General features: G+C 38.2%; 1 protein-coding gene across 1 annotated transcript; it reads left to right on the top strand.

Annotated features, from left to right (window-relative positions):
- The first annotated feature begins 29,355 nt into the window (after positions 1–29,355).
- MTF-1 (Metal response element-binding Transcription Factor-1) lies at positions 29,356–141,307 on the top strand. Its single transcript, XM_067146076.2, has 7 exons — positions 29,356–29,597; positions 35,854–36,077; positions 37,362–37,512; positions 67,777–67,908; positions 98,215–98,401; positions 113,181–113,334; positions 139,671–141,307. Exons 1-7 carry the CDS (start codon positions 29,356–29,358, stop codon positions 141,305–141,307), a joined length of 2,727 nt encoding a protein of 908 aa, XP_067002177.2.
- Positions 141,308–144,179: the final 2,872 nt, after the last annotated feature.

Here is a 144,179-nt window from a genome sequence, read left to right as displayed (position 1 = left end):
GTAGCTTATAAACATAAGAGAGAAAAGGTATATATATGTCGATACACTGATCATGAATAGACCAAATTAGGGATAGTTATACGTAAGGACTATTATAAGGATATGGTATGGTTGACACATCGTTATACTGGACATGCAGGACTTGACAAGGTATTCGCAACATTGCGGGAAACCTTTACTTGGAATAAGATGAGGAACATGTTTAGAAAGATTAAGAAGTTGCGATACGTGTCAACGAGCTAAATACTATTCATTCTTGATGGAACAAGCTCCAATTGTTTTATTGCCGAGTAGACCGTTAGAATGAATGGCGATGGATCTATACGGGCCTTTACCAAAATCTACTGGGGGAAACCTCTATATATTGTACCGGTAACGGCGGTACAAACTAAGTCCCCGTCATAGAAATTTTAAAACTTACGTGTTATGCTCCGGACCGCTTACGAAGGACTGACTAGACAGCGAGCAACAGCTGTGCGCGTGTGACGTAGTGAGCGGGTGACGTCACAGCATGCCTCGCCGCACTACAGAGCCTAGACTGATGTAGAATGTTCTTCGAGTTTCGACGGGTAATAACTTTTCCCACGATAATAATTGAACAAATTGCACAACATCACCATATAACTTGATCCCTTAGCTATGTTCCTGCCGAATTTCACGTGAATCCGACTTGGGACGATAAAGTTATGGAACAAGGGGTGGAGGCCCGGATCAGATATAAATACGTACTGCTTCGCTCAGCAGACCAGTGTGTGTTCCAGCATGTTAGAGTGTGCTGCAGTGCGCTGCAGCGTGTTACAGCATGTTGCCAGAGTGTGATGCCGCTATTAAGTTTCAAGTTCGTGGACTTTAACCTAATCGTGTTGAATATGGACTTATGCAGAATTCTTTATACTGTGACAACCTTTTACTCCGATAGGACGTGAGATGAATTGTGTATCGTCTGGACATTATCTATTGACTGTTACTCTATACGAGTGTCTAAGACTCGCAAACGTTTTCGAGTGCTCGAAATTGAAATTTTATGTCATGGACAGGACTTAGAATTGATTGCTCCTTGCCGAGTATTAAATACTTCGAGTTATAAGACTGTGTTTGAATCCTATTTTAATTTACCATTCCATGAACTGTGCCGATATTTTAGGTCATGAACTGTGAACTGTGAACTGTGCATGTGTGAACAGTGCATTTCTATTCTAACAAACAGCACATTTCAATTCTGCGAACATTTAGTTTACGAACAGTCGGACCAAGGACTGTCAGTACTCGAGTAATTTCGTCTTTTGATTTCATGTTATTTTCAATACGTGAACGAGTTCTAATTCACGAGTGGAACATCTTTATTTTCAATGAATTATGTTGAACAGTGCTTCAAAGAACTAAGTCATGTGGCATTACCTTACGTTGTACTAAGTGCCACAAACTTTAAATGACTCTGTTAAAATCGACGATAAGTTTCGAGTGGGCTTTTATCTTATGAGTATTAACCTACATTCTTTCACTTAACACGGGACAAAATTAAGTGACATTTCACCGTGTGATAAAAATACATTTTGTGTTTGAACTTTGTTAAAACCATTCATAAACGCTCCTCTCATCTGTGCAGAAGCAGCCTTTACGTTAACTCGCCCCAGGGCTCAACGATGTTCATTCATGCTCACCATTCACAAGGACTACCTCAACGCCATTCATTAACGTCGCATGGATCTTCCAGACATCGAATGGATTTTCTAGAACTTCCATCGGGGGACGAATGGTGGTTCGCTGGTATGGAAAATGGAACTGCCGGGATCCAAGGACATCGCCAGCCATAGGACGAGGAACATTTTCTACTGTATCCGCTGTACAGAGGTGACATTACTTTCAAATTTTTAATAAACTCTGGAAAAAAATTTAAGATTTATTTAAACAAACCCTCTCCCTCTGTATGCACTTCGACGAATGGTACACGCCCTGCGTCTCATCTCTACCGAAGTACCACATTTACTGTTACAATATATATATATATATAGATTGGTAGCATTGGATGTATTTTCTAAACTTATTGGCATGTGTCCTATCAAGAATGCTAATTACAAACAGGTCATTCGATGTTTAGAATGATATATCATTCCGAATATGGGAAAACCACAGTTCCTGTAAACCGATTATTGTCGTCAGTTGAAAGCATTGAAATTCCAGAAGGCATTAGATAAACTAGGTATGCATCATGTTTAAAACTCAATAAGGCATCCTCAGACGAACCCATCTTAACGACTGATGCGTGAAATCGCCAAGTTTTGTCGTATTTACTGACCACGTCATCATTGGAAATGGGCCAAGGTAATCCCGAAAATATTAAACAGTATTAAAAATTCCATACACCCATCCACGGGTAATATACCGAATGTAATACATTTTAATAAACGCCCAACTCGACCATGGGACATTGTGTTAAATTATCCCCATGATAATCCTTTGTAACAGACGGAATGCATTCGCCAATAAAAACAAATTTAAAAGTACAAGCTGACAGAAGACTGCGAAGGGTACGACGTCCTCATTTCCATCCGCTTTAACAAGAAGGAGAAATGGTGTTAGTAAGAAAGCTGAAAAGTTCTGATATAGCTGCTAGATTTTATTCCAAATTCGCTCCACTGTTTGTTGGTCCATACATCATCGTCAAATCCTATGATAACAACTCCTACAGAATAGGAAGTATGGATAGAGCTGTTGGGGCAATATACGATGCTATAATTTGAAACCGTATCACAGTTGGAAAGAAGAAGTTGATCAGATTATTGAATTGATTGAAGTAATGTCAGAAAACGAATTCCAAGAACGTTCATCGTCTGACGACGAAGATCATAAATCACGCGTCAATGGTCAGAATACGTAATAGAAGAATCTGAAGCTACATAAGAAAGGCTTACATGCACTAAAATGTTCAGCACCGTACGGAAATCGCCAAGAAGATAAAATAACTTTGAAAACGACACATTTAGAGAATTTCAGTTAGAATAAAAATTATTTACATAATTTTATTTGGTGGCCGTGGGGGTCAATGTGCCGTTTTCACGTGATTCCTATCAGTAATAACCACGATTTGAGCAGCGAGAATGCTGGTGAATGATATCGAGCCCAGCAGGATACGTCCAACATGGCGCCGGAATAACTTGACACGGCAATGCATATACACATCAAAAATGGAAAATCTTGAGAACGAGAAATGGACTTTTATAGTATTTTGAGAAGTTTATTATGTGTAACGATATTTATTTAGCGTTAATTCATAAGTTATGTGTGTTGAAATTAGTTAATTTTAATAGGAAGCCAAAGAAGACATGTAAATGGACAATATATAACGTAAAATGTCGACGTTACGAAAATACGTTAGTGGTGGCGCGTATGCCGTGATTGTCGAATCTGTACTATTTGAACATGTAGCAGTAAGCACACTGAACTAAAGATTCCTTTCTACTTTACTGTTATGTTGAAAACGGGAAAATCAGATGATTACTGTTATTATTAAAATGATAAATGTTTTCGAGACGGTAATGTTCAGATTGACTACAAGCAGAAGGACTGATATTAACTAGTTAAAGCAAATCATTGTATACAAGCATAATCATATCAGGCTAATTCCACAAGGGAGACAAATAATGTTGAATTGGAATTGTTACGGAGAGTCCGTGGTGGGCAGAGGTGAAAACAGGCGCAAGCATGAGTGGGGTCTATCTGCTACAATCAAAAGATTAATTAAAGGTAAAAGTAAAGATATATTTCTTTTCTCCTGTCTTTTTAATGCAAAACATTAACAAGGCAAGTCGCTCAGTGACGGAACAAGATTTCAGAAACAAAAACATCAACAAATTGCCAATTAGGAGAACGATCTTAACGCTCCCAATCTTACAAAGGTTACTTGAGCAATATTGCTCCGTCCACTCAAAAGTCAAGGAGACAGGTCTCCCAAGTTCAATTTACAAAGTATATAAAAACCTCTACAAAAAAATTGAAAGAGCGTCTAAGCTCTATGAATATCTAGGAGACTACGCTCCAGAGCTTATACCTTTACTGCCTTATCACGGCAACCTTTAACAACCAGAGCATATTTGCTCACTAAAATTTACACCAATTAACCACTTAACAGAAATAACTAAGTTTTACAGGAGTATCGAATACTCATTCTCCCGGGCCTTTGTGGGAAAAAATCGCAGGTTAAAGTTACTGGCCCAAAAATCTAAATGATGCGGAGGCAGACACTTGCACTCCTAGAAACTGACACTTGGAAATAAAACCACTATTTGGGCTCACTGACCGATGTTACTGAGGCTAATCCTATGCTACTGAGGTGACTAGATGGAGATGATTTAAGTTACAAAGCTACAGACAGAAAACGGTTACAAAACATAGTCTTATCAAATTCTAGTTTATGGGGAATTCGAGAGGGTGTCACACTCTCTATTCCCGAATTTAAGCTAAGTGCTTTTCGGCTTGTTTGAACTTTACAGTAGACATTTAGATCTTAGAAGATTGGAAATTTAAAGTTACATTATTAAAGATAGGAAACATTCCCCTCGAGATAGCTTTCAGGGTCTATCACCTAGTTATTAAATGGCTGCCATTACTTTACTGCGCTGGACTGCTCGTTGAAGGGCGAGACGCCACCGCCTCCACTATTAGCACACACTCAGTGAACTGGACGATCAAGAAAACAAGGTAGCTCGAAAAATTGCCAGCTTTCATACCCGTGAGGAAGGTGCGAGAGAGATCTGGACTAAGGCCCGACACACCCACAATTTTTATTGGATAATTAAATATGTAGAAAGAAACGCTGATTGGTGGGAAAATGCACATACAATTTTTCATTGGATAATTCTCAAGTTGACGGAAAGAGATCGAAGTGCTGACAACTGCGATACACCAAAAAACAAAGGCCAATCATCTCAGCTTAGGAAATTAAGATAACAAATTACTTTAGAATTTTAATAGTTCCTCCTCACACAAGAGGGCATAACATACGTACTTTTAGTAGGGACATCTGTGAAGAAAAGTCCAAACTTCTTGCAAAAGATGTTGCAAGATTTTATTGAGATGGCGATTTTCAAGGCGCTTCATTTGAATGAACGGGGCGAGTGTACCCTCGCGATACAGGAATATAATCCAGAGTAACGAAATGGAAGGCTGAAATATAAAGGTGAGCCCCAATCGTCGTAAGACTTGTGGACACGAAGAGGAGGTACAAAGCTATGAGCAACGTGGGCACTGGCTTTCAACTAACTGTGAAATAATATTCTTCTTGTATACATTTCTCTATCTTTGTAGACGTAGTATGTAATTTATAATTAGTGTAGATGTCCTGAAGTAGTTTAATCAATTATGGAGCAAACAAATAATAAGCTATTGCGAGTGATATAGATAATTAAGACATCGTGATATATACTTACCCGAGAGCGATGTTCTAAATTTAACAATATTAATTTGCGTGTGCGCGATTATTTTATTGTGATGTGCCGATCTCGGTAGTGTTAATAGATAGTGATATCAATGATTATTTGTGAACGGTGTAGAGAAATTCGTGTATGATATACATTGGTTTGATTGTATTTTATTTCGATCATTCTTAAGATATTCTGCCCGTTTATGCCGCGACTAGCTATACAAGAATCACGAGACACCCTCAGGGGTGCTCACTAAGGGATTTTGACGTGTTCCAAAAAATGGTGTGGGGCAAAGAAAATGGGCAGATATCAGAAAATAACGAATCTTCAAATGCAAATCAATGGTAGATGATTTATTAAAAAATTATATCATCCTGAGAACTATGATTATGAAATATGATTAATAAATTTTAAATTTACGCTCAGTCTTGATGTACATCCAGAAATAAAACAAACGGGATGGTTCATGTTGAAAATTCCTACTAATTCTGACAGATTTTACCTTAAACATCAATTTCGAATTGTATGACGGTTAATTTTTATTTGTTAAGAGAATGATGCTCGTGCTCATAAAAAATTTTACCGCGAAATCTGGAACAAGATTTTAAAATGTTTACGTTACATGGCTGGTCAAAATATAAAGAAACGAAAATACACATTTTTAAAATTTAAGTTCCACTTAATAAAGCTTGAATATATGTCCCTCAAAATTATTTCGACATTTCAATTATTATCTTGTCAGTGTAACTTCAGAATACACATAACTTCACGTAACAAAATAAGAAAGTAAAGTTAAAATAAATCTTTAACCAAAACTTAGGACAACGATGGTAACACACACATCAATACATTACAATAAAATAAAAATCACTCGATCTGTGGAAAGAAAAAATGAAACCAAATACCACTAGAAAATACTTTCTTACAAATATACAACACGTGTCCACACGTGTTTCATCCAATTTAATAGAGATGAAATAATCCCATTAAAGATGACCTGAAACAACAGTAATTAATGCGGTTGAAATAGTCTGGGTAATGGTGACTGATAAGGTTGTCAATGCCTGCATCGAACCCAAATCGTTACGGAAATCTGTCCAATATTTCGAAATTGGTCATTATCATACAGGTACGCTCTGATATCATTGTGATGGTGCTCATCAAGTGTGACAAAAGGCTGTAATAATCTCATATATTCAATTTTATTTTATAAGAAGACATATGGTTTACCTCGTGGTTCAATAATATTTTGTGAAGCAGTTACCGTCTATGGTTCTCTCATGAAAAACTTCCAATCGTAGATAAACCAAATTACTATATATAATCTCTAAATATCCATCCATCATTACACACAACATCGCATAAAATAGAATACGTGTGCTTAGAATCATAATGATAAGAAGATTCGTCCCCAAATAGCACATAAAAATGTCATAATCCGATACAACATCTCCCCAGATGGCAAAATGTGAGAGGAAAATTTCAATACAGTTCGAAACATCCGTCAAAATATAACGTGTACAATCACATAAATGACTTGAACCACACATAAGTATAATAATCAAACAATATTCTCCCTTAAAACATAGAAAACGTATTCAAAATAAATCTGTCCATGTCACTGCCGTAGCATTTGCACGTCAAATGAGCTTAATCCTTTATTAAAATGTAGCAAACACTTTTGGAAAAATATGGGAGATAAACGCCGAAGAATAAAACTATTACACGTCCACATTCCTCAATATCTACTAATCAATGGAAAAGTAATATTTACTCAAGGTTAGCTGATGGCTGATATTTAGATCAGATACTCGTCCGATGACAAGACTTATTCAAACCCGCACAATCGATGTTCTTGACATTCATGCACATTACAATAATATAATTGAGGAAAATACAGATTCAATCGTCGTATAACGAAAGAAAATGGCACAGTAAAGTTGCTTAAATCTAACCAAACTACTGTTCAACCAATGATCCCTTCAAGAAGAAAGTTAACTACTTATTACAGCAACAGAGAACAGATAATACCCAGTAAAAATTAATTGTCGACTTAACTTTGACGTCTTGACACCCCATGGTCTCCTTCTAGGCTGGATTCATGGCATTAGGACGCTGTCGGCATCGGTTCTCCTTCTTAGTACTGCATGACGAGATGGGTGATGCCTTCGGGGTAAATACACTGACTGACAGAGCAAATGCAACACCAAGAAGGAGTGGTCAGAACTTTATGCCAATTGCAGGGTAGACTGACGTCACTGAGGTATGCTCATGATGTGAAATGCGCCGCTGTGCTGCGCACGTAGCGAACGATAAATGGGACACGGCGTTGGCGAATGGCCCACTTCGTACCGTGATTTCTCTGCCGACACTCATTGTAGAACGTGTTGTCGTGTGCCACAGGACACGTGTATAGCTAAGAATGCCAGGCCGCCGTCAACGGAGGCATTTCCAGCAGACAGACGACTTTACGAGGGGTATGGTGATCGGGCTGAGAAGGGCAGGTCGGTCGCTTCGTCAAATCGCAGCCGATACCCATAGGGATGTGTCCACGGTGCAGCGCCTGTGGCGAAGATGGTTGGCGCAGGGACATGTGGCACGTGCGAGGGGTCCAGGCGCAGCCCGAGTGACGTCAGCACGCGAGGATCCGCGCATCCGCCGCCAAGCGGTAGCAGCCCCGCACGCCACGTCAACCGCCATTCTTCAGCATGTGCAAGACACCCTGGCTGTTCCAATATCGACCAGAACAATTTCCCGTCGATTGGTTGAAGGAGGCCTGCACTCCCGGCGTCCGCTCAGAAGACTACCATTGACTCCACAGCATAGACGTGCACGCCTGACATGGTGCCGGGCTAGAGCGACTTGGATGAGGGAATGGCGGAACGTCGTGTTCTCCGATGAGTCACGCTTCTGTTCTGTCAGTGATAGTCACCGCAGACGAGTGTGGCGTCGGCGTGGAGAAAGGTCAAATCCGGCAGTAACTGTGGAGCGCCCTACCGCTAGACAACGCGGCATCATGGTTTGGGGCGCTATTGCGTATGACTCCACGTCACCTCTGGTGCGTATTCAAGGCACGTTAAATGCCCACCGCTACGTGCAGCATGTGCTGCGGCCGGTGGCACTCCCGTACCTTCAGGGGCTGCCCAATGCTCTGTTTCAGCAGGATAATGCCCGCCCACACACTGCTCGCATCTCCCAACAGGCTCTACGAGGTGTACAGATGCTTCCGTGGCCAGCGTACTCTCCGGATCTCTCACCAATCGAACACGTGTGGGATCTCATTGGACGCCGTTTGCAAACTCTGCCCCAGCCTCGTACGGACGACCAACTGTGGCAAATGGTTGACAGAGAATGGAGAACCATCCCTCAGGACACCATCCGCACTCTTATTGACTCTGTACCTCGACGTGTTTCAGCGTGCATCGCCGCTCGCGGTGGTCCTACATCCTACTGCGTCGATGCCCTGCGCATTGTGTAACATGCATATCGGTTTGAAATAAACATCAATTATTCTTCCTGCCGACTCTGTTTTTTCCCCAACTTTCATCCCTTTCGAACCACTCCTTCTTGGTGTTGCATTTGCTCTGTCAGTCAGTGTATATTTTCTAACACTGGTCTTCATCGCCTCGTCCGGTTATGAACTGGTACATCTTTATGTTCATAGAAACTTGCAAGAAAATATTAGTATTGGTTCTCAACTCGTAGCTTCAAAATTATCACGGAATAACATGCACTTTATTCATGATCACTACTGACGTCTGCTATGTGAATCTAGATGGTATTTTATACGATTAAGTGGCGAGACTGCTCTCCTTGTGGTGACGACTAACAGCTGTCCAGTTCTACACGATCTACCTCTCCCAGTACTGAACGATGGTAGGTCAGCTGAATCCAACAGCTAGTGAGCAAATTAACTAGCGGGTACCAAGTATCATAACAATCATTTTAACTATTTAAAATTAATTAATAATATTATTATTAAAACTATATCTTAAAAATTTAAACTATAATGTTACGAACTTTTATTTACATTTTATTCATTTAACTCAATAATCTAACATTTGAGGGTACTTCTTAGAGTAAATGAATCTCAGTGCAGGTAACATTTCCAGCACATATTTCTGAAAAAGCTTTATGTTGCTTATGTCTGTAATTTCAGCCAAGAGTGAATTCCTGGAACGTATGGCTCCCGGTACAAAAGAGTTCTTACACGTACTATTGTGGTGAGAGGGGATGGACAGCAGGGATCGCATTGATGACCTTCAGGGTGCTCTACCTGAAGGAGAGAGGTGGTTGAAATCTATTCTGTGGTAACCTGGTTTACCTGTTCGCAATATTTTGTGCAGATGAGAAACAGCATAGTACTTACGTCTGTTACATATTCTTAACAAGGACAGCTGATGGAGGAATGGGCTGATGTGGGAACATTTAGAATGAATCGAATGCAGGCATTATGCGCCCGTTGAAGTTTAGAACCAAGTGAACAACTTATGTTATTATAGACTACATCACCATAAGCAAATATTGGTAGTATTAGTCCTTGAACGAGCAGTTTCTTGGTTTTGACAGGCAGAAAGTCCGCCATTTTGTAGAGTGAGTGTAATGAACCGAACCGAATACCGATACACGTTGACAAATTTTTGTTACATACTCTGACCAACTTAAATACTTACCAAAAATATTCCAAGGTTCTTTACGGAGTCTTTCAGTGTTATAGGTGTTTCATAGATCTCGATAACCGGTATACTGATGCTTTCTAATTCTATTATTATGGCTTGCAATTTTAATGGGACTACCTTCAGGCAGTGGCTACTAGTCAATTCGTTAATGTTACATAGGTCTTCGTTCAATTTCATTTTTGCTTCTTGTATGTCATTCGTCTCGATATGAATATACAATTGGATGACATCTGCGTATAAGTGATATTTACAGTTCGTCAGTTGTTCTGATAAGTCAATCATGTGTAGGGAGAACATAAGCGGTGAGCATAACCCACCCCGTGCTACCCCCATCACAGGGTGAATCGTCAAGGGTTGTGGGGGTACTATTTTTCGGCAAGGGTCGAATAGTGGCATTTTTCCAGTTCTCATGAAAGATTTCCGTCATAAGAGAGGTGTTAATGTTGCGTCTGGACAAACAATGGTATTGTGAATCAAGAAGGCGGTGAACTTGTAAGTTAAGTTTTAAAAACGAAAAAAATTGATCCTTTTGTTGTGCTATGTGATTGCTGTGAAATTGACTGAATATCTTAATATACGGTTTGAGAATTTGGGAAAGGAGTGAAACGGGTAGTTTCATTGCTGTTCCAACATAATATTGGTGAACCCGACGTGATGTAATAACACAGACACTGGTGAGTCTCAATCTGGTTATTATAGGTCTATTATCGTAACGGAAGAAATGGAGGCAGAACTTAAGAAACGTTAAGCGGTGAGAGCATGTTTTACTAAAACTTACGACAGTTTTACACAAGAAATAGATTCTGAGAATCCGAATGAGGAAATAGTGAAATCAAAATTTTCTACGTTAGATAGCTTATGTGGCGATCTTAATAAACTAGAGATCAAATGGCCACGTTGATGTTCGATGATGAAAATGCTGACTTTGAAACAGAATATTACACTGCAGAAGCATATAGAGAAAAATTGGATCGTGTTAATGTGAAAATGGAAACTTTTGTTACAAAATGTGCTCAAGTAGAACCAACGAGCACAGAATAACATAGAGATGGCAATGTGCCGTCTGAGGTGAAGTCAGTGGACATAAGCGGCCGCCATGTTGTTTGTACCAAAACATTGGAGACCAGTTAGTGTAAGTAAGTGAACAGTGCGCCACGTGTGAAGTAAATAAAGGAAGTTTGTGTTGTGATTTTAAAATGCCGACTTGTGTAGCGTATGGATGTGCAAACAGAGCTTCAAAGAAAATACCAAGGATAAGTTTTCACAGGTAAGCAATATGTTTTTGCGAATATTCAGTGCCGAATTGTTTTCCCCTTGCACATGCAGTATAGGTTAAGAAGCCCCTTTATCATTTACAGTTTTCCTAAAGATAATGAACGACGGAAGAAATGGATATGAGCTATACGAAGGGAAAATTTGTACCCCACACCATTCAGCATCATATGTTCAGCTCACTTTAATGAACGTGATTTTGATCGTACTTCATTGTGTGTCGTAAGGCTGAGGGAATGGACTGTGACATCTATGTTTACTGCTTTCCCAAAGTACCTACAAATACAATCAAAGGTTAGTTTCTCTTCATTTTAGCCTCTGATGTGAGAAATATGTCGAAATACATATTTTTTAGTGTAAGCCTACTATTTCTTAAATTCATTTTACAGGAGAGGAGGGTCCTTAAAATCATAAAGACTGTGGAAATGCCTTCATTAGATTCCTCTACAGCAGTCCAGGAAGTACCTACTGTGGAAAAATCTATCTGTAATAAAAGTGCAGAGACATGTTTTAGTGCTCAGATAGATCACATGAAAACCAAAGAAATTGCGTACAGAAAGAATGGCAGGAGGGTACTCGGAATGAGGAGATAAAGGCTAATTTAGGAATGAACTCGATGGATGAAGCTGTACGTATAAACCGGCTTCGGTGGTGGGGTCATGTGAGGCGAATGGAGGAGGATAGGTTACCTAGGGGATTAATGGACTCTGGTATGGAGGGTAAGAGAAGTAGAGGGAGACCAACACGACGATAGTTAGACTCAGTTTGGATTTAAAGATAAGAGATATAGAACTAAATGTGGCCACAGCACTAGTTGCAAATAGAGGATTGTGACGACATTTAGTAAATTCACAGGCTTGCAGATTGAACGCTGAAAGGCATAAGTCTATAATGATAATGTATGTATGTATACATTACAAAATAATCCTTGAGATGAATTAATTAATTTCACCAAGTGTACTAATGTAAAAATATTTCTCTATCTTGTATATGATTTACTTGGCTCAACAATTCTATAATAATTAGGCCTATTTACCTCATACTTACTGGTCTTCCAGGATATCTTTATTATTGACCGTGTACTATTTTATTTATAGACCTACAGACTGTGTATATTTTTATTGTGTATGATATTTTGTGTGGATGTGTACTGTATATGGTATCTATATAAATAGGCCTATTCTTGGTCCATAACCTGTCTTATTCTTTCTCTAAAATAGGTCTTTATGAAAATGTTCCATTATTTTTAGCTGCACCTTGCAAATCGGCAATTCCTTCGGGCTAAATACGATTTGATATAATAACAGGCTATTTGAGCTCATATTTCTGAATTTTAAACTACCGGTATTGCGATTAAAACGGTGTTCTGGACTGCCCCGTGCTTATCATTATGACTAAGGCACTTTTCTATTGCGTTAAATACGTTAACCAATGAAATAATGTTACAGAAACCTTTTAAAATGACAGACTCTGATAGGAATTAACGTGACTCGGATAGGAATTAACTAGCACTGCTGGTAATGCCAACATGGCGATGCGCGCAAAACTCGGCTTCAGCGAGCCAATGCATTGCGGTAGGCATTGCCATCTCTATGTTATTCTGTGCTCGATGAGCAGAACTAGTCAATAAAGCCCAGTCGGTTACTTCATCCCTAACCTCAAATAGGAGGAAACTTCCCAATATAGAGCTGAAACAATTTAGTGGAAGTATAAAAGACTTTTGGGGTTTTTGGAATCAGTTTAAAAGAGTTGATGAAGCAGTGGTTATGGAGTACTTTGAAAAAACTGTGAAGAGGGACTATGAGGGGCGCTATGAAATTAGTCTACCTTGGTTACATGGTAGGGAAGAGTGACCGGATAACATGATCCTTGCTGAGAAAATATTACTATCTACAACTTCCGAACTGAGAACTTCTAATAAGTTACTGGATTACGATCGGGTATTGAAGGGTTGATCGGAAGAAGAAAACATTGAAGAAGTGTCCAGAAAAGAAGAGGATTGTTCAGCACATTACCTGCCTCATAGAATAGTGTTTAAGGAAAACTCTTCAACCAATATTAGGCCTCATTTTGATGCGTCTTGCAAAGCAAAATATGGCTGTTCTTTGAATGGCAATCTCTCAAAGTGTCCAAACCTGTTAGAATTGATTGCAAAAGTAATGTTGGACTGCAGATTAAGAAAAATTGGAGTCATCTCCGATATTAAACAAGCCTTCATGCAATACCAACAACGCCTGAGAGAAGAATGGAGGAAGAGATTCTGACTGTAGTATCTAAGTCAACTCGTTCACAAGAAAGGAGACATGAAGGGGAGAAGAGGAGAGATAAAGTGTGGAGATGTTCTGCTGATCGGCAATAACAACATGAAGAGTAACAGAGTAACAAAGGTATTCCCCGGGAAGGACAATGTAATACGAGTAGTGAAGGTGAAACATGCTGCTGGAGGATTCATCCGACCAATAGAACACATCTATCCATTGGAGATGTGTATCTCTCCCATAAGCCCAGTTAAGGGCGCAACACTACACGTTGCCACAACAAATAGCAAGGTACCTGTTCCAAGGTCTCCAGATCCTGGTATCCCCGTGCAAGGTGCCAAAGTTACGAGGACAGGCAGGAAAGTGAACATCCCTTCACGTTTTCTTGAGTGAAAGAACTTAAACTGTGTTTGAAATTTTGTTTAATATATCTTGTTAATGTGTAAATTAATTTGATTTGACAGTGTAAAATCAAAGGTGGGAGGATGTTGCGTCTGGACAAGCAATGTTATTGTGAATCAAGAAGGCGGTGAACTTGTAGGTTAAGTTTAAAAACGAAGAAGAATGATCCTTTTGTTGTGCTATGCGATTGCTGTGAAATTGGCTTAATATCTTAATATACGGTTTTTAAAATTTGGGGGAAGGACTGAAACGAGCAGTTTCATTGCTGTTCCAACAGTTAATAATGTGCGTTATTGTAGGAAGAATGATGTCTAGTATTTTCCTCAAAAGGAAAAGTTTTATAACGGTGTGTCCAGTAGACCCTGATTTTGTCATTGAGGGCGCCCTTTACATCACCTGGAGTGACATGAGAGAAGTATTATGTTTCTCCACCATGCATTCCTTTTGAAGATAATCTGTCAGTAGTAGCTCTCGTGGTATTTCCGTTCGTCTGGACGTTTCTTGGGCTAAAATAATCACTCAGGTTGTCCAAATGTACATTATAGTTACTATCCTCTGTCTTTGTTTTATTTAGACCCATATCGCGGAGAGTTTCGCATACAACAGCAGAGTTATGTGTATTTAAAATTTCGTACGTATAGCGTATTTTAGCGTTGTCCGACTCGTTGGCTGAATGGTCAGCGTACTGGCCTTCGGTTCAGAGGGTCCCGGGTTCGATTCCCGGCCGGGTCGGGGATTTTAATCGCTTCTGATTAATTCTTCTGGCTCGGGGACTGGGTGTATATGTCCGTCCCAACACTCTCCTCATCATAGTCAGACAACATACTACACTACCATCCACCACAGAAACACGCAATAGTGCTTACATCCCTCCATAGAGGGTTGGCGTCAGGAAGGGCATCCGGCCGTAAAACAGGGCCAAATCCACATGTGCGACGCAGTTCGCACCCGCGACCCCACAGGTGTGGGAAAAGCGGCAGGAAAAGAAGAAAGAAGAAGAAAGCGTATTTTAGCGTTTCTTATCATCTGCATTGTTTTATTTCGGAGTACTTTATAGTTCGCAAAATTGTCCTGTGCTGGATTTTTTACAAAGTAACTAGAGGCTGCGTCTCTTTCATTTGATCTCGAATTACTTGATTGAACCAAAGGTTAGAGGGTTGTTTTACTCGAGCAGTACGTAATGTGGCATGTTTGTCGAATAAAGTTAAGAGAAATTCGTTAAAACGTGATACATTGTCGTCAATCATCTTTATATACTGAACTGTGTGCCATGGTATGCTCAGAGCGTCCTCAATGACGGCTTCTTCGTTCAAATTCTTGAAATCACTTGGTCAGTTGTTCTGATAGGTTAATCATGTACTGGGAGAACATAAGGGAGGAGCACAACCCACCCTGTTCTACCCCCTACTCAGCATTTCTTCATCTGGTCATATTATCTCCCACTGACACACATTGGTTACGTTCACAGAGATAGGAACACACCCAGATTTTTATTGTGGACAATTCAAAGTGTATCCAGCACAGGCATCTGTCCATGTGACAAAAATTATTGTTTACAGTGATTAGGTTGAGGAGTGTGTGCGAGTTTGCGACATGGTGTGTGGGTTGTAAGAGCAGAATTGTCATATAAATGGCTTCAAACATGCATGTTAGTTGCCTAGTCTCAGTGTTTCATTTGTCAGGTCAGTGTTAAATTCTAGCACTAAAATCACTCGTTCACACTTAGATATTAAATCCTGTAGCGCTTCCTCTATATTCGTGATGTTTCCAGTCTTCGGTGAGCGATACACTACACCGAGTAAACACTTCGTACCACGAACTTCAATTTCTACGAACAAGAACTACGGTCTGTGAGAGTATACACTCGGTGATTTAAATATTACCTTATATTTCAGATCATCACGTATGAATATTCCGACTCCGCCTCCAGGATTTCCCTCTCTATAGTTCCTAACTAAAGTGTATCCACTCATATTTACCATTTTAATATGGACGTAGTATTTTTTCTTTACAAAATGCGTAACTGAGATGATTTAGTAACCGCGGTATGAGAGACTATGAATGAAAATGTTACCTTCTAAGACTTTTTATTTAATTGGGATTTTGTTTTTGTTTCATATTTTCCCCTGATTTTCTTTCGGGGTATCTTATTCTTCCAGTTTTGGTTACCTTTGATTTCTGAATTTTCCTTGGGCCGGTACAATAGACATGTCGATTATGTCAAAAAAGTAATACAAAATCTGAAGTCAGTTAGAGGCGCTCTCTAACGGTCCAAGTAAGATAAAAAATGATTGTTGTATGATCAGAATTTAGAACTCTATGTACTTTAACTGCAATCGGGTAGTAATAATTTTTACACAGAACAACGTTTAGAATGTTTGGTCTACCCATTGATGACCGCGGATTGAGCATTGGTTCAGCAGAGGTGTAAATCAGAGCATTGTTATCAGATAAAACTACTTAGAATTTTTCTCATTGGATTAGTAGTTCTACATTTGAAGTATTTGAACCAAAGTCTACTGTTATAGGAAACCTATCTTGTTGATTTAATAACACGTCCAAGTCTGCTGGTTGACATACGTACAATACGCGAACCTTTTCTTTATACCAACTTTTACGGGGTTGAGGAGTAAGGAGGGAGCTCTATCGGTTCCGGTTATACTCCCAACAAAATGGAAATGAAATCTGAATTGAATAGATAATGTGATCGATCGATATGAATTTTCTAAACTTTTATTATCTCTACCCAACAACTGTGTCACACACACATTATATAACATTTCTCGATGCGAATTTGGTTTCTAGCATGAATTCTATAGTTTGTATATGCTGTGTAAGCAACAACAGTACTATTACGTAATGTGTACGCCAGATGTCTCACGGCGATGCATAAGAGATTCATAGTTTGTGTTTCAAAGGTTGCCAATATGAATCTCGAGTATATCCGAGGTCTACCGATTCAGCACTAGGGATCTCAGGTACGGTATCAAGAAAAGGCTCACGTACTATACCAATGACTATTAATGTTATCCGCACCACCTTGCGATCCAAGCTCCTTTACATAAGGAGAAATTGTGTTTCTTTCAACCTCCTGTTTGCATTTCAAGAATTCGTCAAATGATGGAAGTTCCACTTTACGTGATTTTACCGACATACCGTGCTCTGATTGTAAATGTTCCAAGAGGAATTTTTACAGAGGCTGAAAAAGCACACAACGGGCATTTCAATTTACTTCCACGGACATACTCCGACTCATGCGTAGAACTTCTGTAAGTTTAAACTTGGAGCGATTTAATGTATTTTTAGGATGAGCTTGCGATGGTTTTCTGAGATTTTTGGTGTAATCAAAACCCTTCTTACACTCAGAACGCGTTAGAGATTTCGTCTGAGACATTGTTTCAAATAACTGAATTCATCCAAAGCGAAGTAGAAGCCATAAAAACCTACATATCTTAACAATACACGAAGAAGGAAGCACCAAGATATTTCACTTTACATGGGAAGCAACCATCTTGTTTTACTGAAATTCATGAGACCAGGAGTTGGCTAGCAAACTTCGGTTCTCTTCGCACGCGTTCGGCAGGCGCTAGAAACTTGTGCGGGATACTGCGGTCCTGGACATTGCGATGAACGCATATCTCCTCTGACACTCATACCAAGCAATATTTCATTAATTTCTACTTCCTTACAATGTTACAAATCTTGGATTATACGGTCTATATTCTTGCCAAATATCTACTTTATTGTATGTTCAAGAGATCACTTTTGCAAGCACTGGCAATATGAATGAAAGTGAGGAAGAAAATAGAGATGTAAGTACTGTACCAGGAAGGCATAAGCCCTGGCACATCCTTTTTATAAATTTCTAATCATTAAAGAACGGCCGAGTTGTAACATCGGAAACAGCTACGCGAAAGAATGTTCTAGTCTCTACTCCTCGGTGCAAGTGTGAGGAAGACAGCGAGAGAGGGACAAGGTCAAGTGACGTCAGCGCCACATTTTTTCACCTCCCCTATGGAGAAGTCTAGATATTATTTTGTAACTTCTAAACAGCTTAGCACATAAAAATGAGATATACACCAACGTGAAGCCCATATTTCAAATGCACTATGATAACAATTTGAGATCCATCCATCTATTAGTTTAGTAGATGTGACAAGTAGAACTTTATCCTATGTAACCACTCATCTGTCGCTTGACACAGTGAACTCTCCTCCAGCGGAGTTTATAGAGGTCAACGAATTAAGAGGGGTAGTGAGTGAAAATGTGCAACTCAATCATGACTGAAGGTCATGCTGCTCCGTCGCGTTGCGCGAGATACGAGTAAGTCGTATTGTAAGACTTTGAATTTCATTGTGCGAGATCGTAATATGTGGAAAATTTCAACCGTGTCTTGAACTTGTGGGATATTATAAAGTACTATAAAATTGAGTTTCGTCGTATAGACATATGAATTTCTTGAACAAGTGATCACGTGATATTGACTGTGTATTTAAGTAGAACTTAGAATGCAAGTGTTAAATTTGCCAAGTTGACAGCCTTATGGACTTTGTTAGTTCGACGTATATTTGATCTCTTTTGCGATCACGTACGGTAATAAACACATTAGGAAAATGTGCGCGATAAATTAAACTTTCAACTTGTGACAATTTCATGAGTTCTGAGACATGTTTATCGATTATGAACTATTTTAAGTATTATTCCAATCGAATATTCAGTGATTGATACGACTGAGTGTAGTCAATTTTCACGTATTTTCTTGAATATTCGAACAGTGTCGTGAGAAAAGGACTGAATATTAAGGACATTTTATGGGGATATTATGTAATATGAATCCTTATTATGAAAACTCACTCATAAAATCCACTTTATCAGTGACTATTAGGATCCTAGAAACTGTTGTAAAGTTATGTTATTTGCATTTACTCGTAAATTTGATGAATGCGACACTCGTTCTAATGCTGAAATTACGACATATTATGAACTGTGCTAGTGTCTAATTTCATGTCATCCAGACTGTGTAGTGAAAGACTGTGCTTTCGACTTCAGAAGTGATCTCATTTTATTACCACAGACACTTGACGTGTAGTTCGAGCTGTGACATAGACTGTGCTACTTCAAGTCACATATTCACCGCCATATTATAAAAGTGCAAGTACAAACTGTGCATTTAAACTTATCTCAGTGTGCAATGCAACTCATTATTAAGAAATGACAGTGCTATGTCGTGCAGTATAGTGCGAATTGTACTTTCCCTTGTTTTTACATTTCGCTTTAGAACACCGGAAATCTTGGCGAAGTATCGTATTCTCACACTACTTAGAACGTCGTATCCAGCGTAGGACAGGCGACTTCGAGGGATTACTCGTGGTATCTTCGTGTGATTAAGACGTGGTATCTTCGTGGGATTAAGACGTGGTAACTTTGTGGGATAGAACGTGGTTCGCTGCTGGTGCTAAGTTCGACTCCAGGCTGTTCGCGACAGAAGTTCCAGTCATCAAGCTGTAGAGCCGTACTTCAACTACTCTTATAAGCAGAACTTAGGTGATGAAAGTGTATTTTTCATTTTCTTGAGTGAGTAATTACACCTAAACGTTAACCGACTTATTAATTAGGAACTCAATCATTTTCAATATTCAACAGTGCTACGCTCATTTTACGTGAAAATTGCCTGGTCTAACAAAATAATTTTTGATCGTATGAATTCCAATCCTACTACTTGTAGAAATTGTAGGAGGTAATTTAACAAGACTTTAGGTAATATTTAAATGAACCCCAGGTTTCTCTCCAAAAGCAAGTATAACTGGAGATCAATTTAAAATTAACTTTAGAATGTTCTTTTTGAAGTCAATGTAATCTGTAGTCATTTCATAATAACCTAATTGAACGGTAGGGCTTGCTCCACGACAAGTGCATAATTTAAACTTTTTGTTTAATTTATTTATATGGACTGTAGGATGTCTGAAATAAGTGATTGAAAATCATTAATTGGACTGTAGGATTGCTAAAGCAAGTGCAATTTCATATTATTATAATGGTTTTAAACAGACTTTAGGCTTGCACCAAAAGTGATTGATTTAATTTTCTTTGAATTCTAAAAAAACATTTGTCGATTGACAAAGTGATTGAATTAAGGTTTATGATCAAAATTTATATTTTTGAATTTGAATCTATGTGTGAAATCTTAGATGAACTGTAGAGTGTGCTAAAATTATTGAAAGCTGGTATTCATTCTGAACCTCATATAAACATCAAGTGGATGGGTAGGACAAAGACTCTATTTCTTTCCAGTCTGCACCTCCTTCTTAGTCTCTTTACTTCTCTGTTATAATATAGTGAATCCTTGCCATTCCTTACTACCTTTATAGGAACGAACCTATTTTCACATTCCTCAACTATTGCTTTAAACCCATCCCAGAGTCTGTTTACATCTTTATTTACCATTTTCCAGCGATCATAGTTACTTTTTAAAAACACCCTCATGCCTGTTTTATCAGCCATACGGTACTGCCTAATAGTCCTAATTTTAATACCTTCCTTTCTTTCACATTTATTTTTAACTATGACAAAAACAGCTTCGTGATCACTACTACCATCTAATACTTCGGTTTCTCTATAGAGCTCATCTGGTTTTATCAGCACCACATCCAAAATATTCTTCCCTCTAGTTCGTTCCGTCATTTTCTGAATCATGTGCCCTTATATATTAATTTATTTCCCATTTGTTGGTCATGCTTCCTGTCGTTCGCATTACCTTCCCAATTGACATTTGGTAAATTGAGATCACCTGCTACTATCACATTCTTTTCCATATCATTTACAACATTGCTGATTATCTTATCAAATAACTCTGAATCAGAGTCAGCGCTACACTTTCCCGGTCTGTACACTCCAAAGACATCAAGTTGTCTATTATCTTTAGAGAAGAGCCTTACACCCAGAATTTCATGTTTGTCAGCTTTAACTTTTTCGTAGCTTACAAATTCTTCTTTCACCAGAATGTATACTCCCCCTCCTACCATTCCTATCCTATCTCTACGATACACACTCCAGTTCCGTAAGAATATCTCTGCATCCATTATATCATTTCTCAGCCATGATTCAACTCCTATTACAACATCTGGTAAGTATATATCTATTAAATTACTTAATTCGATGCCTTTGTTTACAATGCTACTACAGTTGAGCACTAACATTTTTTTGTCATCCCTACTTGATTTCCAGTTCCCTGTTCGCTTAACACCGCTCCCTAGGCCACCCCGTTTCCCTGAATGTACCTGCCTATAACCCTTCTAAACACGTTTCCTAACTTATATGTACCACTGTGGTTTAAGTGAAGGCCATCTGGGCGCAGATCCCTTTCCTACCCACCCATTAGAATCTAGAAATCTCACTCCCAGTTTCCCACATACCCACTCCATAGTCTCATTTAAATCCCCAATCACCTTCCAGTCAGTATCCCTCCTACACAGTATTCCACTGATAACAATCTCCGCTTCCTTAAACTACATCGGCGCTGCATTTACCAGATCCCACACATCCCCAAGTATGTTCGTGCTTATACCTGGTTGCCTTACGTTGTTAGTACCAACGTGAAACACTACCACCTTCTCCTTTCTGTCTTCCTTCTCTTCTATCATGGTTTTCGGTAATAGTATTTTGCTAATTGAACAGAACAAAGAACATTTTCATTCTGTTCCCGGTGAGCAGTGCTATAAATATTTAGCTTATTTTTTTACTTTTTCTAATTCTGATTTAGCTTTTTCTACCTTATTTTGATGAAGAAGTACAACTGGGCAATCATCCTTTATAAAAACACTGATTAGAGAGAAAAAGTGGAAGGGGTCAAATACTTAGAAGAATGTGGATGTATCGGTCAAAGAAAGACAAGGACCACGAAGGGCGTGGTAGTGAAAGACTTCCTGGGCCTTATGACATAATACCAAATACAGGTGAGACAATACACGACACTCAGCGAGATATCGAGGGACAGCTATTAGAGCTCTCTCTAGCGGGTAGACCTGAGAACTACTGATTCTGCCATAAGAGCACGTGTATTTGTGTGTGAAGATTTTGGTGTTATTTATGCGTTTTCAGTGAGTTGACATAATTAAATAGTAGCGTGTGTCATTCCTTGATATCTTCTCTCAGCATGAGGGGAAAGGTATGTGCTGTGTTTGGCTGCAGTAACTATGAAGTAGAGAAGAATACGCGGTCTTTCTTTCGCTACCCTCGTGACAAGAAAATGTAAGTAATGTTGTGTTTGCATATTATATTCTTCCATTGACAAAGATATTTTTGTAGTAGTTCATAACCTTCTGACCTGCTCGACCCATATTTTATCTGGCTTAAAAAATATAATATGCATACCGGTATTTTATTGTATATTGCAGCAATTAACCTTCAATATCGATGTGGTGTTGTAGGTGTGATCTGCGGGTTTTGAAATGTCGCAGAAGTGATTTGGATAAGGTGTACAAGAAAGAAGGGATGTTACGCTTATATAAGAATTATAAGATCTGTTCAGATCATTTCCAGGCCAGCGACTTTAAAAATCCTCGACTATACAGCCAAGGGTATGTTACATTTTTACTCTAATTGTACGTAAATATTCCTCAAAGTTTCACTATCGACAACATTTTCATACTTTTCTTTCTTTTATCCCTCTTCTCGGACTTAAAGCTGGGATTTTATAGATTTTCTTTCTGTTAGTAGGCTTCATGTTAGGAGGAAAATTGTCCAGCTTTTAAGTGTTAATTCATTGCATCATGTGTGTAAGGAATGTGCCGATATTTTTATTGACAAGTGTCTTAATGTGATGATACAATGTCTTAAAATGACAAAAAAAGACAACTCTAACCGTAAAAGTTCAGCCAGGAATGCTAAAGCAAAAAGTAATGCATAAATGCAATATAAACCCATTTCACAGCAGTCCATTTCACATCTTGTTTATATGTCTAATTTCAGTCTTTAAATAATAACCTTTTGAATAATTCTTCATTCATTTATCCAGAATTGCTTTAGCAACTTCGATGTTAATATCTCAATAATACTTTCTTTCTAGACGTAATTTATTTATCCATTTTCGTATATGCATTCCCATTGATATTTGAATTTAGCGCGGCTTTTCAGGTCAAGTCACTATGAGCGCCACCGTCGAATTGTCTCCCATTTTAACAGGGCTAAATCTATAGGTGTCGCGTATTGTCTCTACTGTATTTCATAATACCAACTACAGTAGAGATAATACGCGACACTGAGCGAGATATCGAGGGACAGCTATTGGAGCTCACTCTAGCGGATAGACCTGAACAGTACTGATTCTCTCATAAGAGCACGTGTATTTTTGTGTGAAGTTTTTGGTGTTATTTATGCGTTTTCAGTGAGTTGGCATAAATAAATAGTAGTGTGTGTCATTCCTTGATATCTCCTCTCAACATGAGGGGAAAGATATGTGCTGTGTTTGGCTGCAGTAATTACGAAGTCGTTAAAAATGCGCGGTCGTTCTTCAGGTTCCCTCGTGACAAGAACATGTAAGTAATATTGTGTTTGCATATATATTCTTCCAGTGACAGAGATTTTTATAGTACTTCATAATCTTCTGACCTGCTCGACCCATATTTTAACTGGCATAAAATGTAATACGCATATTTTATTCTATAATGCAGCAGTTAACCTTCAATACCGATGTGTTGTTGTAGGTGTGGTCTGTGGGTTTTGAAATGTCACAGAAGCGATTTGGATAAGGTGTACAAGAAAGAAGGGACGTTACGCTTATATAAGAATTATGAGATCTGTTCAGATCATTTCCAGGCCAGCGACTTAGAAATCCCCTACAATACAGCCAAGGGTATGTTACATTTTTTGCTCTAGTTATACGTAAATATTCCTTGAAGCATTACCATCGACAACATTTTCATACTTTTCTTTCTTTATCTCTCTTCTCAGATTAAAGCCGGGATTTTATAGATTATCTTTCTGTTAGTAGGCTTCATATTAGGAGGAAAATTGTCCAGCTATTAAATGTTAATTGGCCGGGCTGAGTGGCTCAGACGGTTAAGGCGCTGGCCTTCTGACCCCTACTTGGCAGGTTCGATCCTGGCTCAGTCCGGTGGTATTTAGAAGTGCTCAAATACGTCAGCCTCGTGTCGGTAGATTTATTGGCACGTAAAAGAACTCCTGCGGGACTATATTCCGGCACCTCGGCCTCTCCGAAAACCGTAAAGGAGTAGTTAGTGGGACGTAAAACAAAAACATTATTATTATTATTATTATTATTATTATTATTATTATTATTATTATTATTATTAAATGTTAATTCATTGCATCATATATGTAAGGAATATCTTTCTGTTAGTAGGCTTCATGTTAAGAGGAAAATTGTCCAGCTATTAAATGTTAATTTATTGCATCATATGTGTAAGGAATGTGCCGATATTTTTAGTGAAAAGTGTCTTAATGTGATGATACCATGTTTTTAAATGAGAAAAAAGACAAATCCAACTGTAAGAGTTCAGGCAGGAATGCTAAAGCTAAAAAAGTAATGCATAAATGAAAGATCAATCAATTTCACACCAGTCCATTTCACTTCTTGTTTATATGTCTAATTTTAGTCTTTGAATAATAAACTTTTAAATAATTCTTCATTCATTTATCCAGAATTGCTTTAGCTACTTCGAAGTTAATATCTCAATAACGCTTTCTTTCTAGACGTAATTTATTTATCCATTTCCGTATATACATTTCCATTGATATTTTAATTTAGCGCGATTTGTTCAGGTCAAGTCGAATTGTCTCCCATTTTATCAAGGCGAAATCCGTAAGTGTCGCGTATTATCTCTACTGCAGTGGCGGCGCGTGACTTTCGTCACTGGGGGTTCAACAGAAGAAAAAAATTGCACCCCCCCTCCACCTCTCCCGTCGTGGGTCGTAACCTCCCAAAATAAGATGATAGAAGTTTTGAAAATGTGATCGAATACGAGAGAAGCAGACAATACATGCCGATATTTACCACATGCAAAATTAGAAATGTTTCACAATCGACTTACCCTATGTAGACAGCTTATACAAAAAATCCATTCTGCGCTCCTTGAGGGATGCAAATTTATCTATAACTGCTTCGTTGAAGTCCACAGAGTCTCGAACCAAGTCCTTTTCAATTAACAGCATAGCAAGAGCATTAAGTCTATCCTCGGTCATTGTGCTGCGCAAGAAAGTCTTTATTCTTTTCAGGGTTGAGAAGCACCTTTCTGCTTCAGATGTCGTCATGGGAATAGTAATAACTATATTTATAAGTTTTTATGCTTTCACCAAAGACACTCTGCAACTTATTTTCTAAAAGAAACTGCAACAAAGTCGTAGCCCCAGAAACTGTTCGAAAATCATTTCTCATGTATAATATTTCAAGTTCGGTTCTCAGTTTCGGTTTGTCGAGAAATGGGTAGGCCTCACACACTTTGTACAGAAGTGAGTGGGGAAACTGCTTCTCAAAGCTGCCGAAATTTTCAGCTTGAAGCAAGTTTGCTGCAAGAAGGTGGTTTGTGAATTGAAACCGTTCCTTTGCTTGAAGAATGACTGTGTCACAAACTTCTTTTGCCGCAACTCGTTTCGAGGTACGCAGCGGCCCTCGTGATACCTTCACTGGCGGGGGCAGTATATCATGTTCATCAGCGATGTGGTCAATTTTATTTTCCCGAACCATTTTTATAGCAGCCTCGAAACCTGAAAGTGCGCCTTTGACTTCCAACGGATCTGAATTTCGCTTTTGTAGCTGACTGTATAAAATGTCCACATGAGGCATTATCTGATGGAAAACAGCCAACCAGAACTGAAATAACGGGTGCTCCAATTTTAAACGCAAACCTCTTGCTTGCGATATGGTGTTAGGCTGTCGATAGGTAGTTTCCAGTTGATCCAGGCATTCGATGAGGGCATCTCTGTTCTCGTAAACTACTTCAACGGTCCTTGATTTAAAATTCCACCTTGTGTTTGAAGCATGAGGTACTCTTCTACCAACTATTTCGGTCAATACACCTGATCGCTGCGGGGAGTTATTAAAGAAGCTGGGGATTTCACTTAAAACTGCAAAAAATATACGGACATCCGTATTCTGGCTTGTCGCTTGTGCCATGACTAAGTTCAAAGAATGGGCGTAACAGTGAACATAACGTGCATGCTTAAAATCTTCCCTGATGAGAGCTTGCACTCCTGAATGGCGACCACTCATTACATTCGCCCCATCGTAACTTTGTGAAATTAACTAATCTGGGCTATCAACAACATCGCTCAAAGTAGATTTTAAACACTCTGCTATTGTCTTAGCATCATGACTAGCGGGTGAGAGGAAACCCCAAAATCTTTCAACTGTCTTACCGTTGGGAAGAACGTATCGCAGTACAATAACTAATTGTGCTGTAGTTGATATATCGGTGGTCTCGTCTGCGATTACCGAAATGAAGGGCGCAGTTGTGATTTCTTTCTTTATTTTCTCGCGACAGATTTCAAACATGCACAAAAACAGTTCATTCTGAATGTCTTTCGATGTGCCTTTGAAAACAGTAGCTTTGGACAGATGGTCCTTTAATGCAACGTCATTTTCAGAACTAAAATTAACGAGGCCTCGGAATATGCCAGGATTCGACGATTCACTTGTTTCGTCATGCCCGCGCAATGCCAACTCAAACGCGCCACAGAACTTTACACAGTCGATAATTTTTGACAGCACATAACGATTTTTCCGTACTTGACCGTTGTGTCTTTCGACAGACTGCCTGTAAGCACAATCAAGTTGCTGCCGGATATCGTGTTTTCCCAGAAGATCGAATTCTAACTGGGCAAGCATATGAGATTTAGAACTTTCGTGTTTCTTTACTTTTTGGGACAAATGTCCTAAATCTACCACTCCGACTTCGGTCCAAGTCCCTTCGCTTTCATCACTCACGAAGCATAAACACGGAAAACAAAACAACCTGTTAGTAACTTCGCACCCACAGATCCACTCGGTTCTTTTGTATATATCCATTCTGAATTTACGCACAATTTCTTTACTTTTACTTTTAGTCTGCCTCGTTATAACAAGATCAGGCATTGGGTGCCCGGCATTCTTAATCTCAAGTTTTCGCTCAAGAGAGAGACAAGAAAAGTTTGTCTTCTTAAGTGTCTGGACACTGTTTAAACTCATTATGTAGCTCCTTACCTTTCCGGGGCACAAAGATTGTGGACGTAACTACAACGCACAAAAACACACACACGCACACGGACAAAAGATTGTAACTTCTTTATATCCTCAAAATTAAGTTTCAGAACGGCACAACGGTGCAGAAAAACACTCACACGCTTGCACAGCGTACAATAATGTTACGAATTATGATAATTGCTAAGTACAAACGTTTACAAACACTAGTTTCACACTTGAAAAACACGAGGAAACTATAGGAATGAATGTTCGCACTTTTCACAATGTTGGTAACTTAATTTTAAGAACTAGTGTGAGCTGGTCAATTAGCGTTTTCATTGGTATTACCTTCCCGCTACTCTTTGCCTCAATGATTTTTAAGCTATGTTTCTCTCCAAAAAAGTAATTATTCCAAAGAAGGCAAATGAATAGATGTTTAGTAAGTATTGATATATTTGGGACAAGGTATCAATTGGAATTTGGCAATTTAATATGACTTTTGGTAGTAATGATGCTGTTCAACACTAGCGCTAATTATGTGCATTATTCTCTGTTGCCTGGTTAAATTCCTGTAAGGGCAACAGATGGCAGGCACATACTATTACAGTTTTCTTACCCCAACAACACGACTTGCGACAGACTTGAGAGAGAGTGGCATACTGCGCATGCCTACACCACGGATATTCTTTTCTGCGATATCCAGGTTTTGCCTTAAGCCGGCTTTACATTTACGAGTAACTCGTATAGGAGTAGGAAACGCGTTTACATTTATGGTGCTTACTCGTATAGGAGTACAGTTTCCAATATGGCTCCAAGCAGATGAAAACGTCTTACTATGGCTGGTATCTTGCTGTTGTGTTTTAAAACAAGACAACAGAATGAAGCGAAAAAAGTCAGGAGCTTTTGGGTTAAAGAATCCTTGAAGAAAAGACCCGTTTTTGGAATACAGGAACATTTATTAGCTGATTTATTAAACGAGGGAGGATGGATTTTAGTACATTTGAAATGTTGTACCTTTTGGTAAGTGGACGAAATGACTTTTATAATACCGGTACCGTACCGATATGCTAAATACTGGCATATTATTAGTAATTAATTTTTTCTAGGTTGCCCCTCATATCCCCAAAGAAAACACTCAGATGAGAAGTTGTATCAATTCTTAGCTGAACTGGCAGTGACTCAGATTTTTAGCTACTGGAGATAGCTTCAAATCATTAGAATTCTTGACGCGTGTATCAGCCTCAACTTTTTCCTTGTTCATTCCAAAAGTTGTTGATTTTCTTTTTAACTAGATCCGTAGTTATGTTTAACTTCATAGGCCTTATTTCTCGCATTGATGACCCGATATTGAGAACACGTAACATTCCACAGGCACTCCGCTCTGTAGTATAAATTAATGAACTCCTCCAGATTTTCACGAGACATCCTGCAGTATTTAGTCTCCGACATTTTTAAAACAGTCTAACTCGGATGCAATTCGGAAGCCTCTCTACTTTGATTGCTATTCGTATACGAGCTACGAGTACGTACGAGTCATCGTTTACATTTACGATTTCTTATCCGAGTCAGTCCGAGTAGCCTACTCGTAAATGTACAGCCGGCTTTAATGCTGACAGACTTTCCCCCGCACCTCACTGGTCCCTTCGCCTAAGTACGGACGGAGATGCCGCCTTGTATGGGGGTTCATTCCAGACGAGTCTCCAGCCACAGACTATGCGCAGCTCACATGAATTAAAAGCCAGTACGAGTATATTACGGACAGATGGGCTTAGCACGAGCTTTGAGAATGACAAGGGAATCGTAAAAATTAAGTAGCTGAGTACAATTTGATATAAACTGGAGGTGCATTGCTCCATTGCGCTATTCCAGAAACCGCCACTGCTCTACTGTATTTGATAATACCGCCGAGGTCGGTCAAAATATCCATGGTTTTCGGTAATAGTATTTTGCTAATTGAACAGAACAAAGAACAATATTAATCTGTTCCTGGTGAGCAGTGCTATAAATATTTAGCTTATTTTTTAACTTTTCTAATTCTGAATTGGCTTGCTCTATCTTATTTTGGATGATGATCAAGCTTATTAAATAAAAATTGTGTTGGCGACACTGGATACTGCGGTTGTGCAATGAACGAATGAAGTTTAAGAAATATGGCGACATGGACAGATGATAAGTTTCCTCTTGGAGACGATGGAGACCGAAGTGACACCCCATTTGACAGTATATTCTTGGCTGATGATTTCCAAGAATGCATTGATAATTTTGACCTTCCGAATTTTGGAAAGGTATTTGAACAAGTGCCTGTGTATACAACTTCAAAGCTGTCAGATGAAAATAAGCCAGAAACCTCCAGCTACATCGGGAAGATTGAAGGGCATGATGAAAACGCTGGGTGTGTATACCTTTTCACGATCACATTAATATAGTTCCACAGATAGTTGATAGTTGGGATGTGATTCTCGTGTATATCGCCCGTCCTTGTTATCGGTTAACGCACCCTTCCGTGGAGCGGGAGATTTGTGTTTATGAATTACGGTACCACAGATCTGCATTTAGTACTGTCGCGCAGATAGCAGATTCTTTATCACTTGCTTGTCTAGTCTTTTCTTAAATGATTTCAAAGAAGTTTGAAATTTATTGAATGTATCCCGCGTTTAATTTTAATCACTTAATTCCTCTTCCTATAAACCAGTGGGCCTATTTGCTCCCATGTGTCCTATTGAATTCCAATGATCTTTCCCTACATTAAAAAACTCCACTAATGTTACCACACACCACCCCTCTACTGAGTGCTAGAAACATACCGCTTAGTTGAGCAGCTCGTCTCCTTAGGGCCGAACCACACTGCATGAAACAAATCCGTCTCAGGCTGTTGGCATCAGTCAGTTAGTCCGTGAATGATTGAAATGCACTGCACAGGCTAAATGTTATGTTTGTGCCAAGCTGTTTGTCACTGAGAGTTCTGTTTGGGCTACTTATTTGCTTCAGTTAACGTTTGGAATTCAGTGGGAGGTTAATAGTGGTCATGCAGTTTATTAAGGGACATCTATATTACATGAAATATTTAATGCGTAGTTGTGAAGACAAAATCAAGTACAGTACCATAAATTACAACTTGTTTGTATTTCTAAATAAAAGCAGGAAATGTTTTTTTTCTTCTTCTTCTTTGGATGGAGTATGATTCTGAGGAAATTATTGAACTTTCTGCTATAGACACAACAAAAAAATCCTCTGTCAGAGCCTTCACCCTCCATAAACTTTGGTAAAACTTCTTCAGAAGACAGTGCTCTGCACAATTTTGTGTAACATGATGTAGCTATATATAAGAAATAAATTAATGATTTTCCCTATAACACACACTTTTGCTCCACTTCTCTTAAAGGTTACAAGTAGGTTTTTGTTTAGGTGCGTCTTCTTCCCTACTCTTGTTCTCAATCAAAATCATTCTTGTGTAATTAATTGCACAGTTCATATAAAAAGGATGCTAATATTTAAGGGATGAATACCCAGCCTTCGTGATTGTTTTTAATTTCATAGCAGTTGCTGGCAGTGGTATACATTTGTCAAAATCATCTTCCTCAGAAGACATCTTGACAAGTGATCACTGTGTGTATTGTTGATGTTTGAAACCGTTGCAAACATTTCATCTCTGGCAGTTCCAGATAGCTTATTTGCTGCAGTATGGTTTCAGTCATACTCCCAAGTCTTCCCAGCCCAAAATTTGCAACATTCTTGTAAACTACTGTTTTGCTGAAAATTGCTCAGAACAAATCCTTTGGATGTTTTCCAGTCCTTGAATCAAGTAATCCTGGGTGCCATACATTGGAACCATTTCTCTAATTGGGGTCTTACTGGTGACTTACATGCCCTGTCATTTACATCCGTACTACAGCCCTTAAACACCCTCGTAACTACATGATGAGATCTGTAACCTTTATTTACAGTCCTGTTTATTTGATTACCCTAATGAAGATCTTTCCTTATAGCCTATTTTCACCTAGGTACTTCCAGTGATCCCCATGATGTTCTTTCTGTCTATCAGCACAGTGATTAAAATGAGGGGGCTTCTCACAGTTAAACTGACTACCTGACTTTTCACGCTGTTTATTATCGTATCATTGTCTTCTGTTCTCACAACGTTGTCATGTTTTTGGAGTCGGTCACAATCCTGTGACTTATTACTCTATACAGTATAACATTATCCACAAAATAGGCTACCTTATTTATGATGCCATTTCTTTACTCATTTATCATTTATGTATATGAAAACCTGAAGTTCAAATAATGCTGTTGTACAGAATCCCCTTCTGGATCATTACAGGATCAGATAAAGCTTTACTTTAATTTTCTTAGTACTATTATCTAAAAATATAGCCACCCATTCAGTCACTCTTTTTGTCTACTCCAATAGCCCTCATTTTCATCAGTAGTCTCCCATTTTTACCCCATCCAGAGCCTTGGATATATTTCAGTAGTGATACAGTTCATTTGACCTGAACGTATAGCTCGGACAAAACTAAAATGCGATTGATGTTTAAGAGAGCGAGATACCCGGTTTTGCCGCGTCATGTAACTCGTGAAAGCCTTCTTGTGGCAAAGTCAAGTACCATACCTTAAAGGTGTATTTTAAAGAATTCAACCAGATATTCAAAGTAAAATATATAAAAAATGTATAATGCCAAATTAGGATCAGTATTTGCGGCAAGAACAAATATTTATCATTGTCAATAAATATAATTCCCATGCAACAATTTCCCGTTTACAATAACCAAACAGCGCATAAAAAAAATTAAAATATTAAAAAAGAACCTGATTCATGCAAATTTCTTAATATGACATACCTGAGATAATCTTATATTGGGAACGTGCCATTCATTTGACAGTCACTTTCGTTGTCAGAACTGTTACCCCACGAACCTACTACGCTGGCATAGCAGAGGGAGAGATGATACTCCCACGTGGCGTATAGGGGGTCCTAACCGGCTTGCCGGCGGACTTGAGGGAAATAAAATACCTCTTGTGGACCAAACACACAACCCCCTCTGGGTGGGGGACGCAGACGAAGAATACAACCACGGTATCCCCTGCCTGTCGTAATGAGACAACTGAAAGGGGCGACCAAGGGATGATCAAATTAGAACCATGAGACTACTTGTAATCAGTACCATCACACAGCGAACACCATGGGTCAGTTTTACTTACGCGTAGTACCACTATGTTAGGTACACAATAGGTATGTGATTAGTAGTGACAGTGTGTGGCTCAGGATGCATTTTACAGGACCTGTGATTCGTACCCCTATATCAGCAACACCATGGGATGAGTGACACCGTGGTTCTGCCTTGCCTATGCTTAGTACCCACCATGTGAGGAACACCACGGGATAGTGCGGGTCCCTGTGATTAGTCTACTTATGTAAGGAACGCCACAGGTTTGCGTTGCCTGTATAGGTTTGTGTTGCCTTCATATAGCGCCGCAGTGTGCGAAACACCATAGGTCTGTGTTACATATGCGAATTTCATTACCTGTGAGTAGTACCATAATGTGTGGAATACCGTGAGTCTACGCTACTTCTGTTTAGTACCGCAACATGACAAATAGCATGGTTCTATTTTCCTAGTGATTAGTACCATTATGAGGGGCCGATGACCTGGATTTTGGACCCGTTTCGAATACAAGCATCATCGATTCAGTATTGTGCTTTAGAAGCAGTCCCTTGGTCAGTAATACTATTGTTTAACGCTTGTTTCTGGGAATGTGGGGCATTGTGGGTCGGATCCACTGATTGTTTTAACTTCATATCCATTCATTCATTCATTCATTCATTCTTCGTCCTCACGTTTTCGAATACTGGTCAGTGGAGGATTATAGATTTTTAAATTGTCATAACATTTTGTCTCATTTCGTACCATTAGGGGCCGATGACCTAGATGTTAGGCCTCTTTAAAAACAAGCATCATCATCATCAGAACTGCTTGAACCCCATAGAGAAACTATGATTCTTGCCATATTCTCATCCACAAAACCTTAATATTCCCATGCGGATTCAATAATTTCTTTCGTAAAGAGCACAGCATCTTTCCAATTCTCACTCATTATCGTACCCAGCGCTGCTTCTGTCAGCTTTATGACAGATGACACATGAAGTCTTTGTTGTGGCAGGTGACATAACCTTTCACTTCAGCCCATATCAGCTCAGTGGGGTTAAAATGACAATGATATGGTGGCAGTCTTAGTATCTTATGTCCATTCTTTGTACCTGTGTCATCTATTACATAGGATGGAAGCTGGGGCTTGTGTTCAGTTCCATTAATTGTACCCTTCTTTAGATCTTTTAGCTACCGTACCTGTACATTTCTGCGATTTAACCATTCTATCATTTTGTGTTGTTTTTTTTTTTTTTTTTTTTAATATGCCAAAGTCTGGACCCTGGCAATAATTATGGACTATCCATAAGTCAGAGATGGTTTCTGTAAATTGTTTAAAAGGAACTGTTTGAAAAATGTTTCATCGTTCATCTCATGGTAATCACCGGTTTTCTTAGACTTAACGAGGAAACTGCAGTTCAGCATGAAGCCGCTCTATGTCCCTGCATGTAAGAAGATAATTCTGCCACCCTTACGCAGCGGGATCCACATTGTTCCCCCGACTGTGTCATCTATCCAGCCTTTAGTCACGGAGTAGTTGGCGTTGACCCAAGTTTCATCCAACAAAATTACCTCTCCAAAATCATGCTTTAGTACCTCCCTCAGGAGCTTACATCACCAAGCAAAAATGTCTGCTTTTCCTATTAGGATTTTTTGACTGTTTGTTTCTTATAACAGACACCTAACATTGTTATGAAATAACTAAGTGAAATTTTCTCACTTTGAAATAACCAAGCTTCTCTGAGAGATTTATGCAGTTTGGCGATGATCAGGTATTCCTTTCTTTCATAATATGCTTATATGTGGCATCATGTAGTGTCCTGCTGGAAAGAATCAGTGTTTGTAACCCTCTTCTCTACTCTGCATTTCTTTCCAGGTGTTACAAAACCTGATGTTCCTGGCTGGGTTAATTCTACATCATACTAGTCTTTTTCTATTTTAACTACAGTGTTTTTGCTTACTCTAACTGCAGCTGCAGTTCTGTCTAAGACTATATTTACTGAAATGAGAGGACCATTACTATCTTTCTCTTGTTTAAAATACTCTTGTACATAACAAATAAAATGTCCCAGGTTTGTCCCTATATAGGAATGCCTTTCGCAAAAAGTTATCTCTCTTCACTTTCCGCCATTGAATTAAAATTTAAAGGTACTAGGCGTATAATATACACAAACAATATAAAAAATTAATCGTACAACTATAATTATGCTGTTATTATACACATGCACACATCTTTTAGAGAAACTATTTATGAATAACTGTACAATTATACACTTGGACACACAAATACAAACACAAAGTAACCTTCACTGTTACGAACTGATACCGCAGTGAATACTGCTAGGGAAAGCTCTCTCTTGCTGCACGTTATGAGAATGGTAACATGGTCTTAAGCCCCCCTCTTTGCTGGTCTGTGCTTTCTTGTGGTCAGTTGCATATGACTAGCTAAATTCTGGGTTGTCATGACAACCTGCTAACACTTTCTTCCCACTCCATCCTCATTACAGCTGGAGAACACATGTGGAAGCAGCTGTTAATCCCATTCTAGTTTAACGTAGACAATAAAATATCTGCTATATCTTGCTGGAATCTTACAAGTTGAATCTCACTGGTATAACCTTTCCAAAACCCAAACTGTCTTCTCTCAAACCAACTAGTAATTTTGCAAACGTGTCTAATATAATCAGAAAGAATACTTCCCCAGAGCTTGCATGCAACACATTTCAAGGTGACTGGCCTGTAATTATGTGCTTCATGATTCATTTGGTATAGCTCACGAGACAGTATCCTAGTATCATCTTTCAACAGGAGAACGCTCATCTGCACATGGCACATGTGTCTATGAATTGTCTGCATGATGATGAGGTACTCCTTTGGCCTCTGAGTTCTCCCGATCTATCCCCGATAGAATGTGTGGGACCAGATCGGACGTCAACTCCAACCCAGTGCCAGTATCCAGGATATCAAGGGCCAGTTACATCATTTGTGGGCCTACTTACCTCAGGAGAGCAAACAACACCTGTATGACACACTTCGTAACCAAATTACTGCGTGCATCCAGGCCCGAGGGGTTTAGCATCCTGCTGAAAGGGACCAGCAGTGTGCTCGTTCTGCCAGTTTTGTTGTACGTTTCACTTGATTTTGTAATCAGTGAAATAATTTTACTTAACCTCTCAATATGTGAAGTTTCATTTCATTTCCTCCTCTCTTTCTAGGTACTTAATTTTGTTGTCAGTTGGTGTATTTGCATAATTTATGGTTTAGAGATACAGTTTTAGAACTATAAAAAGCTGGGGTCTGTTCTTAGGAAACATTCTCCTAGATTGTCTGTCTGTAACTATAATTCTAAACAAATTTGGCTGCTTTATTTTATTATTTTCTGGCCATTAGAAATGTAATGTTGTTTATGTTTACAATTGTTCCATGGTAGTGTAAAACCATTCTTCAGGCCAGGCCATTAGACTGCAATAGCTTTTAAGTGGATGGTACTTCTTTTTTCAGGTATATTCATCATACCATTAGTTCAGACCAAATTTATATGCATATTAACCCTGGTATATTTGGATATATGCCCGAGAACCCATCTCATGCAACCATTACTATTGAGTCGACTGATCCTGCTACCAACAAGAAGGAAATTAAGAGATACAGATGTGAATATGATGGTTGTAGTCGTACATACAGTACAGTTGGCAATTTGAGGACTCACATGAAAACACACAAAGGTAACAACCAAGCTAAATACTGTATATATAACATTACCAAATAGGCCTAAATGAAAACTAAGTGATGTTTGAGGTTTATCTGTTGTTTCATCTTTTGATGAGAATGACAGAGAGGAAGACTCGAGGTGTTTAGTATCAGAACCAACATAGTCATGTATTTTGCCATTATAACGTGCTGTGTCCGTTGTTCTGACTAGTGTTAAGTGAACTAATATTCTACTGATCTTATATAATGGAGATATCATTACAGACGAAACACTTCTTCAAGCACTAGAGAGAGGACAAGAGATGCATTAACGTGGAATTTGAACTCCTGCACTTAAAATTCCGGCACCTCGGGGTCTCCAAACCCTGTCAAAAAGTAGATAGTGGGAAGGAAAAGAAATAGCATTATTATTAATGTGGAATTTATCAGAAACAAAAGAGTATGTGTAAGATGCTTAAAACTAGAATAAATTGTGCAGTACATTTTCATTATATGTGACCTGTTGTGCGCCAAGGGGCCTAAAGTCAGATTTTTCATTTTTGAGATTTTTGTGGTTCTAAAATTGTCATAAGATACTGAGCATTTAAAAAAATGAGTTCATGCTTTTAGGTGCGGTACAGAAGATATTATTTACTGTACTGTTGCTATTAAGAAAAGTGTATTTTGAGAAATATGCAGTTACAACTTTCACTAATTTCCTTACAAATTGTACAAAGTTTTTATGACCGAGTGGTGAAGACAAACTGCTGCATAACTTAGTTTGTTAAGAAGACCCGTGGGTAGCACAAGAAGTTAAAACAGAAATGCAACTTTTACACACTAGGCACTTAGTTTCAGCTCTGCTGTAAAATTTCCATTCCTGACTTTGGGTCCCCCTCCGCACAACGGGTCACATATGGAGAACATTTTGTGAACAGTTAAAGAGTATCTTGATCTAAATATTTTTATTCTATTCCTTACACTTTTTCTAACACCAGTTTTGTAATTATGCATCATCCTACCTTCCTTGACTTCAGCAGCTTTTACTCGCTGAGTTTGATTATATACGCCCCACATATTCTGATTAATTTTTCTTCCTTCATTTTGTACAGTAGTATATTCATTTCAAAATCTTGCTCTTTCCTGATGCATTAGATGTTGGATAGTTAGTCAGTGGCCTTTAAAGTGCTATTCATTGTTATGCTGTACTTACTACAACGATTAAAGTCTCAATCAAATCTGACATAGTCTTTCTCTCTACATAATTGTAGCTTTTTTTTTTTTTTGAAAAAAATATCTTTCTGTAATGTTTTTTTCAGGTGAATTTAGATTCAAATGTTCTGAACCTGGTTGTGGTAAAGCATTTCTGACATCGTACAGTTTGAAGATACATATACGTGTGCATACAAAAGTAAAACCCTTTGAATGCAACCACGAAGGATGTGAAAAGGCATTCAATACTTTATACAGGTATGTACAGTGGATGCTTCATTATTTGCTGCTGGCTTGTGTTGTGAATCCTCCATGGAGAAGATAATTATGGTGAAAACAAATGAGAGTTCTCTTACCTTGTCTCATCGAAAAATTAAGGTTTGGACAGGTGTATCAACTTTTAAGGAGAGCATTACATGTGTAGGTTGGTGTCAGCTTTGTGATTTGTGAGCACCAAATATGGTTTGCAGTACATTTCCAGAAGGTGGAACTAGGGAATAGATCCTTAACTTGCTCCTCTAGGGCATGCTGCAGTGTCATACACACGGCACAGGGGACTATACTCTGTTGCCACAGTGCTACCTACTAATGCTGAAACACACTTTCTTTATTCGTCTGTGCACATCCTGGCTAGTGACAAATCGCATTATTCTGACATGTCAGGGGTGCATAGCATTGAGCTATCAAAGGGAGTGTGCTCCCTCAGAGCAGGGCACTGTTTCATGTTAGACCATTGGCCTAACAGCAAAGACATCTACCTGTGTTGAATTCTAGGAGTGACACCGTATTTAATCAATTTCAAACTGGCAATGGTTCTGTACAACAGGTATTGAAAATGCCACCCGGTTATGATATTAACACAATGCTGTCCGCTCACGTATCAATACATGTTTCCAAGCACGGTGCTCTGCAGCCGATCACGTATAAATACGTGTTTGTGCAAGTCTGTCTTCTGATGCCATCTAACGGTTATTGAGGAACTATTTGGAGATTATCGTTGATGTGCCTAAATGGTAGAAAAACTACGCTTCTTTTAGTACTGGTTTTGCCCATTTTAGTGCGTCAGTTGCATTTGTTTTTGCCTTCGAATATCTTCCGTGTATCCATCAATACTAGTAAACAAAAATGGCAGCCCCGGTAAACAAAAACAGTGGACTGACTCCTGGTGATATTATACATGAATTATACGCTGATAATTTGTCACATGTTTCCTGTGATTGTGAGGAGAGTGAAGATGAATTGTCTAATGATAATTCTAGTGCTAGTGTCATGCATTTATGTGGAAGTGATGCGTTGAATGACACGTTTATTGCACCATGTGAGCAATGACTTGATGCTTCAGATAGCAAAGATGGTCTAGATGTAAGTACTGTTGGTAATATTCTCCCTATTTCTGGCAGTGAGTGGCCTAACAGGATATTATACTGTTTTTGGAGTCTTTCTCGTGGACGCCTGGTGTTAAAATTTCGCCGAGTGAACCTGAAAATATAGGTTGTGATGTCAAGTTGTTCATTTGTAATGATTTGTTGGCGTATATGGTGGAGGAATAAAACAGATATCAATACCAGAATGAACCGAAATATAAAATCTCACCAAAAACTTTAAAGTGGACAGATATAACTGTGAATGTACCTAAAATTATCAAATTAAGATACCCTGCAATAACTCCATGTCTCTGCCAAAACCTTCCGGCCACAGGGGCCAGTTATACGTCAGATGGGCCGGACAGCAATGTGTTAAGTTATAAAAGTAAATATACAAGGGCATGTACTTATGCATAGTGCCTGAAGACAAATTCTGACTTCAGCAGATTCTCGTAGGAAAGTGACAGAACACAGGCTATTGCTAAACATTGTTTTATTATGATGTTATGCTGTTATGATGTCCTCTTTGTTAGCAAACCATTGTCCACGTAATAGCTTCTTGACTTTGGGGATTAGATCATAGTCGCACACCTAATGCTTCCCGCAGCTCTGCATGGCATTGGCGTGCATTTCTGTCGCGGAGAACTGCTATTTTAATATACGATCATTGCTTCTGCTTGTTGACTTCCATTTTGTGATGCTCTCACTCTCACAGTGAACTTGGGGGCATGCTTAGACCCACACTGTTGTTTACATACACCATCTAGTGGCATCATACGCAAGTACATACCGTACGTTTCCAAATGCATATCTTAGATTTTCCATGTTGTCTCCTTTTGGCGAGAAAAGAAATAGTTGCCATGACTTATGACTCGACCTCCGTATTTATAGGGGTGGGTTGATGGGTCCATGGCATTGGAAGTGAAAATCTCTCTCCTATATGTATATGTATTATACTTTATATATTTACGTTCTGCAATTACATAATTTATATTAAGGATCTATTTGGTACTTTTACTTTCCAGAATTGCAGTTGACGCAATGACAGTTTTCACCATCTTACCTGGCTACAGATAATACTGTATTTTTCGCGTAATTAACACACTTTTTTGATGAAAAGTACAGGCGAAAACCTCGGGTGCGTGAATTATTTGAGGAATTCAGATATTTAAAAGAATATTTACAATTACTTACATTTAAAAGATACATCATATTTAATATACACGCAATTGGTTAAACTCATTTGCGGTTAGTTGTCATTTGATTTAAATTCTGACGTGAGATTCTGTCTGTAAAGTCAAATAGAGTACATCAGGTATGTTGGACACGTGGGTTTGAAGTACCGACACTGGAAAATATTCTTCCTGTTAAGAGCTAACAATACGGCCTGAAGAAAAAAATAAACATGTACTAATAAAAGTACAATTCATGTAAGTACATAATAATGACATACCGAAGAAAAAAAAACCTGTCCAACACAAGAAGGAGGGACCCCTGCTATATTTACCCAAACCGTTCGTATCCAATCTCGTACTCGTGACGTGTCCATCCACCCTTTTTCTTGGATATGAACGTGGATCCCTCGCGGAAATTTTACTTTAGGCATTGTTTGTCATTTTAGAACAACATAAGGTGCGAGCTTTCTGCCATCACCTGTTACAGCCAGCATTGCAGTACATCATTCTTTTTTGCTTCTGGTAGTGCATACGATAACACTCGATATCCCTTTCTTATCGATTGATTGACTTTGTGGCATGTGGAAACTGATTGGCATTTGACCTGTGGTTCCTATTTGGGAGAGCAAATATTCCTTCACTTTAGGCTTCTGAGTCACAAAGCGATGAAAATCAATTACTTGGTCGAAATCATTTGGCATTTTGTGGCATAATGTTGTTCTTCATCGAAAAGAAAGTCCATTTCTCTCATAAAATTAATGAACCCTCGGCTAATCTTCAAATCCAAGACCCTGATTCCATGTGCAGCAGCTATTTCTCATCCTTTAAAATACAGCATTTCGTGAGAAACGGCATATCCAACGTTGCGTAACGAAATCGTACATTTAAGCAGATCCTCCCCTACTTTCAGAAACTTGCCACTTTTTGGTCCGAGAAATACTTTGCGAGACTTGTTGGTCGCTTGAAGTGCACTTCATTGTTACCATGGTAACCGCGGTGGCGCAAGTTGCATTCGGACATTGAATACTTGCCACCCACTGCCCTATTCCCGTCTTTTTCGGCATAACTGATCATCGTGAGTTTATATGATGCACTATTATTCGAATACGTGCTCACTGTGGACTAACAAACAATTTTGAGATCACAGAAAACTCATATCCCGTACCCGAAACACTTGTAAAATACATTTGTACCTGACTGGAATAGAGCGTCACTAGTCACTTCTTCGCTGATTCTCTCACTGAACTAGTGCATTGGTATTTCCTACCGGCTGATAACAGCACGTTGCCCGGTATTTGGAATGCCCGGTTTTGTAATAGGTAGGCTGCTACCTGAGTAGTTGACATCTTTATTTCGAAACTCATCTGGAGCTGCGTGATGGATGTGATTAGTACACCTAGGTGAGGAGCACCATGGGTCTGCATTGTTTGTGAGTGGTGCCCTTATGTGTGCCATGGGTTTGTGCTACCTACAAGGGGTGCCATTTTGTGTGAACATTTCTTTTTCTCCACCTTGGACACAGTCTAATATATACAGTCGCGAAGCTCTAATATGAGGAAGGTTGATCCACTTGACAGCTGAAGCGACACTAGCATCTCTAGCGGCGAGGTAGAGGCAAGTTGTTAACAGACAACAGGGAACGAATTACCACTACAGTCTAAAATGGTCATAACTTCTGAACCATTCGTGCAAATAATGTCCTGGCAAGGTTATTGTAATCCTTATTGCGCCATCCCTGCGTCCAGGAGAGGACACATAAGATCCAAGCTAGCTTAACTGGCGATCGTAACGGTTAACATAATCATCTACCCGGGCTATGAGTTCCGAATGTTGAGAAAAACACGTCATATTGAACCTAAGGAATCCCTAAACCACGTCGAAGGATGTCTCCTACACGTTACTGGCTAGAATGCCTTATAACTATCAAGTTGTTACGACATACACACTTAAAAACTAGGTCGGTATACTATGGTACACATTGAAAGACGAATTCATGTTTCACATACCATATTTATTATGCCTTCCTTTCATTCCAAGTATTGGACATTGAATTATTCTCCCTTAGACTCTAATTAAGGACTTTGCAGGCTTCATCTATATATTATATTCATACTCGACGGGATTAGCCTTGGATTCCTAAAATATAATATATCTCCTATCAGAATGTTTGATATAATTCCTAAATATTCCATTAAAATCCTCCATTACCACTATTTGGCTTAGAATACCTTTGTTTTCTTTTTTTGGTATGAAAGGAGTAATAAAAAAATGTCAGTATCGGACTAAGAAGTTGGTGAAGTTCACCATAAGTATGCTAGTGCTCAATATGTCCGACCTCAGTCGTGCCTAGTAATAGAATGATCATCTGAGTTAAATACTCCTCAACAAGAATATTGTATCTGTAATATATCAAGTGCTAGAGCCTTGATTGGTCGAAAAATTGACTAAAGTCAGGAATGAAATTCAACAAAAGATCATTAAGGTACGTAAGGTAAATTATCAAATTAAATATTACTAAGCCTTTAGCTCAGAAATGCTAAACTAGGAGTATAAGGTTAGAAATGTTGGGTTCAAAATATTAGATTAAAAAGGAAATACTAGATTAAAAAATATTAAATTGAAAATATTAGATTGGAAATACTAAGTTAAAATAAAGTCAGATGCATCTAACGAGAAATAATATTTACATTATAATACACTGTATATAAAACTGTAGACTGTGGGTGATTTTCAAATATGCAGGACGCACTTTCATATTTAGAACCAAATCTTAAAAATTGGAATCATAACCCTCCTATATTACATTTTGAAGCCTTCGAATTAATTGGTCGTTCTTGATTCGAGTCTATATTGGCCTACTTAAATATGGTAATTCTTTTCTCTCTCAGTTCATAGTGATACAGATACACACTCAGATTGATTCGGGAGAATCCTTTCCTAGTATTATAACAAGTACTGGATCTTAAGAGGTATGAATGTTCATGTTTCTTTATTTTGCTGTGTGAATACTGATAAGTCCTTTTTTTAAATTAATGCATACTGCCCCCTTCATGCCGGGCTCAGCTTGGCCGGTGAGCGAGGATCTCACAGGGTAGATCGTTCGCTTATTGGCTGCGCGAAATATTTTAGGTGCAGGGATAGATGAAGAACTAGTGGCAAATGAAAGAAAGGCTAAATAGGGTTTATACATTTATTAAAACTACTGCTCTTTAAATTTAACAAAAAATTTACAAAATCTAGGAAATCTTGAGTAAGTTTTCTTCCATTATGACGTTACTAACATGGACACATCTTTGACTAATGGATCAATGGAAACCTGAATCTGCAAGTATAACGTAAAATTTCTAGTTAAAATTCAATTAAATGATAATAATTGTTTTGATATTATTTCCTTCAATAATAATTGAATTATTTGAAAATTAAAATTTATCCTTTCAATGAATTTCATTAGAATCGTATTGGAAAATGATCATTTTCTCTCCACTATAAAAATTAAAATAAAATTTTTCTTCCATAAATTTATGATCATATCGTCTTCCTTAGACTTTAAACTTATTAATCAACTCATTTACATAATTATTTAGTGACTAATTCTCACATAATAATTTTACATTTGACCCCATGTCAACCTACATTTCACTCGTTACCTCGTAGTAATGGGTTATATTACATTTACAATTTCCATTTGTTGAATTCAATCCACTGATATGGCCTTTACTTGTATGATCTCATTCGCTAGTTAAACCTATTCCTCCTTAAAGACTAATAAAATTCATTAAAGATTCATATTCTGTTAATCAGTAAACTAATGAAGTCGGCGTAAAATCAGCCAAAAATCACGCGAATAGCGAAGAGCATAATCACAAATATGGACAATAAAAATCACACTAAGCAAAATATAGACGAATCACACACTACATTTACACGAAGGTACACGGGGAAATTATAGACATATTTACGCGAATGCTAGCCTTTGATTATTATTTTTCAAGTTTACTCAGAGTCAGGAAATATCATTACGATGACAATAATATGAAAATTCCTCTCGTCAACTTGAGATGTGATAGAGCATAGATTGTCACTTCACTGAGGAATCTGATCGTACGACGATGTTCATGGGAGTATTACGAATAGAAATCATCCAAATTTATCGGTTAAGAATGCCTATAACACAAGTCAAAATCAACAATACGCGCACGCGGTTCATGAGCTATCGTATTTATTTTTATTCTCCTACCGTAATTATAACTCTCAATTAATCTGCGCTCACACTGAAGAAGTTGTCAGATAACACATTTTCTTCTCAAATTGACTTAACAATGGATGCACAAATTATCCTCTAAAATCATAATGTCCATCCACAAGTCAATTAATTATAATAGCACAGCAAAATATACAAGTGTATCTTTCGGATACTGCCATCTTCCAGGCCTATATTTAAACAAATTGAGCACATCTTAATCTTGTTCAATAATAAATATCATTATGCTCATGACCTTAGAAATTCCTTTAACCGGTAATGAACTTGATTTAATTTTATTCTTCTTATTATTATTCCTGGCCGCGCAAGATCACACATGCGGAAGCTACTGTATGATAAGATCTAGATGACTCTAACACACTCAAATTCAACAACATGTCGTACAATTGAAGAATGAAATCTCACGTAATGAAATTTACAAAATTACTGTCCCATTTGATTTTAATTCAAATGTAAAATCATTTAAACTATTCTAGTTTAACGTTGGGGTCAAGTTAAATTTATCTCACCTGCCACAACAAACTCGGAACAGTTGAAATGTCTCTCAATGACATTCACTCCAAAACAAACTAACAGATTCCAAACACACATACAACATCACAAACTACCGTCACCAAAGAAAGAAGAAATAGAAATTTCTAACTATGACTAACTAATAGAAATTATTAAACAAATAAGTAGAGGCTATATAATTACAACTTTACATTTACAGAAAGAAAGAAGAATAACAATGTTTAAATATTACTTGAGTGACTGTCGATGGTTGAAGTAGGCTGATGACCTAGTGCATTACCACATCTTGTCCCATCGAATCTGGTCTCGTCCGCGTCTGAGGTGCCTCACATGTTACTCGTTCATTGAGGACATATTAGCGTGCAGGAAACAACAGCATTCTTGTTGTAGAAGGACTGGCATCTTGACTTGCGCTCGAACCAACAGTCTCCTCTGTAGAAGTTCCTCGTGAGAGCTGAAACTAATAAAAAAGTCTTAGACAAGTCCAGGACACACACCGACGATTTACGAGATGGATGGAATGACTTAACTTTTATTTTCTCCCTTTAACTGTAGGCAAAATTTCAAGAATGTCTGAACTGCTATCTGTTATGCGTTGGAGGCTTTAAAATGAAATGAAGTTTTCCAGTGAAGCAAAGTACGTCTTGTCTCGTCCGCAGCTGTAGTCAGAATAATCCCCCAGTCGTTGATTTCAGAGGTAGAAACCCAGGGTAAAATTTCCTTAGGAAATACCATAATTTCGTCTTCTTAAGATAGAGGTGTGTCCTTTAATTGCATTTGATTGATTATCTCCTTACATTTTCACGAAGATTATCATCTGATTGGCTGCCAAAGTTCCACGTCACATAACCTTGCCAGTATCGATCGGCTGAAAGACACATATTTCGCCTGGCCACGTGGTACGCACGGCTGGTTGAAGGTCGGTTAACAGTATTTCCGCTTTTCTCCCTTGCTCGCTGTCAGCTGGAATTCCCGTCCACCTGGCGACTAGCTCTCGCCGACACGAAGTGATGAAATTCACTTCCGCCGGGCTGAGTGGCTCAGACGGTTAAGGCGCTGGTCTTCTAACCCCAACTTGGCAGGTTCGATCCTGGCTCAGTCCGGTGGTATTTGAAGGTGCTCAAATACGACAGCCCCGTGTCGGTAGATTTACTGGCACGTAAAAGAACTCCTGCGGGACTAAATTCCGGCACCTCGGCGTCTCCGAAGACCTCAAAAAGTAGTTAGTGGGACGTAAAACAAATAACATTATTATTATTAAATTCACTTCCTGGCATACAAAATAATGTTCCAACTTAATGCAGGAATGAAATATTCTCCCTTAATAAAATTTTTACCATTTTTAAAGGGGACAATACGTTCAATAAATGATTCAACATAGTACCTGTAAGCTTAAATACTACTCTTAACCTGAGTATACTGGTTACTCTAAATGAGTACTAGTGCAATTTCATCATATTCTCCAGTGGATACTATCTTAGTTCCATCTAAAACGCATTGGCTAGTGTGGTCTACTTTGTGTGAAAATTCTGTCACTTGGTGATAACTCATGCACCTACAGTCAGCCATCAGTGATATGGGATTTTGCCTAAGAAGTATACTACATTCCTTTTACTTGAGAATAAATTCAGAATTGAAAAATATCTGTGGTGGTATGAACATGCTCGACTTCATCCTCCTAACCGTGAAATTATTGGTACCTTCAGGTATACTGGTTAACCAACAGGTGTCACTCCGATTATATATCAACCTATTTATGCTTGCTCACTAACGAAATAATCAAAGGAAACACAACGAACTCATTACCATTCCATAAAACTCAACTTGGAAACAATTAAGTCCACCACTACATAACCATGATCGTATTCACGACGAATCAATAACTATCACCATTCTTAATCACAAATCTCATATAAACATCTCTTTAAATAACTATTATACTACTCGTTAAACATATAACACATTTTATTTACCTAATATATTTTATTCCTCACTCTCATGAAGTATCTGTTATTTCTACCATGGCTTGTGGACTTATTCACAACATTATGACCTCGATTCTGTCATAACCCTAAATTATTGTAAACACACATTTTCATCTGGCAAGCATTTCCTACGGATTGTCTAATTTGACATTCTTTGATTATAACCATCGCACACACATACCTGAGTTTACTCTTGACATGGTACACCATTTACCAACACGTTAGCGAAATCAACTTTTCTCACATTAAATGGATCATATTTCGAGCGTAGGCTTTTATCACTGACTGACCACCTATCTAGGGATTTGACATTTAGAATGTGAAGATTACCTGGCCACCTCTAACCTAGTTCATAATTCACTATTCACGTCATCTCATTATTTATACACTGAATAACTCGGTAAACTTGTAATGAACAAAGAAAAGAACATCAATCATTAATACATTAGTTTAAAAGAAAGACTTATCTGAATTTCCGCAATTCCTGTAGCCGGTTATGTCCAGGTGACAGGACATATGGACACGCCTCCTTTCATTTCCCTATGTAAACTGGGAAGGCTTGACTACGTCTCCTCTGGGCTTGGTCATCTTGCGGCAGGCAATATCATCTGACGGCGCTTACTTGGGCAGTCTAACCCTTCATCATCTTAGAACATCTTGCTCATTTCTGGACTAGTTGAAACAGAATAACATATAATTTTAATTAACTTTATCATCATGGGAAAAGCTGTGTTATTATCTGCTTATAGCGAAAGATTGTCTCCTTGAAAGAGTTGATTTTATTGACAACTAGAACTCTGGGGTAATGATTGAATATGACGTTCGAAACAGATTATGTTCAGATATTCTTTCTAGAGTTTACTATTGAAATCCCACTTCTTTAATTCTTTAGGTTTGACGATATCAAGTAATATGTCAGCAAAGGTTGTGGTGACGTAAGCCTGTCGTAGCCTTGTACTTGGATTTCCACGTATTTAAATTTCGTGGAGCGAAATAAAAAATCTTCTATTAATGATCTGCAGCGCAGCTATCGGTAAAATCCACTCCTTGTTTCCGCAGGATGAATCTCTTGTTGATACCCTCTTTATTCAGTAAACGATGTTGCTTTCCGTATATGATTCAGTTGAAAAGTAGCTCTCTTCCAATTTGTTTCTTTTTTTAATAATTGTCCGTAACAATCTTCTCCTTTCGTTCTTTTTGCACTGCCTCCTGTATCTTAATCCTTTCACAAGCGCCTGATGTAAATGTTGTCACCTTAGCTTGCGGTATCGCCAGACGTTTTGATATTTGGTATTCGGAAGTTTAGACTCCATCTTTGTTCTTACTACGGACGGGACTTTACGTGACAGTGAAATGGCACATTATGAAATAGTGGAGGAGGCCAAACAATTTATTTCGATGAGTTCGAGGATAATATCGAAATATTTATTTAATCTTAAGGAGTTACCTTTTTTTTTTTTTTTTTTACCGCGGACTGTAACATAAAATCACTTCTAGAGGGCAACCGATTCGAAATAGGTATATACCATCGTGGACTTTTTTGTAGAGGTTTCTATGCTCTACAATTCTTACGCTTACACTTGGGGTCTATCGTTGACGGTTCAGGCGTAAGCCAAGAACGCAAGTGACCGACCATGGTAGAGCGCTGGCCTTCTTAGCCGAACTCGGCAGGTTCGATGTTGGTCAGTCGGTCGCTTCCTTGGCATACACTGCGTGAACCGTCAACGATAGACCCCAAGTGTAAGCGTAAGAATTGTAGAGCATAGAAACCTCTACAAAAAAGTCTGCAATGGTATATACTTATTTCGAACCGGTTGCCCTCTAGAAGCGATTTTATGTTATAGTCCGCGGTAAAAAAAAAAAAAAAAACTCCTTAAGATTCCGTAAATATTTCGATATTATCCTCAAACTCATTATCGAAATAAATTGTTTGACCTCCTCGACTAATTCATAAGGATTACAATAACCTTTTCAGGACATTATTTGCATGAATGGTTCAGAAGTTATGACCATTTTAGACTGTAGTGGTAATCTGTTGCCTGCTAGCAATTTGCCTCTACCTCGCCACTTGGAGCGCTGTAGGCACGTCGGATGAAAAATATAATCACAGCTTCGTGACTGTATATATTAGACTGTGACCTTGGACCCAAAAATATTGGGATGCGTAAATTATGCAAGAGCGTTAATTATGCGAGAAAATGCGGTAGATATTTTCAGATCATCGTCAATTTCATTCATCATTTTCATTTACCGTTGTTTGGCTCCAGCCAAGTCGGGGTGTTGATGGCACTTATCCACCATTGCCTCTTCTTCCACCATTCCTCTTCAGTAATCTTATTCCAGTCCAGCCGTCTTTTTCTTATACTGTTCTTTACAGAGTCCATCCATCTTGTTCTGGGCCTCCCTCTTGCCCTCTTTCCTTCTATCTTAGTCTCCAACACTTGTTTTGGTATCCTTCCCTCCTCCATCCTCATAACATGTCCAAACCATCTTAACTTCTTTATCCTGTCACTTAGTTTTTCTACCCTCTATCTCTTTTTTGACCTCTACATTTCTTATTCTCTCTCCCCTTGTCTTCCCTACAATACTCCTCCATCTCACTGGCCTGAATTTTACTATCATTTCTTGCTGCTAAAGTCCTAGTCTCTGATGCAAAGGTTAATATAGGGGTGTTAACATCTTGTACATCCTCTCTTTACATTTCATAGGAACTTCTGTGTTCCAACCCGCTGTAGGTGGGGGGCGGAGATGAAGAATGCACCCACGGTATCCCCTGCCTGTTGTAAGAGGCAACTAAAAGTGGCCCCAGGGGCTCTCAACTTGGGAGCATGTGTTGGTGACCATGGGGCCCTTAGCTGAGTCCTGGCATTGCTTCCACTTACTTGTGCCAAGCTCCTCACTTTCATCTATTCTGTCCGACCTCCTTGTTCAACTCTTGTTCTTTTCTGACCCCAACAGTATTGGAGCATTCGAGGCCTAGGGAGTGTTCCATTTTCACGCCCTTCGTGGTCCTTGTCTTTCTTTGTCTGGTACTTCATTTTTCGAAGTGTCGGATCCCTTCTTTTTCCTTCCCCCCCCCCTCTCACTCTCTCTATCCCCTGTGGGTGGGGGATGCAGACGTAGACTACACCCACGGTATCCTCTGCCTGTCGTAAAAGACAACTAAAAGGGGCGACCAAGGGATGATGACATTAGAACCAAGAGATTATTTGTGATTAGTATCATTACGTGCAGAACACTATGGGTCAACGTTAATTGCGACTAGTACCACCTTGCAAATGTCTGCGTTATATAGGAGCTGTACCATTCTGTGCGGAACATTATGGGTCTGAGTGTTGCTTGTGAAAGAGGTCGTCATGTGTATTCCACTGGTCCGTTCCACTGTGTTCAGTATGATCTGCGTTACTTATGAGTAGTACCACATTATGTGCAACACCATGGGTCTATGTTGCCTGTGGTTGGTACTACTATGTTAGAAACACCACGGGTTTGGCTGACGCCCGTGATTAGTACCACTATATGAGGAAAACCTCTGGTCTGTGTTGCCAGAGAGTAGTATTATAATATGAGGAACATCATGGGATTGTGTTGCCTGTGGGCGTTACCATAATGTACGATGCACCATGGGTCTGCATTGCCTATGTTTAGTAACACTATGTGAGTGACCCCATGAGTATACATGACCTGTGATTAGTTCCACCAAGTGAGGAACACCACGAGAATACCAGTGCCCGTGATTAGTACACCTTGGTGAGGAGCACCATGGGTCTGCATTGCTTGTGAGTGGTGCCCTTATGTGTGCCATGGGTTTGTGCTACCTACAAGTGGTGCCATTTTGTGTCACATACCATGGGTTTACATTACCTGTGATTAGTACCACCATGCGAGAAACACCATGAGTCTATGTTATCTGTGATAAGTACCACTGTAGGAGGAACACCATGGTTCTGTTTTACTAGTGATGAGTACCATTGTGAGGGGCCGATGACCTGGATTTTCGACCCCTTCGATAGTAAGCATCATCCCAGTAATTAAGACATTGAGAATTGAATCCACTGATTGTATTTGTTTCACTATCATTTTCTCATCACCATTCGCTTTAGATTCTAGTCCGTGGATACATTTAGAAGTTTTAATTTGCATTTCGTTACACCTCGTACGATTAGGGGCCGATGACTTAGCTGTTAGGCCCCTTTAAACAACAATCATCATCGTCTCTGTTCCACATCAGGTTCCTTACATTCTGGTAGAACATATTTCCCACTTGTATCCTTCTGATGATCTCCTTATTCAACCTTATATCGTGCATTAATTCACTTCCCAAATATTTGAAGTATTCAACAACCTCAAGGTTTTGTCCCCTGATACTAAGGATTCCTTTTCCTTCTCTTTCCCCCCCTTGTCTTTACCACTGTTTTGCTCTTCTCCACCATATTTCTCAATATTGTCATTTAAAGCCTCTAGTTGGATTTGCACTTCTGTATTGTTGACTCCCCAGATCACACTGTCACCTGCAAACTACAATATTTTCATATCCCCTCCATATCTTGCCTTTGTTTCCTTTAGAATTTCATCCATAACCATTATAAGTGGAGACAATACACGTCCCTGTCTTAGTCCAGTTTGGTTTCTAAACCAATCTGTTATCCTCACTGGAGTCTGGATGCAACTGGAACAATTCTTATACATTTCTTTCATTAGTTCCCTTGATTGCCATCCAGATCCTTTTCTTTCCAGGGTTTCCCACACCTTTTCTCTATTAACACTATCATATGCCTTCTCTAGATTGAGGAATACAGTCACCAGATTTTTTTCCATATTCCCACTGTTTTTCCATCAGTCATGGTAAATATAGGGTTTATAGTTGACCTGCTCTGTCAAAATCCATGCTGCTCTTCTAAATTTCTTTCCACCCTTCCTCTCATCCTCCTTTCTGTTCTTTTCTCCAATATTTTGACTAATTGTGACAACAGTCTAATTCCTTGATAATTGTAACATACCTTCCTGTCAACTTTCTTAAATACTGGTGTTATTACATGTTTACACCAATCATCAGGTACATGCTTTTCCCTCCATATTTAACACCTTAGCAGCTGACCAATAGCTCCTGCAGCCTTCATCATTTCTACGCTGTAACGGTTCAAATCCTATTACAAGATGATATCTGTATTTTATTATTTTATCTGTATTATTATTATTATTATTATTATTATTATTATTATTATTATTATTATTATTATTATTATGTCAGTATTATTATTTCATCTGTGAGATTACTATTATTTTGTTATAATTATTATTCAATTCCATTACGCAAAGCTTGTCGCTTGCGTATTTGTAATTGAGTGTATGCATATATACGTACTGTCAAATGGGGTAATTCCGATCATTTTTTAAGGTTTTTTTTTTTCAGATACGTCCTGCGTTATTTATGTAGTACTTACGAAATTAAATATATAAGATTAATGATTCATTAGCTTTTATTTGACGTAACAGAGAATCGTAAGTAGTTGATAATATTGAAAAAAATTAATAAAAATCGGTGATCGGTGTTACCCCATGGAGTGGGGTAATTCCGATCAGTCATTTATTTTTCTTGATTATCGGTATTTGACCGTCTTATGGGTAATACCGATCACATTTTTACTTTTTTTAAATATTTCTTAACATATAAACCTAAAACAAAGCAAATAAAGAATCATTAAATCACTAAAAATAAGAAAATTGAAGTCTCTAAACACATTCTATTTTCAAGCTATTTAGTAAAACTATTCGAACCAATAGTAAAGAAGATACGGGATATTTTACTAATAGTAAAGTAAAACATAATAAAATAGATAAGACGTATTAAACAGTTTATACAGATAAAAATGTTACATTTAAGAGGCACTAATCACAATTTTTTACACAAGGACATAGTCGCCTTCTACTCCACATCAACATGTTCTATATCAAGGAAAACGAACTTCCCTCGTTTGCAGTACGCTGGTATAAGTTTCCTCTCAATTTGTTCCTTTTCGATTTCCATTACATCGGAAATGTCTGGAAATACAAAATATGTTGTGCCAGCCAGGATCCTCTTCCTCAGAAAATTTGCTTTGAGTGTGCCCGGACTAACTCTCACCAGCTGGCCAATGAAACGCCGAATTCTCTTCTTCGTCGGAAATGCAACGAGAACAAAGTCATTTATAGACAACCCATCTTCCCCCCCCCACTTTCATGAAAAGATACAGTTTCTGCGGTGGAGATGGCATGACAGGTTTCCCTCGCCTCAAAACTTGAATTGTCTTCTTCTGATGTTGATTCTTCTTCTGAAGTTACTTCAGTCTCTATACTTTGATCATCATCATCATCATCCTTGTCAGCTGCATTGGTGGCCAAATCTCTCACCACGATCCCTTTGCCGGGAGGAACAGTCAAGCGCTTCGCACGGCGAACCGGTGCATTTGTACTTGCCTCTCCAACCCGGGCTCGCTCGAGATGTTGAACAAACGATGCAGTCCACGATCGTTCTCGACTGATGTCATCAGCACTGTCATCATGTGGAATCTGGCGTAGCACGTTTTCTGGACAGAAAGGAACAATACCCGTTTTTATGAACCCAGAAATAATATTCGTTGTACAATTTACACCTATCTTATTAAATGTCTCTTTTAGAAGTTTAGGGAACTCTGATTTGTGCACCACTCCCCTATTCGTTTTCTTCCATTCATCCAGCACACTTCGCCAAGCCATTTTTAGGGGACGAAAGAAGGCAACATCAAGAGGCTGGCAAAGGTGGGTAGCATTCGGAGGCAATAGAACAAATTTGACGTCATGCTTTTCACATAGCTTGATTACGTTAATTGAGAGATGGCTCGACAAGTTATCGCCTATCATGACCTTGGGCCCCTGTAATGTCTTTATATAAGGCAAGATAATTTTCTTAAACCATGCCTCGAAAATCGTAAGATCAAACCAGGCACTCATATTTCGGCTATAACCAGCACCGCTGATCCCTCCTTCTGTCCACGTGTCATACAGATGCTTACTTTTGTAGACGGTGAATGGTGGTAACACTGTGCCGTCTGCAGCCGCAGCCACCATAACACTGATACTCGTTTTCGACGAGTCTAAAATTCTCTCAGGATGTTTGACCCCACGTTTCACAACAACCTTCACATTTCCCGGATCATCACAGAAATTTGTCTCATCATAATTTATAATATTTGACATAGGGACTCCCTCTAGTGTGTTTTGCAGGTTATGGAAATAGTCCATGATAATATCTCTCGTAACAGCTGCCCTGGATCGTTTGGTGTTCTCCCCAATCCTCATTGTGAGTTCCTGATTCCTCCTGAGAAAACCTCGAATCCATTCTAACCCGGGACGGTTATCTGCGAACCTTTTCTCGACCTTCCCAGCGTGGTTCAAGTAACCCTGGACGATGTTACGTATATCAGTATTTCTGAGCGGGAAACCCCACCTGGCACATAACAGCAGCCCTTCGACGAGAGTTTTTTCCTCCCCCTGTTTAAGGCTGTCGGTGCACCCACCTTGTGTGAATATCTGTTCTTCAATTTGTTGTTTAGTGTGGTATATGGCACAGCAAACTGTTCAGATGCTCTCCGGATACTCATTTTCCCTTGACGGACAGCTTTTACTGCACTCTCTAAGTGGATAGGGTTATATCTACACCTTCCGACAGGTCCCAGTTTCTTCACATATGTCCTCACCACGACCGGTATTACCCTATAACAAGACAACTTCGTATATAAAAAGCCGTAACTTTAAAACAGTGTAATGTAGAAACTCGTGCAAAAGCTTTATATGATACCAAATAACAGAAGATAGGATTGCAGTATTAACTTACTGCCAGTGTATGGTATGTGACCTTCTGAAACAGAAGTTTCCAATGACAGCAATAATTTAATGAATTTCTCACTTCTTAACAACCTCTCCCGGTGAATTGTAGACAAGAATGCACATATTCTTAGTGCACAGTCAGATAGCCAATAATGTTCCCTTTGTTTATACGCCGCGTATTGGATCCATTGTCGTCGCGGTTTCGCGGGAAGGCTCAGTTTTCAGAAGGAAGACCGAATGATCGATAATGCCCCATTATATCGGAATTACCCCACGTAACGGTATATGTAGATTAACATTAAATACCTGTACAGTGAGAGTTTCGATATATCAGATGTTGAGTGCGACATCCTTACATTGTGCAATATTGCTGGCATTTCTGCCAAGTCATCGCCACGTCATGGCTACGTCATCGTGAGCTTTTAGAAAATTCGCTCAGAGAGTCGGCCGCCCCAGTGGATTTCACCACTATATGTAATATTTGCCGCGTTGTGGGAGTATGTCATTGTTATTTCTGGAGATTACGTAGCTGTGTCGACCAACGTCTATAAAAGGTGGATGCATATTGTAGCGTCAGTCATTAGTTAAACGGATGCAGTACAGTGAAGAAGTCTACGAGATGAAGAGGCCTCAGTCGGTCAGTCAACGAGTGTGAACGAGAGATGGAGAAGACTCAGTGAGCCATTAATCATTGGTCATTGAGAGAGTGAGGCCAAAGGTTGGTAGGTCACTTAGTTGAAGACACGGATGCAAGGGCTTACCATGGAGTCAGAGAGGGAAACCCTGGACCTGCCATGAGGAGATACCATATTGACTTACAAAGAAGTCAGATGATATGGAGAAGAAGCAGTCACAAGGATGTATCACCAAGTTAGGCGTGACACATCTACAGTAAACACCAGATCAAAGGAATACGTCGTAATTACACTCAAAGTGTTGAAGGTACAGTCAAGTGAATCAGTGAGGGAAATATTTCGTATAAATTGTTAAATTGCCGGTCAAGAAGAATTCAAATTCATGCCTAGTTTCTTTCAGTTGCAATGTCATAATTTCATATTCTCATCTGTTTTATCGCAACAAGACTCACTATTTTTTGATATATTATTTAAAGAATATATATTGTTCTATCAAACGAATTCATAGTTTTATTTCATTGACAGTAAAATATCTTAACCTCAAAATTAATGGGGAAACCGAACGCCAATCTCCTTTTCCCAGAACATATATGGTATGTTGTCAAAAGTAAGCTTATTACCCCACACCCTAGAGATAGTCAAGAGTCTCATTCTATTATTGCTGCACTGAGTGGCAGCTGGCGCCCTTCAAATAACGTATGTGTAAGTAAGCAGGTAACAAGTAAGTGTGAGTACAAGGTCCGACGAGTGTGTATTTTATTTAATGAATATTAATTTTCAGATTTTCCATTTTAAATGTAGATATTTCATATTTTTCAAGTTAAATGCAGTTTTATAAATATTTGTAAAATTAGTCAGACAGTTAGGAAAGTTACAACACATATTTCATCCTTCCCTGCTGCTTTTCTTGTTTTTAACTGCCATTTCCACCTCTGCCATTGCAATATAACTCTCCATTTCTAGATCATCCTCCTCTCTTCTGCATTTGTCACATTCGGGAGTTTATCGAAATAATCTTTCCACCTATTCTTCATCTCCTCTGGGTCCGTTATTACATTTCCATACTCTTCCTTCACTAGTTTTGTGTAGGTAGATTTTTTCCTTTCTCTTATTTTTTATCAATCCATACAACATCCTTTTCCAACTCTCATGTGAATCTCTCCCAAAAAAATTTTCCTTTCCACATTTATAACATTTTTTACACTTACGTGTGTAATTTCCTGATACTTAATCTTACTTCCGTCTTTCCTATTTCTATTCCATTCTTGCCACACTTTCTTCTTTTGTTTAACAACCTCCTTCATATTTCCATTCCGCCAAAATCTCTCCTTTTCCTTCACACTCGCTGAAGTTGCCACAAATCTTCTCTGCGCAGCTTACAAACGTGTTTTTAAATTTGGTCCATTCTTCTTCTATACTTCCTATTTCTGATGTAGGGATGTGCTGTTTTAATTCCTCCTGAAATATCTTATAAGAGTTCTTTTATCTTTTAATTTCCATATTTTTATTTTCTTCTCTCTTACTTCTTATACTCTCACAATTTTACCTATTTTCAATTTTGCCATCACTACTCTATGATCTTCATCAAATGCCTCACCTGGTAGTGCTGTTACATCCATTAACTGTTCACGATTTATATTCTCAATAAAAAAAATAACGGTTTTTGTCCATCTTTCACCTCAGCCATATTTAGTGATCTTTCGACTGTTGTTCTTTCTAAACCAAGTGTTACCCACAACCATTCTATTTCTCTCACAAAAATCAATCAACTTATCTCCCTCACTGTTCCTTTCGCTGTATCCAAATGGACCAATCACTTCTTCTTTACTAGTTCTGTTACTTCTGCATCGGTGATTATTTCCTCAAGGATCTCCAAGAATTCCTCTATATTTTCCTCACTGTTTCCAGTTTGGGGTGCATAGACTTGAAGTCTTTCACTCCTTCCATCCTCAGTCGTACTCTGATTATTCTATCACTAACGTAGTCTACTCTATCCACATTTTCATCCAGGATTTTGTTAATAATTACTTCTACATTCTTCGCCTCACCTTCTCCACTCTTTCTCTTCACTCCCTTTCCCTTCCACTTGACCTCTCAGTCCCATCATTGTAACATTCTCCCTCTCCATAAAATTATCAACTCTTCTGATTTTCCTGTCAGGGTCATAACATTTATTATTCCCACCTTCATAATATTAAATGCTGGTTGCCCACTTATTACAGCTCCCCCAACACAAGAACTGCACGTCGCTTTTAGCCGGGTATGCCCTAACCTTTTCCAAGGCTGATACTCTTATTTACCACCACACATTTTAGGCTATTGTTACGATGGGGTCGCCACTCCCAGAGGCATTTTAGAGCTAGTGCCAGCAATTATTCAGTCCGCCCCTTACATGGAGAACAGGTGCCCTTGCAGCCGCTCCTGACATGGGAAACAAATGCTGCTGTTGAATATTGTACTCATACTATTCCCCTAGTGCTGGGCTGCCTCTTCTGCCATCTCCACTGTTCCGAAGTCTATCTTCTCCACTGTACATTCTGTTGAGGTCTTTGCTTGTAACCCTGAGCTGGGACCCTAACAAGATGCTACACACCGGGTCATTGTACTCTGGGGCTCACATAGGGAGGGGCACCATTCCCTGGGCAGGGCTGCCTCCGAAGAGGGTCCCTACCTATTCTCAGATATTCAGTTCAAATATAAGCCTATTCTGATTTTTTAATAATTAACCTTTACAAAATGGCAACTGTTAATATATAGGTATTTCTTAAAATTGGGCAATTTTTCCTACTAAAAAACCAAAATAATGGGCAAATAATTACTCATCACAAAATAAAGGCCAGCATGTATTGTACCAGAAATACCTGTACTTTGGTGGTAACTTGAAGAGATATTGACGCAGGGAATGTACAGTACATACATTGGAATGGTTACAGAGAGAGGATTTTAGTTCAGTAACTTGCATTCCTTTAAAAGTTCTGTATTTTTCAAATTCAATTTTATATCTTTACAAGGAGTGCTGTTCAGGTGTGATGGCTTCCCAGATGTCGTCTGGCGATGTCTTCCCCATAGAACCACGTCCTCAGGCTGACCTCACCATGGAACTCGTGTCAGCACTATGGAACCGCGTCCTGGTTCAAGGAAAGGGGGGAATTGTAGAAGACAGGTGGTCTAATGTTTTAAGGCGAAGGAGATCGCAGGCTAAGGGCTCCATTCAGGATCTGAATTCAGGACAGATGTCTGTGAGAAATCGGTACTAGTCACCGCAGGTAGAACAACCGAGAGAAGATGAGGAACAGCAAACTCTTGCTGAGAAGTGTGGAAGTAGGAGAAAGGGAAAAGGTACGAAAGGGAAATCTGGAGTAGTGGATAGGAAAAGACAGGTGGAACAGGGTCATTGGATGGAGAAAAGGGAGGAAGAAGTAGCTTCTGCAGCTGTCAGGAAAGATAGGACTGACCAGAAGCAGAGGGGATCAAATGAGATGGGTAGGGTTGAGGCTCTGGTCATGGAGGATTCCATTGTTAGACATGTGGGGGAAAGTGTGTGGAGGAAAGGGTACCAGGGTAGAGTGTTATCCAGGAATTAGGTTAAGCCAGATGTTGAGGAAAGTAGAAAAGGAGGAGGGAAAGGAGAAGGTGGTAGTCTTTCAAATTGGTACTAACAACGTAAGACAAGCAGGTTTAAGTACCAATATAGTTAGAGATGTGTGGGGTGGGACCTGGTAAATGCAGCACATGTTAAGATTACAGAAGCAGAGATTATCAGTGGAATACTGTGTAGGAGGGATACTGACTGGAAGGTGATTGGGGATTTAAATGAGACTATGGAGTGGGTATGTGGGAAACTGGAAGTGAGATTTATAGATACTAATGTTGCAATGTTTGGGTTGGGAAGAATTGAGAGAAAGAAGAAGAGCTGCTCGACTAAGTGGTATGTTCCGAGCTGTCAGCGGAGAGATGGCGTGGAATGACATTAGTAGACGAATAGGTTTGAATGGCGTCTATAAAAGTAGGAAAGATCACAATATGAAGATAAAGTTGGAATTCAAGAGGACAAACTGGGGCGAATATTCATTTATAGGAAGGGGAGTTAGGGATTGGAATAACTTACCAAGGGAGATGTTCAATAAATTTCCAATTTCTTTGAAATCATTTCGGAAAAGGCTAGGAAAGCAACAGATAGGGAATCTGCCACCTGGGCGACTGCCCTAAATGCAGATCAGTATTGATTGATTGAATGGGTGGGCAGGATATAGGGATCTGTGCTCAGATGGCCTTCCCTTAAACTGCAGTGGTACATATAAGTTAGGAAATTTGTTTAGAAGAGTTATAGGGAGGTTTTCAGCGAATGTGGTGATACGGGAACAGGGAACTGAAATCAAGTAGGGATGACATAAAAATGTTGGTGCTGAACTGTAGAAGTATTGTAAAGAAAGGAATATAATTAAGTAATTTAATAGATATATACTAACCAGATCTTGAGTTATGAGTTGAATCATGGCTGAGAAATTATATAATGGATGCAGAAATTTTCTCATGGAAATGGAGTGCGTATCGTAGAGATACGATAGGAATGGTAGGAGAGGGAGTATTCATTCTGATGAAAGAAGAATTTGTAAGCTACGAAAAAGTTAAAGATGACAAACATGAAATTCTAGGTGTAAGGCTCATCTGTAAAGTTAATAGGCAGCTTGATGCCTTTTGAGTGTACAGACTGGGAAGGGTAGTGCAGACGCTGTTTCAGAATTATTTGATAAGATAATCAGCTATGTAGGAAACGATAAGGAAAGGAACGTGGTTGTAGTGGGTGATCTCAATTTACCAAATGTTAATTGGGAAGGTAATGCGAACGACAGGAAGCATGACCCAACAATTGGCAAATAAGTTAATATGAGAAGGGCATCTGATTCAGAAAGTGATGGAACCAACTAGAGGGAAGAATATTCTGGATGTGGTGCTGGTAAAACCAGATGAGCTCTATAGAAAAACCAAAATAATAGATGGTATTAGTGATCACAAAACTACTTTTGTGATAGTTAAAAATGTGGAAAAAAAGGAAGATATTAAAATTAGGAGTATTAGGCAGTACCATATGGCTGATAAAACAGGCATGAGGGAGTTTTTAAAAAGTAACTATGATATGTGGAAAACGGTAAATAAAAATGTAAACAGACTCTGGGATGGGTTTACAGCAATTGTTGAGGAATGTGAAAAGAGGTTTGTACCTTTAAAGGTGGTAAGGAATGGTAAATATCCACTATATTATAACAGAGAAGTAAAGGGACTAAGAATGAGGTGCAGGTTGGAAAGAAATAGTTAGAAATGGCTGTGGAAGTAAGGAGAAATTGAAGGAATTTACTAGGAATTTGAATCTAGCAAAGAAGTTAGCTAAGGATAACACGATGGCAAGCATAATTGGCGGTCATACAAATATTAGTGAAACGTGGAAGAGTATGTATAGGTACTTTAAAGCAGAAACAGGTTCAAGAAGGATATTCCAGGAATCATTAATGAATGAGGGAGTGTGTATACGAGGATCTTCGAAAGGCAGAAGTATTCAGTCAGCAGTATGGAAAGATTGTTGGTTACAAGGATAATGTCCAGATAGAGGAGGTGACTGATACTAAAGAAGTATTAAAATTTACCTATGGCAACAATGACTTTTACAGTAAGATACAGAAGTTGAAAACTAGAAAAGCAGCTGGAATTGATAAGGGTTCAGGGGATATACTAAATACAATGGGTTGGGATATAGTACCATATCTGAAGTACTTATTTGTTTACCATTTGCATGACGGAGCTATACCAAATGAATGGAAAGTTGTTATAGTAACCCCTGTGTGTATAAAGGAAAGGCTCATAGACATAAAGCCAAAAATTATAGGCCAGTCAGTTTGACATGCTTTGCATGTAAGCTTTGGGAGAGCATTCTTTCTGATTATATTAGACATGCTTGCAAAATTAATAACTGGTTCGATAGAATGCAGTTTAGGTTTAGAAAAGTTTATTCCGCTGAAGCTCAACTAGTAGGACTCCAGCAAGATATAGCAGATATCCTGGATTCAGGAGGTCATTTGGACTGTATCACAATTGATCTATCTAAGGCATTTGATAGGGTAGATCATGGAAGACTACTGGCAAAAATGAGTGCAGTTGGACTTGACAAAAGAGTGACTGAATTGGTGGCTATGTTTCTAGGAAATAGAACTCAGAGAATTAGAGTAGGCAAAGCTTTATCTGTCCCTGTAATAATTAAGAGGGGAATTCCTCAAGGCAGTATTATTGAACCTTTATGTTTTCTTATATATATATATATATATCAATGATATGTGTAAAGAAGTGGAACCAGTGATAAGGCTTATTGCAGATGATGTTATTCTGTACAGAGTAATAAATAAGTTACAAGATTGTGAGCAACTGCAGAATGACCTTGATAATGTTTTGAGATGGACAGTAGGGAATGGTATGATGATAAACGGGTTTAAAAGAGGTTGTGAGTTTCACAAATAGGAAAAGTTCTCTAAGTTTTAATTACTGCATTGATGGGGTGAAAGTTCGCTTTGGGGATCATTTTAAGTACCTACGTGTTAATATAAGGAAAGATCTTCATTGCGGTAATCACATAATTATGATTTAAATAAAGGGTACAGATCTGTGCACATGGTTATGAGGGTATTTAGGGGTTGTAGTAAGGATGTAAAGGAGAGATTTGATTCAAGAACTGGAAAAAATGCAAAGAAAAGCAGCTCGATTTGTTCTGGGTGTTTTTCGACAAAAGAGTAGCATTACAAAAATGTAGCAGAGTTTGGGCTGGGATGACTTGAGAGAAAGGAGACGAGCTGCTCGACTAAGTGGTATGTAATACCAGTATAAATGGTCCATTATTGGACATAATAAATTTTCAGCTAACTCATACCTGGTTGCCAGCGTTTCGCCCCATTGTGCTAAGTTGGGCTCATTAGTTGGTAAACAGCACACCCACCCCGAGCTGTCAATGGAGAGATGGCGTGGAATGACATCAGCAGACAGATAAGTTTGAGTGGTGACTTTAATAGTAGGAAAGATCACAATATGAAGATAAAGTTGGAATTCAAGAGGACAAATTGGGGCAAATATTTGTTTATAGGAAGGGGAGTTAGGGATTGGAATACCTTACCAAGTGAGATGTTGAATCAATTTCCAATTTCTTTGCAATCATTTAAGAAAAGGCTAGGATAACAACAGATAGGGAATCTGCCACCTGGGCATAATTTGCTCAAGTTTTTACTGAACTACAATACTATCCAATTTAGAAGCTATTGAAAGCAAAATTATTAAGGTTAACCATTTACATACATTTAAATATAATTTCTAAAACTTTTTTCTGCTACACAATGAAACTGCTCTTGTATAATTTTTAAAATGTATCTGGTCCTTCCGGCCCAACAAAATTGAACGTTCTAATCTGTGGTGATATACATCTTGCATTTTGTATAATGAAGGTTGCATCTATTTTGTGTAAGCATTGCTACATACAGATGTATGAGTGCAGATTCCATATTCAATTCATTTGAAATTTGTTTGTGTGTCTGTAAGGGATCTAGCCAGCTTTTCTAGGTCAGTTTGCAAAGATAAAGGAGAAGGAAAGGAACTGGCTATTCTGTTCCAAGTAACTTCATTATTTGTCTTCTTCCATTACTTTTAATCAAGGGAACTCCTAGGTCAGGCAGTGGATATTTGACCTTCATCCACTAGTCACAACTCCCTGGAGACATGAGATGCATGTCACTTCTGGAGTACTCCCTAGCTTTTTGTTGTGATCCACTTCACGCTTCATATAGACTGTTATTATGGAGGGATCACTGCACCCAAAGGCATTTTATATATAACTGTCAGGTTTCAATGAGGCTGCCTCTAACCTGGAGAACAGACGCTGCCTGCTAGATTTCAGTGGCATTTCCTCCACGTGGGACCAGTACCCATTTAAAGGAACTTGTCCACCTGAAGCTCCTGGCCCCTTTAGAGACTCTGGTTATTTACCTCTGCCCACCACTTGGTGTTCAGTTGCTGGTTGTAGGGTCTCTCTGTCCCATAGCAGGTAAATCTGGTTAGACTAAATTCTCGCTGTTTTCACTGTTCAGGATAATTCATTGCATTGAAGCATTGCCCTTCGTAGAACTTTTTTATTTTTTTAATTTTGCTTTACGTCGCACCGACACAGATATGTCTTATGGTGACTACGATGGGATAGGAAAGGCCTAGGAAGTGGAAGGAAGCGGCCGTGGCCAGAATTAAGGTACAACCCCAGCATTTGCCTGGTGTGAAAATGGGAAACCATGGAAAACCATCTTAAGGGGTGCCGACAGTGGGGCTCGAACCCACTATCTCCCGATTACTGGATACTGGCCGCACTTAAGTGAGAGCAGCTATCGAGCTTGGTCTTCATAGAACTAACATTGACCTTGTACATAGTGACCTGAATACCACCATGAGTTCATCCATTGCTTAATTGTGTCTTCATCCCATATTTATCTTTGTATACTTAGTTGCATCTCAATCCCTTTAAAACAATGTTGCGCTGACTAAGTAATATAATGTGGTCCTAAACTCCCGAGTACCATCTCCCTCATCCTGCGAGATGACGAGCAGTCAGCAGACCTCATCATCCATTTTATGAGGGATAGTGGCCTTTTTTTATCTTGTATAAAAATGTATTTTCTATTAGTGTTTTTTTTTTTACTATGCTTTTATTCCATTGACATTTTTAGTTTGTGTTTGTGTATTTTAATGTGTTATTTTAACTTCTAACTTGAATTATCTATATTGCTGTACTTCAAGGCAATGCCTTATTCCATTGTAATCTATATTTTCTATAATTTTATCAGAAAATAAGGCATTGCGAATTGGATCCACTGAATGTTTTAATTTCATATTCATTTTTCATCATCATTTGTTTTAAATTCTAGTCAGTGGATATATTATAAAATTTGATTTAACATGTCTGTTCGTTCCATCTCGTACCATTAGGGGCCGATGACCTAGATGTTGGGCCCCTTTAAACAACAAGCATCATAATCATCATCATCATCATCAGTTAACAAAATTACTTATATTTTGTGGTTCTCAGTCTGACTTCTGTTTACATTGTATGTTATTGGCTTACTTATACCAAAGTTGAGATTTGAACCTGAGTACATATAATTCAATGTCAGTAATACTTACTTCCATTCTAGCATAGTTGGCATTCATTGTACTCTTGAACAAACATGACATTTTCCAAGGATAATATCTTAAGTTCTAGTCATGTATTTTCAACTTGTTACTGCAGTTTGCTTCAATATCTTGGCTATTTTCATGAAATGTAAAAATTTAAAATCTTGTTTGAATATCAAAATAATATTTTACGCTTATCGCAGGAATGCGTATATTTTCCAAGTCATATTTATTAACAAATTTAGGAAAGGATTCTGGACGCAGTTTTCACATTCATTTTAACTGTTGCTACCTCTCATCATGATAGGCTTTCACTCACTGGCGAGTATAGCAGCAGTTGTATTTTGAGTGCATCAGTGTTGTAGATTGTGGCTTTTTAGCTAGTTGAAGAGATCTGCTGCAATGCTGGCGCATCAGATTTATCAAAGCTTCTTGTGATTGGAGAGCTTGGTGCCCTTTTCGTCTCTGATTTTTATTCTTTTCTAAGAATTCTTTTATTGAAATCATGCCTTCATTAATGTTGTTCAGAATGTTGTGGGCTCTTGTGGACAATAATTCACCACTTTGCCCAATCACTTAATAGTAAAACAAACTAAAGAATGTTACAATTTTTTGATAAAAGTCTGACAATGCCCTAAAAAGATTTTATTCAAGATAATGAAACAGAACTCTTTAATGGTTTTACTGTAAATCAATAATCACTGAGGAGAACAGTAGCGCCCCCCCCCCTCCCCTTCCCTCCATAAAAACCCTTTATTACTTTTATTGCAAATTGACATTTCATAACAAGGTAAAACATACCCATGAAAGGTTATGAGCAGCTAACAATGATTTTCAGAATACGGGAACTGCATGATTTTAAAATCAGAAAATGCTTAGACAAATGAGGTATAAAATCATAGGTTGTAATACAAAAAAAAAAAAAAAAAAAATCAAATTTAGAGGACACCTTATGCAAAAATGACCAAAATGTACCTCGGGCACATTTACACTCGCTACTATCTATGTTCACATGTCGGCTCTCTAGGCACACTCCATTATGGGGTAGAATTACACATAGGAAGTTAATCACCAAGTTAGGACAAAATTTGTCTCTTGCAGAAAGAAAGGAAGCTGGAGCATTGTGGGAGGAAGAACAGGTCAGAAATGTAGAGGAAGGAGGTAGTAAGCACCTGGAGGAAGGAAAGCACATTTACATCTATGAGCAAACTTAACTTTCAGGAACCGAGTTAGAGGTAACTCCTAATAAAATATTCTAACGGAGTCCATTTACTGCCCCATGCAAAGAACTGGTAATACATTTCTATCCTGAGAAAGACTAGCTTTGGTTTTATCCTATTAACAAACCTGAATCCCTGTTCAAAAGATGCTGTTACCATTATGGATATGACTTGTAAAATATTTATTAGCTCACTGTGTGTTCAGGAAACTTTTGTGGCATAGAAACTTATGCCAATTGAAGAATCTCATTGCTACTTTCTGGGCTGTCATTCTTGGAGCACTATCTGGACTGTGGTTTGGATCGGATTGATTTGTTTATTGTTTCCTTTGATGTTTAAGAGTAATTCCTTTCAACAGTTTAGTTTCCCTAAGTCTGTAACATCAGAAAGGAATCCCCACAAACATACTAAGCTGTCATAGCAGGGGTGAGAGGTAATACTCCCATGTGTCACATAAGGTGGGGCGGGGGGTCCTAACCGGCTTGCCAGCGGACTAGAGCAAAATAAAATAGCTCTTGCTGACCAAACACATAACCCCTGGAGGATGGGGGGATGCAGACGAAGAATACACCCACGGTATCCCTGCCTGTCATAAGAGGTGACTAAAAGGGGCGAGCATGAACCATGACATTACCTGTGATTAGTACCATCATGCGAGGAACGCCATGAGTCGACTTTTCTTGCGATTAGTATCACTGTGAGGAATACCATGGTTGTGTGGGTGGTTCACTACGGGTACTGTAAATCCATGTATAGTATCGGCCACTATGACTGAGGCTCCTGTCTGTCCAGGGTATTGGCGTCCGAGGCCTATACTAGGATCTGTCCCAGCATTCACTTTAGTACAGGAGAATGGAAACCATTCTCAGGACAGCCAACTGTGAGGCCAACCACTTTCCATCTCCCGAATGCAGAGGTGTAGAGCCGTGGCCATAGCTCCTCAGCACGGTTGATCGGTTGGAATGCAGAGCTGTTGGACCATGGACCAACCGTGGCTACTTGTAGGCCAGACCATACTCTGCAACTGCCGACCTGGACAACTAAAATCTTCATCGGTGAGTCAGAATGCCATAGCAACACTAGCGCAGTCTGCCATCACCATATTAAGTACGAGAGAGAACTCACTTCCTCTTTCCATTCGCTCTCGTAATGGCATTAAATCAGCCTGTAATGCATATGAATAGCAGACTTTGAAACTTAGAAAGGCATTTTTTTGTAAGGAGAGGGGATGAGGAATGTCCCAGACTATGACTAAGTGAGTGTTTTCACAGTCGTATTTGAAGAAGATAAGATGTGTCCTTGCTAACAACTGATGCACTATGACTTCAATCTACACTTTCCTAAAAACAAAATCTTGTCATGATTTTTATATTCCATGCATTTTTAGTATCATACATTTGACCATTTGTTCTCTTTTCACATATATCTTTGTCAAAATTTCAATAGTTGTGTTTGGATTAGTATAGGAAGGAACCTCTTAATACAAAAGATGAATGAACATTGGATGTTATTGAATGCCTAATTGAGTGTTGCAATTTATTTCTCAGTAGAATCTTGCCATTGGGTTCGAGTATTTGTTATTCTGGTGGTAGCGAGCAAGTGGTTGCGCAGTTTGGATTTCGTAACTCTTGAGTTTGCATTCAGGAAGTACTGGGTTCGAACCCCGCCATCAGCAGCCTTGAAGATGGTTTTCCATGGTTTCCTATTTGTTACACCAGGCAAATGCCAAGGTCACAGTTATTTCCTTCCCACTCGTAGTCCTTTCCTATCCCATCGTCAACATTAGACCTGTTTCTGTCAGTGAGATTTATTCAAATTGTTTAAAAAAGAAAGTTATTCTGGTGGTGTTTCAACATGAACACTTACATGTATAGTATATTTGAGGATGCTCAGTTGATTATTCAGTATCATTTTACTTTGCCGTCACCTAATTTGTTAATTTACTCCCTGGATTTTGAAACCTACAGATGATATTCATCTAACTAGTTGAACAGTAAAAAGATTTTGTTTCTGTCTGTGTTCTTTACACAACTCATCTTTCACTCTCCTGCAGTGTATCTATTGTGTCAATTCCATTACATAGTTTTTCTTACTGTAAAGAAAATTTGACCAAATGTTCATAAAGTACAGAAATGTTCAGAGTGAAAAAGTGAATGTGGTAATTAATTGTAATGATAGTTGTCATTGGTGTTTAAGGAATACAACAACATTACTTAAAGATGCTGTGTCTTTCCCTATAATGTTCTCTATATTGTAGATGGTTGATTGATTTTTCTGTGTATTTAACAAATTATGACGAAACTGCTGTAACAACTTAAGCATCTTATCATTCTAGATTACGAGCTCATCAGCGTCTCCACAATGGCAACACTTTCAACTGTGAAAATCAGGGATGTCTGAAATTCTTCACAACACTAAGTGATCTCAAAAAGCATGTTCGGACTCACACGCAAGAGAGACCTTACAAGTAAGTTTTCTTTCATGGCTTACGTTCTGTTCACCCTTTGGATGGAGGAGGTAGAATAACATCCATGGTATATTGGTATATTCCCTGTCTTTTGTAAAAGGTGGTTAAAAGGGAAACCAAGAGTTATCATCTTGGGTTCGTGGGTTGGCAACCACGGTTCCCCTACCTGAGCCTGGCAATGCTTCCACTTGTATCAACCTCTCTTTTCCGACCATGTCAGTATTAGATTTTCGAGGCTTAGGGAGTCTCATTTTCATGCCCTTTGTGGCCCTCCCTTTCTTTTGCTTTTACTTTTCCCTTTGATTAGTTTTAATAGAGGATGGTTGCCTAGTTATACTTAAAACAATTGCCACCACAACCACCTTATGGTCTGTGTAAAATACAGTTTAATATCATTTATCACAGGCAATCAGCCGCCACTGATCTGCATTTAGGGCTGTCGCTGAGGTGGCAGATTTGCTGTCAACTGTTTACCCAATCTTTCTTAAACAATTTCAAAGAAGTTGGAAATCTATCGAACATCGCCCATTATAAATTATTCCAGTCCATAATACTCTTCATGTTTGGAGGAGCATGAGCATACTGGGCAACCATGAATAAACGAAACTGAACAATCAAAGATGTCGCATTGTTGTTGCATGCCAACCATACTCAAATGGTGGATGATCTCTGTGCTGCGATAGAGATTAGCCATGGTTCAAGCCACAAAATTCTGTCCGACATGAACATGTTGCATGTTATCCTGCACAGTGTGCCAGTTGTCCTGGCGCATGACCAACAATATTCCTATAAACGAATATTAGCCCAAATTTGTCCTCTTGAATTCCAGCCTAATCATATTGTGATCCTTCCTGTTAATAACTCCATATCTTCATATTATGATCCTTCCTTTTAATAACTCCAAGCTTATTCATCTACTAATGTCATTGCATGCCATTTCTCTTCTGACAGCTCGAAACATACCTCTTAATCAAGCAGCTCGTCTCCTTACTCCCAAGTTTTTCCAGCCCAGAGTATGCAACATTTTTGTAACACTACTCTTTTGTCAGAAATCACCCAGAACAAAATCATGCTGCTTTTCTTTGGATCTTTTCCAGTTCTTGAATCAAGCAATCCTGGTTAGGGTCCCATACACTGGAACCATACTCTAATTGGCATTTTATCAGGGACTTACACACCCTCTCCTTTACATCTTTACTACAACCCCTAAGTACCCTCATAACTATATGAAGAGAGAGGATGTGTGTCTCGGTATTCAGTCAATCTAATTTACAGTATCGCTGCTTCCATTCACAAAATGTACACTATGATTTATTCTTTCTGCCTCAGCACTTCATGAATGGACATTAATGGCTTAAGGTTTTGAGTATAAGTACACAGCTAGAATTGAAGAACTGGTTGTTTCAAAATGTCTGTGCCTAGGTTTACCACTTTTACATAGTCCATTGTGAAGCCCATTTCAGGTAGCAAATATGAAGGAAGGAACAGATTATAGATTTTCGAGTTTAGTTGATACACAGAGGTTTATCTACGCTTTGCCAATGAAAGGATGCACTTCTGTGGTTTTAGAATGAATTTAAATGCCAACATTGGCTACAAATTGCCCTAATTGCTGCTTGTCACATTCCTGACATAAAAGAACTACACAAGTTTAATGGCAAAGAATTAATTATATATATGTATGAAGTAGAGCTGAGTGAGTGGGAATTCTGTTCGTTGAGTTTTAGAAAAAGCTTTGAATATGAGTTCCAGTCGATTTGAGGTTTTAAAAACGGACATAAAGCATACCTAGTTGTAAAAAATCTTAATGCTGTTGGCATCCTATGAATGAACATAAGCTGTATGAATGTGACAGTCTTCTTAAGCACTGTTCTACTGAGAATGTTTTCAGACTGGAAAAACATGAGCTTCAGAATTGAAGAAAATGCATGCTGAGAAACAAAATTTCTGAATGTTTAAGTAGGCTCTATACTAATCAGTGTCACTTGCATTGTTCCAATAATTACATCACTGTATTGCACATACATTTTATGAATGCCTCTAAATTTGTAGTTAGTTAGTGACTTTCATATTATCACTGACTAGGAATATGTCCTGTTCCCTAGAGCTGGCAAAGTAATACATTTTAGTGCAAAAAAAATGAACTCATGGACATGACTTTAAACAGTGATGACATCCAGTCACTACATTCCAGTACTTGAAAATTCAGTTGCTGGAATAGGCAAATATCATCAGACAATATTATTGAGAGTTAGCTGAATTTTTTCTGATTGTTCCTCAAAAGTAAACAAGGTTTGCTTGGGGAGACCCTACTGAATTTTTGGCTGAAAATGTGCAAATTATATTTTGTTTTTTTGCATTATTTTGTAAAGTGTAGGCAAATAGTAGGTAAATAAATACACAACTGGTAGCATTACTTTAAGATTTATTAACTAGCACTAATTATTTACGCAACTACATAGGCACACAAGTACTCCAGCAGGGTGTCCACCCGTATGGCAAACAGGGGAAATGTCACGGAATTCGGAAAAGAGATGTGGGAATTTGTTCTTCTGCCAGAAAAAAATGGATATGCCATATTTATTCATGTAATAGAAGCACTTTTTTCCCAGTTTTTATAACATTAATCTAGGGCATGTCTTTTATGCCAGGAAGAATTTGTAAAGGAATGTTGAAGTGTGATCTCAATTGTGAAGTGACCGATATTATCACTAGGTATATGGATAGCCTATAGCAAGCAGTAGCAACTGCAATCAATAGTCAGTCTAATTTTTAATGTTTTAATCTTCTGTTTACTATTTAATATCCTGTGTTGTTGGCAAATGGTGAACTTGATCAGTCGTTTCGCATTCGCAGCTTTTCTGATCGCTTAATGTGCTGATGGATGCAAGCTTTGTGTACTGCATTGTGACATCGTCTGGGCCACGCCATGTTAGATTTCTAACTGATCTTTTTTACACAGGGTGCGGAAACTTTGAGGCATGATTAAAAACTTGTAATGTTGTGCATGCATAATTTTGTGTATACAGAACAAGATTTTAAATAAAATGACATCACATTGTATGATGAAAGTTGTTTGTTGGGTTGGAGATTTTGAGATTGTGAAGTATGTTTTGTGTGTTTTAAATTAGCATTGCCAGTTGTAATTGTGGTTATAAGAGCAGAAGTAATGTCTCTGAGGTTAAGTGAGATTGTTATTTAAAAGTACCGGTGCATATTAAGTCTTGTTGTTATGTGTGAACTAGACGTATGCTAAAGTTCCTTACATTGATTACTTTTAGAATATTTATTCTACTAAGTGCTAAATGGAATTGTTATTCTTCATCTGTGACTCTCACAATTTTTAACGCAGGCATATTTACAAAGTATTTCAAGGTACACTTCTTATTTCATTTTGTCATTCACAAACTGAAAAGTATTTTTAAAACATGTAATTTTGAAATGAAAATCTCATTGAACAGTCTTCATGGTTCTATTATTTGAGTTAGTTTAGTTGATTGTGTATGTTTACTTTGTTTGAAGTTGAAAACCAGACTTAATACATGTCAGAACAAGGACTTGATCACAATAATTGCGATTAGGTCTTAAGCCAGATTATTCCACAGGAATGTGTTCTAAAATAATTGGACTGATCGTGTTATAATTAAGTCTTGCTTTGGGGTGCATCTTTTGATTACCAGGTTTCAAAATAGGTATAATTTTAGTTTTCTTGAACTGATTTGTCAAGAGGCCTCATGTTTAGGATGTCGCTGATAAATCAAGGAAGCCATTTTTGAACATTTGGCCCAGATTTAAAAGAAAAGAAACTCAGGATGAATACCATCGAAGCTGGGATCTTTTCCTTGTTTGAGATCTTCTATAGCCACATTGACTTTCTCAAGGGTGAACACTTCAGAGTAAAACGAAGTTGATGGAAGGGATGCTTTTAGTGTTTTGAAGTTTCTTTTCAGCATTCATGTATGGTCTTTATCTTGTGCAAACTTAGAAGTCAATATAATGTGGCTGGCAGTCTTGTTAGGTGTAATAATAGATTGTTCTCTTTGACCTAAAGAACTTGTGCTTCCTTAGCAGACTGTAGGCTTTCCTCCTTGAATTTTGAGAATTTAACTTCTCAAAAGTATCTGTCCACTTTTGCTTGCATGATGCATCCAAATTATTGAAATTTCATTTGCTTGCCCAGGAGGCAGATTCCCTATCAATTGTTTACCTACATAAACATTTTCAAAGAATTTGGAAAATTTATCGAACATTTCCCTTGATAATTTATTCCAGTCTCTTGCTCCTTGTCCTATAAATTAATATTTGCTGTAATTTGTCCTCTTGAAATCCAACTTTATCTTCATGATTAACTGTATCCATATAATCATTATGAAGAGCATCCTGTTCATTCCAGCCTGGAGCGTATTCCTTTCTTTATCCTCTTAGGATATATTTCTTGGCTGTTGATATTATTAGCCCAACAAACCTGTTGTAGCACATGCTTCTCAAAGTAACCCATCTAATGCATTTGTTTAGTTCGCTAGTGAATTTTGTCCAGTTAGTTTTCTTGAAGTTCTGTCGAGGGCGAGGGATTGAAGTTATTAAGGTGCTCAAATAAGCTACTCTTGTGTTGGTAGATTTATCGGTGCACAGATAAACATGACAACATTGTCACTACATTTGAGCACATGGAAATACACGGTCACTTGAAATTTCATTTGCTTGCCCAGGAGGCAGATTCCCTATCAATTGTTTACCTACATAAACATTTTCAAAGAATTTGGAAAATTTATCGAACATTTCCCTTGATAATTTATTCCAGTCTCTTGCTCCTTGTCCTATAAATTAATATTTGCTGTAATTTGTCCTCATGAAATCCAACTTTATCTTCATGATTAACTGTATCCATATAATCATTATGAAGAGCATCACTCTGTTCATTCCAGCCTGGAGCGTATTCCTTTCTTTATCCTCTTAGGATATATTTCTTGGCTGTTGATATTATTAGCCCAACAAACCTGTTGTAGCACATGCTTCTCAAAGTACCCCATCTAATGCATTTGTTTAGTTCACTAGTGAATTTTGTCCAGTTAGTTTTCTTGAAGTTCTGTCGAGGGCGAGGGATTGAAGTTATTAAGGTGCTCAAATAAGCTACTCTTGTGTTGGTAGATTTATCGGTGCACAGATAAACATGACAACATTGTCACTACATTTGAGCACATGGAAATACACGGTCACTTGAAATTTCATTTGCTTGCCCAGGAGGCAGATTCCATATCAATTGTTTACCTACATAAACATTTTCAAAGAATTTGGAAAATTTATCGAACATTTCCCTTGATAATTTATTCCAGTCTCTTGCTCTTTGTCCTATAAATTAATATTTGCTGCAATTTGTCCTCTTGAAATCCATCTTTATCTTCATATTATGATCTTTCCTACTTTTAAAAGCTCTGCTCAAGCTTATTCATCTAATAATGTCATTCTACGGCATCTCTCCACTGACTGCTCAAAACATATCACATAATCAAACATATTGCCTTCTTACTCCCAAGTCTTCCTAGCCCAAAGTTTGCAACATTTTTGTAACACTACTCCTTTGTTGGAAATCACCCAGAACAAATATTGCTGCTTTCCTTTGCATTATGTTCAGTTCTTATATCAAGTAGTCCTGGTGTGCATCCCATGTACTGGAACCGTACTCTAATTGGGATCTTAACAGAGACTTATATGCCCTCTCCTTTACATCCTTACTACAACTCCTAAATACCTTCATAACCATGTGAAGAGATCTGTAACCTTTCTTAACAGCCTCGTTAATATGATTGCCTCAATAAAGATCATGCCTTATATTAGGCCTAACACCTAGGTACTTAGTGTTCGCCATGAGGTACTGTCACCCCATCAACACAGTAATTAAAACAGAGAGGACCTTTCCTCTTGGTGTAACTTACAACGTGACTTTTCATCCCGTTTACCATCAAACCTTTGTCCACTGTCCATCTCACAATATTGTCTAGTCCCCCTGCAGTCAAACTCACAATCCAGCAACTCATTTACTACTCTACATAGTATAACATCATCCGCAAATAGCCTTACGTGATTCCAGTCCATTACTCATATCATCTATAATAATGAAAGGAAGTGTGTGTGTGTGTGTGTGTGTGTGTGTGTGTGTGTCTGTCTGTGTATGTGTGCGCAATGCCCAGCCTAATCTACGGCACACAGAGATCTGAAATTTTGAACATGGGTAGATGGAAAAGGGTCCGAATGCACCTCGAAGCCGGATTTTTAATTTTTGCTTTTGTTGGTGGGTTATGAATGGAAAACCATCGTAAAACGTGTTGGGATATGACAATCCAACGTGCTATCACCAAGATTAAATGTATGGATCCACTGTCGGTAGGCAACACATAAGGTAGGTAATACAAGTCAAGGAGCCATTTAAAGTCCATAGTGTAGGAAGCCATTTTTGGTCCCAGACATGAAGAGCCACATTCAGTCCATAATATCCGGAAGTGTTTGTCTTTGTGCGATTTCCGGGCAAATCTACGCCACACAGAGAGCTGAAATTTTTAACATAGGCGTATTGTTTGATGGATATTTATACAGGTAAAGACCTGTTTTCATTAATTATTTATATTACTTTTAATCATTTTAATTACTTATTTCTTATTTACCCAATATTCATTTCTTTCACAAAAATGTTAGGGAATACGAGGATTTCACTATACCAGCAATAAAACTTGAACTGTATTTTCTTTCAACTAACTCAGTTTTATATTATATTCAGAGGAAAATAATATATGAGGGGGGATCAAATATAAATGGGATTTTATTTTTTATTTAAATTCATTTATTGAAAAATACAAGGCAATTACAATTTAATTTTCCACATAGTTTCCTGCTTTGGAAATACATTTGTCCCAGCGTATGGGCAGCTTTTTGATGCCCTCATCATAAAAAGAACAGTCGTGTCACTAGTCAGTTGCGCACGAAGCCTTCCACACTCATCATTTTCAAATCATTGCCCTCCTAGAGCTTCTTTAAGCGCTCTGAACAAATGGAAATCGCAGGGCGATGAGTCCGAGCTGTAAGGAGGATGATCAAGTGTAGTCCAGAGCTGCAGTATGGGGCCGCACATTGTCGTTGAGGAGAATGACCTGTCGAATCGGTTGGTCTCGTCTTTTGCGGCGATATGCAACCCTTGCCTTGTTCAACAGCTCACAGTAGTAAGCAGCATTGATTGTGCGTCGCTCATGCAAAAAATCAATCGGCAAAATGCCTCGCCGATCGAAAAAAATCTGTAGTAAGAAACTTGCTAGCTGACAGTCGAGTCTTGGTTTTCACTGTTGCTTCCTCCCCTTTCGTCTGCCACTCCTTACTGGCTTGTTTGGATTCGGGTGTCTAGTGGTGGATCCATGCTTCGTCGCAGGTGACGATCTGGCTCAAAAATGCATCACCTTCTTCCACAAAGCTTGCTGTAAGCCTCTGACAGACCTCCAAATGTCTCAACTTCAGATTTTCGGTCAAAAGGCGAGTTACCCATCTGGAACATACTTTACGGAACTGTAGGTCATTTGTGATGATTGCTTGACAGCTCCCATAACTGATTCAGACTTGTTCTGCAATTTCTGATACTCTCGCTCGTCGATCGTCGTCAATAATGTCTTTAACCGCACAAATGTTTTCAGCTGTAATGCTGGTCCAAGGACGGCAATCGTAATACTGATTTTCCACACGTCCTCGTCCTTCCTTGAACTCTTTTTGGCAGGCAAACACACACGTCCTTGACAATGTTTGATCACCGAACCTTGCAGTCAATCTCTGGCCAATTTCCACCGCTGTAACTTCTTCATGAGCAAGAAATTTTATAATTATGTGTTGCGCAGTGGAGGGCTTCACCTGTTTCTCCGACATCGTGAACATTACTGACGAAACGGCGGGAAATATCTAACAAGCATGCTCTCCCCACTCCTAATGGTCCCGCCTAAGCATAGCAGAAGCGCGGGGCCAGTCCTGGCAACTGTTGATGTTCGGGAACAAAAATCATGTTTATATTTGATCGACCTTCGTATGATACATAAGATAGATAAACAAGGAATAGTAAACCGAGCGATTTGGCTGTGCAGTTAGGGTGCTCATCTGTGAGCTTGCATTCATGGGATAGTGGATTCGAACTCCACTCTCAACAGCCCTGAAGATGGTTTCCCGTGGTTTACCATTTTCACAGCAGGCAAATGCTGGGGCTGTACCTTAATTAAGGCTATGAACACTTCCTTCGAACTCCTGACCCTTTCCTATCCTGTTGTCGCCATAAAACCTATCAGTGTTAGTGCAACGTAAAGCCAATTTTGTAAAAAAAAAAAAAAAAAAAAAAAAAAGGAATAGTGACACATATATCAGTCAGTGGCATAGGAAGGTATTTTCATTCAGTCCGTGATATACAGAATTGAGGAGCGTTTTTTCAAAACTCACTCATTGCAAAAATGGGGTGAATTGAGTTATATACGGGACGTGAATGTTAGGTCACTTGGCCTTCATGTCCTTAAACTGGTTTTAGCAAAAGTTGTTTATTGTCATCACAACAAGCCGCTAAACATGGGTCGTTTTCCCAAAACTTGCTCATTACTACAATATGTGGTATACCAAAACTCGCTCATTAGAGCAAACGTCGCTAGACTGCTGAATATTTTGCTGACATGTAAGGAAACTATAGATGCAGTTATTCATCACATATTGAAATATAAGTGTAGGCAAAGCCACTATAGTCGCAGTAAGCGTACACGAGCGTGTTTGCCTCTGGACCTTAATATCAATAAAATGTACATTCAGTTCTGCAAAGAAAGAGATTTAGAAGGGAAATCAAAATGTTCAATTTCAAAGTACAAGCAAATTTTCTATCGGAAATTCAATTTAGGTTTTGGGAATCCACACTCAGATACATGTTCAACGTGTAAAGAACTTTTATTGATAATTAAAGATACTGTAATGGTTGTCGAGTCCGCCGTGCTAACTCGCTACGCGCCTGGGCCGTCACCCATCGCCCCACCCCCTTACGCTCGAGCGCGCCAATCCGTGAGCAACACTCAAGCGCTAGGCCGGCCCTTCTCACTTCTATCTGCGGTCGCGCTGCAGCGAACTACGGAAACGACTGGAAGACTAATCTGGAGTCTTCTATTTTGCGAGGTCCCTCGATCCATCGAACATCCGGACTATTCCAGAAGGGCTGGCGCAGGTATAAAAGAGCAGTTAGTTGCCTACAGAGTGGGTCAGTGAGAGCTAGTCAGTGAGAATTGGTGAGTGAGATAGAGAGTGAGTGAGCGGAGAGCGCAGTCAGTGGTAGCCTGGGCAGAGATGTCAGCCTGTTGGAGCCTAGGACTCGTGCCTGTTCCCCTGACGTCGTGTGTGTGTGTGTGTGTGTGTGTGTGTGTGTGTGTGTGTGTGTGTGTGTGTGTGTGTGTGTGTGTGTGTGTGTGTGTGTGTGTGTGTGTGTGTGTGTGTGTGTGTGTGTGTGTGTGTGTGTGTGTGTGTGTGTGTGTGTGTGTGTGTGTGTGTGTGTGTGTGTGTGTGTGTGTGTGTGTGTGTGTGTGTGTGTGTGTGTGTGTGTGTGTGTGTGTGTGTGTGTGTGTGTGTGTGTGTGTGTGTGTGTGTGTGTGTGTGTGTGTGTGTGTGTGTGTGTGTGTGTGTGTGTGTGTGTGTGTGTGTGTGTGTCCCTTGAGGCTGGCTGCTGGAGGAGAACCTGGAGTGTTCTGGAGCGGCGAAGAAGGAAACACTAGGAGACGACATGTGTAGACCGCGAACAGGGTTCGACGGACAGTGAACAGCGGATACTATCCCGACCTGCGAGGCTGACGTGTAGGCTGTGGACCGTGACAGCGCTAACGAGTGTGACTGAGTGGCTGAGAGAGTGTACTGCAAATAATCGATGACTCTGTGTGTATGTGTGTGTCATTGTAGATGGAACATAAGAGAAACAGAGAGAGAGCGCGAACCGTCCGTAAGTGTGTGACCGTGTACGTGTGTAAGTTGTAAGCTCGGCTATCGTCTGTGTGTGTGTAAATCTGTAATTGTAGTGCTTAGTTAATAAATCTTAGAAATAGGTTGCTACCAGGTGCTGTACTCATTTGTTTATTTACCCCGCCGACACGTTACAATACGAAAAATGACATTGTAATGAATAAGGCTCGAATTGATTATAAATTACACAAAGCATGAGCTAATAATTTTTTTGCCATACTTAAAGAAAAGGATGATAGTCATGTTGATGTTATATTTGACATGCAACAAAATCAACCCATTCCTAAAGTATCTATAGGGGAAGCATTTTACTGAGACAAGCATGGTTATATAATCTTTGTGTCATGACAAATAAAAAACGACTGGACAAAAGTAACGTGAACGTTCTGTGAAATGCTTTAACACTTCCTGTAAAATGTCAAAACGCTTAAGAATAACAATAATTTCTCTAATATCCTCTTTTGGGCCAGATATGTTGACGACACATTAGTAATTTAAATGAAGAATCAACCAACGCAGCCTCTACACTTCTTCTTCTCAACAACATTGACTCTAACATTAAATTCATCCTTGAATCAGAACACAACAAAACTCTTAATTTTCTAGACTTAACTATAACTAGACATCCTTCTTCTTTAACTTGCAAAATTTTCAGAAAACCAACCCAAACAGCAACCATAATACGGCAAGATTCTTCACACCCTCAAGCACACAAACGTGCTACTTATAACAGCCTAATTTTTCGTGCCTTCAACACCCCTATGTCTAAAAAGGTTTTAAATAACGAATTGAACACCATCCGTAATATCACTAAATTTAATGGCTTTTAACAACTCTTTCATAAACTGTACCATCAACAAATTCAAGCACCGTCCTAAAACTATGTTATCAAAAGACAAAACCAAACCCACTGCATTTTCCACTTTCACTTTCACTCAAGATGCTTATAAAATAACTAATGTTCTTAAAAAACACAACATGAAAATTTCTTTTAGAACCAATAACAGAAATCTTGATATATTACACAACTCTAAATAACTAAATAAATCTAATGCTTTTTCTAAATCTGGAGTATACAGATTCAAATGTAATAACTGCAGCTCCTCGTACATCGGACAAACTGGCCGAAACTTTAACATCAGATACTCCGAACATATCAACACCATTAAATACAACAGATTCTCCGCTATAGGACAACACATACAAGACTCCAAGCATAATTTCACCAATATTGAATAAGACATAAAAATACTTAGTCATTAACAAAGGCCCCCTCCTAAACACTACTGAATATTGTTTTATTCACCTTGACCAATACTTTAACCCTAATTTCAATTTAAACGACATTTCTGAAAAACCCAATATCCTATTTGACTTCCTAATTCTTCTTCTCAAAAATTCTAAATTTCTAAACTCGAATTCAATTTTCCATGCCTTACAAAGTTCCTATCTACGTTTTCTACCTCCAATAACCCACCCTCCTAACCCACCCTAAACTACGCTTCCTTTATTTCCCTATCTTATCCTTTCCCATCCTCTTTTAACTTCATATCCTTTTAATCTTCTCTTATCTACTAATCCTCTTCCTTTATTAACTTATCCTATCTTTTCTTTTCACCTCTCTTCTAAAAAAAAAAAAAAAAAAAAAAAAAAAACCTATTTCCGAATTGAACTGTATACTGATATACTATAGTGCCACCTGCATTTTGGGTCTTTACATTCAAATTTAAACTCATGCCTTGCGCTGACTTTGACTACTTCAATTACGACCTGAATTCTTACCTTCAAGAAATAGCGCACTGTGCATATACGTTTTTCATTTGTTTCCTGCATTGTGCTTTTTACCCTCTTTCTCTTCACAGTTGTTTTTTTTACGTCAACTGTTCTAAAGAATCTACAAGATCCTACTTACATATTTCAATTATATTGAATTGTATTATATATATATGTACATTTTCGCGACCAAAGCGAATATTGGATCATTAAGCCATTCATCGAGTTTCGTCGGCGTTTGAAAGCACAGTGCCGGACGTTGAATATGTTGCACTAAGCTGGCAGTTTACTTCAATCGAGCGACTCGTCTTCGGCTTCTGCACGTTTTTGGATTTTCACATTTGTTGGATTGTGTTGTGACTTCGCACCTGATAGTGTATGCAAGCTGGCTCACTTAACTGTTCTCCGCTTCTCGTAAACATTTTGAGACAGTACCGAACTTTGCGTGTGCTATGCTGCTGTTCAGAAGATTGCGCCTTGCTTCCTTTAAGTGACTTACTTTTTACTTCTGGATTTTACAGTGCCTATCCCCGTTGTTTTATATTGCCTCTTCAACTGTTTTTGTGGGGACTCGTTCTTTAATTTCTTTCTTACCTATGCATTGTTTTTGCGTTTTATTCAGCTGATGACCCGGATTGGGGTCGAAACCGGTACCGCTTCCGCTTATAATTAAATAGGAATGTAACACTACATTTCTTATTTATTTGTATTGAATAGTTTGAACTGCCTTATTTATTATTTCAATTTAATTGTGATACAGTTCAATACGGAACATCATGAAATTTTTATCTTTAGATCACTAGAAGTTCGAGTTTTTTGGTTGCCGTCATATTAGTTTCCAGCTTCACTGGAACCCTTTCTTTATTTGTTAATTGGTCCTCACAAACCGCGAATGCCGTATTGCACAGTTAATGTTGCACAAAACGCGAGTTACAGAGTAATTTTTGCTCCAAGGGAGGAAATGTTTGCTTCGAGAAATTGAGAAGTTCGTATGACCGAATTTCGAGAATAGAGAAATAAATACACGTCAAGAGTAGGACAAACGGCCGGAAAATCTAAGTTAGTTTGGGATACTGAAAATTCGAGTAATGGAAATTAGAGATCGAGGTTTGACTGCATTATTATTTGTATGTGTGTGTCGTAAATGAGATTGATAAGGTACATTTTCTTGTAACCATTTAAATGTTTTTTTAGTTTAAGATTTTAAATTTAATGGTCAATTCACATTGTAACTGTAGATATGTATGCTTTTTATCCTGTCCTTTTCACTTAGACCGTGGTGCAATATGTGTGATGAAATCCAAGAATTAAAAAATCTCCCTATTTTTTATTTCTAAAAGTTGGCAGCTATGCATATCCCACGTCGTTCCATCTTAAGCAATGGGTCGGCGAACGAGGGTTCTGCACCAGTTCTGGTCTCTGAACTTCTCTCCTTCTTCGATGCTTTCCAAAGTATATCCTCGCTGTTCAATGTCAATCTTCACCATGTCCTTGTACCTGAGTCTTGGTCACCCTCTTGGTCTTTTGTCTTCAAGTTTTAGATCATAGATTTGTTTCAGTAATCTGTTATCTCCCATGCATCGCATATGTCCATATCATCTCAGTTGCTGTGCTGTTGTTCTGTCCTGCAGTCTTGCAACTTAAGCCTGCTTACGGATTTTCTCTTTATGGACTCTGTCCCTCCGTGTTTTACCGATCATGCTACGGACAAATCTCATTTCTGCTGCCTGGATTCTACTAACATCTTTATTTCTCGTGGTCCATGTTTCGCAACCATAGGTCAGGATTGGTACGTAATAGGTTTCATATGACTCTTACATTTTGTTGGTCTTTTCTTTTTCCATATTATGTCTTTAAATATTTTGTTGAAGTTGCTACCTGTCTGAATTCTGTGGGAAATTTCCTTGTCTATAGAACCAGTATTAGAGATAATACTTCCAAGATACAAGTCATATTTCATTCCCATCCGTACATATTCTCTGGAAACCTGCACACTAACATCAAAGGATTGTAGTAGGATTCAAGCCTGTGAAATGAAATTTCTTAGAACTGCCCTCCAAAAGACCCGACTTGATCATGTGAAAAATGATGAGATCCGGTCTAACCTAGGTCTAAATGAATCGATGGAGGAAAGACTTAGGTCATCTAGACTTAAATGGTTTGGGCATGTTAAACGAATGAATAGCACAAGGTTACCAGGTGCTTATTTGGAAAAGAGAATAACAGGTAGAAGACCAGTTGGAGGACCAAGAAGAAGATGGATGGACCAACTGAGTGAAAACGTGGAGGGAAGAGGATGGAATTGGGAATCTGTCTTGGACAACGAAATGTTTTTGAGTAGGCAACTTTGGAAGACGCTCATTTTCAAACACCCTACCTGGTTCACTGGAAGGGCAAACCGATAATGATGATGACTTCCAAGATATTTGAATTGATGATTCATCTGTAGCCGTTTCCCCTCTATTTCAGTGTGTCCCACTGGTTGTCCGTATCTTTTCATGACCATAACTTCACTTTTCTCTTGGCTGAATATGAGTCCGTATTCTTTAGCAGCTACTGTCCAGGAGTTTATTTGTTCTTGAAGGTCTTCTTTAGAGTCTCCCCACAAGCATATATCGTTAGCAAACAAGATAGCTTTCATTTTCTTATCTCCAGTGGTTTGGTGAACTTTTCTCTGAATCTCGTTCACAGTGATGAAAAGAAGAAGAGAGAGAACACCACCCTGTCTTAGCCTAGATTTTATATCAAATGTTTCACTTATTCCTACAGGTGTTTTGACTTTACTGCAGGTATCTTCATACAAATTCTTGATCCTGTGTATCATGTCATCCTGTATTCCAATTTTCTTCAGTGTTTCACACATCATCTTTCTTGATATCCAGAAAGGCTAACCACAAATCTCGGTTGTGTTCGTAGTATTTTTCCATTAACTGACAGACGGTACAGATTAAATCAGTTGTTGATTCTACATCACTCCATGTTAAGTCTAACCTGTTGTCAGAGGCAGACTTTTATGTAATAGTACTGTTTTTTTGTGTAAGCTGTATGCAATTCACATTTAGCAATTCATCAAAGTAAGTCCTCCAAGTCTCTTTGATCTTCAGTGATCAGATTTTCATTATCATCTCTTAGGTATTAGGATTGTTCTTTCTCTCTTTTTATATTTTTTAATCATCCCATATAACATTTTCTTATTACCGTTAACATCCTCTTTCAATTCATCACTCCACTTGTTCAACCACTTCTCTCGTTCTTCTGTAACAACTTGTTTTGCTTGTTTTTTAGCATCCCTGTATAGTTCCTTATGGTCAGTCCGGTCCTTGAAATATTTTATAAACATGTTGTTCTTGTTCTGTCATTCCACCATGGAGTTTGCTTACATCTTCTGGTGCCACTGGTTTGTCCACATACTTTCTCAGTTATCATTACCAGATTTTCTTTCAGATCCTTCCATTCCTCCTCAAATGTTCTTTCATCTGTCTTTGGTAGTACTGTTTTGATGTTTTCTTGGAACTCAATTATTCTATCTTTGTCCTTGAGCTTCCATGTCTTGAGTTTCTTTACCTGTGTGGTGCTTACTTCTTTTAAATTGAAGTCTATGATCACTTTCCAGGGAGACACTAGAAATCACTTTTACATCTAACAGTCTATTTTGTAGTTGTTTCTCGCGATCAAAAAATAGTCTATAAAAGATTCACTTTTTCCATCCCATCCATATCTTGTGACCTTATGGCTTTTTTGTTTTTGATACCATGAGTTCCCTATTACAAGGTGGTTCCTCAGACAGAGATCAAGGAGTCTAGTTCCTTCTGGGTTTCGTGGACCTCATCCATATGCTCCTAGAATACTTTCATATCCATCTCTCACAGTCCCTACTCGAGCATTCATATCCCCTATGATAATCGTTCCATCTCCTCTTATTCTTTCCTTTATGAAAACCTACAACCTGTTATCCAGTCTTTGACCAGGTCAGGGATGTAATGAATGAACCATATATAGGCTATTATTACAATGGGGTCGCCACTCCCAAGGCGATTATTACTCATAAATGCTATGAAATGATAATGGAGAGTGTTGCTGGAATGAAAGACAACAGGGAAAACCGGAGTACCCAGAGAAAAACCTGTCCCACCTCCACTTTGTCCAGCACAAATCTCACATGGAGGGACCGGGATTTGAACCACGGTATCCCGCGGTGAGAGGCCGACGCGCTACCGTCTAAGCCATGGAGGCTCCCTCTTTCCTCTTTGTCTTTTTCAAAATGTTCTTTTTCTTCATCTTCACAACTAGTCTGTGGTGCATAGCGTTCCAGGGGATATATGAGGCGTATAGTTTCAAACATGGCCAAGTCCGTTGAGCTGTTTTTTCAGGAGAAGCAAAAAAACTCGTTTAGGGTATTAATTCATATATATTCAGACACTTTAATCTTTATGTTGCTTAGCAGAGGCTTCTGATTCATTACCATACAATTTTTACAGTCTAAATATATTACATGAATTGAAAAATGTATTTAAAATTTGGACTTGACCATGTTTGAAACTAACTGTGGGACTTGGCCAATTTTGAAACTTACGTAAGAGGACTTGTCCATCTTTGAAACTTATATTAGAAATTTTGGCCTAATACCTAAAGAAAAAAGAAATCTAGATTAGGCCTATTTTCCAACTGTGTTCATCTTGACTTTATTTAGAACAAATATGATTAAAAATGATATAAGATTTAGTGAAAAAAAATTAAAGATTATTATTTTAAACATTATGTTTGTGTAAAATTACCCAACATTGTAACCAATGTAGAGGCTAATTAACATTTAAAATAGTGTATATTTTGCAAATATATGGATTCATGTAGCTACTTCAATGTATATTCTTCATATTATAATTCAATACCATTGCGCCTTCGAAACACATCACCGAGCCTTGATTAAATCACCACTAACAACACGTTGTTGATTGTACTCATCTCAGCTGTTTTTCCCTCGTGCGCTTCCAGCTGGAAAGATCACGTTTCCGCTTTCTGGTATGGCGTTTATTAATTTCCTCCATTTTATAGTACAGCAAATATGAATACTATTAAAAACGACCAATTAATTATGTATATATTTATTATTTATAAAATATTTATTAAAATACACACAAACAAAACCACCACATGTGACTCGATAAACGTCAGGCCGCCATATTACCGGAAGAAAACCTGTGACTGGATAGCGCAGGATTATTGGCCCGTGTGGGTTAACAGGGACTTGGCCGACTTTGATATGAAACCACATTCTTTGCTGCAATTTTAAATGTGATCTGGCCGGATTTGAAACCCACTTTCGTTCCCGTTGTATTCATCTTGTAAAGAGGAATCCATGGAAGTCAAAACATCAGAACGTGAAAAAGATGGACTTGGTCGTGTTTGAAACTATACACCTCATATGTTTCAATACAGGATGTTTCCTTATGTAGATTGATAGTATAAATTGCCATCTCTTCACTGGTACAAGTGTTGACATCATCTGGTAAGAATCCAGCAGACCAGAAGATGGTTTTCCATGGTTTCCCATTTTCACATTAGGCAAATGTGAGGCTGTAGCTTCATTAAGGCCACGGTCTCTTCCTTCCCACTTCTAGCCATTTCCTATCTCATCATTACCATAAGACTTATGGTTTCTTGTGACTTAAAGAAAATTGTAAAAAAAATAAAATATAAGGAATGTTGTATATAAGGAAACCCTTCAGTAAATATTTATGCCATTGGTCATCGTGTCTTAACGGGTTTCAGCTAGTCTATATATTTAAATCACTAGGCTGATATTTGTGACCGCGAGTTTGAGAGAATGGCTGAACCGATTGACATCGTAAAGCATTCTGACAAAAGCTCTTGGCCTATAGATTTGCAGAAGTCTTTAAAAGTATATACATTTCTTGCTGTATATTTTTAAATTATTAAACAAAAAATTGCATTCTGATTGGCCAAAGTGCTCGCCAGTACTTCAAGGCTGCCTGAACCGTGAGAGTACTGATCAGGTGGCACGATAGGGGAGGTGGAAAGGGGTAGGTAAGCACGCATACGCAGTCAGTCTTACTGGTCAGCTGTACTTTGTGAACAGGAATAGCTGCTGTTTTGCTGCCCAGCGGTTGAACAGTGCACATTACATTCAAAATTCCTCTAAATTTAAATGAGAGTTTGGTGTCTGAATTAAAATTAAATTTCAAAGCAGCTGATGATATTTGATTAGCACAGCTCAATATGCGATAAAGCCCCAATGGCAAATATTGATTTATTAATGTGTGTGTGAATCGTTTTCTAAAATATGTCATAGGTACCATTCCATTTCTTCTCGTTGGAAAATTGTTGTTTTGGGGGGAGATTTAATGAAGGTATTGCCTGTTTTGTCACATAATCGCCAAACAGTTATTTGTTTATAATTGTATAAAATACTCTTCTCTTTGATTCTTCAAAACACTCCGCTTACATAAAAATATGCGGGCAAAATCACAAAAAGTGGATTTCGCTGATTTTTTTTTTTTTTTTTTTGCAAGAAATTGATAATGGCGGCTATCTCTGTAGATGGTGATGGATCAAATGTTGTTGAACTACCAGCCAAAATTTTAGCACGTGATGATATTATGATTGAAATTTATAGCAAAACATTCACTTGCAAAAGATGTCATTTTCTTGAGAGTTGCTAATGTTAATTCATTTGAAAGTCATTGGTCTTTTACCCAGTAGTTCAAAACCATACACTAGTGTCAACAGATTAATACTGAAGATGAAAGCTAACATACATAATTTTTGAATTTGTTGGATTTAGTTTTGTAGCCTCCACATATTCTTATTCTAAAAATTGGAGCCTTAGTTACGCTCCTTAGAAATTGGAATGTTTCCCAATGGCTCCTAAACAAATCCAGATTAGGGCCTAATTCTAAGATGTATGTACAAAAATTGTTCAGATTTAGAAATAATAAGTGGAGATAAAGCTGGGCCAGAGAGCTTTAATCCCACGAATTGACTTAACAACATCCGATAAAACACTTCCATTTTCTTTCAAGAAGCACCAATTTCCACTTCGCTTGGCATTTTGTATCACGATCAATAAACCTCAAGGAATGTGAAGTCTCTATTTACCTCAGCCAGTTTTTAGCCATGGCCAGTTAAATGTTGCAATATCAAGAGAGCAATATTTTAAAGTTGCAATAGTTCCAAAAGGCTATTGTACAAGGAATTTGCTGAGCACGTGGCTGTGTGGTTTGGGTCACGTAGCTATCAGCTTGCATTCGGGAGATAGTGCGTTTGAATCCCACTGTCAGCAGCCCTGAAGATGGTTTTCCTTGGATTCCCCATTTTCACACCTTAATTAGAGCCTCAGTCGCTTTTTTCCCCACTTCTAACCATTTCCTATCCCATTGTTGCCATAAGACCTACCTGTGGCTGTGCGACGTAAAGAAAACTGTGAAGAAATAAAGTAAAGGAATGTTATATATAACGAAATCCTTCAATAAATAATTACCCCATTGACCGTCATGTCTTGACGGGTTTCATTAGTGATTGATAAAGTTACCAGAAATTTAATTGGGTAAACCATCCTATTGTTGGCACCCCTCCAGTTATTGGCACTGTATACTACAACTGAAAATAATAAAGTGTTTGTTATGTTGGCAGTCTTGCTATTCTCTTAATTTTTATCTTCAATACTCTGCACATCTTGTTTCAATTGTTCCTGTGACTAGCTTTGTTACTGCAGAGGCTATCATCATTCCCACCAGTTACTGCGTACATTGTTTCTGACTGGAGTGTTTTGTTAGCGGTGAGTTAAGAGCATTATGCTACGTTTTGACCTTAGTTTCTTGTAATATTATCTCCTTAGCATAGTTTATGAGTATAAGGTAATTCTTATATGAATTGTTAAATACATAGGACAACTCAGACCTCTTAACTTCACTCGATACATTGTTATAGAAGTACCGATTCCTGGTATTCAAAAATGCAGTTTACCTGTTATTGGTACCTAGTGCCAATTACTGGGTAATGTATCTTTTTTTTTTTAATTACAAACTGCTTTACGTTGCACCGACACAGATAGGTGATGATACTGGGAAATGTAATATTTGGTTTGTTCATAATACCAATATAACCAAGGAGATACTGTATGTAAGTTTCAGTTTTAAAGCCATAAGACACATGTAACCAGTTATTGGCATGGGTGCTAATAACTAGGAATTGATGTGCCTATAATTGGTCACATGAGATTGTATTTCAATTTTATCTGTCGTTATTAGGCATTAAGCTCAATTTAAAATGGGCGCTTGGCAGGCAAACAAGTATAGTGAGAGCAGTATAATGAGCAATTAAAGCAGTGAAAATTGCCATGCCTTTTAAAACTGCTGCAAAATCATTTGGAGTTCCTAAATCTACTATACAATTTTGCTGTGGTGAAAATGTTTGTAAAACTGCACATGGAACTTCTGTTTAAGTGAAGAGGAAGAGAATGTTCTTGTTTGGTTTGTATTTTTTTAATATTGATGTATTATAATACCTTATCTTAAAGATGAACTTAATGTGGGTAGGTAGATGCAGATTAAGTTCGGTAACATAAATTCACAGGCTACATTATAATGGGCTAGTACCATGCATTTCAGCTCATTTTTTACCCATTAGAACGTGCCATCACTGCTATCAACATATTTCATCCCAAATAATACTCAAGTATATGATGCTGATGACCAAGATGTTCCTAGCTCCTGAAGAAAGTATTAACTGCAAGATTATCATCATTATCGTTTTCACCCTAAGCCGTATGCAGGCAAGTGATTAGGTCTGTTTGATTAATGTAGAACACTGGCTTAGTAGTGATTAAATTTTAAATGTCATATCTTTTCTATGTGGATTTGTGAATGTGCTTGCTAGGGATTTCCAAGAAGAAAGGAAGACATTCAAATTAGTGTTAAGGAAGTTTTTAAGAATAACCCAGGAACAAATTCTTTTAAAGGAAACACGCCTGGCAGTAAATGGTATCTTGGCTTTCTACACAGGCACCCTGATGGTTTTTGTAGGATGCCTGAAGGAAGTGATGTTGAAGGGGGGGTTCAGTTCAGTTCAGTTGAGAATATCCTCAAAGAAGAGAACATGTTTCAAATTCTTTCAGGTCCCAAAAGAGTATTCAATTGTGACAAAACTAACTTCATGTTGTGCCTCAAGAAGAATCTTGTTCTAGCATCTTCAGGCAGTAAGAATGTGTATGAAGTTGAACTTGGCCAAGCAAAGTCAACTCTAATATCAGTGTGCACCTTTTCAGCTTCGGAAGTTGTGCCCACCCTTGATCGTATCCATTACTGAGGATTCCACAAGGGATTGTCCGTAAGATTCCAGAAAAATGGGGTATTTGGACGCAGCTGGAAGAAATCAGAGCTATTCTTTGAGTACTTAGGGAATGTTTTACCCCTATATTGTAGGAAATAACTTTCCATTGCCTGTTATTTTATTTGTTGTTGTTGTTGGGTTGAGTCTTGTGCATTGAAGTAGGTGATTCAAATCCATCTCTGATCTAGTAATATTGCAGACTAGCTGATGTACCCGTGCTTCGCAACGGAATTCTACACTGTATACAGAATTCTAAGTTAGGTAGTGTACACGTTGTGAACAAGATTGTCTTAAATTGTATAGCTTTTAACGTTACCCTAGAAATGCAACGGGAGGTCACCAAACATCTTTTCTCATACAGTATGAAGACTGACGGAATTTTCACTGTAATGGTAGACCCAATTTCACCATCAGTCACAATCAGGTTGGGATATTTTCATATTATGCCTTTTTACGTCGTCAGAAAGACTGTCTTAGTGGTTTTCCCAACTGAAATGAACATACACTGACGTCAATAGGAATGGTGCGATTAAAAGCAATGCTTTCATATTACGAAATACTCGTTCAAATGAAACACCACACATTTTCTCACTTTTAACGAACAGGACTACACTGCCTATGTAACAGTCCAAAGTTCCAGACCTGGAATGACCAAACCGCAGACAGCCGTTACCGTGAACACTCTTCAGCGGGGGGAGGGTCGCATGGTGGAGGCTCCTAGGGCAAAAACTATGCCCAATTACTATTCTGTTTCCTAGGAGTACCCGATGAGTCGGAAAATATCAATTCACTACAATGGTGGCGGAAAAATCTATCTGACTTGAAGGCAAACTTTTTCTCCAAGCCAGAAGTGAAACCCCCTCTTCAAAAGTGAAGAGAAAGAAGCTTTTCTTAAGAAACAGCTCTTTTCAAAGTTGAATTTTGAGTTAGTGAATATTGTGGTGCTGTAATTTGGAAAAGACCTAAATTGTTGTTCTTCTTTTTTTTGCTATTTGCTTTACGTCGCACCGACACAGATAGGTCTTATGGCGACGATGGGATGGAAAAGGCCTAGGAAGTGGAAGGAAGCAGCCGTGGCCTTAATTAAGGAACAGCCCCGGCATTTGCCTGGTGTGAAAATGGGAAACCACGGAAAACCATCTTCAGGGCTGCCGACAGTCGGGCTCGAACCCACGGTCTCCCGATTACTGGATACTGGCCGCACTTAAGCGACTACAGCTACCGAGCTTGGTAAATTGTTCTTCTAGACCAGGCCATACTACTACTACTACTACTAAGTGAGCCTCTGCCTTAAGTATGCACACTGCTTATTCAAAACAGCGCGTCAGAGTAGGGATCGAATAGCTGAAATACTATGATGAACCAGCTTGTTACGTACCAACTGTATAAAAAATGTATGAACCAAGGGAATGTCATGCTAAATAAGAAAGTTTTCTAACTCCCCAGTTATTTCCCGCCAATATTCAGTCAGGCTGTTATACTCGGTACGCAGCAGTAATCCCATCTATCGGAGTTGAGAGGCAGCATAAGAGACAAAGAACATCACAATAAACAGTGGTCAATGTAATGTCATTGTTCGATATTGTAGGCCTTCCCATTTGGTTTTCTTCCGCCTCTGAAATACCACTCTTATCATAGTCGGTACGGTAAAACTGAATAAGAGATAAATGATCGGAAATTGTATTCTCTATAACTTTTTATATAGTTCTTTTCGATAGGACCAATAACATTGGTATTTAAAAATTACATTTTAGGCACCTTTCCCTAAACTACAATTTCATCCAGGATGAATAAAGTTGTTTATAGCTTAGACTGTAGCTTCTTTTTCCCCGACTCTATATACCGATTTTCATTAAATTCTGTTAACCCATTTTCTCGTGGCTCGGCGTTGATATGGACTTACCAACAAAAATACATATTCATGAATATCTTCGTTATCCTAGCCGGTACGGTAAAAATGTATAAGACATAAATGGTCGGAAATTTAATTATCTATAACTTTGGTTGTGTAATATTTATCGATACGACAACTAATAATATAAATATTTGAGAATTACATTTAGGCCTTCCCCTAAACTACCATTTCACTCTGCGTGAATAAAATTATTCATAGGCTAGATTGTAGCGACGTATTCCTCGACTTTGCATACCAATTTTTATGAAGATAGAACTACTAAAAACATAAATAATTGAAAATAAAATTTTAGGCCTTCCCCTAAACTACCATTTCTATCAGCGTGAATAAAAGTATTTATAGCCTAGATTGTAGCGACTTATTCCCCGACTTTGTATACCGATTTTCATTAAATTCTCTTTGGCCGTTTTCTAGTGACGCATGTACATACATACATACATACATACAGACAGACAGACATTACGGAAAAGTAAAAAGTGCATTTCCTGGTCACTGTGGACATGACCGATACAGAAATAGCATTATTTTCAAATTCTGACCAATGTACAGACAAAACTCTTATATATATAGATATAGTTAGCTATTTTAGAATCAGTTGAGTTATTGATGAACCTAGGTGCAGTTTCTACCTATTTAGTCGTTTTCAGGAGTTTAGGTAAGGCCTGCAGCAGATGTACCAGTACGCAGCATTATGTACACGCCCTGAGATATAAAGAATTATCATGCTCTATCAAATTTCGAGTTATCCATTGTGGTGAACTCTGGCGCCCATACTACGGACATTTCGATTAACTATTTTTATTGATTTAATTTATTTCAATTATGTTAATTAAGTTTTTGTATATATGTTATTCATGATTTTATTTATGAATAGTATTCATCAAATAATTACACTACTACTACTACTACTACTACTACTACTACTACTACTACTACTACTACTACTACTACTACTTCTCTACTAAGAGAGCCTCTGCCTTAAGAAGCTATGCCCACTGCTCATTCAAAACAGCGCGTCAGAGTTGGGATCGAACAGCTGAAATACTATGATGAACCAGTGTGCTACGTACCAGCTGTATCAGAAAATGTATGAACCAAAGGAATAGCATGCTAAAGAAGAAAGTTTTCTAACTCCCCGGCTATTTTCCGCCAATATTCAGTCAGGCTATTATACTCGCTATGCAGCAGTAATCCCATCTATCGAAGTTGAGAGGCAGCATAAGAGACAAAGAACATCACAACAAACAATGGTCAATGTAATGTTATTGTTGACCAATGTTATGAACTTTCGATATTGTAACCCTTCACATTTAGTTTTCTTTCGACTCTGAAATACCACTCTTATCATAGTAGGAACGTTAAAACTGAATAAAACATAAATGATCGGAAATTGTATTCTCTATAACCTTTGTTATGTAGTACTTTTCGATAGAACCAATAACATAGGTATTTAACAATTACATTTTAGGCGCCTCCCCCTAAACTACAGTTTCATCTAGGGTGAATAAAATTCTTTATAGCTTAGACTGTAGTTTCTTATTCCCCGACTCTATATACCGATTTTTATTAAATTATGTTAACCCATTTTCTCTTGACTCGACGTTGATATGGACTTCGCAACAAAAATACATTTTCATGAATATCTGTTACCATAACCGGTATGGTAAAAATGTATGACATAAATGGTCGGAAATTTAATTCTATATAACTTTGGTTATGTAGTATTTATCGATACGACCACTAATAATATAAATATTTGAGAATTACATTTTAGGCCTTCCACTAAACTACCATTTCACTCAGGGTGAATTAAATGCTTTATAGTCTAGATTGCAGTGCCTCATTCTCCGACTTTGCGTAACAATTTCCAATGAGATAGGACCACTAATAATGTAAATATTTAACAATATTTTTTAGGGCTTCCCCTAAACTACCATTTCACTCAGTGCGAATAAAATTATTGATAGCCTAGATTGTAGCGACTTATTCCCCGACCTTGTATACCAATTTTTATTAAGATAGAACCACTAATACAATAAATAACTGAAAATTAACTTTTCAGCCTTCCCCTAAACTACCATTTCCATCAGTGTGAATAAAATTGTTTATAGCATAGATTGTAGCGACATGTTTTCTTACTTTGCATACCAATTTTCATTAAGTTCGCTTTAGCCGTTTTCTAGTGATGTGTGTACATACATACATACAGACAGACAGACAGACAGACAGACAGACAGACAGACAGACAGACAGAAATTACGGAAAAGTAAAAAATGCATTTCCTTGTTACTGTGGACATGACTGATACAGAAATACCATTCTTTTCAAATTCTGAGCAATGTACAGACAAAACTCTTATTTTGTATATATAGATGGTACACTTTTCTGATGGGTATATTTTGATTCTAGCTAGATAGACAGATAAGCAATCATGTCCTGTTTCCAATCTGAAGATCGCCATTGCTTCTTTCCCCGGCTTGCTTCTATTTTTGTCCCATAGGTCTTTTTTTTTCTTTAATTTCTTCATTGTAGTAAGTTAGGTAGTTTCTTTCTTCCATTTTTCAGGGTTTTCATTTGTGATTATTTTCTTGATTGAGTTAGCTGCCAGAGGTTTGGTTCTCATGTAGGTACTAGTGCCTTTTTTTTTTTCCTAGTTTATCTGCCAGTTCGTTGCCTTTTACTCCTACATGTGCCAGGATCCATTGTAAAGTGATTTTATTTGTACTGTAGTTGGGTACAAACTCACCTCACCTACTACATCAGTGAGCTAGGCAAGGAGTTGAAGATTGTTTTTGTTGTACTTTATCCAAACTCTACGAGTATTTTGCAGCCAGCTGCTGTTGCAGCATTTAAGCCTGTTAAAGGAAAGTAGAAAGAACTTGTCCTTTCTTGGTGATCCAAGAATCCAAATAAAGCCGATACCAAAGAGGATTTTGCTTGTATCCTTGAGAGAATGTTTATTAACATTGATCTCGAAGCTTCTCACAAAAACGGCTTTAGGACAACAGGTCTTTGTCCTTGGAATGTTGATGCAGTGGATTTTTCCAAATGTCTTCCCAAGCCTGTGCCAGTAGGCCTACCATACTGTCACCTTGAGCTCGGCCTCTTTGGTGTGATGAGTTCTGCAAAATTGTTGGAGAAAGGTGAATTAAAGATTTAACCAAAATAGGAGACATTTTTGGACAAGAAGAAAATGGAGAGGACTTCATTATCCTCTACTACAGACTGTGGAAACATTTAACGGAAGGATGAGGGACAGAATGAAATCAGCAGCTTGGTTGATGATCCAAATTTTGGCTGAGAGTTTGATGATCAAGCTGTACTTTTAAACAGTCCCTAGATTCCATAACAAGGTCCTCTTGCCACTGACGAAAGAAGTAATGGAATGCACCAAGATTACTAGGACAGTACTTCAGAAGGACCTCTGACCACAGAACAGTATCTAACAAATGTTCCCCTTGAAACACACAATGACAACAAAATTATCATTGTGACACCAAGTAGATCTGGTCCCTTGCATAGTGTTCTTTTAAAACAAGCTTCCCTTAACTCCGACAAAACACCTGCTGAGAAAGGAAAGAATAAAAATTAAAAAATAGCAAAGAAAAGTTTATTTTTTCTGGTTGATAATAAACCCTCCACTAGTTATAACAGAGCAGAAACACAAGATATTTCTGAAGAAACGTTCAATCAAGAAACCTATGGAATGTGCTTCAAATGTACACGCTTTGTGGGGTCTACTAAGAAGAGATTTGAATGCAGCAGTTGCAAACAACTCTACCACCAAAGATGCATTCCAAAGGATCACGCCTCCTGTGGGTGGAGGCAGTAGAATAACACCCACAGTATCCCCTGTCTGTTGTAAGAGGTGACTAAAAGGGGCCCCAGGGGCTCTGAACTTTGGAGTGTAGGTTGGTGACCATGGGGCCCTTAGCTGAGTTCTGGCATTGCTTCCACTTGCTTGTTCTAGGCTCTTCACTTTAATCTATCCTATCTAACCTCCCTTGGTCAGCTCTTGTTCTTTCTGACCCCGACGGTATTAGGTTGTAGAGGCCTAGGGAGTCTCACATTTTCACGCCCTTTGTGGCCCTTGTCTTCATTTTTCGAAGTGTTAGATCCCTTCCATTTTTTCTCTCTATTGTTATATGGAGGACGGTTGTCTAGTTGTCCTTCCTCTTAAAACAATCACCACCACCACCACCACCACCAACACCACAGGATCATCAAATTCATATTCCATATGATTCTGAAGAAGACCTTTTCGTGTGCCATGTTTGCTTTGCAATTCAAAATTACTCATATGATTGCTATGATTTATTTCAAGTCATACCACAAAGTAACTAGTCTTCTGTACTACACCTGCATCACAAAAGTAGCCTATATCAAATCATATTGCTGAGGATTATGAAGAAGATTTCTTCCTTTGCTTTGTGTTTTTAGTACCAAATTTACTCTGGTGAATACTTTTAATGACCTATATCATATAGCTCAGTTAACGTCCCTGTGAGAATTGATTTTGTTTACAAAGTGTTATATTTTGGTTATCTATATTACTTTAAAGGACTTCATTTACACTAATATTGCTTTGATATAACTTTCTAATGGCTGCATTCCATTTTCTAAGCCCAGTACACTTTATTATTGCATTATAAGTTGATATGATACACTAAACTCATCAGAATTCCACAATATAGTACCAGTGCCAATAACTGGAAAAGTTGTGTCTGTTATTTCAAAAGTATATTGAGAAAATAATTGTGAGTACAGAATCTTGGTAAGGACTCAAAAATTGGAAAATGTGTGGCTGTTATTTAAAAATTGTATTTAGAAAATAATTGTGAGTGTAGAATCTTGGTAAGGACTCAAAAACATACACATCTCACAATATTACAACAATTCTGAGGCAAGTACAAGTTAAGAACTCGGTTAGCAAGACAAATTTATATAGAACAGTGTGTTCCTGCAAATAACTGGGTGGTTTACCCTACTCTTGTTAAAATAACGAAAAATATTAAAATTTTGACTTCCTTTGGCCCTTATATTTCTACGAGTGGCTAGAAATTATTTCAAATATCCTTGAAAAGTTTGGCTCTTGACATGTGGTTGTGAAATGTTACATAACAAAAGTATAAATTCATGTTTTAATTTGTTGATATATGTTAGAATATCTATTCTATTTGTACTGAGCGAGTTGACTACGTGGTTTGGGTCACGTAGCTCTGAGCTAGGAATCGGAAGATCGTGGGTTCAAACCCCAGGAGGAGGAGGAGGAGGAGGAGGATGAGGCGGCCTACTCCTGTCGAATAACACCAGGGGGCTTAACGTCCTCATCTGATGGACGAATCATCATCATTAGCACCATGTGCTCTCACTCCATGTGAACACTGCGGAGAGGTTTAGAATTGAACCCAGGCTTTTGGGGTCTTCTGAAGGCTAAATGTTCTGTTCCGATGGACACATCACCAGCACCATATGCCCTCACTCCATCTCCATGTGAATACTGCTGAGAGGTTTGGAATTGAACCCATGCTTTTCGCATGCAGTCGAGTAATTAGAAATTGTATACCACCTCGACCACTCATACCCTGCTGGCCAACATTCTGATGGTAAAATTTATTTTCCACCAACAGGACTTGTACTTGCTAACTGCGGTGTCAAACAATCAAGCCTTGATGGCTTAACGATCATGGCCTCTTGCCAGGCAGTTGGAAATTACAACTGGACATTATAGTCTTTTAATGAATGTAGTCCAAGAAGTAAATGTAGTTCGTCATATGGCCTCTGGAGAGGCCTGGTGCAAGTCATTATAGTTGATGCCCATTGGTGACCTGCACATCTGAGTGTGTGTGTGATGATAATAGTAATGAGTTAAGAAGAGATTGAAACCTGATGTCAGCACATTGCTTACTCCTGTCAAATAACACCAAGGGGTCTGCTCAAGGCTTACGTCCTCATCTGATAGACAAATCACCATCAGTAGCCCCATATGCCCTGTCTTCATATAAACGCTGTGGGGAGGTTTAGAAATGAACCCAGACTTTTGTTACGCAATCTAGTGACGAGAAATTTTATACCACAATCTCTCCTACCCTGCTGGCCAACATTCTGATGGTGAATATTTTTTCCCGCTCAGAGCAGCTAACCACAGTGTCAGGCCATAAAGACTTGATCCCTAAATGATCATGGCCACCAGGCAGGCTGAAGTAAATGTGAATTACCACTTATTAAGTTTGGGGAAAATTGATCATTAGTTACTTGAATCAAATGAATCAGCAGATGCATAGGTACACCTGTCACTTGTGCAGCCTTCAAACATGTTTTAGCTCTACCAGAAGAAATTTGAACTGGAAACATTATTAAATCTTGTTGAATCTTCATGTAAAAACAGAAAACAAGTAGTAATTCAAACAGGAATTATTCCTCTTTGACTGAAGAGGACATAGCATTGAGACTTGTCATTCTAATCTGCTATGTGGTTTCTTTTTTGCTTAGGAAAATCACTCCTTACCTCTTTTTTTTTTTTTTATTATCCAGCTGATGCCTTTCATTTTTTTTTTTCTGTGGGTTTGATGATTGTTCAGGAAGTGTTACATTAGCTGAAATTGAATTTGCATAAAGGAAGAAAAAAAGAAAGCACGGAATTTATGACAAATTTTTCAGAATGTTATTTCCTTCGTGTAATTTTACTAAGGCTAGTTGAATAAGAGAATTTTTATACATTCAGTGCTTGAATGAAGTAAAGCAAATTTTCATGAGAACAACAGGTCTCATAACATTGACCAAAAAAAAGGGGGCGGGGTGAGAGAGAGAGGGAGAAGCTTGACATGCACATAACAGAACAGGACATTTACTAACATGTGAAACGGAGACCTTATAAAATGGGAGACATGACCTTTTTCTATATAAATGAAAATATCCAACATTTCTGTGGTGTCAACAATAAAAGAAGCAGTTCACAGATCAGTTGGAAGAAAACATTAGAATGCTTGGTACGCTACCTCAAGAAGGTCTTGAACACAGATCTGTCTGCCAGGTATACAATTCCGATGTGAATAGATCTGTACAGCGAATTTGTTGTGTCAGTGTTTATAATGACTTGGACCAGTATGAAGGTTGTCTTTCATTAACTGTTGCAAAATCTTATTGAAACTAAAAGAAAATCCAGTTTTATTCATTTTACCAATACAGTTATAAAAGACAATCAACCAATCAAAGTAGCATTTATTCTTTATATGTGTAGTTTATCTAAAGTTTTTGTTTTTGTCCATAAGATGTCGAGAGGAAGGATGTGGGAAGGCTTTCACTGCCAGTCACCATCTGAAGACTCATAACCGTACACATACAGGTGAAAGACCGTACTCCTGTCACCAGTCAGACTGTCGACGCTCCTTTGCAACATCCCATAACCTCAAGGCTCATGAGAAGAGACATCAGCAAGGGGAGGGCAGTTCAGCTCAGGTAAATGGCATGAAAACATTATTGTTAACATTAATAACTCTTGTGGTATTGTTAATTTGTTTTTAAATGCACCACTAGCAGATAGATAGCATTCATTTTGCATTGTTCAAGCTGATTCTCATCTACATGTCTCACCATCCATTTTCAGGCTCTCTAGCACTTTTGAGTGAAGGATTTTAGTATACAATCAAATATTGATTGATCTTTCCCAGATGTTCTTACCTGATGACTGTTTGGGTAGTGCAATTGACCAATGAAGGGCTGTCTGGTGTTAATGCCTGGATCTTCCATGAATTGCAAAATGAACTAATGTGTTTCTCAGTATAAGGAAAGAGATAGGGATATTGATGACTTAAAGATGGAAACCAAACCCCATGGCACTACAGCCCCTGAAGGGCCCCGGCCCGCCAAGCGACCGTTGCTCAGCCCGAAGGCCCGCAGATCACGAGGTGTCGTGTGGTCAGCATGACGGATCCTCCCGGTCGCCGTTCTTGGCTTTCTAGACCGGGGCCGCTATCTCACCGTCAGATAGCTCCTCAATTCTAATCACGTAGGCTGAGTGGACCTCGAACCACCCCTCAGGTCCAGGTAAAAATCCCTGACCTGGCCGGGAATCAAACCCGGGGCCTCCGGGTAAGAGGCAGGCACGCTACCCCTACACCACGGGGCCGGCACTAAAGATGGAAACCTCTTTCTTGAATTTAATTCCACTGTAGTCGTTTAAGAATGCTATGAGAGACCTGTGTCAGAAGAGAACTCTGTTGCAATGCAAAGTTACAGGAATCCAGTGCTTCTTAAAAAATTATAATTATTTGATAGGCTGTTGAACATGAGAATGATCATCATAGTCATCTTCTGCTTCCATTGTTCATCTTCTCCAGTCCCAATATTATTTTCATTATAATCAAGTGAATAAGAAGAAAATAATGGAAGAGCAACCTCCCAAGATAAAGATGCAGGAGTTATTGTTATTGATATATTTACAAAGAATTCAAATCACATTAGTCAGTTTGGGAGATGAATTGATTATGAAATGGCACCATATTTACAAAGAATTCAAATCACATCAGTCAGTGTGGGAGATGAATTGATTATGAAATGGCACCATAAATTTCCAAACACTATGAGTGAGTTGTTAATATTCTGTTAGCGGGGGAGAGAATGAATAGGAAAGTGGAAATGGTAGCCAATGAGGAGCTATCTAATGTTAATGCCTGGATTTCCCATGAATTTGGAGAATGAACGAAGATGATCTCAGGAGTCTTTCAGTTTAGGGATGTAGAAACCAGGTATATTGATGGAAGTCTCTTCAAAGGAAGCATTGTGGGAACGGATATGCATGAAAATTAACAAACATTTTTTTTTCTTTGTACAATTGCTTGGTCAGCAGTTTGTTATTCCTGTACAGAAAGATGCCCATTTCTTTCTCTGAAACCAGAAAATATTATTTTTTGTCCATTTGAAGGCAGGAAACTTCTAAGGTTACTGCACGATCTTTTTGTCTATCTCTCCCTTTTATGCGTTTGTCTAGCTGTCTCTAAACCCCAAATTTACCACTTCAAGACTACTGTACAGCTCTCTGAGTAGTGATTTTCTCAATGAATGTTTATGGCCATCCCAGTAACAACAGTGGAAAGTAAAAAGAAGCTCATTGAAGGATGTGAAGGAATAGAACAAGAAAAACTGAAATTGATGAGAAGAGAGTCCCTTTTTTAAGTGACATTGAATGAAGGTACTAAGTTTGTGTGCGCTCTGTGTGTGCTCTGTCAATGCGTATTGTGTATATTGTGACCATTTGTCACACTTGGGCATCATAGTCATATGAGATAAGAGATAAGGTTCGAATAACATGCTACATGGTATGTGAGGAGTGCCATATCTATGAACGACAATAACTTGGGAAGGTTTCATTTTGGAAGGAAGTTCCAAAATTTAATTATTCAAATAACGGTTATAACTGACTTCCCAAATAAATACACTCAATAGACAGCATAATTGGATACAATGAATATGTTAAAAAAAGAGAATTTATAATAAAATATCTCCTTTGATGGGTAATAGTGCCTCTGCTTTTGGCAGCTAATAATGACATCGATGTCAACAAAACAATGGCTGACCTCATTTGAAAGAACACATAGGCAAATTCTAATTGGGATCCGGACCAGATATGGAAGTAAACAAACATAATTCCAAGCAAGAAAAATCTTAGTGTACAACAATGCTGAAAACTTGGATAACATAATACAATATTAGCATTCACATTCAATCCATTGCAAATATCCCTTTTCCGCTGTACAAATGTTAATTCACATTTTTACTTCCACATAAGTCGAGTTAGCAAAGATTCTGTCAGGGCATACAGCCTTAGTTGAAATTAAATATCGCTCACCTACATGATCTACCATCTACTTGAGCAGAAACAACAACAAAAGAAATATTTGCAACATTGTAAGATCCTGAAACGACATAAGTAAGCAACAAGCCTACACAATGCTGCAGAAAACTGCTGTTGGTGGGTGGTTACATTCTGCTCCTCTCCTGCCTGGGCTTATCCGTACTTGCTGTTTGGGTTGTGCCACGTCTCTGGACTCACTCGGGAGCTCTTCTTGTAAAATTACATCATCTTATCCTCAGATGTGCACTTGGACAATTGGATTTGTTTTACACTGGACATATTCGGAACCTGAAATTTTAAACACTGCTTAAACATATTCTATACACAAAATCGTCCACAAATATTGCCACAGGTTAACACTCACCTTGTATGAGAAAATATTCCTATACCACATATGCCAAGTTTAATGAAACCTCATTTTAAATTTCATGTACAGTTTGTCTGCATTATTTTTACTAATCAGTTTCCAAAATTATGGGGTCTGCACATTGAATATTCCTCTTATGATATGCGTTGTTAATAATAGCAACAAGTTTGCTGGCAAAAAAAAATTCTGGCGCCCACTCTTAACGGAGGTTAGATCAATGTTGCAGTATTCCTCTACCAACAAATATAATCCACTGATGACCAGTTATCTAGTTCCATCTGCTAAACTGATAATTTTTGGCATGTGTAAAATCCATATTTTTAGATTGCATTTCAAGTCCATGTCGTCCACAGTTGCCAACTTGAGCATTTCATCTCGCAGAGTTTCAAATATCGGCATGTGTCCAACCAGGTTATCGATTCCATGCTGCCAATACTATCCATCTGGTTCGTGCCAGGATTGAAATGGCAATTTAAAATAGATATCATGGAGCTCTGAACTGCATATCGTTAAATATTCTGATGTCGTGATTTACTTAGGAGCCATTGTACAAAAGCATATCCAGGAAATTCAAATTGGGTCATACATCACAAGTAAATGTCAAGAGTATATAAATCAATTGTAACATCAGTCTCACTCATTTACTGTATCGGATCTTGAATAATTGTCACTCACACAATTTCAAACTGAAGTGAAAGGTTACAATATATTTATAAGAACATCAGCCCAGTACTGTGTGTGACCACAACAATACTGAATTTTACAAAAATGCTGGTAGATATGATGTTACAATTTGGCAAAAAATAAAAAAGTAATTAGTATGCACTGCCAGGCTGAGTGGCTTAGACCTTTGAGGCGCTGGCTGTCTGACCCCAACTTGGCAGGTTCAATCCTGGCTCAGTCTGGTGGTATTTGAAGGTGCTCAGATACGTCAGCCTCGTGTCAGTTGATTTACTGGCACGTAAAAGAACCCCTTTGGGACAAACTTCCGGCACCTCGGCGTATCCATAAACAATAAAAGTAGTTAGTGGGACCTAAAGCAAATAGCATTATTATAATTATTGTTGGTATTCACAAATAAAGAACTGCTTGGATGCATATTTCATAAAAGGAAAATGGAACAGTTTCATGGGATGATTATTACACAAAATGGACTAGATTGACAATCATGAAATATAAAGGTGGTACAGAATGCTTAACAAATTTTTGATATTGCCTGTTATGATATTGTTCAGTGTATTTTGAGGCATACCTAACCCTTTCAAAGTATTTCAGGTGTATTTTGTAATACCTCCCATGCTACCAAATAACAAACCTTTAACTTACCAATTTTCAAGTTGAGTGTTGTTCACTTGAATGTGGGAGTCATGGCTCATAAATATATCTCCTTTCTGTGTCAACTTCAATCACCTGCTCAATGTCGCTTTCAAAACATACAGTTTGATCTAACACTAAATAAGTGTTCTCCTTTGGATGAATGGCAGTGATGTTGGCTTTTCTGTTATACAGAGTAGAATACGCATAGCGAGCTTCTTCATAAACTTGCCACTTCATTTCTTGTAATGCTGAAGCTAGAGCTCATCTAACCCTATGATGATGGTTATTCCTTTGCAGTGCTCCCTTGGGTTGCACCTTCCACGAACTGCTTGAACCATCTGGATGTTGGACGACATTTTAAGGGTGTTTGCCCACTCCAAAGATGACAATCCTATATGATTATTCATCCAAAAGTTTTACCCTTACTAATCTTTCATTGCTTTCATCTTCAATATATTGACCAGTGAGTTTCTTGTGACTCTTTCAGGCCACCAGGAATGATTCTTCTTCTTCTTCTTCTTGAAATGTTACATTCTTAATTTTAAATTTTCTCTAATAAAATTACAGAGCCTCCGTGACTCAGACGGCAGTGCGTCGGCCTCTCACCGCTGGATAACGTGGTTCAAATCCCGGTCACTCCATGTGAGATTTGTGCTGGACAAAGCAGAGGTGGGACAGGTTTTTCTTCGGGTACTCCGGTTTTCCCTGTCATCTTTCATTCCAGCAACACTCTCCATTCTCATTTCATAGCATCTATCAGTCATTAATAAATCACTTTGGGAGTGGCGACCCCATCGTACTAATAGCCTATATCTGATTCATTTATTACATGCCTGACCCGGTCAATGACTGGAAAACAGGTTGTAGGTTTTCATTCAACAAAATTACTAAACTCATACTTATGTTACATAACCGGTGCCTTCAGTATAATTGAAAACAGGTGTGTAATTAATATTTTTCTAAAAATACTGGAAGGAATAGTACAGTTGACAAAAAACATAATTACTCATTACAGTAAATGTAATCAAGTTTGTATCTTTTACCACACTTTTTTCTTTCAGAATTTCTTTAGAATTTGGTACTCTTCAAAACAGGAGTGTATACAGTGGTGTCTACCACACTCAGCACACATCCACTTGTTGTCTTTCCTTTCAGGTGGTCTCTTCTGTGTGTGCTGACACACAAAACACCTCCGTTGCAGCTTTTGCTTTGATTGTGTTGGAGTACTGCTGTAGGGAAATTACATCCAGAAAGTCTCAGACAATCTCCTCCTTCTTTTCTTTTTTTCCCCCCCTGTAAACAATGTAAGAGTTCATCATTTGTCATGTCAGTAATTTAAAAAGAAACTACTTCACATACCATTTCAGAGTTTTCCTGATATTTGCACTTGCATATCAGCTCTGTTGACTGGGCTCATTTTCTCATTGTAACCTAACACACTCAAGAGTTGTGGCCTTTCAATATAGGAAGCTATTAGAGTTTTGACAACTGACCCAGACACTCCGAGTTTTTCATTGTGTTCTATTTCTGTATCCTTGCCAGTATAAACAATATGATCAAGGATAAACCCTGTTTCAAAGTCACAAAATAGGAACATCTTTACACCAAACCTGTGTCGTTTTGATATAATGTACTGTTTCCATTGTAGGCAACCTTTCCAAGCGATCAGATACTATTCAGTGCAAGCAACTTGTGTGGTTCGCACTTTGTTAACACGCAAGAGGTCGCGCCCGCGGCAGTTTGCCGCACTTTAAAAATATTTGTTAATAATTTCGTTGCTAGCCACTGTAGGGCTTAGGGCGCTCGTTTCATCCCTCCACTCCCTCTCTCCCACCTGACGTTGATTATCGTCAGTGTATTGCCTGCTGCTTTCTGGAGTAGTTTAAGTTTTCTTTCACTCTCGCATCTGCCGCGACACATTGCCCCCTCGCATAGTGCATTCTTACATGACTGCATTTTCAAGAAAGTTTCTTAAGTAAAGTGCATGATCTTGGAGTGTCTTTCAGTGAAGTGTGGTGCTGTAGTTTTATCTTGAATTGTGACCAAATCATTCATTGAAATGTAAAAATGCGAACGTAGAGGCAATTTGCTCACGTGCAACCTCCCACGTTTTTTAAAAACTCACATAGCCTAATTTTGCGAGATTTTGGAAAAAAAATCAATATTTTTTATATTGAGAAAATATTGTTTCTAGGTAATTATGTTAGTACTAGTTAAAAGGCAGTTAAACATGGTACATATTTATATTTTTATCAGAGCATTCACTGCAAAAGAACAATAGCAGCTCATTAAAATATTAAGCGTGAGCAATTTGCCCTCGCGTGACCTCTCGCGTGTTAACATTGTTTCTGTGCATAGTTTCATTGGAATTGTAGGCCACGTTTTTTCTTGCGGTTCTGTGCTTTTCCCCCCTGTTGGAAGTCGCATGTTAATTTATGAGACATATTGGTCTGTTTTGTATGTGGTAGTTTTCCGTATTTCAGTGCACTTGTGTCAATTTTTAATTCATAATTTTTTGTCTTGAATGTATTTTAGAGAGATATGTCGGTGACAGTTTCTGGTATTTTCTCTTCACATTATGGCCACAAAACATAACAAATTATCTCCAATTGTTCAGAGATACCCATAAAATAGAATTTCCATTCATAAACAGTTTGACTGAATTTTATGTTCGTTTTTCACGTTTTGCGACTTTCCAGTACGCAAACGATAAGTTTAGTATCAAACATTGATACAATACTATCTAAACGAGCCCAAAAATCCCATGAAGGAGGAATACACCAGTGATATATTTCAGTTTGCTTTTTTGATTTGTTGTCATAGTCATAAATGACATACAGATATTGAAATGTATGTTAATGTGTTCAAAGAATATGTGCAAGTCATATAAATTGTATTTTCTTCCAGTAAATGTACATGTCCCAAAACTTCAGTTAATCATGAAAATGTATTTATTCAGTAAATATTGCACACTGCTGTATATTTCCTTTGTCAATGAATAATTTTCTTGACTTGTTATACTCTGTAATCTGTGTCCTATTCGTCTCACATGAACCATGCTCCAAATTATTATTTTTATTATTATTGTTAATATTATTATTATAAAAGCAGTTGTTCATATGGGAACATTTCTGAGCGGCAAGAAGAGTACGACCATGGTGTGCAACCCACCTGTCAGCTGCTCTCTTGTCACGTGACAAACAGCCGTCCCGAGCGGAGCAAGTAACACCGGCTCCCTAGAGCAACTACATGGTGACGTTTGCTCTTGTGTAATAACGCAGGGCAGTGATATTCTTGTTCTCTATAATAACAGGCAGTTTTCTATTGCAAACATGCTTGTATAGGTTAGGATGCACAAGTTCTATAAGATCTCTGATATTGATCTTGGTAAAACGATATTCATTCTCAACGTTAATACAGTCGTACTTCAGGAAGATAATCGGTCATATTCCGTATGTCTGTTCATCTCTCATATTTCATGCACTAATAGCAGTGTCACCTACGAACTCCCATGTTATTGAAGATAGTCCTCACCTAAAGTACCTCTAGACCAGGACTAAAAGTTGGTCCAGACTAAGACCGGATCATCCTTGGACTGAGAAATGAAATAGCATATGGCTTTTAGTGCCGGGAGTGCCCGAGGACATGTTCGGCTCGCCAGGTGCAGGTCTTTTGATTTGACTCCCGTAGGCGACCTGCGCGTCTTGATGAGGATGAAATGATGATGAAGATGACACATACACCCAGCCCCTGTGCCAGCGGAATTATCCCATGATTGTTAAAATTCCCGACCCTGCCGGGAAATCAAACCTGGGACCCCTGAGACCAAAGGCCAGCATGCTAACCATTTAGCAACAGAGCCGGACTGGACTAACAGAAATAACAATGTATGAATAAGAAAAACATTTGTCTACTCTTAGATCATAGTTGGTACTGGCTTAGTCAGTACCCCAAGTATCTTGTCATCCTTGCACACTGTATTGAAAACATTGTGTAGCCACTGTAAACCCTGTACTCCTACTGCTTTAATCATGTCTATGTTGACTTCCATCACTTCCTGGGTACCTTGTGGCATTTTCTTAGGTACTGCTGCCATTTTTGTCCATGTAATGGGAGATTTCTCTATATAGATTTCAACAGCTGATTCTTTTGTTCTCTGATCTGTTTCTGACCTATTCATTTACTGATCAGAATGGTTCCTAAGAACCTGTCTAATGCCCTCTTCTTTTCTGGCCAGGTTTCCATTGCGATCTTCAATTGCCTTGATTGTTTTGACTGCATTCCTTTTACTTTTGATCACTCTAAACAGGAGTTTCATACTACTTCTGCTGTCTTAAGTAAAGTTCTCCCAACACTATCTTCCCTTTGATTCCTCTTTTAACTCTGTTTCTTGTCCCAGTAAATTTGCTCAGGGTCTCTGATCTTCTCCTCATCCCTTATCTGTTCTGACTTAGATGTTGCAAATGTTTTTGTTGTTTTGATCAGCATAAAAATTGAAACTTGCAATGCTATGTATGCTCTGATAGTAGTATTCTTGAAGTGTCCACTATTTTGCGTTAAAACTTGTGGCTAATTGATTAAAACATTTCGAGGGTTTATTCTTGTAATAACTATAGTTTGTTTCACCGTGTTCCTCTGCTGGTAGTATGAGCGTCTTGAAGTGACTTGGACACTGTTTTTGAAGAATTGGGTAGTTGTCTAGTGTTCAATTTGAGGCATATTCAATATATATGTACAAGACTCATAATATATACTAATGCTGAGTTGATAGTAAAATGCATTTTGTAAGAATAAAAATTTGTTTTAGCGACGTGCTCCTTAATTTGCTGTTGTATAATTTTATCAAGTGTCAATTTGTTTTACAATACTTGATATCTTGATTTCGAAAGATAGCGTGAAGGCTTCTTCCTTTTATGTTCTAGGCCGTATTTATCTGTAAGTAGAAATGAAGTGTGTGAGAAGTTGCGTCTACTAGGTTTTTGTTAGAGGTAAAAGAGTGTGTGTTGTACTTACTCTAGATGTTGACACTGTTGTGCATTACACGGCAGCACGTCGAGTACTGTTGCGTGTTTGTCTAGAGCTGTTGCTTGTGGCTGCAGAGGGTAAGTTTGAAGGGGTAGAGGAAGTGGCTACTGGGGGAGTGAGACTGGAGTGGGGGGGTGTCTCTGGGTGGTTCTTTTATGTGTATCAGGTGTTGCTTCTTAACTCTCTTTAGGTAATTGTTTTTTAGAAGGGGGATGATGACATCAAAAAGAATGTTGGTTTTTTCTGTAATTTCATTCAAATTAAAATTTGGGTTGACATATTGATCTAGGTCACTTCAAGACGCTCATACTACCAGCAGAGGAACACGGTGAAACAAACAATATAGTTATTACAAGAATAAACCCTCAAAATGTTTTAATCAATTAGCCATAAGTTTTAACGCAAAATAGTGGACACTTCAGGAATACTACTATCAGAGCATACATAGCATTGCAAGTTTCAATTTTTATGCTGATCAAAACAACAAAAACATTTGCAAATGACATGTCCTTTTATACTACGTAACCCTTTTACAATCCAAGAAGAGAGGACTTATTTTACTATTTTAATTGTATCATTTGTTTTCGACGGTCTATTGAATTGGACAATTGTCACGACTGTACAATATTTTCCATTGTGATGTTTTAAGAACCATATTTGTAATTGTCAGCTGAGGATGACCCTTGAAGGGTCGAAACCTGTACTGTGAATGATAGTATGTAAGTAAATGTATTGATAAGGTGGAGGCTTCAGTATCAATCTTATGTTGTAGCTACAATCAATACGGAAATTAAACTTATAGATTATGATGAAACAGCTAACCAGACAAAGCATTAAATAGGAAGTTAAACGCATTGAAACAATCACATAGCCAAGATATGCAGAGTAATGCCCCCAATAGACACCATTTGACCAGACTTAACGATAGCAATCAACACACATTTCACCCACCAGTGAAAAATCTAACAAATACGACATTTGATGAAACAGAATCCATTATACTGAGTAAGGGACCCAAACATAATTGGGGAAACAATTAAGTTTTTCAAAATATCACTACAATCATTACAGAAACTGAAAACGCCGTAAAAAAAAAAAAAAAAAAAAAACCTCAGAACAACGCGATGAAATTAGATACGAAATTAGGAAAAGATTACAAGAGTATATTAACGAAATCAGTAAGGAGAACAGCAACCAAGGTACCAAGAACAATATACAGATTAAAAAACTCAAAAAAACAAAATCAAACAGAACAATTTACTAATAACTAAAGCAGATAAAGGCAACACAACTGTCATCATGGACAAAGACGAGTACATAGCCAAAACCAAAATCTGTTTCCAGGATGAAACTTTTCAAATCAAAAACAAAGACCCTACTAACAGCATCCAAAGAAATCTAAAAACATTACTAAAAAACACCTATTTTCTTCTAAATGAACAAGAAACTGCAAAACTCATTACAATGAACCCAGGACTACCAACCGCTAGAGCATACCCAAAAATTCATAATAAACTACAGATCGAGTCCAACTTACAAACTGTCACAATTTATCCAAACATTCCTCAAAAAACAACGTATTTTTAGCCAAAAAAAAATAATACGAAATTCAATAGAATTTTGCAACACTACAAAAGAAATAAAAATAGAACAACACCATAGACTAGCATCATGTGACATAATAAACATGTACCCGAACATACCCACGCAGAAAACCATAAAAATAATAGAATCTAATCTCAAAAACCACAGCAAACTCAGTACCCTAGAAATAGAAGAGTTCATAAAATTACTCCATTTTGCTATCAATAACAACTATTTTAAATTTCATGACACCATATATCACCAACAAGGTTTACCAATGGGATCCCCAACATCAGGTATATTAGCTGAAATCTATATAGATTATATAGAACATCAAGAAATCCAAAAAATAGACAATATTCTTTTCTGGTGTAGATTTGTTGATGATGTATTTGTCATAATAGATACACTAATGAAACCAGAATTTTAGAACAATTAACTGAAATAGACCCGCATATAAAATTCACCATGGAAAGAGAAAACAATCACACCATAAACTACCTAGACATATCTATAACCAGCCACGATAATCATTTAACATACAAAATATACAGAAAGCCCACACATACATCCAACACAATAAAAATAGACTCCACCCACCCTAACGCACACAGGAAAGCAGCATACTATAGTATGATATATAGAGCCTTTAATATACCACTAACAAAAGAACTAAATAAAGAACTCAACTTGATCCATGAAATAGCCAGACAGAACAGATATAAAAAAGAAATGATCAACAAAATCATATACAAAATAAAAAATCAACCCAAATCCAAATTAATCAGAATTGAAAAAACCAAGAAAGATTACATACTATTCACCTACAACACCACCCATATATACCCCATAACGAACATCTTCAAGAAACGAGGCCTAAAAATAGCTTATAAAACTACATACAGTAATGCCAGCATCCTACATAATTCCAAATCCATTAACAATAAAAATCAATATAGCCACTCAGGAGTCTATCGCATGAAATGCAATGACTGTGAAGCCAGTTACATTGGACATACTGGGAGGAACTTCCAGATACGTTACAATGAGCATATCAATGCAATAAAACAGAGACATTTTTCAGCCATAGGACAACATATCGAAGATTACAAACACAAATTTACAAATATTGAAAATGACATGCAAATTCTAAGTACTAACCCCAAGAGCCCCTTACTCAGTATAATGGAAGAATTTTATATAAACCTAGATCAATATGTAAACCAAAATTTTAATTTGAATGCAATTACAGAAAAAAACCAACATTCTTTTTGATGCCATCATCCCCCTTCTAAAAAACAATTACCTAAAAAGAGTTAAGAAGCAACACCCGATACACATAAAAGAACCACCCAGAGACACCCCCCCACTCCAGTCTCACTCGCCCAGTAGCCACTTCCTCTACCCCTTCAAACTTCCCCTCCGCAGCCACAAGCAACAGCTCTAGACAAACACGCAACAGTACTCGACGTGCTGCCGTGTAATGCACAACAGTGTCAACATCTAGAGTAAGTACAACACACACTCTTTTACCTCTAACAAAAACCTGGTAGACGCAACTTCTCACACACTTCGTTTCTACTTACAGATAAATACGGCCTACAACATAAAAGGAAGAAGCCTTCACGCTATCTTTCGAAATCAAGATATCAAGTATTGTAAAACAAATTGACACTTGATAAAATTATACAACAGCAAATTAAGGAGCACGTCGCTAAAACAAATTTTTATTCTTGCAAAATGCATTTTACTATCAACTCAGCATTAGTATATATTATGAGTCTTGTACATATATATTGAATATGCCTTGAATTGAACACTAGACAACTACCCAATTCTTCGAAAACAGTGTCCACGTCACTTCAAGACGCTCATACTAGCAGCAGAGGAACACGGTGAAACAAACAATATAGTTATTAGAAGAATAAACCCTCGAAATGTTTTAATCAATTAGCCATAAGTTTTAACGCAAAATAGTGGACACTTCAAGAGCATACATAACATTGCAAGTTTCAATTTTTACGTTGATCAAAACAACAAAAACATTTGCAAATAACATGTACTTTTATACTACGTAACCCTTTTACAATCCAAGAAGAGAGGACTTATTTTACTATTTTAATTGTATCATTTGTTTTCGACGGTCTGTTGAATTGGACAATTATCACGACTGTACAATATTTTCCATTGTGATGTTTTAAGAACCATATTTGTAATTGTCAGCTGAGGATGACCCTTGAAGGGTCGAAACCGGTACTGTGAATGATAGTATGTAAATAAATGTATTGATAAGGTGGAGGCTTCAGTATCAATCTTATGTTGTAGCTACAATCAATATGGAAATGAAACTTATAGATTATGTCTTGATAGTCCTCATTCCAATCCATTGTAGTTTGCCACACTTTGATCATAGGTAATTTCCTAGTTGTTGTCTTCGGTTTGTTGTGTTTCAGTTCTGCTACTAATAACCAGTGGTCACTATTGAGGTTCTTATTCGGAACCCATACCAGTGCACAGGTTGTGAATTGGTGTACCGTGTCCGATGATGTAATATTGTATAAAATCAGCTTCATGGTCTGTATCGCACTTTAACACATTCACAACTAAGTTTTTTTTTTTTTCCACCTTGTCGATACTTTAATTGCTTAAGGCAACTTGTTGGTTAAAAGTGGTACATGTTTCGTATATTATTAACGTCTTCAACCACATAATACTGTTTAGATGAAAAATTCATATAATGACGAAGTATCAATGCTTGAGAGGAAGTGTCCTTAAAATTAACATAAGAAGATTAAGTTTCTGTATAAATACTTCATTGTTAGGGAAACGTGGACTGCAGATGAGCAATAATTTCAGTGTTGTTTGTTCTGCTGCATACCGTATTTATCAACATTTTATTTTTGACTTATGATTTCTCCATTAAACATTTCAAATACTGGACATCCTTTTTCTCTTCAAGGGGATATTTGATGAAAAGGTCAAGTGTTGAGTAAATAGTACTGAAAACGAAGTTCCATCTTCTTATGTTAATTTTAAGGACACTTCCTCTCAAGCATTGATACTTTGTCATTATGAATTTTTCATCTAAACAGTGTTATGTGGCTGAAGATGTTAATAATATACGAAACATGTACCACTTTTAACCAATAAGTTGCCTTAGGCAATTAATGTATCAACAAGGTGGAAAATAAAAAAATACTTACTTGTGAATCATGTAATATTGGACGTTTATTTTGTCGAGGATGTTGGGCAGAATCCATTAACAGTGGACCAGGGTAGTCTACAGTTACCACATATTCCCCTTTTTATGTCTGGCTCCATGGCTAAAGGGTTAGCGTGCTGGCCTTTGGTCACAGGGTCCCGGGTTCAATTCCCGGCAGAGTTGGGAATTTTAACCATAAGTGGTTAATTTCGCTGACACGGGGGCTGGGTGTGTGTGTGTGTTGTCTTCATCATTTCATCATCATGACGTGCAGGTTGCCTACGGGAGTCAAATCAAAAGAACTGCACCTGGCAAGCCGAACATGTCTTCGGACACTCCCAGCACTAAAAGACATACACCATTCCATTCCATCCATTTTATGCAGGATTACACCATTTTTCTTACGCCAGAAACTTACACCTCCAATAGATGCAGCCTACAGTACGTGGGAGTTACCCTTCTGCAGTGACACTTTGGGGATCGCCTAATTTCTCGTGGAACTCCATTCCCGTATCCTTCCTGCTCCCCAGATCTCACAGCCCCAGATGCCTACATATGGAAGATGTTGAAAGAATCAGTTTTCAAGACAGATGACCCACCTACAAATATTCCCAAATAACACAAGATGTCATGTTTTTGTATCCTTACCACTTTTGTACCACTTTTGTGTAACAACATGTTCAATAATCTTCAGAAACATTATGAACAATGTATGGCACCTGGTGTTACACATTTTGAACACATACTGTTCTAACACAAATAACATTTCAGATTTGTGTGTGTGTTTTGCCGCATATGGTATATCTAAAAATGTTTGGAGGAAAGTAATTTCACAAGTAAATAACTTTGGAGACAAAAAATCTTATGTGTTTCATTTCTCTTGAAGCAGTTTTTGGAAGAGGAAGATGATCAGATGGTGGAGTCTGATGATCCTGATGATCCAGGTGAAGAGACGATGGATGGAAATGCTGGTGACTTGTCAGAGATAAATGATGCTCAGGGAACTACTGTAAACACCTCATCCCAGGAGGAAAATCCACAAGGTAGGTTATCTGCATTTTTACTTCTCATCACAGATAAGAACATACAATCTCCTTCACGTAGTTTATACTACATGTTATGTAGCATGCTTCAGAAGTCTGCAAATATGACATGAATATTACTAACGTTTAAAATTTGAGTTTATTTCATGGATATTGTGAAAATACTACCTGGCTGAATTTAAGGTATCTATTCTTTACTGAGAATTAAGTGTTGTCGATGATTGTACAAAATAAGGAAAATTGTATTGTTTTGTTCCTTTATACGAGGCGTGTTTTTTAAGTAAGGTCCATTTGAAAATAAGTACACAACGAAACGTTATTTCAAAAATGTAAATTTATTTTCAGAAAGTACATACCTCACTCTATTTTTCGACATAGTTGCCAAGTTTGTTCAAACGCTTATCATACCTCGTAACCAATTTTAAAATACCCTCTTCATAGAAACTTGCCGCCTTCTCCGATAACCAAGAGTTCACTGCCGTTTTCACGTCGTCGTCGTCATCATTGTAATGGTTGCCACTGAGGTGATATTTGAGGTGGAGGAACAGATGGTAATCGCTTGGCGCAAGATCAGGAGTGTAGGGTGGGTGGTCTAAAACTTCCCAGCCAAAACTGTCCATTAAATCGTGGTCTGACCTGCAGTGTGAGGTCTTGCATTGTCATGGAGAAGGACAATTTCCTTTGTCAGCACGCCACGTCTTTTGTTTTGAATCGCTCTGCGTAGCTTTCTCAGGGTTTGGCAGTATGCTTCTGCATGAAGTCGACCAACAAAACACCATGCCTGTCCCAAAACATCCAACACCGTGATTTTGCACTGGGACAGGGTCTGTTTGGCCTTCACCTTTACAGGCGAGTGTGTGTGTCTCCATTCCACGCTCTGTTGCTTCGATTCGGCCGTGATATGCGAAACCCATGTTTTGTGTCCGGTTACGATCTGACTCAAGAAGCCACCACCTTCTTCGGCATAACGAGTCAAGAACTTCATCGCACACTCAAATCTTTGGTTTTTGTGGTCCTCTGTTAGGCATTTCGGGACCCAACGGGAGCACAGTTTCCTAAACTTTAGGTGTTCAGAAACAATGTTGTAAAGCACTGATCTCGACACGTCAGGAAATTCGTTCGAGATACCTGTTATTGTGAAGCGCCTGTTCTCACGAATCTTTGCTTCAACTGAAGCCATTAATCTCATTTTTTGGTCCGTATTGACGACCGTGTTTACATTCAATTTACAAAGTATACATTTATTATTCACTTACTCAATCCCTATAGTACCATGTTTTGTGGTTAAATAATCATAAAAGGTTGAAAAGTTGTGGACATGTTTCGCCCATCTTTGGTTTTTGTGGTCCTCTGTTAGGCATTTCGGGACCCAACGGGAGCACAGTTTCCTAAACTTTAGGTGTTCAGAAACAATGTTGTAAAGCACTGATTTCGACACGTCAGGAAATTCGATCGAGATACCTGTTATTGTGAAGCGCCTGTTCTCACGAATCTTTGCTTCAACTGAAGCCATTAATCTCATTTTTTGGTCCGTATTGACGACAGTGTTTACATTCAATTTACAAAGTATACATTTATTATTCACTTACTCAATACCTATAGTACCACGTTTTGTGGTTAAATAATCATAAAAGATTGAAAAGTTGTGGACATGTTTCGCCCTTCTTATTGGGCATCATCACTACATTAGCTAATCTTAAAACAAACAATTTTATTAAAAATGATTACAGTATTGTTAATGAAAAATTGAGATGAGGTATGTTGTGATATTTTAAAAAAAATTTCTTTGGAACAGTAGTTAAGATTTGACATGGGAAGTACAAGCACATGTTAAAATTATTGTAGTATATTCTACAATATTGTCTAAAAAATTATTTGTAATGATAGGAAGTTTTTAAAATCGGCATATATCTGAAACTGAAACGGATCCTCTTCTTAGTGAAAGTCAGTAATATTTGCTGCGGTCACTGCTAAGTAGATCAGAGGATGAATTTTGTTTTAAATTATGCGTTCTAATTGTTAAAATTAGGTTAAGAAGAAGCAGATGGTGTATCTTCGTTGAGTTGAATTGATATAAGATACACTCTGGTGGAATCGTTGAAATGGAGTATAAGTTGGAGATTTATATGTTTGAAAGTTATGTTGATTTCCACATATAGGTGTGGTCTTCCAGATGTTGTAGGAACCTCGACGGATAAAGTGTTGTTAAATCAAATACCGTGAGAGTGTCTATCTTGTTTTGTTAGCAGCGTTGAACTGTCTGCCAACCTAATTTTAACAATTAGAACGCATAATTTAAAATAAAATTCATCCTCTGATCTACTTAGCAGCAACCGCGGAAAATATTACTGACTTTCACTAAGAAGAGGATCCATTTCAGCTTCAGATACATGACTATTTAAAAAACTTCCTATCATTACAAATAATTTTTTAGACAATATTGTAAAGTATACTACAATAATTTTAACATGTGCTTGTACTTCCCATGTCAAATCTTAATTACTGTTTCAAAGAAAAACATTTTTTAATATCACAATATACCTCATCTCAATTTTTCATAAACAATAGTGTAATCATTTTTAATAAAATTGTTTGTTTTAAGATTAGCTAATGTGCTGATGATGCCCAATAAGAAGGGCGAAACATGTCCACAACTTTTCAATCTTTTATGATTATTTAACCACAAAACGTGGTACTATATGTATTGAATAGGTGAATAATAAATGTATACTTTGTAAATTGAATGTAATCAACTGAAGCCACCAAATCGTCTGTAATCAAAGACGGGCGACCGGAGCGGTCCTCATCATGGACGTTGTCACGGCCCTCTTTGAATTGTCGTACCCACTTACGCATTTTGCTTTCACTCATAACAGTATCACCGTACACTTCGCAAATCTGTCGATGAATTTCTGCAACAGACAGGTTTCTTGCTGACAGAAACCATATCATTGACCGAACCTCACACGCGGCAGGCGAGTTGATAGTCTTAAACATTTTGAAAGCACAGAACAGAACCATACAGGTTAGCTACAGAGCTGAAACTGAGCACAGTTGTTCCCGAGGCATGCCGGTACACGACGCACGCGCTCGTTGCGATATGCACGCGAACTACTAGTGTCTACAACAAAACGGACCTTACTTAAAAAACACGCTTCGTATTTATGGAGTGGTAAAGAATATTATTTTTATATGATTGGGAAAATGAAATTCTTTAATTGGAACCAAACAAGTTGGCATGTGATACATCTCTCTGGAGAGGATATTAACTCATTGGGCCCGAGCCACGGAACCGTTCTGTGCTTCGTTTCGGTGGACCAAACGCCGGACCACGGAACTGTTCCGTTGTCTCATTTTACTACGTAATTCAACTTTCCCTCAAGAGATGGCAGAGTGAGTTGTATTTGTGATTTGTGTAGGGACTCTTTCTTTGCAATGTTATATGTTCTTTGCTAATATATATCGATAGTGTGCTTGGTAATATTAGTTTGAAGTGGGCTATCTCTAGCTTTGAGATTCGCTTGTAAACAAGATGGCTGCCATTATAGAACTGATTTTTACCGATATACAACACCCTTTAGGAAGTAATGATGATTAGGAATGTAATTTTTTCAACGAAATTAGTAGTAACATTAGTACTAGTGTGAGCAACACTCCTGAAGAACAAATAGATGCGGAAACCGAAGAGGAAGTGCAAAGAGAAGACTGTGTTACAGCTCAGCAGGAGTATGGTCCCGTGATGCTAATAAAATAAAATGTTTTACAGTATTCCTTGTTCTGCAGTTTGTGGTATGAAAGCCTTTTTGTTTTCATGTATACTTAAATCTTTAATGGTCTTGTAAGTAAGAAATTTCTCGCGATATGAAGCGACACTATATTTCCTCCAAAATAATCCCAGCGCCAATGCAGTTTCAATCCAATAAATATGCAGGGCTCAATGGGTTAACAGATTTATCTCAAACATCCTCTGGAAGTGTTCACTCGTGAACTTCCGATGTCTCTTGAAATTCATTGATCTCTGGAATTGTACCTCAAAATCTATTGTACAGTGGAAACTCAATTCTCTGTTTTCAGAGGGACTATGAAAATAAAACTTACAACACGGGAAAACGGAAAATCCGGGAATAAATGAAAACCATTGACAATTTTGCTAAACATCACAAAAATGAAATGTGTATAATTATAATCTTACAAAAACTCCTAAACCAAACCAAACTACAGTTCCAATGGGCCTTTGCCTGTCAAGCAACCACTGCTCAGCCCGAAGACCTGCAGACAAGGTGACGCATGGTCAGTGTGACGAATCCTCTCGGCCGATATTCCTGGCTCTCTACACTGGGGTCGCCATTGCACCATTAGATAGCTCCTCAGTTAAAGGTAATCACGTAGGCTGAGTAGACCTGGAACCAGCCCTTATGTCCAGGTAAAAATGCCTGAACTGGCCGGGAATCAAACCCGGGTCTTCTGGATGAGAGGCAGGCAAGTTAGACCGTGAAACCGGCATCAAACATTAATTACCAATACGAGAGTTCAAAATCTCGATACTTTATATTCAATTTTACAGGAGAATCTTCGTCAGTTTCCCGTGAAAATTTCTTTCAGTTCATTAACTCTGATTAGCCAAACTCTTCGAAAAATCTAATAACGCCAAGCCAAACGACAATCGACCACATGTAGTTTTTAATTCTCTAATTTAATAAAATAAATCACATGAGATACGAAAGTGCCCAACATGGTAGCGAAATCTCTTCTTTTCTTAATCTTCCATTGTAATTTAGTCTCCGGTATACTGTTTATAGTCAGTTTCTAGAAATCTTGTAGCATGTAAATTAGGCCTACATCGACTTTAAGGTTTATGTTGAAATTGAGAACATGGTTTTGAATGTAAGTACCAATTCTCAAAAGTTCTCAAATGCATTATATTCAATTCTGCCCATAACTAATCCAATCAAATTGGAAAGAGGAAAAGAAATCATCAAAACTTCAAAACTCCGGTTATTCGTAACCTTGAGCTCAGCTGGAAGGCATGCTCGCTGCACATATCAGTACGAGTTGGAAATGATACAAACCATTTAAATGTAACTTACGGAAATAAAACGACTGCGGTTTTTGGCAGAATGACCATGTCTTGTTCAGTATTTGTGAATTTATGATTGTAATCGACCGTATGTTGGCCGATAGCCGAGAATTTGTAATATTTGACTGCATTGATGTTCAACATTAAAAACTTCTGGTCCGTATTGAAAGGAGATAACATACAATAAAGGGAAATTTGGTTGATCCACCTTTTTTTCAATACATAATATGTTGTTAATATAATCACAACATTTTTTATTCAGTACGGGTTTCGGTGTCTATGGACACCATCATCAGCTGAAACAGGTTGCATGAACAAAGATATACAAGTATGTAGTACATATAATAGACCCTTAGTAATAATTGACATTAATAGGACGAAGTAAAAATACAGTGCTTAAAAGAATATAAACAAGTTATGTGCATGTTGGTCAAAGGTATGAAGGTATGAACAAAGGTATTAACAAATGTTTAAAGACTTGATCACTTTAGAATGGTTAAAAAGTTTCAAGCGTAGCACTTCTAAACATTAGGTGAAAATAAAACACGGACATCTAAAAACTGACATAGGATGCAGTCCTTCCACAGAGTATTGATAATAAAGCAACATAAGTAGGTTTGATGGTGGCTTGTAACATCAACTCCTAAAAAGAAGCCGTCATTTATGAGGTACTCAAAGAAGTGGATCATATTGCAGGCAAAGAGAAAGTGATAATATGGCCAGAAAGTTCTTGATCCAATTCGGAACCTGAAGTTTGAAAAGAAAGGTAAGAGTTCAAATGAGATATTGGAAATAGGACAAAATTCTATAAAGTTTAGTAGGAGACTCGCCTCAAGCGGCCTGATGTATGCGTGGAGAGTGGCAAGGAGCAAGTGCTAGAGTTTGGTAGAAGCATAAAACATCATTAAGGGAGGGAAAGGGGTGGGTCAGGAAGGGGGGGTGATGGAAGGGACGGAGTCAGGTGGGCGTGCTAGGGAAGGATAACGTGTGACGTATAATCTGAAAAAACAAGCAATTTTTAGGGAGTTCAACACCGTTGAGAACTGAAATAAGAGAATAAAATAAAATTCTGTGCTTTTCGGAAATGTCGTTCAAGTTGAGATTAGGATTGAAGTATTTGTCACCAAGCTCAATAGCTGCAGTTGCTTAATTGCAGCCAGTATCCAGTAATCGGGAGATAGTGGGTTCGAGCCCCACTGTCGGCAGCCCTGAAGATGGTTTTCTGTAGTTTCCCATTTTCACACCAGGCAAATGCCGGGGCTGTACCTTAATTAAGGCCACAGCCGCTTCCTTCCACTTCCTAGGCCTTTTCTATCCCATCGTCGCCATAAGACATATCTGTGTCGGTGCAACGTAAAGCAAATAGCAAAGAAAAAATATATATATATATTTTGGTCTAGATGCATGTAACAGGTTTCCGTGATATCTAGTAAGGGGCCTTTGCTCAACGTGTCTACTATTGTTAAATCTAGTTGCACACTACCGGTCAAGTTGTTCACATTGCATGCAAGGTGAGTACTCTTTCTTTTTCTTCGTTTTTTGCCATTCCTTTCTTTAAAAAATATCTTGTTAATTCTAATTTTTTCATCATAAGGTTCTATTGGTTCCAACTTGGATTGGGAATTCTCATATCACAGGAAGAATCCATTATATTATAAGAAGTTGCATGGTTTTGCCTACATTTATTTTCTATATCAGAAATATTGGACCTTAAGCAAGACAGACACCCTCTGTGCCAATGTTCAACATTCATTTTTCTACCTGAAGATGCACTTGAAATATAGAACTCAATAGGAGCATCTGGACTTTGTATTCAGACCGTCATTTATACTTTTAATGTGTAATTTTGGAATATTCACTAAAAAAAGGGCAATTTTAATCATCATTGTAGAAAATCTTTGTGATATTCTCACAGTCTAATTGCAATATATGTAAACCTGAAATTTTATTTGTCGTAGATCAGTACAACATAATTTTATCTATCAACATTTCATCCACTCCACCATTTTATGTGTATATTACGGCACCACACACACAGTTCACTCTTTTAATTTCCACAATGTAATTTTGTTTTAGGACATCGGCAAATCAAAAGTGTATCTTATTTAGGCTGATGATGACCCATATAGGGTCAAAACTAGTCCCTTGATAACATATTGTAATGTATTTATAGACATTGCAATTATTGTACAGTACTGAGTAGTTGGAATAAACTTTGTAAAATTATATGTAGGAATATCCTTACAGAAATTTAACCAGACACGAGAAAATATAATCTAACCTCTGAAATCAGTGATGCGCTCTCCCATATGTTGAAGTGTAACGCATTCTTGCTTCATTTCAGTGTAGATTATTAAAATTAAGCAATATTTTACTTAGCCTTTATTTCTAACGTGTTAACAACTGCTATCAACCACTTATTTATGTATTTGTTACGGAAACATGTTCTCTTTCATTTCTGATTTTTTTATTTTATTTTTTTTATTGAACGGCGGTTGACTGGTATTACTAATAGACTCCAACATCGCCTTCAAATGTCGGCAAGTGCACGTAGCAAGAAAACGATACCATTCCGAAGATGACTCATCGCATTTTGGGCAAACGTTCCAGTTTTCTTATTCAAACAGCGTCACCTAACCTAACTTAACTGCACAATATGTATCATAAAAACATATTTTAAGCACCGGTAGATAAATGATAACCTTCTCGCTGTAAATTTACATGATAATAGCCTTTCCAAAGTGTAACCTGACATGAGAAAATATAAACTAATCTCCAAAATAAATGATGCACTCTGCCGTATTTTGAGGTGTACCCCTTTCTTACTTAATTGCAGTATTTAGCATTAAAATGAACAGATCGTTTACTTCAGCCTTTACTTTTAATGTGTTAACGGGTGCTATCGGATATGTTATTTACACGTTCGTTGCGAAAACATGTTCTGTAGGTTTTACTAATCGACTCCGACATTGCCTTAGAATGTTGATGAGAGAGCTCACTAGTGGGTATAGCTAGGAAACGATACCAAAGATTGATCGCGTGCAATATAATGGCTGGGTGCATAAATGTCGGTAACAAAAAATCGTGCACGCTCAATCGCTCGTAATAACGGATGTGTCAGTGATAGGGCTCTCTCTGTAACTGATGGATAATACACAGCTTAATATAGGAATTTTGAAGGGACAGAAAAAAAACTGACATAACAGGGTTCTCGTTATATCCCGTACTCGCTATAGCAGACTTCTACTGTAGTTTTAAAACCAAATTTCAACAAAAACATCACTACATTAACATTTCTTATCCAAACCAAGCCAACAGATAAAACTAAACTGATGCTTCGCACATGCTCATGTTTACATTTGAACGAACTGAATGCAGTGCCATTTTAGCTAATATCAATAGCTGCATTAAGGTATGATATTGTAGATCAAGGCTGTCCCACGTTCATTTCTACATGAGCACATTCACATGATAACTTAACACCTTGAGTGCCACGTGAGACCAGCGTTGACTCACAGAGCTTAATGCCATTCAGGCCGCGTGAGTCAGCTGTGGACTCACGTGCACTCTCCAAGTCTCAGGCCCCGTGGTGCCATACTGTCATCACACTTGACATTTAAACATATATTAAATGAAAGTAGGTGGCCAGTACGTCATGAATCTATTCTTGGCCTTCGATTTGCGAGTCCGATGTGGCACCACGTCACTGTAATATATCAACCAAAATAAATAAATTATGATATTATTTATTGTTTTCTGATCGTGTCATGTGTACAAATAACAAAAGATCGTACTGTATAGTGTACTCATTGTTCATTGTCTCACATCAGGGTCTATAGACGAATTGAAAACATAGGACAAAAAATAACACAAACTTTCTACGAAGAATATTTGTAACTGTCTCATTCGCAATCACACCACAAATTGGTACACTTTTTGCATATGAATATAAAGTATAACAAATTAGACTTTCTGAAGAAGTATGATTCAAACTGTGTTTCACAATCACATTCACACTACGATTCTGTGCACTTTGAAGAAACAGTCCAAACAGAAGAAATTTTTACAGGCTGGTCATTTGAACTTAGACTGTAGAGTCTTCCTCTTGGCATATTGCCTTCCTGATTCCTGATGGATCTCTTCTTAACAATTACTGCATCTCCGTCTTCCCTGCCGGCCTACATCCTCCAGTCGGTGGGGTAATACCTGTTTCTTTAGTACGTGTGGGGAAATGTGAACATTTTGATACTGTTACCTGTTATCTGTTCAACAATGTCCTCTTTGAACTGGGTAACAGATATACTCTTATTCCCAAGTTGATTGGAAATATAGATGGCATTTACTGTACTTGTGCCAATCAATATCTCTATAGCTATTTTTCTGTACCATTTTACTCCGTCTCAGGGAAGTACTATAGCTCTTTTTATGACCTGATAAATCAGTGTACGGTTTGTATTTGTTATACTCTATAACATTCCGTAGTTTTGGCACTTCACCATCCCTCCTCTGAATAGTGACCATCTCACCAGTGTGTTTAGTTGTCAAAACTAACACGTCTCTTCTATCATGCTATTTTTGAACAACCACACCAGTGTTACTTCCATGGGCTCTTGCCTCTCCTCTTGCTAACTTCCTTTTAGTAACATCGGTTGGATTATACTTCCAATTAGATTTCTTTAGTAGTTCATGAGCTAATGAGACAGACGTATACCAGTGTGTCAGGAAGGTGAGAACTGTGCGAGGATACGTGGTGACACATACAGCTGGAAGGTAGTGTCAGGGGCCGCGTGAGACCAATGTGTCACCACAATTTCAACACAATGTTATGACTACAATTTTGGCCCAAGATGACTAAAAGGTACATTTCTGTAATAAGATGCACAATTTTATACTCTATAGTAAAAAAAGAAAGAATGGCCTGGATGGACTTTTTTTACCGCATATGTGGCACTTAAGGTGTTAAGGGTATGCGGACGCCAGGTACGATTCCACTAATTCGACTACTGTTATTGGTACTACGACGACTATGTAATAATAATAATAATAATAATAATAATAATAATAATAATAATAATAATAAATCTAGAATTAAAAATTATATGAAAATATATTTACTCACATAATTAATGTGAAGGAGCCTCCGTGGCTCAGACGGCAGCGCGTCGGCCTCTCACCGCTGGATACCGTGGTTCAAATCCCGGTCACCATGTGAGATTTGTGCTGGACAAAGTGGAGGCGGGAGAGGTTTTTCTCCGGGTACTCCGGTTTTCCCTGTCATCTTTCATTCCAGCAACACTCTCCATTCTCATTTCATAGCATTTATCAGTCATTAATATCACCTTGGGAGTAGCGACCCCATTGTAATAATAGCCTATATCTGGTTCATTCATCACATCCCTGACCCGGTCAAGGACTGGAATACAGGTTGTAGGTTTTCATTTCAATTAATGTGAAATCTGGCACTGCATGCTCTCTGCAAGTTGAGGAAAGTCTGGTGTGTAACTGGAACAGACTGCTCTTAATGCGTCATTCAGGTGTGAGCCTGTCAGGCAGGATCGGTATTTGTTTTTTATTATGTTCATAGTGGAAAACTCGACTTGACAAAGATACAATCAACAAATTGACAAAAATAGGTTGAACCAAAACAAGATTGCATCTTCAGGGCAACACTGAGGGTAATGGGATATTTTTTACCATCCACCAGAGTCCAGAAATTGCCACATGTTGCGTTGGAGGATTTCAAAGAAAGGTCTGACTGAAGGCTTAAAATTTCCATTTCTATTTCTTCAGGATTATAATTTTTGAATATTTCACACACCCTCCCTCCAAGCTCACAAACGTCAACAGAAGCGAAGGGATTATTGACAAACATGATCACTGGTTCAAGCATTGAAAACTGGCTAAATCTGCTACCAAATTCGGACCAAAGAGTTTCAAGATGTTTAGCAAGAGATGAAAAATCACGCTTGCCACCATTTACTGTATCTACCATAGATTTCAAGTTTGGAAAATGTGAAAGGGAATTTCTACTTAAATGGACAATCCATACCTTAAGTTGCTTTTCAAATGCATTGACAATACTTACTGAAATATTATGATTTTTTCCTTGCAATTCGAGATTTAACTCATTTAATTTTGAGGTGATGTCAGCCAAGATATATCATCAAGTTCGTGATAATATTTCCTAGGAGATGATTTCATAAAGTCTCGTATGTCATCCAACAGGCAGCAAAACCGTTTGAGTGCTTTCCCTCTACTAAGCCACCTTACGTCTGCATGAAGGATGACGTCACCATACTCTGAATCTGACATACTTAAAATATTTCTGAACAATCGATGACGATCTTATATAATTCACAACATGAGTTACAATTTTCATGACATGATTGAACTTAAAACCTTTGCGCATAAAGCTTCTTGATGAATAATACAATGATAAGAAAGAAATTTTGGAAATGATTCATCCTTAGCACAAAGAGAGAAATCCATTATTTCTACCTGTCATAGACAATGCCCCATCTGTTGTTATAGCGACAAGCTTTGACGGTGGTAAGTTACTCTCTTTGGTGATTTTAACGAAAGCATTAAATATGTCTTCTCCCCTAGTACGTCCATGAAGTGGCAATAGCTTGACAAATTCTTCCTTTACTGTAAAATCATTAAAAACCATTGTAGCAAATACACACAACTCAACAATCTCAGACATATCAGCACTTTCATCAAACTGGAGTGAAAAAATGTTCGCACGATTTCAAATCCTGATGTAATTGAGATTCCATATTATTAGAAATCTGTTCAACCCGCCCAGCAACAGTATGGTGAGACAACTGAAGTCCTTTGATTGAAGATATCAATTCAGATTTATCTTTGTGAGATTCGAACAGTGATTCAGCGGCATTTAGCATAGCTTCTTTCACTACTTCCCCATCACTGAAGTTTTCTTCCTTTTAGCTAGGACTTAACAAACTTCGTAAGAAGCAATTGTCACGTTACGCGTTTGCTGAACTGGCTTCTTAAACACACATTGTTGCAGTGCTAATTTAGATTTTAGGTCTTTCACTTTGTGTTTTTTAGTTCAGAATTAACAGGAAATTCACTGTCAAATTTTTTGTGATTAGTCAAAAAATGTTGCTGTACATTACTTCTTTTAGGAACAGACACGCTAGCATTACACAATAAACACACAGACTTTGCTTTCAGTAAAGCAATACTGGTCCTCCCATTCACTGTTAAAGTTATAATTTCTTTGCCTTTTAGTCATGTTAAGAGTTATGTTTAATGAAATATAACTGATTATAAACTGAATAATTTAAAGTTTAAATAGTAATGAAAAAAAGCACACGAAACATGTTGAATATACAACTTATCACAACACAAGGCACTCGAAACGTATTACATAAGCCCTGCATAAGCTCACAAGTAATACTGAATGTTCGCCTGAAAGCTAGGAAGTGGGAACATTCCAATCGCAAGACTCTCATAAATCATTTGTTCATTGTTTACGGCACAGCTTTGTTGGGATTAAAATTACTTTGTGGGCAAATTGGGTGTCCCATTGTCATCCTGGTGAAACTCTGTCATGGTAGGTAGTTTATGGCATTGCAATCAAGTGAATCATAAGGAAGCGGTTCTGTTTGGCAGAATAAATATGCGGCTATATTTGGCTCTGTGAGTAGAGAGGGCCTTATACCTGGCCCCCCACAGTGAGAGGTTTGTGGAGGATTTCCAGTTGTTGCAACTACTTACATGTCGAATAGCTCTCTTTCTGAACCTTTCTTCTATCTCTTCACTAATTGCGGACACGAGTCAGTTAGGCCTAAATCACATTTATGGCTTACTCAAAGCTCTTTGTGTATTTGGAGGTACGGATATAACAAATTTCCTGACCTTGAGGACGGTATTTTTAAGAGAAAAGTAAGAATATTTATTGAAATGCTAAAGTATTGTTTTCAAATATTAAGTCAAATTTAATTTGGAAATTAATTGCGAAGGGCGCCATAAAAGGCCGCGTTCAACAGGGCTGTCGTAGATGGTCTTGGACAAAGGCCAAAATTATGATGATGATGATGATGATGATGATGATGATGATACGCTTTCGAGTCACAGTAGCTAAGAAAGTACAGACATTCACAAAATGTACGTTGAAATGCTTTCTGATATAGTGCTTACTATTTAGTCTGGTATCTGTACTACAGTAGTTTCACTGATCTGTGGACAAATACACTGACTGACAGAGCAAATGCAACTCCAAGAAGGAGTGGTTCGAAAGGGATGAAAGTTGGGGAAAAAACAGAGACGGCACGGACGAATAATTGATGTTTATTTCAAACCGATATGCAGGTTACACAATGCGCACGGCATCGACTCAGTAGGATGTAGGACCACCGCGAGCGGCGATGCACGCAGAAACACGTCGAGGTACAGAGTCAATAAGAGTGCGGATGGTGTCCTGAGGGATGGTTCTCCATTCTCTGTCAACCATTTGCCACAGTTGGTCGTCCGTACGAGGCTGGGGCAGAGTTTGCAAACGGCGTCCAATGAGATCCCACACGTGTTCGATTGGTGAGAGATCCGGAGAGTACGCTGGCCACGGAAGCATCTGTACACCTCGTAGAGCCTGTTGGGAGATGCGAGCAGTGTGTGGGCGGGCATTATCCTGCTGAAACAGAGCATTGGGCAGCCCCTGAAGGTACGGGAGTGCCATTGGCCGCAGCACATGCTGCACGTAGCGGTGGGCATTTAACATGCCTTGAATACGCACTAGAGGTGACGTGGAATCATGCGCAATAGCGCCCCAAACCATGATGCGGCGTTGGCTAGCGGTAGGGCGCTCCACAGTTACTGCCGGATTTGACCTTTCTCCACGCCGACGCCACACTCGTCTGCGGTGACTATCACTGACAGAACAGAAGCGTGACTCATCGGAGAACACGACGTTCCGCCATTCCCTCATCCAAGTCGCTCTAGCCCGGCACCATGCCAGGCGTGCACGTCTATGCTGTGGAGTCAATGGTAGTCTTCTGAGCGGACGCCGGGAGTGCAGGCCTCCTTCAACCAATCGACGGGAAATTGTTCTGGTCGATATTGGAACAGCCAGGGTGTCTTGCACATGCTGAAGAATGGCGGTTGACGTGGCGTGCGGGGCTGCCACCGCTTGGCGGCGGATGCGCCGATCCTCGCGTGCTGACGTCACTCGGGCTGCGCCTGGACCCCTGTTTTTTCAAGTCAACTGTTTTCCAAGAACTTAGCAGGAGTACAAGTACTCATTCAATTATACTGATTTGCGTCGTATATTTTTATATACGTACTTAACTTCCCGCAACCGTGACAAATTCTGGACCTTCAAAACATTCTCCACTCTACTTTGGCGTTCGACCGCAGCGCATGACCTTGAATGTGCCGCGCTGATCACCAGGAGCTGGCGGCTTTCTACTACAAATCTATTCGTCTGCGACTTCAACGTTATTTTTGATCTTCATATATTAGTTGATAGTGTTGTGACTTTGTGCATGACAGAATGTGGTGTCGTGTCTTCGTGCCTATCAGAGTGTGAAACTGACCTCCAATATTCATAAACATTGTACATGTTTTTACGGCTGATGATGACCTGGACTAAGGTCAAAACCGGTCCCATTTAAATAGGAATGTGATTACTGCATTTCTTTCTTTTAAGTATTGAATAGTTTGAACCTCCTTTTCAATTATTTAATTTTTAACATCAATAATTTCAATACGGAACAATGAAATTTTTATCTTTAAATGGACCCCTCGCACGTGCCACATGTCCCTGCGCCAACCATCTTCGCCACAGGCGCTGCACCGTGGACACATCCCTATGGGTATCGGCTGCGATTTGACGAAGCGACCAACCTGCCCTTCTCAGCCCGATCACCATACCCCTCGTAAAGTCGTCTGTCTGCTGGAAATGCCTCCGTTGACGGCGGCCTGGCATTCTTAGCTATACACGTGTCCTGTGGCACACGACAACACGTTCTACAATGACTGTCGGCTGAGAAATCACGGTACGAAGTGGGCCATTCGCCAACGCCGTGTCCCATTTATCGTTCGCTACGTGCGCAGCACAGCGGCGCATTTCACATCATGAGCATACCTCGGTGACGTCAGTCTACCCTGCAATTGGCATAAAGTTCTGACCACTCCTTCTTGGTGTTGCATTTGCTCTGTCAGTCAGTGTAATTTCAAGGATATGCATTAAATAAATGTTGAGTGGTATTTGAATAAATATATACTGTATTAACATGTTAGGCTTTCCATGACTGTCCAAAAACTTGTGCAAATATTTGCATAGAGTTGGAAGATCATTTGAAAATTGTGTGTGTTTCTCATGAAGATAGTTACAATATTACATTTGTTACACACCAGGCTTAGTAGCAGTGATCTATTTTGAGTTTTTAAATATTACATTTTTCAGAATGTTAGGAAATACAATCCAGCGATATGAGAATAGTTAATTTAGACCTTATTAGAAAATAATAAAATTGAAAAAATAAAACAACAGGTTGAAGTCTTTGGCTCGTGATATTTGCCTTGTTAAAGTAAAACAACAACTTGATAGGAGTATCTTGACTTAAAATAAGCCTTCATTAATCTTGTTAGTGAAGTGAAGTTGTAAGTAGCATGGCTCGATGGTGTTGGTGCGTGTTGAATGCTAGCGTGTTGATCAAAGGGACATCTAATTTGTGATGGATAATGTGAATGCTAAAAGCGTGTAGACTGTCTGTAATTGAGAAAAATTATTATTAAACTTAATATCACTTACCCCTTAGGCCGCCAGGATGTTATTTTTATTCACGTTGAGTGTTGTCGGGCTAATGAAGGTCGCTTGGTTCCTACTTCTCGTATTGTATCCATGAGGTCGTAGTGGAGGAGGAAGCACTTGGGAAGGAGGAGCTATGGGCTGCTGTCCATGCACAGAGGAGAGTTGACGGAATCGGGGGAAGTAAAGGGGAGGGCCGTGCCTGTCGATGTGTTGGGAGTGTTAGCTGACGTAGTATTAAAGATTTTAAAAAGTTACTGTCTTGAAAATTTATTTTTTGGAGTAGAATAGGAATTTGATCATAAAGGGGGCTTTTTATATCTATTATATCATTCAAGTTTTTGTCTAAAGTGTTAGTCTAAGATGATGTATAGGTTTTCAAATTCGGTCATTAGTCTGCCTTTCTCAAATCCCGTTCTATTGTGGTGAAATGGTGACCAGTATCCGTTATGTGGATACTCATTGCAGAAAATTTATTATGTTTTTGAGCGCTAAAGTGTTCTAAATATCTAGTTTGGAAGGTATATCCAGTTTGACCGATATACGAAAAATTACATTCTGAACAATTGAGTCTATAAATTCCTGGGCCTGTGTAGCGTTTATTATTTATGTTGACAGTGTTTTGATTAAAAAATATATTTTGATTTGTGTTCTGCGTTTTGAAAGCAATATTGACTTTGTGGTTTTTTTTTAGGGGGATCTGATGGATAATCGGATTAGTACATGTAAAAGTTGCGAACTTTGGTTTATTGGGTTTTATTGGGGAAAGTTGTGTTGTTAGTTTAAGTTTTACTTTGTTAATAATTTTATTAATTGTGCTGGTGTTGAAACCATTGAATTTGGCTGTTTCTTTTATGTAACCATCTAGTTTTTTCAAATTGTTTGCCGTAAGGTAATAAGGATCAAATCCTAATTGTATAAGACTATAATGTATTGAATAGGTGGTTAAATAATAAATTAATTAGCATCCTACAAGTGCTCTAATAGTGTCGGTGTCAGAAAGGAACAAGACTTGATCAAGGGATATCTAATAGGATAGATGAAAGTGAGGATCCTGGTACAATCGGAAATAATGCCAGGATTCAGGTAAGGACTGCATGATTGCCAACCCACACTCCTAAGTTGAGAGCTCCTCTCTCATGTTCACATGATCCTTTGTGGGGAGTTATGGATGCATGAGAAGAGATTGCTCTCAACGAGGAAAGCTTGTTGAGTCAAAGACTCATTGGTTCTGACAAGTTGTTCAAGCCGATGGATACTGGAGAAGGTATTAAGTTAGGACAGACATAAAAAAACAATGCCAGATTTTGCAATAAGTAGAAATACGCACATATTTGGTTAACGCAGCACTTTGAGACTTTAAAAAAAAGTAATGTATAGAGTAGGACTCGAACCCCGGTTGTCACCTTGACAAGCGGGAATGCTTCCTTGGTGCTAACTGTACTCACATGAACACACTTAACACTGCAATACTATTCCCTACTGTGCATGGCACGTAGCATATTTACACCTCTATAACAGTCCTTTGAGGGGCCAGTGATACACTGTGTGCTCATTGCAGGAGTGGAAATGGAAAAGCTGTTAGTATGGTGTAGTTACACCATAGAGTAACAAAGTCCAGTAAAAACATATTAAAAATGCTGGTACCAGTATTCAAATCCCAGATCTCGTGGTTGATAGCCAAGGACCTTAGCCCTACACTTAACACTGACATGCAGTGAAGTGCTTCACATTGAGCTTCACTTGCCACAAGTGTCGCTCCCTCACTTCACATATTTATTTAACCAATATGGCAATGTCTTGTCCATTTTGTTGTATTCTTTTATGTTTTTCTGAATATGCAGACAGTTGCATTGTGTATTGACAGTCACATTTTGTCAAGAACTTGTCATTTAACAATAAGTGAGTTGCATCACTTTTTGTTGTGGCTGTACCACCTCACCCGAGGATGATGATACCTGATACAGGACTTCGAAATTTTTCATGCAACAATTTTTTATTGTTCAAATGTACTTTCCATTCATGTTTCGAATTATCTTTCTTCTGTTGTTTATTGTTTCACTACTTAAATCACTATTTGACACTTGTTTGTTCCTGGGTGCATGTAGATCTGAATAAGAGGTAGCACAACCCTTAGTTATCCCTTTTCAGACCTTCTCGTGTCTAATTTATTTCCCAGCTGACTTAAGTATTCTACCCATTGCTTACTAAGCATTTTTTGTTCTTGTTTTGTTTATTTTGCCATTTTATACAGTGATCTAACTTTGCATAGAGCTCTTTAATTTCTAATTTATGATGCATTATTGTATTATTCTTTCTAATATATATCTTCCATGTTATCTGGATAAATTGCTCTTCATTTTTGTTAATCCAGCTTGATTTGATAACATCAGTATAACATTGAAACAAATCAGTAAGAGGTTTTAACATATTAAGGGAAACAATAGGCCTTTCTTTAAAGCTAAAGTCACAGAAAAATACATTTTCCCATAGATACTGGTGAAAGTAAGACACAGTGAATTTCTCAAAGTGCAACGAAAGAAATGGTTGTGCCATAATAAACCCCGTTCACAGCCTTTATTCTTTAGACTGCCTGACTTCTACACTATCTTTTATAATAAACTCTTTGCAATTAAACAGGCTATGTTATAGATTCTACAAAAAGCTATTCCAATTCATTTATAATTTGTTCTGACTCCAAAAGTGCATTAACTGTAATTCATACCTCTTCATCGACCCATATTCTCGCACAGGAAATTCCGTTCCTGTCTCAAAAATTTAAGAATGTAGAAAAACATGTTACCATGATGTGGATACCTTCACACAGTGGAATTTGAATTAATGAGTCTACTGATCAGGCAGCGAAGGAAGCTACAAGGCATCCACTGAGTGACCCAACAATACTTACACCGCATAATGAGATAATCACATAACTTGAAAACAAAAAAGTTTTAACCACGTAATCAATGCACACTATAACCTGAAAAAATTGTTTATGTGAGAGATGGAGTGGCAGGCCACTCCTCTTCCAAATAAGCTGAGAGCGATAAAAGGTACAATGAAGGTATGGCGTAGGGTTGGGCAGACCGGAACATTCAGTTGTTCCGCAACATTAGGAGCTTGAGGCAGAGTGTTTCGGTACAGAGTGCCGGCACGTGGGACAGGGGACTGTAACTGCATAGTAGAGAGAACTTCGAGAGGCAACATGACATGCTCCGCGTCAGCTGGAATGTGTCTGTACCGAACGTGCTGTGTCAAGGGCCGCACTAGATAGACTAGTTGGCCTTGGATGTGTCTCGATACCAGCTGTATGTGTCCCTGTGCTGGACTGTAAACATTTTTTCATCCAGTTATATTTTTAATTCCAAAGCGATGACATATTTTCTTGGGCTTAAAAGTTTCCTTTAAGTCCAAATTCATTTTTCACGTCAAATCTCGAGAAAGTGTTGAGGGAAATTTTCGAGATATTAAAGAAGGTAAATGGAAGCTGAGAAAAATGAACGAGGAAGTGCAGAGAGTATAACACCACGAAAGTACAACATTGTTTTCATCCAGTTATATTTTTAATTCCAAAGCGATGGCCTATATTTTTCTTGGGCTTAAAAGTTTCCTTAAAGTCCAAATTATTTTTAATATCAAACCCCGAGAAAGTGTTGAGGGAAATTTTTGAGATATTAAAGAAGGTAAATGGAAGTTGAGAGGGAAGGAATTCGAAGTGCAAAGAGCATAACAGCACCAAAGTAATTAAACCGTACGAAAGATGGTAAACTTTGCATAATGTCGCATCGGAGTCCTGTTCAGGACTTTTTTACTAGAAGAAACCCAGACAGAGTGAAATGCAATTTATGTTCTATTTTGTCTGCAAAGGGATCTTCAACCGACACAATGACAAGACATTTCAAACTTAAACATTCCACAGTTTTTATTTTCATGTTCTGCTTGTATAGTTTTATTTTTAATCTTTGTATATAGTGTTTAATTTTTATCTTCATGTTTCGCTTGTATGGGTTAATTATTATTTTCATGTTCCGCTTATATATTGTGTACGTGAATAGAGTACTGACGAATGTTTTTTCAACTGTGCGAGTATACTTTTAATTGATGAAAATAACATTGTGACATTTGTAAACACATATACTGCCAGTGTAATTGTGACAGGTGTATTTTAAAATAAATGAAAACATTCTTATCCTGAAAAGAAAATTTAGACATGATTTTTTTGGGTGTGTATTTCATTCAGAGTTCTGACTGCTTTCTCACGTGCGGTGAAGTTTTATCCTGGCCGTAATTACTCGCAATACAGGCCGATACATTCAACTGGTGAAAATATTATTGAACTAGTTACTTTTAAACACCTGTAGTGCCATTGTAACCGTGTTATGTATATTTTATATTGACCGGAAAAATCTTAACCGAAAAACAGCCTTTAAACGTGATTATTGGGCGCGAATTTCAGTGTTCCGACTGTTCCTTCACGTTCCATGCAACTTTATGCTGGACATGGCCATAACTACACACAGGCACACACCAACCACACAGCACGTTCGGTACAGGCACATTCCCGCTGGCGCGGAGCATGTAATGTTGCCTCTCAAAGTTCTCTCTATTGCGCAGTTTCAGTCCCGTGTCCCGTGCGCTCACTGCACAGTCAGCTATTAGGCGAAGGGCAGTGCATAGTGGCGCTTCTGACGGGACAGCGAGTAAGTGTCTCCGTCTCGCTTGAGAATCTTTCGGAACAATTGACACTCGGTGTTCCGAAATAACGGAACATAACTGTGCACTGGCACAGTGTTCCGAAACAGGGACATAGTTCCCAACCCTAGTATGGAGGACTTCCCTTTGGGCTTCGCGGATGGAAGCAGTGGTATTATGTCGTCTTTGGATCGGCCACGCATCCTGACTCACTCCCATCTATTGAAAGGAGAACCCCCTCCGGTGCGTACTTGCGGCGATCATCTTACGTGGTACACATCCCACATCCTAACGGAGTGCGTGGACCTGTTCGATCCGTGCCGTAGTCTAAAACTCCCACTACCATCTCCCTCATCCTGCAAGATGATGAGCAGTCAGCAGATCTCGTCATCCGCTTTATGAGGGATAGTGGTCTTTTTTATCGTGTGTAACGATGTCCTTTGTCCTAGTGTATTTGTGTTAATTGTGCTTTTATCCCATTGACCTCATTTTATTTTGTGTTGTGTATTTTAATGTGTCATTTTAGTTTGTGTTGTGTATTTTAATGTGTTTTTGAACGTCTAATGTAAATTATATATATATATCTGTACTTCCAGGCAATGCCTTATTGCTTTGTTTCCTGTATTTTCTCTTATTTTATTAGAAATTAAGGCGTTGTGAATTAGATCCACTGATTGTTTTAATCTCATACTCATTTTTCTTCATCACCAATTTTTTTAACTTTAGTCAGTGGATACATTTTAAAATTTTAATTATCATATATCATGTCGTCCATCTCGTTCCATTACGGACCAATGACCTTCGATGTTAGGCCCCTTAAAACAACAAGCATCATCATCAGATTGTTTATGAAAAAATAGTCGACATGTTTTGGCTCTTGGAGTTGTCATCAGCACAAAAACACTACAAGCACTTAAGATTGTAAGGACATTAAAATATAGATGCAAGGAATGATGTTAACATAAATACAATAGAAAGATGTATGGAAGCGCTAATAATAATAATAATAATAATAATAATAATAATAATAATAATAATAATAATAATAATAATAATAATAATAATAATAATAATAATAATCGTATGGCCTCAGCTACCGTGTGCAGACATTTCGATTTGACGCCATCTGGCTGTCTGCTTGTCAATTTCGATGTTTCGTTTTACTCTAGGCCCACTAGATGGCAGACAGAGTAAACCGGATCTCTCTTGGGCGTCTGTGGCTGAGATTTAATGAATTTTGTCGGGTAAACACCAAATGTGTCACCAGAGATCTTTTACATGCCGACATCGTACGACATGGAGTATCGAATGGACTTTTTTCCGCCCTTCAAAAATCCGACTACCTCTGCCGGGTTTGAACCCGCAATCTTGGGATCCGGAGGCCGACACTCTACCACGGATCCACAGAGGCAGCTTGGAAGCGGTAATGATCAATCAATATTCTAAAGGCTAATGCCTTGTGGATTCGACCACTCTTTTCTTTCATTGGCTGTTCGTTTCAGTTCCATGTAATAGTCACAACCTAACCTCTTATTGATGTCGTCCAAATACTTCATCCTAGGTCTTCCTCTCCCTTTCTTTCCCAGCACTTTCCCTTCAAGTATGTTAGTGATGAAAGTATTATGTCTGATGACATGTCCAATAAATGTTCCTGTTTTCTATTTCGTTTAAAAATCTTCTCTCTTCTTTAACTTCCCTTAAGACTTCCAGGTTGGTTTTTCCTTCCGTCCAGTTTGTTTTGGTCATTTTTCGCCACATCCACATTTCAGTAGCTTCAAGTCGATTCCTTTCTAATTTACCCAGAGTCCAACTCTCATTTGCATACTGAAGTGTACTCCATACAAATGATTTTGCAAAGGATTTTCTGACATCTGTATTCATGTGTGTGCTGGTTAAAATGTTTTTCTTACTCATAAATGCCTGTTTTGCCAATGCTATTCTTCTCTTTACTTCCAGGAAGCATCTCTGTTATCATACTACCAAGATAACAGAATTGTTTCACCTGATCAATTCTAACATCATCAATTTTTGTATTGGTTTTAATTTCTTCCATATTTTTCCGTACTACCATTACTTTCGTTTTCCATTTGTTTACTTTTAATTTTCATAGTTTAAGAGTGCCTGAGAGGACTTTCAGTATTCTATTCATTTCTTTTTCTGAGTCTGCAGTTAATACGAAATCATCTGTAAATCTGATACAATGTATCCTTTCACCGTTGACTTTTATTCCCTTTGTCTTCTCCTTCATGATCTGAATAGCTTCCTCAATGAACCTATTAAATAAATACGGTGATGCGTAAGGTCAGAATTGCTTCTCTTGTTCCTTGTCTAACTGCTTTCCTAATCCTGGCCTTTTCTTCTACCTGATTGATGATTATTTTTGTGCTTTGGTTCAGATACAGTTGATTAATAAGTCTTCTATCCTTTCATTCCAGTCCTATTTTCCTCATAGTTCTAAACAGTAGTTCCCAGTTCACATTGTCAAAAGCTTTTTCTAAGTCAGTGAAGGTAAGATAAGTCGTTCTATTCATTTCCATCCTTCTCTTCAATAACATGCGTAAGGTCAGAATTGCTTCTCTTGTTTCTCTGCCTTCTGTAAATCCAAATGGGTCTTCTCCAAAATATTAATCTACTTTTTCTTTTATTCTGTTCTTAACTATGTTAAGGAGTATCTTGGAGGCATATGTTAATATTGATAGTGCTCTATAATTCGTGCAATTAAACTGCCCTTCCTCTTTTAGGTATGGTAATGGTTCTGCATTGTGTAAAGTCTTCTGGCACGATTCCTCTTTCGTAGCATTCATTTATTACTCTGAATAATTGGTCTTTCATGTTGATACCTAAATTTTTCAGTAATTCCGCTGGGATGTCGTCTACACCAGTTGCTTTTCTTTCTTTCAGACTCCGAAGGGCATGTTCAAATTCATGTCTCATGATTGGAGGACCTTGCTCTTCCACACTCATTGATGTCTTCAACTAGCTTATTGTCATTCTTGAAGTCCTTATCATCATACAGTTCTTCTATGTATTCTTTCCTTCGAGCACATATCTTATCGTTGTCTACCAGTAACATTCCTTCTTTGTTTTTTACTACTGCAGATTTGGTTCTATTTTTGTACTGAAGGGCACTGATTTTCTTATACACTTGATCCTGTTTTCCCTTTTTTATTTCTCTCTCTTCAGCAATGTTTTTGGTCCATTTCTCTTCTTCTCTGCATTTGGTTGTGATCTGATTTTTAATCCTTTTGTAATCATCTACATTGTTTTCCTTCCTGAGCTTATTCCTTTCATGAATTAGGTTTAGTATTTCTTCTATCATCCAAGGTTTTCTGGGCTCCAGTTTCCTTTTTCTTGAAAGCTGATTTGTTGTTTCAATTATCCTTACCTTGATGTTATTCCACTGCATTGGCTCATCACTTCCATTATCTACTTTATTGGTTCGTTCTTCAAAAGCCACCTTTGTTGCTGCTTCTTTCAGTCCTTCTAATCTCCACTTCTTTTTGATAGGTCTTTTGGTTCTTTTAAATCTAATGTTGCACTTGGCTAACACAAGTGTATGGTCACTATCTCTGGTGCCTCCCACGTGTACCTTCTTCTAAGAGGAACTTCATTCAAATAATGTGTTTGTAATAACCGTATCATTTTGACTGCAGAAATCTACCAAAGTTTCACCTCTTTCATTTGTTTCCCCCAGACCAAAATTTCCTACCGTCTTATTGCCTGTATGGGATCCCACTATTGCATTAAAATCGCCCATTACTGTGACATTATCTTTTTCTTTAGTTAGTTTTAATAGTTGTTCAATATCTTCATACATAGTCTCCACTTCTTCCAAGTCATGAGCCGATGTTGGAAGATATGCCTGAATTATTACTAAGTCCACAGGTGCACTATTAATTTTCACCATCATTAACCGGTCGCTGACATGGTAGGTACTGCAAACATTATTTGACCATTTTCTTCTTATTATAAGTGCCACTCCATGCTTTCCTCTTTTCTCTCCACCACTATAAATTACTATAAACTCATCACTGTAGAAATCTCCATTTCCTTCCCATCTTGTCTCACACATACCTAATATATCTATCTCATTCTTCCTCATCTGGTCTTTCACTTCATCCAGTTTTCCTGCTTTCAATAGCGTTTGTACATTCCATGTTCCCATCTTCATGGCGGTTTTAGAGGGATTTTCCTTGCTAATGACCTGAGAAGCCCTCTTACATCTCCTGCCAGATCTTGGATTCCAAAATCCATGATCAGTAATTAATGTTTCCTCATTAATGTCAGCTTCCATGGTTGCATTCTACTTGGGATATCCTAGGATCTTTAATGGAGAGGTTTCCCGTTGCCTTCTCCATTCTGTGCCGTTCACCAGTATGTATAGGTTCATCCGCCTTTAGGGGCGATTTCTCACCCCAAGGACAAGAGAGTGCCCTGACCTCAATTCGTTCATCCACCCTCGGAGGAGGCTGTTGACGACATGGAGGGGGGCCACTTACACCGGCGGTAATGAAGCCAAAACAGTCCTCTGTGTTTTCATAAATAATCTTTTCAGATTATAGTGTCATGTATTGATTGGATGTTAAAATTATTTATTTTTCCCAAGTTATGTATGGTCAATACAGACCAATATTAATATCATTACTTGTAATAATCACATATGTTAAAAACTGTTATGCCAACAATAGAAGCAACTTTACAAAATAACATCCAGATTAATAACACAGTACCCAGTTAAGAACCTTTGCAGGCAAGATCAGGTTTTAATATCACGACTGAGGATAGGACACTCAAAGCTAACCCAACAGTTATCTTCTAAGCAACATCCCATTTACAATGTATGTAACTCGTCATTGACAATCAAGCATATAATCAGTGAGTGTTAACTGTACAATCCACGGCAAAAGTACCATAGTATTCCTAATGAGCTCCAAGAGTCACTGGACTCTCCTTCAATGTACCTAAAAATTATTAAATTCTTTAAAGATTCTTGTTCATTTTACCAAATATAAAGATAATTTTTTCACTGGTTGTATGTTCAATGTAAGTCTTTTGTTTATGTAAAACTGTAAATTGTTTTGATATTTTCACATTTAATGCAAATCATGATATGACCATAGAGTTAAAATGACTACAAACATTTTAAATTTTAAAAAATACCAAGACCAGCTCTATACGCAAAGACAATTATCTGTTCTAAAATATAAACTGATCCCAGTATTTTTTTTTTTTTTTTTTTCCTTTCTTGTTTTTAGTTATCAGAGTCATGTATGGCATTTTCAATCAATCAGTACTGATCTGTATTTAGGGCAGTTGCCCAGGTGGCAGATTCCCTATCTGTTGTTTTCCTTTTGTAATTATGCATGATCCTGATATGAGTAACATTATTTTTCATTCATTATGTACACTTCCTGATACAAAAAGTGATTGGCTGAATATTTATAACGCCTACATTAAAAGTTTGACCAAAAAAGGAGCACTTAACATAAAGATTTCTTAACTAGTTAGTACACAGATGTTTATCTACCCTTTGCCAATATACGGGTGCACTTCTGTGCTTTCAGAATGAGTTTGTGATAATATTTACTACAAATTGCTGTAAACACTGCTTGTTAGACAAGCTTATTGGTCAAAATGTGCATTGGATAAATATATATTAAAGAATGCTGTTTACAAAGTTTGTTGCTGATTCTTTGATATACATATCCTTGGATTTTGTATCAGGAAATGGACTTGTATATAAACTGCCACATGGATGTTGTACTGAAATACTTTTTTTCCCATCCACAGCTTTCATTATCCCCTTCTCAGAAAACATTCAAACTGATCAGCAGACCATGGAAGTGGAAGAAATATTGACAGGCAACATCTTTTCTGCAAATATGAACACCAATTCTGAAGCTGTTCCTACAATACTGAGTTTCTCACCAATCACAGGCCATTTGCAGAATATTCACTTTCCAACCTTCAAACAGACTAGTTCATCAACTTGGAAAGAAATGGTGACATTACCTGAGCAGACTCAGAATGTAGATGGAAGTAAGAAAGAAGTACCTGGGTTTTTAAATATTCTGGATGATGTCCAGCTGTCTTCTCCAGGTGAAGCAGCAGCTGCTAGCATGACATCAAACTCTGAAGTTCCAGTATTCGTAGATGATTGTGAGATAGAGAAACACGTTTTATCCTCAGAATCTACACTTTCAAACAATAAATCATCTGAAAATTCTGGAAAGAAAGTGGCAGATATTATTAATCTTCTGTCTGCTAATGGTCAGATCCACAGCATTCAACTTACTGCGTCATTATCTTCAGATCAGTCTGGTGAGCACAGTGAAAATGTTTTTGAAGCATCTGGCAGAACTGCTGCTGATATTTTAAGTATTTTATCAGCAAATGGCCAGATACAAAATATTCAGCTGACTAGTACTGGTATGCCATCTACAAAGCCTGTGCAGCAAATTAATAAAGAAAATTTAATTCCAGAATGTACAGATTTACATCATGCCTCAAAAAAGATTCCTGTAGTGAATCAAGAATCACAGCACTTATTGAATGGAGTCTCTGTCATATCCACTGCAGATCAAAATGTTGATCTAGTAAATGAAATTCCAAATCCTGGTATAGTATTACCAGTGCATGAAGTGCCAGTTGTTCTTGATCCAGATAAAAATCTGGCCTCTGATTGTGAACAGTTGAAAATTCCAGGTCCTTTGAACAAGATAGGGACATCAGTACCTGCCATGCTTTCAGAACCATGGATTGATGTGATGGAGTGTAATTCATTAGTTAATGCATCTAGTCTAAAGAACCAGTTTGGTAATACTGATAATGGCACCAAAGATGCACCCTCCGGAAATAATCTGGATGGAAACCGCAACATTTTGAAAGATATTGCAGCAGATGCAGACATCTGTAAATGTGATCCTTGTAGGTGCACTTCATCTAATGCAGAATGCAGTAATTGCACTGTTTCACCTCCTAGTCAACAGAGATCTGCTGATGCTAACACCTCTTGGCCAACTGAGAATTCAGTTGAGGTTGCAAGTGACTGGGAAAATGGTCAAACTCAATCTTCAGCTGCTAGTGAAAATGTTGTGAGTGTAGGCGAAGGTTTGAGTGAAGTAAATGCAGAAGATTGTAGTCAATCCTTGAAGACTGATCTCAGAGGTAAGAATGTGCTTGAGGATATGCCTCAAGGTTGTGAATGTTGTGGTTCTGGGAAAAGCCGTCCATCTAGCTGCCATAACCACCGTAACAGTGGGAAAGATCGTGATCCCTGCTGTGTGGTAGTGTGCCTTAAGACTTTGGAACAACTTCGGAAGGTAATTCAAAGAGGTTGTTGCTCTGGAGCTGGTAACTCACTACGTGCATTAGCAATGCAGATTTCATCTTCAAGTTGCTGCTCACAAAAGAGTAAGATTAACTGAAAATATGAAGTATTTGTACCTACTTATGTATTTATATGTATTTAGAGCTACCATTTGTCAAGGTTTGGGCTTGTTTTCTTGTAAAATCGGTAGTTTTGAAATTCAATTTTTGCAAGACATGATCATATAACAATAATTGGTAACCATTAGGTCATCTATAGCTGTGCATTATTTGTAAAATACGTACGTTGAAATTTTCATATGTATCAAATTGAAGCAGTATTTTTTTGTTGCATTGGTAATATTGTGAGACAGAGGAGAACACAACATTGGACATTCTGTACAATGTGTTATTAAATGTAGTATGTAGATATTTTGACTTACCTGCTCAGTACTTAACTTACAATTTTTATTCTTATCCATACAGCATCTTTAATTTTTGAAATAAGAGTATTGGAAACATTCGCTTGATATGGCAAGATTTGAAAGCTATCCAAGATTAGAACCACCTTTTATACATATACATAATAAGTAACATCTATAATCTTCTCTTCCACATTGCTAAAAATAAAATTTTGTAAAACTAGCTACTATTTACCAGTTATTGACAGGTTAGATTTTGTATTATTGCAACAGCAGTGCCATGTAGCAGAGATGGTGGCAGAAGAGACACTTTTTAGAACGAACTAATATTTCTGGAGATAATTAAAAGTTAGTGAAAAAATATAGTAGTCATGAAAATCTCCATTATTATAACTTGGGTAAAATTTTACGAGATATAAAATATTGGAAATTGCATTTTGTGCATTTATGTACAAATTTTTTGATACAGCTGTATTTGACAGAGAAATATGGTATTTCCTGCTTTGACCCTCTGTATTGTGCTACACCATTGTACTGGGTGAATCAGTTACATGCAGATCTGTGTGTTGGGTTGCCTAATGTGTTTGGCATTTGAGAATTGCACTTCTGTGACTAAAGATCTGAAGCGGGACAACTTAAATATCTAATCTATGATAATTGTATTACAGAAAAGGACAAACCCAATAACGTTATTTTCTGTTAAATATTAAAACAAACTGCGTGGAAGTTTTCATGACCTGGATGTCACCTATCGTTCAGTTGGTTCACGTGATATTCTCGTTCTGTGTACTGACAGAATTTCTTCCACTGTGAACACCAATAGGACGGAGACGCATATTACTATTATGAATGTGTTCACATTTCTCTGGTGGAGGTGAATATTGCAGTTATGACCTCGAGTGACATCGTAGTTAGGGTCAACAGCAAGGATAGGATAGTACTAATGGGCGATTTCAATGCGAGAGTTGGAAATAGAACTGAAGGATACGAAAGGGTGATTGGTAAATGTGGGGAAGATATGGAAGCTAATGGGAATGGGAAGCGTTTGCTGGACTTTCGTGCTGGTATGGGTTTAGCAGTTATGAATACATTCTTCAAGCATAAGGCTATTCACCATTACATATGGGAGGGTAGGGGTACCAGATCCATAATAGACTATATCTTAACTGACTTAGAATTCAGGAAATCTTCACAACTAAGTATTTTTTATTTTCCACCTTGTCGATACATTTGTTGCTTCTGTCAACTTCTTGGTTAAAAATGGTACATGTTTTGTACATTATTAACATCTTCAGCAACATAACACTGTTTAGAAGAAAAATTCATATATTGACAAAGTATCAATGCTTTGAGAGAAAGTGTCCAAAAATGTGTGATGTGGCTGAATATTATACGAAACATTTACCACTCTTAACCAATGAGTTGCCATATGCAATAAATGTATCGACAAGGGGAGAGGGGGGAACTTAGTTATGAATCTGTTAAAAGTGCAATATGGACCATGAAGTTGATTTTATGTAATCAGGAAATCTGTTAGGAATGTACAGGTTTTCGGGGATTTTTTGATGAAACCGACCACTATCTGATCTGTAGTGAACTAAGTATCTCTAGGCCTAGGATAGAGAAAGTGAAATCTGTCTGTAAACGAATAAGGATCAAAAATCTTCAGGACGAGGAAATTAGGAAGAAGTACGTGGAAGTTCCGAACAGTAGACAGTAAGCAGGTTCAGAATATATAAAGAGAATGGGTGGCATACAGGGATGCCGTAGTAGCAACAGCAAGGGAATTCCTAGGAACAACTGTGTGTAAAGATGGGAAAAAGTGAACATCTTGGTGGAATGATGAAGTGAGAGCTACTTGTAAACATAAAAAAGAAGGTTTGTCAGAAATGGCTCCAAACAAGAGCTGATGCAAATAGGGAATTGTACATAGATGAAAGAAACAGAGCAAAACAAATAGTTGCTGAATCCAAAAAGAAGTCTTGGAAAGATTTTGGTAATAACCTGGTAAGGCTCAGTCAAGCAGCAGGGAAACCTTTCTGGACAGTAATAAAGAATCTTAGGAAGGGAGGGAAAAAGGAAATGAACAGTGTTTTGGGTCATTCAGGTGAACTCATAATAGATCCCAGGGAATCACTGGACAGGTGCAGGGAATATTTTGAAAATCTTCTCAACGTGAAGGGAAATCTTCATGGTGGTGTCGCGAATGGTGGTGTTGTGAACAACGGAGCTCATGGGGAGGATGAATATGATGTTGGTGAAATTACATTTGAGGAACCGGAAAGGATGGTAAATAAACTCCATTGTCGCAAAGCAGCAGGAATAGATGAAATTAGACCTGAAATGGTGAAGTGTAGTGGGAAGGCAGGGATGAAATGGCTTCATAAGTAGTAAGATTAGCATGGAGTGTTGGTAAGGTACCTTCAGATTGGACAAAAGCAGTAATTGCACCTTTCTCTAAGCAAGGAAACAGGAAGGATTGCAACAACTATCGAGATATCTCGTTGATTAGTGTACCAGGCAAAGTATTCACTGGCATCTTGGAAGGGAGGGTGTGATCAGTCGTTGA

Source organism: Anabrus simplex, chromosome 1 (assembly GCF_040414725.1).
Source record: "Anabrus simplex isolate iqAnaSimp1 chromosome 1, ASM4041472v1, whole genome shotgun sequence".
Lineage (NCBI taxonomy): Eukaryota > Metazoa > Arthropoda > Insecta > Orthoptera > Tettigoniidae > Anabrus > Anabrus simplex.
Note: the sequence above shows the minus strand (reverse complement) of the source record. Positions and strands in the feature narration are given on the sequence as shown.

What these genes read in the sequence shown, in the direction of transcription:
- MTF-1 (XM_067146076.2), top strand. Translation starts at nt 29,356, where the DNA reads ATGGCGACATGGACAGATGATAAGTTTCCTCTTGGAGACGATGGAGAC. An exon ending in GGGCATGATGAAAACGCTGG is followed by an intron (nt 29,598 to 35,853) that starts GTGTGTATACCT and finishes TTCTTTTTTCAG; the next exon opens with GTATATTCATCATACCATTA. An exon ending in ACGCAAGAGAGACCTTACAA is followed by an intron (nt 67,909 to 98,214) that starts GTAAGTTTTCTT and finishes TTTGTCCATAAG; the next exon opens with ATGTCGAGAGGAAGGATGTG.